Genomic DNA, 108,289 nt, shown 5'->3' on the forward strand with positions numbered 1-108,289 from the left:
AAACTAAGCAGCATAGAGGGATGAGTATGAACGAAGTACATGATATATAAGAGATAGAATTAGCACTTGATTGTATTCACTCCTTGATGTCACTTTCTGGGAACTGGTTTTAATATTTAATATTTTCAAAGCACCCAGTTTACTCTAGAATTCTTTGGATGCACAATCTACCTTAACACTATAGTTATTTGGTAGCACCATCAATAGGTAACTTTAATACTTGGTGACTCTCTGCTTCTGAAATATAAACTGTGATAATAACAAAGACCCCCCCCATCCTCTAATAACTTTTTTTTAACCCGGAAGAAATGTCATTTTCTTTAATGTGCCATTTTCATCTTATCTTCCTTACCCTTTTCTAGTTCACAGTCTGGTTTCTACTATGATTGATGATTTAATTAGTTTCTTGCCATTTCTCTGCAATGTTCTCTTCGTACATACCCCTCAGCAAAACTCCAAATTTGGAATGCTACGTTTTCTCTGCCTGAATAGTTACTTTGACTAAGAAAACTCACACAGTCAAACAGACTGCAAATGCACACTTCTCAACAGTAGCTACAGCCTCAGCATCAGTAGCCAATCCTGTGAATGATTTTCAGATTTCATGTTTCGACTATTACTTTCCCGAATGAATAATCTGAGCCTTTGACACCTTCCTCAAACATTATTCCCACAGCATGAGTTCATCAAACACCTCTACTTTAAATTCATTAGGGGGTTTTTAGACACTGGAGGCTTAAAGAACTTTTTACAGCTCCATATCACTCCTAAGTGGTCTCTTCAACTTTTATGATGTAAATACTACCCTACACTTGCTGCAAACTGGATAGAGGTAGTAGCATCCTTAAGAATCGACAGGTTTTCCATCACTGGAGCAAATCTTTAAAGAAAATCTGGAACCCTAGAGCCTTCTCTTTCCTCTTTTGCATCTTGACCCATGAAATGTGCCGCCCTGGCACAAGTCCATTGATGAAATCATAGTTACTTCATTCATGGTGACAAAACACCATGGCCTAGGCAACTTAAATGAAGTATTTAATTGGGCTTATGGTGTCAAAGGTTTAGAGAAGTGGTTCTCAACCTTCCTAGTACTGTGACCTTTTAATACAGTTCCTCATGCTTTGGTGACCCCCGACCATAAAATTGTTTCATTGCTACTTTATAACTCTAATTTTCTGCCATTTTTAAAAAAAATGAGCTATACATTTTTCCACATCCCCCTTCCCTCCTCCTCTCTATTAACTGTAATTTTGATACTGTTATGGATAGTAATGAAAATATCTGATATTCAGCATATCTGATATGCAACCCCTATGGAAGGGTCATTCAACTCCCAAAGGGGTCGCCACCCACAGGATGAGAACCACTGGTTTAGCGTCTATGATGGTGGGGCAATCACCAGCTGAACAGTCTCATCTAGATCCACAAACAGGAGGCAGAGAGAGGTATAGTTTTTATAACTTCAAAGCCCAGTGACACACCTCTTCCAACAAGGCCACACCTCCTAATCCTTCTCAAACAGTTCCACCAACTGGGAACCAAGGATGCAAACACAGGAGCCTATGGGTGCTATTCTCATTCAAACCATGTGAACCAAATGAACTGCCCCCTCCTTTAAAAGTTGGTTAATTAAGTTCTTCTTCTTCTTTTTTCATAATAAAATTACTAACACATACTCATCACTTTCAAACTCATGTCCAGCTTGGATTTCTCCACCCAGTAGAAACTTGTGCTTGGTGGTTCCAGGGTTATGATTTGAATGTTAAATGTGTTCTACAAGGTCTGGCGCTTGAATGTTTGACTCCTGGCTGGTAGCACTATTTTCAGGCCACTGGGTCATGTGGCCTAGCAGGCACAAGTGGAATGAGTCTATTTACAAGCCTCTGCTTCTGATTTGAATTGCCTGGCTAGTCCCAAAGCAGCAGAGTCATTCACCTTTGTTAATATTGCTAATAACAAAGAACCACAGACTGCATGTTTTGGCTCAAGGTTTTAGAGTGTGAGGTCTAAGGTAGCAGTTCTCAACCTGTGGGTTGTAATCTCTTTGGGGGGTCAAATGACCTTTTCACAGAGGTCTCCTAAAACCATCAAAAACACAGGTATTTATATTGTGGTTCATAACAGTAGCAAAATTACAGGTATGAAGTAGCAATGGGACAATTTTATGGTTGGGGGTCACCACAACATGACAAATTGTATTAAAGTGTCACAGCATTAGGAAGGTGGAGAAACATTGGGGTAAGGGCTTCATCAGGTGGGGTCCTGACATGGCACAAATCATTATGTAGTCAAAGACAGAAATATATGTGTACTTGTCTTTCTGGTCTCCCTCTTCTTTCATAGTCATCAGGATAGTATTCAATCCTAATCACTCTCCAAAGATTCTACCTGGAAATACCAGCTATAATAATTTTTTATTCTCATACCTCACAACAGGGATTAAATTATAACACATAAAACCTTGGGGTACACTCATACCACAGCAGGGAGCTTTCAAACTCCCTCAAATCTATTCTTGTATCTATGCTATGACTGTTCTAAATACAGTTGTATTATATCTCTCACCCACTCCAAACCTTGCACTAGTTCTCCAATGCCTGGAAGGCCTGTGTCCTTCATTTGTTTGTGCTGCATTTGTTTAATTATGTAAAGATGTGTTGCATTTGCTTCACCTTGCCTGCCTAAGGCACCTGATTGATCTGATAAAAAGCTGAATGGCCAATAGCTAGCCAGGAATGGCTGCCAGGCAGAGAGAATAAGTAGGAAATCTAGGCTTGAGGAGAATGAGAGAAGAGAGGAAAGAATGAAGGAGAGAGGAACAACCTTGGAGCAAGAAACCAGGCAGCCACCAGCCAGCAAGACACTAGAAGCAGTGAAAGTAAGACATACAGAAGGAAAGAAAACTAAAAATCCCAAGGCAAAAGGTAGACAAAAAGAAACAGGTTAATTTAAAAGAGCTAAGCAGAGAGAAGCCTAAGAGCATTCAAAATTTTCAAGTTGCTGTGTCATGATTTGGGAGCTGGTTGGTGGCCCAAAAGAAGAGAAAGCCTGGTATAATTGTAAGTTCTCTGAAGCTTGAGATATGTAATATTTTTCTATGTACTCCTGTGTCTACTGGTGGTATAGAGTAAGTACTTACTAATTTTAACCACATGTCGAACAAGTGATTCATTAATGAAAAACCATTTTGCATCTGAGATGATTTGTCCAATTTACAAATAGGCAGTCGAAGAGGAATCTGACTTACAAGTTTCTCAGGGATGATTCTGAATAACATTAGGTATAGTGATATTTGAGTAGCACTATTAGATTTAGCAGGGAGATGCCCAAAGTCAACTGAACCCCCAAAGAAGAAGCTGGAAGTGTTTGTAGTAGGGCCGGGTATCTAAGGAATGCAGAGGCATCTTTAGAATGCCGCTAGACTTCTACTCCATGTGCACAAAATTTATGTCTGTTAAATCTTATTTTTTTTTTCTATAGGAAGGTGTCTTTGCTGAATAAAAATATCTTTTTCTATATCTTGCCTGAATAACTTAAAAATATGGAACAAAGGAGGGCAAGCCAGATTTAAAGCTTTCTTTCTTTTTTTATACTGATTTTCTTCTCCAAGGTATTCGGAAATACTCTGCACACCAACTAAAGCAAAAAGGTAAGGTGTATTCTTTTGAAGCTCAGTAAAGAGTAGCTGTGACCACCAAGTATCATCATCAAAAGCCTTTTTAAATTAATAGTAATGTCCATAGGGTTAAAAGAAAGAAACTAATAATAATAACTATTATTATTAAAAGTTACAATCCCAGGATGCTCAATGAGTGGCAGGTACTTTTCAAAGAATATCACAATGAGGAATTGTTTCCCTCTTTTTCTTTTTACCCTACTAATATTCACTGAGCATAATTTGGAGGCAGGTCCAAGGGATGAGTTGAGAAGATTGCAGGGCCAAAAGGCAAGATGCTTGGCGCCAGGCGACACTGAGCCTTTCCAAATTTCTCAGAATGTTGTCACCTGCACCAGTGGAGGCAGCGTGGGTGAGCTGGGGAATCAAAAGAAGCTAAGGACTTGAACCTAGGGAGTTGTGAAAAGGCAAAGGCTACGTGGTTAAATCGCAACCACAGGGTCACTAGAGAAGAGCAGTTCTAGGTGGCTCCTCAAAAGGTAAGCGAGCGGGGTAGGGCGGGGCGGGGCCTGGGCGGGAACCGGGAACGTGCTGTGGGGCGCACCGGGCAGGAATGCCGCCTCTCTGGGGCGAGCGAAGGTGAGGGGAGAGTGAGTGCAGACCTGACGGGCACCTCCGTCTCTCGCCTAAGCAGCTCGTCCTCACCGGGTCTGCAACACCCGAGGCTTCACCCGCACTTGCCCGAGGGGGTGTCGGTGCGGAGCGGGCGGACAAGTGGCGCGCAGGTTCCAGCGCGCGGGGCGTCCCCCCTCGGAGTAGTGGTACGGCCCTGCCCGCCGCTGATCTGGCAGGCTGCGCGCGCACCCCGCGGCGGGGCGCGGGCCGGGGAGTCCCGGCCTCTACGGCCCCGCCTCTGTCTCCGCCGGTGCCCTCCTCCCTCGGCTCTGGTGCCGGGCGTCCGCGCGCTCCGCGGGGAGGAGCGCGGCCGCGGGGGCGCGCCCCGGGACTCCGCCCCCTGCTCCCCTCCCGGAGCCCGGGTGCCCGGCTCGCGCGGCTCTGTACGAGACGGGGACCTCGCGCCGCCCCAGCGCCCCCGCCCCGCGTGTGAGGCGCCGCACCCTCCGGCCGCCCTGCCCGGTGCATGGAGGGGCCCGTTCGGATCGCAGCCACCGCCGCCGCCGCCAGCGCGCGGGGGGATGACCTGGGGGTGGCTCTCGGAGCCGGCTGCCGCGCAGGAGGTCTGGGGGCTTAGCCAGCCCTGCGGAGAGGTGCGGGGGTCCCGCGGCAGGGTCCCCAAGGGTGGCCCGGGGTCGCGGCTGGGGAGCGGGAGGTCCTGGGGAAGCGGAGGCCAGCTTGCCCTCAGGATGCAAGGGGTCCGGGGTGGAAGGGCTGCTGAGGGATGCCCCGCAGCCGGCTCACCGCCGCTTCCTAGGGCGCTTGGAGCCACCTCGCAGGAGGAGGCGGGGTGAGGTGTCAGTGACACGCTGAGGTCTTCGGAGATCTGCCAGGGCAGGTGGGATGCGGCTTAGCAGAGGGCGCCAGCGCTGCTCCCAAGAGCCAACTCTGTCTCCCCTCTCCATCCCAGTAGAGTGCCGGGGAGAGACAGTGATTTATGTCTAGGGAGAAGCAAGAGAAATTTCCTGCACAATGTATCTTTCTCTGCCTTCACAGACTCAGTGACTTCCCAGCCCCAGGGAGTGTATTTTTCCTTCTCTTCTGTAAAGCTTTCTGCGGCTCGCATTATCATTTACTAAATACTTTAAATACATCGCTATTTATTTCAGCCTGCAGCTTCAGACCTTTGTTGCTTTCTCTCCACTTTTAGGCATTTCAGTAATAAATCACCGAGGGGGATAGATAGACTTCCTTGCCCTTCGCTTCATTGTTCTCTCTAACCCCACCAAATCAGGTGGAAGGCTCTCGAGAAAGAACTCTTCACAGAATGCCTGCTTTTCCTCTTGGGGGCCACAGAGGGTGGCAGGTGTTTTAAGGGCAGGTTGCTCCCTAGTTGGGCTGTCGAATTTAGGGAGCCTCGTTAACAGAAAGCCAGCCTTTGTGTCCTTAATCAGACACCTTGGGGAACAGGAGGTTGGACTAAAAGGTAATGTGAGATTTGGTCTCAGGCCAGTGCCAGGAATGATGAAAGGGGTTGAGTGAATTCAGAGTCCACGCCTCACTGATACCATACCCCTCGGATTCCCAGTGGACGTTTGCCATAGCTCAAGGACTGTCTGCCAGAAGGAGGTGGGAAGGGGGCTGGAGAAGAGGTGCCTTTATTTTTTAATATAATTCTAGTTACATTTTTATAACTCTTCCTTTCCAGTCTACTTACAGATTAAATTGTGGGATATGGATAGTTTAACTTTTAGGATAGGACGAGAGAAAAATCGTCTGATTTTTTTTTTTCTGGGAATTTTAAATTAGTGTTGAACTTGAAAGAATTCTTAGAAACTTGGAGAGGCATTGAATACTGTAGTCTGTTAAGCACATGTTGAAATAAATTACTGCATGCTTTAAGTTATATGAGAAGGATGGAGAAAACCTGTTTCATTTTGTAAAGCGTGCCTTGGGTGTGTGTTTGACAGTGTGTAAAAGAGAAACGTTTTTATTTCTATAAAACACACAAATGTATATTGTTTAACTTTCTTTCAAAAACTCGGTTACAGTATTTGGGAAGCCTTTCTTTGAATAGTTTAATCACCTAGGAAAACCAGTCACTAAGAGGTGCTGTGCTATTGTTTGTGTAGTAACTCACTTGGGATGCTTTGATTGACTGCTGTGGTTCTCATCAGCCTCTCCTGTGCAAAGTACTTAAACAGTACTTTCAAGCAGTGCAAAGAATCCAAGGACTTGACAAACACTGATCTAACTTGAGTGGGTTGTTTCCTGTATCTCAGGTTTTGCAGGTGGCTTGATGTTTTTTGTGAAAAGCATTAACTTCACTTTAAGATAGGACCCTCCCCCATCATCAGGGCATATATAGAGGAGTGCCCAGCCATAGGACCTTGTGTCATAGGGTGGTCCTCCACAAAGGCCAGGTAAAATGTAATAGCTGGTTCTGTCTTTCCTCTTGTTTTCTGTTTTGTGTGCATGCTCTTGTGGTTCTCATACCGTTTCTTTCTTTTTTTTAAAATGACAGTAGGGTTTTTCTTCTCTGGAGATGTTTCTTTTGTGAACATGTAGACTAAAATTTGGTGAATGTTTCTAAGTAAAATACTGGGGAAGTGATTTCAGGAGTTAAACATTATCGTTGTGAAATCAAGGGAGGAATAAAAATGATAAAAGATATGAATTGGAAAATTTATTGTTTTAATGTGAGTTATTAGTTAACATGTGATCAGCATCTCTGTGGTACAGAATTATAGCTAGGACAGTACATTAGAAGTGTGAATGTATTACCTACAGGTAGGCTTTCTTTAGCTTAATGATCTTAATACAAACTAATTAAAATGGGAATTTGGAGTCTGGCTGCTAACTGTACTGCTTTGAAGGAATTTTTTTTTTAAACATTGTGTTCTTTTATTTGTTTACTTTTGACTGATGCTTTTTCCCCCCAAGAGATTTACTCACCTAGATTGAATTAAAAAAAGGTTACATTGTTTTTATTTACACTTTTACATTGTATTCAAACACTCCATGGGATAAATTTTTATTGTGTAGGTAGCATGCACCCGCTATGCACAGGAGGGGAGAGCTGTATTTGTTTATTGTTAAAATTAAGGGGTAGTACACAAGAATATACTTAATGTCACTTTTAAAATACTGGGTTGCATTGAAATGAAAAGCTGTGGGTTTTTTTTCCTTAAAAAAAAATCCTTCAAGTTTTCTCTCATTGTTTGTGCACTTTCCCTCCATTGTCAGGCTTAAAACATACAGTATCATTGTCATCTGTCCCCTGAATAATGGTCCTGAGGTGATATTATTAATGTGGCTTTTTAAAATCAAACTAATTATACTTGCCTAAAAGAGCCACATGTGTGTGATTCTAGCTGCCTGGTGCCTTTTGAGAGCCCTGGAGACAAGCTAGTGAATAGAGCTGAAAATTCATTCTGTATTTGATTAAATGGAACAGACTCGCTGCTCCTTACCCCAGCAGGGGCTGTGAGATCTCTTGATCCCCGAAGCGGCTCCTAGACCCTGGGAATTCCATTAGCGAGCACCTGAGGAATTTCTGCCCTGCAGTGCCTTTTTTGTATGTGTGTATGTGTATGTGCGGAGAGGGAGTGGAGCTGAGTAGTGATGGGGAGGGGGAGTAGAGGGGCTGGAGAGCAGGCTGCATTAGAAGGCTCCATATGTTAGCAGATTTAAAATCAAGGCATGACTTAACAGCTTATCTTGTAAGAGAAAAGCCCAGCCCAAAGGCGGACTGCTGGTGGGGGACTTTATTACAGGCAGGGCTGTGTTGATGCGCTCTTAGCACTGAAGCGAACCCTAGTGTAAGTACAGAGAGCTGCTCTGCTCTCCCTGCTCTCCCTCTGAGCACAGACATACAGACGTTTGCAGCCTTGGTAAGTTTTCTTTGAATGGCCTTTGGATAAATATGTGAAATTGTGTTACAGTGTGCTTTTGCCTGTAAGGGGCTGGTATATTGTGTAATGACTTAGAATTTGAGAGCAAATCAGGCTTTTATGACACGTCGATTGCCTGTACAGAAATGAAATGCTTGTTTGGAATAGGCGTATTTTAGTTTATACCTTTGTTTCCATCTGATCTTGTTCTGTTTTTTCTTTTTATAGAATTTAAATTCATTTTGTCTCTTTTCTGCTAGCATTTTAAGGACTTCTGTTGGCTCTCCAGTATTTTGAGCCATTGCTCTGCAGACTTGCCAGCAGCCCCAAGTAAATGAAAATATAATTTCTAAAAACATTCTGCAGAATTTCTAGAGCAGACTTGTGGAGAAGCATTGGTGTGTCTCCTTCTGTTTCCTTTTCCTCTGCCCTCGGTATAGTTTGGAAACATTTTTTTTTTTCTTCAGAGTACTAGCCTTGTTCACTTCTTGTGTACTTTTCACGGAGGATGGGTTGGGGTTTGTGGGTGGTATTGTTAATTGCTTTTCATCTTCCCAGACTGAATCACAATGTGAACAGTTTCAGCTCACGTCGAATGCAGCGGCATGTTTGATGGCTGCTGTGATATATTTTATTGCTAACTAAAACCATGTAGATGGTGCAGTTCTTTTCTTCCCATTCCCATGTAGTACTGTATCAGGTTCTCACTATACATGTTTAAGATGTAAAGAACCCCCTTTGAGAATATGTTTAATTATTTTCCTTTAAGATGAAGATTAACTCTGAAGTCTTCCTTAACTGTTTAGTTACTGTGTAATATCTTTTGATGGCCAGAGATAATTAAAAACAAATAAACAAATAAAAAAAACCCTTTATATAACATTTTGTTGTGCTGCATGTGAATTGGAATGTGAGTAGGAGCTTCTTGGATGCCAAGGGTGTGCCTGTTAATAGAGAGAAAACGTATGTGCTATTTACATTATTGACCTTGGGTTACACATTCTGCTCATATTTCTTGCTTGAAGCTGTGTGCTGATTTTTATTTTAATGTTATGGTAATAGAGATTGAATTGAGACGTTGACATACAATGTCAGCTACTCCTCTTATTGTTTATGTGAGCTTGAACAATGATCTTGACCTACTCTTGGATCCTTTATCTGTAAAATGGGGATTAAATGGGTAGAATATCTCCCCACTGTGGAATTAAATGAGTTAATGAAAGTGAAACATTTGGCAGATAGTAAAACTTCTGTCAGTGTTAGCTGCTTTTATTTTTATTGATTCCTCCTGTGCCTATTAGTGTGTTACTTTGGTCCAAAAGTGATTCCTTTCAAGTTCTAAGTAAGGAGGAATGGAAGTTTGTAACAATGTGTCCCCTGTAATTGCTACAACTTGATCTGTTAAAATTTTCTTAAATTTCCAGTTGAAACTTAGAAAGCATTTGGTAATAATGTGTGGAGCCTTTTCCAATTTGGGCAAAGATATGCACTAGAGTGTATGCCCCTGTATGCAGTGAGCAGTGAATGAATAGTTAGGTCAGCACACACCTGTGCCACCATTAGTGAGTCCAGTTGCATTTCTTTTGCAAGGGAAGGCTCCTTGGTGCTCTTCCTCAACCTTCCTCTCTTCCCACAGGCAACAACTATCTGATCAGTCTTGCATGATCTTGAACTTGGTAAAATAGAGTCATACAGTGGCTGTATTCTTGTACCTGTGCAGTTTATCTATGCTATTGTGTGCAGTACTTATTCATGCTTTTAAAGTTGTTAGAGTCTTTTTTGTGTCTTGAAATTTATTTTGTTGCCTCATAGAGTATATGATCATTGGTAGAAGAAAAATAACATTTCTTTATGTTTTTCTAGAAAACCAAATATCAGTGGCTATTTTAGAAAAAATAACCACGACATCATTTTTTTTAAATGTAAAACTGAGTTGGAGGTAATTAATTTACCTTTATTTTCAATTCCTTATAAATCCTCTGATAATACATTTATTTCCTGTTTGTGTTTTATGAAGTAAAGGAAGGAGCTTCACAATACTCGAAAGGGGTATATGAGATAGAGTATCATCTTCATGTTCAGGATTAAGCACAATAATTAGAACTAACCTTAGAAATAACCACAAACTCAACTGTAGTGTCCTGTTTTTTTGAGTTGAAAATATAACTGCAGAATGTTTATACATACATATGCACATACATACATGCGTTTTTGTGTACAGATACTTTTTTTTTTAATTTAAAAAATATCAAAAATTGAGGACATCAGGACTAAGATGTTATGGTCTAGGAGACTTTGAGGAACAAGGCCACACACTTCTGTTGTGTGGAGAGTTTTACCCTCTGCCTGAACAACTGCCGTACATTGAGAACCTCTGTTTGTGCTTTTTGAAATTCCTTAATATGGGGAATGAAATTTATCTCACAAGCAGTAAAACACAAAACAAAGTGATAACGATGGATATGAAGTTTTGCTTTTTTCAAAATTACAGGGGACTATAGTTGAGATGAATAACTTGTACTATTTTGACATGTTGACGAAGGTTTTCTGGATGTTTTGCTTGGACATTAGCCATATTTTTCCTCAGGAGACATTATTTTTTTTTCTTTCAGCATTTGTGAGTTTATTAAATCTTTCTACTCATAGCTCCATGACACAGATCATTTTTCACGGACAGCCATGGGTAGGAAAGGGTCCCCCTGACTCCCAAGGAGCCTGTTGGGGCCAGGATGTCATTAGATGTAGGGACAGTTGCAGTGGCCATTTGTGACTCATTTAAAAACAAAATATGTTTTAGACTTACTTGTTTTGGGGTATGAGTTTTTGCTTGCATGTATGTATGTGCCCTCAGAAGAGTTTGTCAGATCTTTTAACTGGAGTACCAACAGTTTGGAACTACCATGTGAATACTGGGACAAACCCAGGTCCTCTGCAAGAGCAAGTGTTCTTACTACTGAACTCTTTCTCCAGCCTACATCTTTTGTTCTGTAGGGGCACTTGTAGATGCAGATTATGTCCCAAAGGAAAGAACTGTCCAACAAGTGGAGCCACCTCATGCAAGGTCGTGATCTTTGAAAGGCTGTGAGTCCTTCTGGACTGTTTTAATGGTATTTGCCAGTGACGATGTGTCAGAATCTCATCTGTGGGTGAGAGACTGGACCAGTAACCTCTAAGGGCCTTTGTGGAAGTGCCAAGGTTCTATGAAATAGGTTTTCATGTTGTATCCAGGTCACATACCTGTCATAGCATAATTCCAAAGGACGAAAAATGTGTCCTGTATGCAAATAAGTACATATTCCCAATCTAACTCTTGGTTAAAATTGGAGGCTGTTTCTACTTGACCCGCTCTTTGCATTTTAAGTACAATTCCTAATTCATTAATAACCATTATATCAGTTATTCTTTCTGTTTTTTTAAAAAAAATTATTGTAAGGGAGAATACGGAGCCAAGATCATGGTATACACCTGCAAGTCAGCCTAGGCTACATAGTGAAATACTGTCTTTAAAAACAAAACAAAAATGGAGATAAAATGGGTTTTTCTAATAGTTGGATTTATCAGTATCAGAAATGATGGTACTTGGTAAGTATAAAATTTCTGTCAGGCTAGTTATTATTCATTTGTTCCTACAAATTAGATGTAGAGAGTATCAAATACTCCTTTTGTCTTTCTGTCATCCAAACTTTTCTAAACTTCAGTTTCAAGAGAGAGAAAAACTCATAGATGGAGAAAGGCTAACACCAGTGACTTAACAACAACAGACTATCTGGGATTGGTCTGGGATACACTTTTATCTACAAAATAGCATTTTATATAATAATTGGTGTTTAGAATAGTTGCAGTACTGTGTGATCCTGAGTTATCAAAGTAATACTCTTTCTTATGAAGCAGGAAAGTATGTTTAGTTTTTACCATTTTAAAATTTAATTTATTATTATCATTTATGTGTGTGTGTATATTTGTGAGTATGTCTGTGTGTGAGTGTGTGTGAGTGTGTGAGTGTGTTTGTGTGTGTGTGTGAGAGAGAATGTGTATGCGTGTGTGTGTTTGTGTGTGTGAGTGTACTTGTGTGTGTGATTGTATTTGTGTGTGTGAGTGTGTGTGAGTGTGTGTGTTTGGGTGTGTATGAGAGAGAGTGTGTATGTGTATGTGTGTGTATGAGTGTGTGTGATATGATATGTACGGCTGTGGATTACTGGGCAGGACTTTGGTCACAAGGCTTCCGTGACAGCTGTTTAACCTGCTGAGCCATCCAGCCCAAGTACCTACCGCCCCATATCTATGTGTGCCCTCCCTCCTCTCCTAGAAGCAGGTCTTGGTCATTCTCTTCCTCTATGGCTGTTGCCTTATTTATCCAGCTTCCATTTCAAAACTCAAGAGGGGGAATAAGAAATGTGAGGGGACTCCCCAAAATTAAAAACCTCAAAAGAAATAAACTCCGTGAGCATTTCTTAACAGCTAAGTCATCCCTGTGTTCCTGTCTTCCAAAGCATCCATCCTTTGCCTGAGTAATGATGTTCTTCAAACCTAAGTCTGATCATGTGCCACTCCCCATAAAAATCTCAAGTCTCTGACATTTTTATGTTTCTCTTTATTTTAATTATGTGTCTTATTTTAATTATGAGTGGATATATGCACATGAGTGCAGCTAGACAGAGGAAAACATCAGCTACCCTGGAGCTGAAGTTACAAGTGGTTGTGAGCTGCCTAACAAGAGTTCTGGGAACCAAACAGGTCCTCTGTGAGAGCAGTGATCCAACTCTCCAGCCCCTTAAAACTTTATTTGTTGTACTAGGGGGTTGACCCTAGGGCCCCATATACACTAAGCTAATGTTCTACCACTGAGCCATGGTCCCAGTGCTTGGATCTTTTGCGGGGTGGGGGTGTACAAGATCAGATGCACCCCCAGTGCTTATGCCATCCCCAGATTTGCACTGTGTGAGTACACCATGCTTCAGTTTCTCTCCCCATCCCCCCTTTGAGCTAGGGTCTCTTGTGGCCTAGGCTGGCTTCAAACTCTTAAACTTCTGGCTCTCCTGCCTCCATCTCCCAAGTGGGAGAATTCTAGGTATGAGCTACTATGCCTGCTTTGTGGGGTTCTAAGGATAGAACTTAGGGCTGTATGTGTACTAGGCAAATGCTACCAACTGAGCTCTGTCCCCAGCTTGGTGTTTCTTTCAGGCTAGGAACATATCTCTGAACACTTATAATGTCATAATTGTATCCAGCTCTGTCAAATTTGTACTATTGAGGACAATGTAGATTCCCCTCACCATCTCCCATTCTCAGCATACTAATTGTGTAACACTAAAATGCCTTGAAAACCCTGATGTACATTTGAATTCTTGGGAGAATGTTAAAGTGTAAATTCTAGTCTGGTACGATGGGTAGAAGCCAAGATTTTCGCTTTCGAATGAGCTTCCATGTGTTGTTTGTTAGGGTTGGGATCTAAAATGTGCCCTCCACCCTAAATTCATGTGTTGAAGGTTTGATTGGATTGTGAGGAAGCTAACTTTATCAGTAGGTTAATTCATGAACGGGTTCCTACAGACTGGGCTGTGAGGAGGCAGGGTCTAGTTGGAGGAACGTGGGTCGCTGGGACATGCCTTTGAAGAATGGAGTTCTTGGGATCTGCTTTGCTCTCTCTCCCTGCTTCCTGGCTGCTGAGAGGTCAGTAGCCTCCTGCACCATGGACATCCACTGTCATGATGTTCTGTCTCACCTCAGGCCTGTGGAGGTTGAGCTGGCTACCATGGTCTGAAACCTCTGAAGTCAGTGTGCCAAAGTGAGTCTTTCTCCCTTGTTTTCTGAGGCATTTTGTGTTAGTGGAGAGGAACAGTTGAGCAGTTAGGCAGAGCACAAGGAGTAGTGAGATATAGGCTCTTTCCTCTAGATCCTTCAGTGATCTCAACACACAGTTTTTCTTATAAAAATCAAGTGAAATCATAGATTTTCAGTGGCAAGATCACATAGCTCCTAATTATGAAAAATCAAAGAAAGTTTCAGAAAACAACAAAATATACCTGGTACTCTGATGCATGCCAGGCATTTTGAATAGTTCAACTATTTTATGTATTTAAAATATATTTTTATTCTGTGTAACATCATTAGTGCCTAGGGAGCTGAGGTCATGTTTTGCTTGTTTGTGTTCTAACTGGTTATTATTACAGGGGTTCCCTTGAGTATGTAAATACTAAAAAATACGTTCTGGCTTCTGTCTCTTTGCCAGGGAAATTTCTGACAGTTATTGGGCTTTTGTGGTATCAGAATAACAGTAATTAGTATTCTCTATTTTATAATAATTTGGTATCTGTTCAGTGAGTAATTGTACACATCGCCTGGCTGGAGGTAAAATTGGCAAGGGAAAAGAATGTTTAGTGGATAAAATGCTACTTTTATCAGGCCATGAGATTACTCTAGTGACATCAGAACTTGGCAGCCCTTTTAGGTCCAATAAAAAGAAAAAAGGCATCATGATCTGGGGAGGAAACGTTTCCTCCCTGCCCATTTCTTTTGGCTTCTTTTCCTGCTTTTGGCCTCAGGGAGTATGTATAATAAAATAACAACATGGTGAATTACAAGCATAAAAACTAGGGAGTGAGCAGTTTTAGCTTGACTAGTACTTATTGCTCACCTGTGTGTCAGTAGTACCCAGATCCTGTCATGATGGAGACTTGGAGGGCAGGAGGTAGCCATAGTAAACCCTCCTCATGGCTCAACATTCTGTAGCGTGCAGCTTGAGAACTTGGTGACTGTGTGAGATGATGAGTAGGGGGTGAAGGCTGAGTGTGTTAATGGAAATGATTTTCATTTGTTGGCATTCTAGCATCTGAGCTTTATCTTCAGTAAACCTTGGGACTATGAAATTGCAAATGGAAAATTTTAAGTGTGTAATAGCTTTAAAAATGTGAGTGGAACCACACTGTAGGCTTACTACTGTGCTGCGCCCATGACTTACCTCACAGGTACATCCTGCTGCTTGATTGTCATTTTATTATTCAGTTATCACAGCATTTACTTGGTGTGTGTGTGTGTGTGTGTGTGTGTTTTCAGATATACATGAGCCATGAGCCATGTCCGTGGAATGCATGGAGGCAGAGAGCAACACTCAGGAGTTTGTTATCATCTCCAACCTTGTGGGATTTAGGATTGAACTCAGGTCTTCAGGCCCGTGTGCAAACACCTCTGCTGGCTGAACTGCTGGCCAGCTATTTTCCAGACAGCACCTCGTTGTATACCAGGCTAGCCTTTGTCTTGCAGCAATTCTCCCATCTTCTCCTGAATGGTGGGATTTCTGGGGACTCCAAGATTCCATTTTAAAGGAGTTGTTGAGTCTTCCTTTAAAGCCATAGATAACAATGCAGAAGCAAATGCACATTGTTCTGTATTGAGAAGCACATTTGTTCTGAGATGGCACCGATAGGTTAAGCATCTAACTGAGTTCTATACATGTTTATCTCCTTAATATTTTCAAGCTATATTTTGATTGGATTTACTCTAATTTCTAAGCTGGTGTGGTTTTATTTATATTTGTTGAAAAATAGGACTTAAGACAACAAAAGCCCCCTTTGAGGTTATAACAAAAATAAACATCCATTTTCTCCCCAGCCCTGATTCCAAGCTCTAGTTACAATATTTTAAATTATTTTGTGTTTTAGTTGGATTTCTCCCTTAAAATAAATTGTATTAGGCTTGCTTTGATTGTCATTATCTATAGGTCTTTGATAGCAATTTCCTCATGTGTTTGAGCTAAATTCTTTTCCTTCCTTTCCTAGCTAGCTGAAGTTCATTTTGAGTCATTTTAAGACTGGTTATTACCCATGGTCTCCTATGAAGCTGGCAAACACAGTTGTCATGATTTGTTACTTCTTTTGTGTTTGAGGATGTATTTTAAAAAGAACTATTGTAATAGTGGTTAGGCCTTAGAATAATTTCACATTTGTTGCTATGACAGCAGCCACAGTGGGGTTTTAAATAATACAATGCAGCTTGCAGAGGTTTGCTATCTGGCCTTTGTGGCATCAAATAAATTTTAGCTCAGGGATTTGACTATGTGCATATGACCAATGTTAATAGGAATCTTTTAGTTAACTCCCAAAGTGGGTTTCCAAAATGTGAACTTTTGGCAAGTTCAGACAAATGTATCCTCCCCCACCCTTGGAAATGAATGATCATGAACATTATTTAAAGGTTACTTAAAGGATATCAGTGTGGAACTTCTTAGTTTGAGATTTTTCTTCCCATTATATAGTAGATTACTTCCTAGATAAGGAAGTGGTTAGCCCTGTAAGCAAAACTGTAACATTTGGTTTTGTTTTCTTAGACAGCTGTGTATATGAACACACACACACACACACACACACACACACACACACACACACACAGAGAGAGAGAGAGAGAGAGAGAGAGGAGAGGGAGAGCATATTTCACTAGTTGGAATTATAGACGTTAGCAGGCATGGAATCAAACCAGGAGGTCCCACATATAAAATTCTGCAGTTCTTCAGCAGCCCAGAGTGAGAAACTGTTTTGAACTGTTCATTTGTACAAATGCTATTCTTTTTTCACTTCTTGTTGAAATGGGAGTTTTGGGGCAGGCGGTGTGGGGAGCACTTTAACATTTAGTAGGCAAACAAGGTCCCCATTTGCTTGTAAAGGTTCTTTCTCATTCACTGAGAAATACTAACGTCTTTTGTGTGTTAATTCACCTAAAGTGAATGCTGCCTGTGCACTTGGGGAAATCTAACAATAAATAATATGGTGACAAAAGAGTGAAGTGTTGCTTTTGCAAAGCAAGTCTCTTGTCTGTTGGGGTGCCCTGCAGACTTATAAGAATAGTGCCTCCAGGAGATTGGGAAGAGAAGCCCTGACCTAGTCTGGGCATTGCATGCACAGACAGGCCAAGGAGGAGTAACAGACACCCTGCCCTCAGTCCCCCTGCTGAGCAATTACAAACTCTTGTTTTGTGGTTCTTTTTATTCCTTATATAGAATACATTTCTCCTGTCCTGTGTTTCTGATGCTGATCATTTCTAAAATAACCTCTACAGAGCCCTTTCTACTTTGCACAGTATTTCACAGCCTTCTTTCTTCACTCTTGTACAAGAAATGCATGAGCTAATAAAGTTTTTGTGAGCAGGAGATCATGAAGGCCATCTATGAGCACTGGAATCAGATGAGAAAGTTTTAATCTAGTTCAAAGTCAGGTGACCTTTCAAAATCTCCCCACTGAGTGCTGGAAAAGTGTTATTTGAAATTTCTGGCTCTCAAGACTTATTTTAGGTCAGAAGTGCACATTTGTACGTGCTTAGTAATAGATGAAAATTGTTAAATTCTGTGTTTTTCTTTTGTCTTTGATAATTCTAAACCACAATTTCTACATTCTAGATTCGATCGACCTAATGGAAAACACTGAAATGAATTTTGCTGAGCTAAAATTGACTCCCTGGTGTTTTGTATTTCATTTCCTCCACTAGTTACTGATCCTGGCTTTCTTTTTCTTTGGAACAGAGAAAATACTTGGATGCTTAGACATTCTTTTACATTGTTATCTTGGCTGAATGTGCAACATGAAAGGCTTTCCCAGTTATAGTTAAAGCAAACACAAAGGAGACATTTTAGAAGTGAAGTTCATTTTTTTTTCTTTGTATATTTGCTTATGGAATAAATGCAATCTCTAAGTTGATATGTTATGTCTCTGATTTTACAGGTTATTCTCTGTTATTCCTTGTATCTGAAATGTGACTAGTGATATTGAGACCAAATTTCACTTTTCATTTCTTGGTTATGTGAGGGTAGGGTTTCAAGCTTTGTGGGTTTTAAATGATTCAGTATTACTTTGGTCAATTGTTAATAATTTCTATTTTTGTTTTCTATCACAGTAATGCTTGCTAAGGCAAAAGTCAGTGTTGAAGCATTTTACCATGTCTAATTTGTATTATTTTGGGGTAGACCATCAAAATACTCATTAACTACTTAGTGACATGGTTTAAAATGGTTGGTGGCCAGATTGAGAAGGGAAAAGTAGATATCCTTGGGGCTGGAAGTTGCCCTCCTCCTCTGTTGGAGAAGGCTGGGTTGTAATCACAGCCCAGTGAGGCTCCCAGAGCGAGGTGTGAGGTTGTTTATTTTCACTCCAGAGATGTATATACTGCAGAAGGAAAACTCTGGCCTGGCTTAACCTAAGCAAGTCATTACTTAGCTACGATCTGACAGGCCATTTGATTAAGGCTGACAGAGCTCATATAATATCAGAACCAGACCCTCCTGGTGATTGATGATGCTGGGCTGTTTAAGGTTTTTTTTTATTTTATTGTTATTATTATTTTTAATATGAAAATAAAAAGATGAACAAGAATGAATACTAATTCTGACTTGTATTTGCCCAGTATAAACTGTCTGATAGAATTTTATCCGTAGTTAACATGCATTAATATGTATACTGTTTCTTAGGTGGCAGTTAAGTGGTTTTAGAACAATAGTGTCTTAGTTTTTGTCTGTAGGTTAATGTGACTTTATGCTGTTTCTGGTGCCATGTGCACCATAGTTTTTTTTTTTTTTTTCTTTCTGCAATCCTTCAGTCTTTTACTTGAGGTCCTGATTCCTAGCATAATGTCTTTAACATGGATTGCTTTGATATTATATATTCCTTAGTGTAATGGGATTAACCTAAAAAAGAAAAAAAAATCCCCTTCATTTTCTAATAAAATTAAATCAGTTTGGAAATGTTTGGCTTTAAGGCATTTTCAATTCTTTGCTTCTGAATTACAAGAAACCAACTTGACTTTTGTAATATCATATCTGGGCCATGGAGTGTAGCTGCTGTCCTCTGTGCTGTCCTCTGGGTTCCATGTTTCATTCCCGTTGACACAGTGTGACTGGAATGTGTCAAACGTTCTACCTGCATTCCTCAGCCTAGAGAGTTTGGGTCCAGCTAAGGATGACCCTCCCCCGTCCCTCATTTCCACCACACACACTAGTCTAGGCTTTCAGGGAAGCATAGTAATTTTTGTAGTGGCATTGAACTTGTACTCTGGAGAAAACATTGTACTGAAATTCTAACAATGCACAGGCTTTAAGATATACCAATTGGGGCCTATAAAAGAGAGGATAAAGCTTGGTTGTATTGCATTTATAGTTTTTGTAGGGTGGTGGTCTTGTGGCTTTGGAGTTGGGTAGCATTTACAAGATTATTTTAGCATTTATAATCTCAGGGAATGCGCGCATCTTGCATTTTTGAAAATATAATTCTTGCTTCATCTCCTAACACCATCTCTTAACCCAAATTTGTGAGAATGTGTGTGGTAGCCCTACCCCCTCCATCAATAACCTACAGCACCATAAAAACCAACCAATAACTACTGACCAAAACAGGTGAGTCTTTCTTCCTTCCTTCCTTCCTTTCTTCCTTTCTTCCTTTCTTCCTTCCTTCCTTCCTTCCTTTTCTTTTTTTTTTTCTTTTTTAGCTCTGATCTAAATACAGTATTTTAACATCCTAATTCCATACCTACTAATGAAGATAAAGTTTGTTTATGTAAATAGATCATCAAATTGATACTGCATGTACTGACAAGAAATAACTAAATCTTCTCTTGTACAAGTACGTGAGGTTGCCATTGTGGCAGGTTGTTTAATGAATGTACTTGATTTCCCTTAAATGTTTACTATAGTCAAGACTGAAAAGCAGGTGTTGGCAAGAAATAGACAGGTTGACCTGATGATTTTAGGAATTACTGAGGTTGGAATTTTATGTGCTGAGTCAGTCACCTTCTTGGTGTGGACTAGGATCACTACTCCAGAGTCCTTTGACTTACCACATCTTGCTGCTTTGTGACTTTGACTACAGTTCGTATGTTACAGGAAACCTGGCCAACATGTGTGATCAAATCCTGCTATTTAGCCCGTGCTGACAGGCCCTGTCTTAAATATCTACATAAAGATAATCACACATGCACTGTGTATGTTTGACAGCAAGGCCTTATGGACCAATCCTAATGTTGAGGTGTCTGTTTATCCACCACTGTTCCTTAGCCTCCTGGTGGCTGCTTTGTAGACTAGTGACTCAGGTGGGTGAGTCTCTTCCTCAGGCTCAAAGTGCCCTGTGATGACAGGTCCTCTTCATCCTGTTCTCACTCTGGCCTCTGGACTTCCTTCAGCTCCCTGTCACTTGCTTTGCTAATCGGACCCTCTTGGCACCTGTCTTAATTTATGTATAATGAAAATGTTGGCTGTGACTTTTTAAAGTTTGGTAGAAAGTGGATAAGGGAACACTGGCATAAGAGTAAGTAAAGAAGAAAATATGGATCCTTAGGAGAAGACAGAGTTGGGTGGTTGGTCAGGTCAGAGGGCATGAATGCCAAGGCTCGAAAGCCTGCTGGTAATGTTTGCCATTTTAACTATTTCATGTTGGCTTAGCAGAATGTTTCAACATAGGAACTCAGTAGTCAACTGTGTCATTTTTGGAAAACACTGCTGAGGTTCTTGCAGTATAGGTTTATTCATTTATCAAGTTTATGCATATTTACTTTGTGACAGCTGCTTCCCCCGTGGTGAGCAGAGCAAAACACACGGGAACTCCTCGAGAATGGAACTGACAAAGTGTATAATCTGGGACTACTAGAAAATGGTTTTAAAAGCTCTTTACTTTTTAGGACAGCTTCATGTACAGGTGAGTGGAAGGGATAAGGACTACTCACATATGCTCATCCTCAACCTCATTTGTGACTGGAAACAATCTAGCCTAGGTTCTTCATTTTCCTTATAGTATAGCAGGGCAGGTAAAGTGAGACCTGTCCTTTCCCCTTGTGATGTCTGTTCAGCTACATTGTTTTTCCTCCTGGAGACAGGGTTTCACTGTGTAGCACTGGCTGTCCTAGAACTTGCTCTTTATACCAGGCTGGCCTTGAACTCTCAGAAATCTGCCTACCTTTGTCTCCCAAGCGCTGGGATTAAAGACGTGAACCATCGTTGCCAGGGTGTCAGCTACAATTTTTATACATGGGAAGTCAGGTTAAAATGGAAGTCAAGGCCATTGTCGAGGAAAGGAAGCATCAAATCCCAAATCTTAGAGCAGTGTTTAGGGAGGTTAAGAGGGTAGCAGGACCTTACTTGAGCTGAATGTTGGGTTGGGCATAGTACATCCCTGTGGGTAAGTGTTTGACCGACCAGCTGGGTGAGATAATCATCATGAAGGGGGGGGGGCTTCTGGTATGGCTGGTTCTTTGTGAATGACAGAGACCTGTTCTATCGAGGAAAAGCAGTGGTGCTGACATAGGGTGAAGGTCTGAGAATCTAGAGGGAAGCAGGGCAACCCCTTTCATAAAGAGTGGTAACTAGCTGTTAAAAGTATACCAGTTTAAGACAGTGAAAACCCAAGTCTTTAGTTGCTTCTTAGCATTGGTCTTCAATCCAGTTTGGTTTTTAGTGATAATTTTATACTAACCTGGAGTAAAATGAGAAACAAATGAATAGCCAAGATGTGAAGTGATTGCTTCTGAAGCTACATTCTTTGTGAAATTACTTCCCAATTGCCTTTTTATCTCATTTGAATGGAACAGTCATAACAGATAACAGTTCTTAGTTAACAAAACAAAACTCATGTTCTTACATGGCAGATTTTGACAGTCATACATAGGACACAGGTGTTTTAAATATTTCTCCCGTTCTCCCTCACTATCATCATTTTCTGAAGTCCCGAGGACTGAACCCACAACCATGTTCATGTTAGGTGATTACCCTAAAACAGCCACCCACATTCTCAACATCCAGGTGTCTCCTTTTTAAATTTGGTTGTCAGCATCTCAAAGCCTGGGATGTATTGCTGTTGTCTAAATTCAGCAGGACATCAACACAGTTGTTGATGTTAGGATGTGGCTTCTTTGCTAGTTCATAGGCTAGGTGTTTGTTCATAAATGAGATGCATGTTAAGAATGAATGATGATTCTGTCTGGCCCCAGGGTTAAGTTGTTTTTTTTCTTCTCCAGCAGAAACTGGGAGAGCTCATCTAGTTTTAACGGCATATTGGTTGTTCTGTACCCTGAGGTTGGAAGGCAAGCTCCTAAAAAGCCCCTCTCTATAAAATAGTTGCTTTTCAGATGTTTTATTAGTACTGCTGCTGGTTATTTTAATTAGCAGTATGTTTTATTTGCACCTCCAGGCCATTTGAGCAAAGATTGTAATTCAGATAAACAAAACAATATCTGATGTTCTGGACCGCCCACACCTGCCATCTGGGCTTCGCCTCTGAGCTGCTTATGTTGGCAGTGAAGGCAGCAGAAAAAAAGGAGGTGCTTGTTGCGTGATGAAACTCTTCAAATGTAGATCTCCGGAGAGCTTGATACTTGAGTGTTTTTCTCCCCAACCCTCAATTTTAAAAACTAACATCATTTGTTTTAATATCCTTTATTAGCATGTGTTAGTTGTATTAGTTGCATATATGAATGTGGTTCTAGGTGGTACCTGCTTATGGCATGCATGGGTTAAATCCAGCTTGCTTTCTCCTACCTGCGTAGTTTTCTAATGGGCAATGTTCTTTTATTCAGTAATTCCCTTTTAAAAGAGAAGTTCCACAACACCAAAATAATTTTGTTTTCACTATCTACACATTTCCTATAGTATTTGCAGAATTCTGTGAATGCCTCATTGATGGCTTGACTGTGAAGTGGTAGGCACCACTTTTACAGAACAAGGGGATCCCATCGTTTAAGTTCTTGGAATGAAACCATGAACTCCAGGTCTCTTGCTTAAAACAAACAAACAAACAAACAAACAAAAACACAAGGACTATTACTTGTTTCATGAGTAGATACATATACTCGATCTACTCGATCCCTTGTTTGTGGAAGCACTGTGCTTCAGTTCTAGGGCTAAGGTCTTGGTGGCTTTGGCTTCTCTCTACTCCTATTTTAGGTGCAGAGTCTGGCATCTGCCAAAGATGAGGCAAGCCATCATGTAGAGGTGCATGCAGACTTCTGTGTTCTCTTTTCATTTAAGTGCAGCAGCTATAAAATGCTCATTATAGAATAGTAAGGCTGGAAAGTTGTGAATTTTTTTTTTCTTAGTCCACACCAAGTTAGGGAATGTTCTTTCTGAAAATTCTTTTTTCATAAATAAAAGAATAAATCATTTATGTCTGTATGTGATGTATGCATATGGTTGGTTGTCTCCTTCCACTTTTACTCAGGTTCCAGGAGTTGAACTCAGGTGATCTGGCCATGTAGCAACTGCCTTTATCCAATGGGGCACAATTACTATTCCATGTTTGAACATTCTTTTGTTGTTTTGTTTAAAGATTATGTAATACATCTATTTATCTGTCTATGTCTGTCTATCTATCATCTATCTGTCTGTCCATCCATCCATCCATCCATCCATCCATCCATCCATCCATCCATCCATCCAGAGAATGAGACTATGTATGTGCTTAATGTCTACCTCTAGGCCAGGGAACAACCTTTGGGTGTTGTCTACTATGTGGGGATTGAACTCAAGTTGTCAGGCTTGGAGGCAGGTGCCTTTTCCCTCTGAGACATCTTGCCAGTCCCTGCATGAACATAGTTAAGGAAAGGGAAATATATCAGCTTAAATTACCAACCAATAATTTTGTCTTGAAATATTTACAAACGAAATTCTGTCCCTTTGTTTTTTTTTTAACATTAAAAATGTTTGAAATTCCACAAGCATTTTAGGAATCAGAGTCTCTTTTATTATCTACTTTATTGCCCCATTCCTTACCAATCCTTTATTTCTGAGGTGCTTTGACCACTTGATGTGGTTTAAATATTTGCTCAGAGCTCACTTGCTGGAAACTTAATTTCCAGTGCAGGAGCGTCGAGAGTGAGCTCTCTAATGGGTGGTTGGATGTGTGAAAGCTCTGTCCTCATAAATGGACCAACGCCACCTGTAGGTATAAGTTACCACTACCTTGGGTTTCAGAGGATGACACAGACTGCATCTGTTGCTCCCCTGCTGTCTTGCTTTCTATCATAGGATGACAGTGCAAAGACTCCACCAGATACTACACTGATCTCTTGAACGTCTAGCCTTTATTACTGTGAGAGCCAAAGAGATCCCTGCTCTTTATGGATTACCCAGTCTGAGTATTTTGTTATACCAGCCTAAACAGTCTTTCTGTTGTAAAAATTATTGAAAATTATTCCTCTTTTGAGTTAAAAAAATTTAATGTGGTGTGTGTGTGTGTGTGTGTGTGTTTGCACGTGAACATACACATGATATATTCATGCTGGAGCACACATGTCATGATGTGTGTGTGTGGAGGTCAGAGGATGACTTGGTGGAGTCTATTTTCTCCTTGGACCTCTATGTGGGTTCCAGTGACTCATCAAACTTAAATTGTCATGCTTATGTAGTAGCTGCCTTTACCTGCTAAGCCATCTCTCTCACTCAAGTTTCAAGTCTACAAATTTCAGCCCCATTCATACCTGTAGCATGAATTTTAATTGTTCTTAATAAAAACTCAGTCAGATGTTGGGGTTAATGCTAAAGATCAGAGAAGCAAAGCAGCCAACCACTAGAAGTTCTTACCTTTACCAACGTTCAGATCAAAGGGGCGATCCTGTCTTCAGACTGCATCCTCAGACTGCTTAGACTGCACTGTTCCTCAGCCTGCACTGCTCCTCAGACTGCCTAGACTGCATCTCTCTCTTGTTTCCTCCCACCCTGTGTTCGTTTCTCCACTCAATCATATCCCTTTCTGTCTCTACTTCCTTAGTCCTGGGATTAAAGGTGTGTCACTTCACATACCTGTAAAATATTGGGTTGCACCAAAAGATGTTGGAAAAGTTAAACTATCAACCAAATCTTACAGCTTTCTTGCTATTCTGAAAACAAACAAAAACCCTGTATGAAAAACAAACAAACAAAACAAAAACCTCATTACAAAACAAAAACTCTTCATGTTATACATGAAAGTCAAGAATGACAAGAAGAGTCAGAACCCACAGGACTTTTTATGTATACAGACACGTGAAAGTATATCCTACAAATGAAAATCATGCCTGATCCAGGACAACTATGAAATCTTAGTAGTGGATGATAATTTCAGAATTATATTTGCTCTCATATTGCTGATACTGGTCTAAGAAACACAGTTTGTTTATTTATTAGTGGTTATAGTATGTTAAATGGTTTTATATTCTTGATTGTGTTTGAAAAATCCATTAATGAAACTACTGGATCATGATATTAAAGTTGAGACTTTATGAGGTTAAACAGAGGTATAATAATGATTTCTGTACCTCATTTATGCATTGATGCTGAAGTCAATAGATAATTTTTAGGAAAGTTTTGCAACAGGTAGTATCATTGGAATGTTTGCCTTTCATGCTGGCCCCTGTATCTGTATGTGTCTGTGTGCCCACTCATATGCTTTGTCTCTGTATCTGGACTTATTCTCTTTGGCTACCGTGTCTATCAGCAGCATTCAGTGCAATGTTCTGGTTGGTTTAGGTTGGGCCTAACAGAGTTATTCAGCAAATTATGCCTTATTTCTTGTAAACAGGCTGGTCCAATGTCATTGATGACCTCTCAGGCTTTTCTGGTTGGCCCGGGGCTTTGTGATCTAAAGTGAACTTAATTGACCTGTTTTGCTATTTTCTTGTTCGTAAGCATATTATATCCTGATCATTGCTTTATTTTCAGTGCTTGTTATTGTGTTAAGGTTTTCTGAAGTGCAGGTTTTCTTGGGTTGGCCCACTGTGTGCTTTGATTTATGTTTAGACTTGTCAGTCATTTTGGTCCGTTATGTGCTGACTAGGTGGTAATCTGTGATTGACTTGTATGTCAACTTTTGAATGAGCCTGGAGAGTTCTATTATCAGTGCGCAGCTGCTCATCCATGGTAGAATGGCAGGTTTGATGAAGCTGTGTCTGATCTAATTCTCATCACTAAATGGAGCAAAGAAATCTAGGGTTCGTCAAGCCTTTTGTGAAGCTGAGTCTAAAGGTAAACAGATAACCCAAAACTAAGACCAATACATTCTAAATTATAGAAGACTTATAACTCAGCAGGTTGAGACATGTAAAAGTCACCACAACAGATCCTTCATTCATGGGTGGTGATTCAAATTTACTTGCAGCAAATATTTTTCTTGGCATTCCGACCCTCCCTCCCCCAGTTTGCTTTCACCAGTGCTTGACTATATATATTAGTGTGTACTTCATGCAAATTAGTTCCTCCTTAAACCCCTCCCCCAGTTACTAAAATGAAGTCTAAACCCTATGGGGGTTGTGTTTTGTAACTGCCCAGTGAAATTTTTGGCTCAGCGCATCATTTGGTCTGAGCAAAGCTCTGGGCTTTTAAACAGCAATATTAATAATATTACCTAAGCATTTCTTTTTCAACTTTTTCCATGTGCCTCCTTCTCATCCCCTACCAAGGGAGGCTAGCCAAGTGCCTGATGGCACCATTACAACACCAGTCTGTTCTACTTTAGCTAGTTCTTAACAAACTTAAAAACAAAAAACAAAAAATGAAACTTCTCTTTGAGCGTTTGTTTTGTGGTTACCATAATTCTGCTATTTTTCCCCACAAAGCCAATGCTGACAGTAATCCCAGATCCACTGAACGGTGCGTTTGTGGCAAGTGTTGACTTCATAGTATTGCACAGTGATTCTTTGAAATTTGCTTATTTTATCTTTTGGGGAATCTTTCCCAAGCTGCTTTTTAACATTTCACCATTTGTATACAGTTATGCTCTTAAGTATTCATAGCCCCTCCACTCCCGTACAATTCATGGTGGTTGCCAGAACTTTCTGGTCTCCACCACTCTTGCTTTCCTTTGCTCAAAAGTGGGAAGAAGTCATCTGTTAGGAAGAGCGGGAAGGGACTCTCGAAGAGTCTTTTTTGAAAAGCACCCAAATATTGTGAGTAGAGCCTAGCTCTGCACTCAGGGCTTCCTTTGCTGTCTAATTGGGGCCACATTGATGCCTGCTGTAGCTGGCAGCCCCTGGCTGTTGCCTTTTTTTTTTTTTTTTTTTTTTAATTGTGACCCTTGATCCCTGCGACCTTTCCTGGGTTAGTCCTAGGCCTTTCCATTGTGTCAGTGCTGGAGTGGCTCATGTGGAGTTGATTATTTCTTTGCTCACTTGGCCTTCTTGGTGCCACAACTCCCACGCCACTTCCATTTTCTCTCTCCACTTTTGCTGGTGCTCAGTGAGAGGGAACACTTGCAGGCAGCAGGGTCATTTTTATGTTTGGCTGGCTCAACGGAAACACGGGAGAGGTGGGGGAAAGGTTAAAAAATCTGTGGGTGCCCGCTTTGAAGGAGAAGGCTGACCTGAACGGTGGCACAATGAAGTGCGCACAAATGACACTGTCTGTGTTTCACACTGAGAGGGCTTCACCCAGTGAGAGGAGTCCAGTCGCTTGCAGCTCTCCTGTGAAGTTGACAGATCCCTCCTCTCACCTCCAGCCCGTGCAGCAGGTCAGAGAATAAACAATCATTGTTACTTGCCCACGGCTGTTCTAAGGGATGCTTTAGTTTGTAAGTGCACCCCCAAGCCAGAATGGCAGGATACTACAAAATATATTTTTTGTGGCTAGTAATAGTGGTCCGGGCTTCGCTGCTTCTTGCCTTATCCTCTTTCATTCCCTCCTGTAAAATTACTGAAAGATAAATGCCAGCTGCTTTCTCACTTGGGGAGACCACATGTACACAGCAAGGAGACTCTCGTATCAAAGCCTTTAGTAATTATGAAGGAATGACAGTTTGGGGGGGTGTGGGCCATGTTTGGTTACCTAGCTCATAGCACCTTCTAAAAGTGCATTAGAGGTTGGGGTGGGGTGGGTTGGTACTGATTTAGTGATACTTCAGCACTGATTTCTCCATCAAGCTTGTTCAATCTTATCCCTGGATAATCTGTTCTGTTTCCCTCCCCCTTTTAATTCTTCTAGCAGCAGCTTTGCTGGGTCCTTAGTTTTGAATGGGGAGTTCCTGCTTATTTAAACTGGGTGCCTTTTCAGGACTCAGCCTGGGGTACCCTCCTCTAGGAGTCAGCCTGGGGTACGCTCCTCTGGGAGTTAGCCTGGGGTACCCTCCTCTATTGGGCCAGCAGCTCTGTTTGCTGTTGGCCTCCATAAACCCCCATTCTGCTGGACCATCAGCCCTCTTACATTCCTTCTTAGATCCCACTCAGCATCTCCACAGTACACACACCCCATTCCCTGCAATACCTTCCAGACAAGGCACAAAGGCCCTGCTCTTTCTCATAGATTTCCTGTCTGAGAAAACGCAGACCATCTACACAGTCCCTTGTCTTAGTCAGAAGCAGGCATTTCAGTTCCTTCTTTACTATCAGAGCAGCCAGGAAACAGGAAGTGGATAGACAAATGGGTTCCAGGGATGTCTGAGTAGTGTATTCTTTGCCAGACCTGCATCCTATCAGTTTTACCTTTTACATCACTTAAATATGTTCAGGTCTTAGGGATTTTCAAATCTTTAAAATTTCTGACTTTCTCTAGTGCGAGTTTCTTTCTCTTTCTCACCAGCCTCCCCTAACTTGTCTTCAGCCATTCTCCACATTGCAGTGTGTATGGCTTTTCAGAGGTGCAGGTCTGAGCATGCCCTCTTCTGTAGAAAATGGTCCTTCTCTCAGGGTAGAAGCCGAATACCTCAGAGTGATTTATAGTGTCTTTATGCTCTGCTCTGGTTTTATGTGCCTGTGTAACTCTCCCTCTCTGAACATAGCTCCTTCGCCCCCCATGCTCCAGTCTGTATACTTCCTTACTCCATATGTAGATTATGTACTACACTATCCATACGTTCTAGAATCTGTCTTGTCTATTCCTTCTCTCCTCTTAGCCACTCTCTTCCCCGAATTCTTTAATTTATTAATCTGATTTAATTTAGTGTATCTTTCTGTGAAGTGTCTCCACACACACACACACACACACACACACACACACACACACACACACACACACACGTAGCCTAGGTTGGTTTTGAACTTGCAGGAAGCAATTTTCCTGCCTCCTCTCAAAAGTCTTAGCCCCCAGGTCAAGGTGCAGCAATCCTTCCATCCTTCCTGTTATCTGTACATGTTGATCCATTGCTCACTCAGCTTTTCCACACTTAACTGTGTTACTCCCTGAAAACTTTTATTTCCTAAAAACTCAGTCACTTAATGAAGTAAAGTTTGATTGACTGTGGTGGAAACATTAGGTTAGGCTCCATTCAAAAGGCAGGCAGATCTCTGTGAGTTTGAGGCCAGCCTGTTCTACAAAGTGTGTTCCAGGACAGGCTCCAAAGCTACAGAGAAACCCTGCCTCCAAAAACCAAAACCAAACCAGGAATAATACCTGTTGAACAGTGAAATCAGATTTCTAGAGGTGATAGACACGTAGGCGCTAACAAGACATTCTTTGAATGGTTTTTTCTTTTTTCTTTTTTTGTAATGACTCTTTGTTGTCTTGTGTTCAGAGTGTACTTAAAGTTCTGGCAGGGAAAAAAAGACTATAGCAAAATAAAGATGAAATATGAATGTTTTCTGACCCTTGGAAATGGGGCCGTGGCTCTAGACAGATTAGGAGAACACACTGCCTTCCTACTTGGCATCTGTCTACTGAGCCGTCTGTTTTGGGGACCATCTAATCAACATGCAATTCAACTTTTTAGCATGATGCTTCTGACTAAATGAGTCATAAATGGGTGATTGTATCTTTAAAGGTGTTTACAAACCAAGGCACAACTTTTTGAGGTGCTTTTCTTTAGCCTCAGAAAGTTGTATTGCATAGAAAGAAGCCATTCACAAAGTAGTGAAGCTCTTGAATAGCCACTCTGACAGAAAGTGGCTATCTGGACAGTGGCTGTTACGGAAGTCTGTATTATAGTTGCTTCTACACCTATCATCTTTTATCTGACTACAGTAAGCCCACATGGTAGGCACCATATTGTCCTCAGTAGCCTAGTACCTGGCATACAGTAAGCATACAGCACAAATCTGAAGAATGGAAAATTACATTCCTGTGCTTTGAACTTTTAAATACCCTTTGCTTGATGCATGTATAACCTTTGTATTCTGGTGTTGTGTTCATGCTCTCTCTCTCTCTCTTTTTTTTTTTTTCAGTTGAAATTTACTTCCATTCAGGACTTATTCCTTTCTCATCTTTGTACTTCTCACAGCATCTTACCCAAAGATGTCCTGTGTGTTGACTAATTCATTAAAAGAATGCTGGTACAAGAGAAGAATTCATAGGAAATAATATTAGCTTCTTCACTAAATTATTTAAATATTTTGAATGAAGAAAGACTCGACAGGAAACTCAAAGTTGTATATGATTAAGGTAGCCAAATGTGCTCTTTTTGTTTGTTTTTTAAAAATGTCTTCTGTTTGACTTCCCTGGTTATAACTGTACCGGATTAATCTTACAGCACTTAACCAAATTTTTCCTCTAAGCATATCCTAGATTTTAATTGCTTAAAAAATTTTTTTTTCTCAACAGTTGCCAAATGGCACATTTTGAAATTGATTGAAAATGAGAATCAATTCTCTCTTTTTGTTAAGATCACATTTCATGAAGAATAAGATTCCTTTAAAATGCAAACTTTAACATTTTTCAATTTTGAAGTACTATACTGATCCCAAAGCCACGTTTTTGTTCACAATTAGGGGAAGAGAGGGAGGGAGGGCTGGGGAGGGGTTAATTCTAAGAGAGCTTCGATCAGCTTGGGGGAGATGGAGAGGTGCCAGGGAGGGGTTAATTCAGAGAGCCTTGATCAGCCTTGGGAAAGCAAAAGTGATGCTTCAAAAACAAAGAAATCAAATCTAAAAACTCAGGAAGGGCTTTCCCCAAAGGACTATTCTGGCAGTGTGTTGAAGAGGGGTTATAAAAGCAGTAAGTTCACAACCTGAACAATGAGTTAAGAAAACTTTGGGGAAGTGTTTCCTTTCTGAGCTAAGATGAGACATACCTTCAGCCTCCTGCTGCCAGCAGAACCTCTGCTGAGCCCAGCATGGTGCAGAAAGTATGGCTCATACACAAATCACCTGTGTGGGGAAGGGGAAGGCTTCACTCTTGGTTGCTTAGAAAACAGCAGCTCTTCTTTGACCCTCAAGATTTAAGGAGCAGAACTTTGCCAGATGGCATTCCAGCTCTCTTCAGGAAAGAGTTGGCCTGGTTTGTAGACAAATGGACCTGTTTCTTGTAGCTGCTGCCCTTTCTTTTTGGTACTCTGCTGTCCATGGGAGCATCTGTACTACCAGAGCCTTCCCTGGGAGAACAGTGACTATGAAACATCTTTTCAGAACTGCAGTGGAAGGGCATGATTATATCAGAATGAACTTCATCTGAACATATGAAAGAGAGAAGGACTTTCTCATGGTTGATCAGTTCCCTCTGAGACCAGTGAGATAGAGAAGCCTTACCTGTGTGTATTACCTCCCTAAGTTAGGAAAATAGGATGTCATCAGACTTTTGCATATAAGTTTATTTTTAGAGAAATACATGATAAATTAAAACCACACAGTAACTACAGTGACTCCTTATCCTTTTCATGGATTTAGGGTAAAAAGCAGATTTTTGTACCCATGATATTTTTCTCATTGGTAGGTCAAAGGTGAACAGAGTGTGCTTAATATGGATGGGGTATCATTACTTTAACCAGTTGAACAATTATAGATACATATATATGTGTATATATATGTATATATATATGCATACACACATAAATATATATATATACATATATATGTATATATATTTATTTTATTTTTTTTGAGACAGGATCTCTCTGTGGCTTTGGAGAATGTCCAGGAACTAGCTCTTGTAGCCCAGGTTGGTCTCGAACTCACAGAGAGCCTCCTGCCTCTGCCTCCCTAGTGCTAGGATCAAAGGCGTGCACCACCACCGCCTGGTTTAAGCAATTATATTTTTTATTCACATTTGGCTTACACAGTACACGGATTTGCACCTTAAACTGAGAGGAGAGTCATCTTCCTGTTCTGATGGTGATTATTGGGAATGGTGGCTTCTTCGTCAAAAATGCCTTGTAGATATGCATGTAAAAATATTTAAAATGTTCATGTCCTTGATGTAGGAATTCTACTTCCAAGAATATCACATCAGGACACATAATTAAGAGTATCTCAGTGATAATCATTCATATGCATGAGATGTATGGTATCTCTCCACAGCAATAGAAACCCTAACTAAGACAGGGTATCTGTAAGTGTTACATATGATGTTCATGAAAGGTTTTAATAAGAAAAATGATTACTAGACAAGATTAATGAAAGGATTTAAAATCATTACACATTCTTTTTATTTATTTTTTTAAATTTTACATGTCAATCCCAGTTCTTTCTCCCTCCCTCTTTTCATTCCTCCCTTCCTCCCTCCCTCCCTTCCTCTTACCCTTTCTCCCCTCTCACATGCACCCTGACCACCCTCCCCTCCCATCTTCCCACCCCCATTCCACATGTAGGGCTATGTTATCCAGGTGGGGTCATGTAAATCTGTCAAGTTATTTGAAGTAGGGACTAGGACTTCTCTCCTGTCTCTAGGTTAAGGGAGTATCCCTCCATGAGGGATGTGTTCGCAAGGTCCTTTTGTGCACCAGGGATACATCCTGGCTCCACTGTCTGAGGTCGCTTAGACTGCTCAGTCCTTCTGGCTGAGATCCATATTCAGGGGGGCCTGAGTCAGTCCCATGCTGGATTCCCAGCTATCAGTCTGGGGGCCCGTTAGCTCCTCCTTGTTCAGGTCAGCTGTCTTTATGTGTTTCTGCAACCTGATCTTGTCCCCTCTCTCTGCATCTGGATTCTAGTTTGCCTCAGTGTTTAGTTGTGGGTGTCTGCTTCTCTTTCCAACAGGTACTAGATGAGGGCTCCATGATGGTGGATAGGTTAGTTGTATTAATTGTGCATATGTACACACATACGAGGAGGATTGAGAGGGCATGTATCAGAATGCTGATGTGTTATCGCTGGGTGGTAGAACGTTCACTTTTATTTTCCCTATGTATTTTCTGCACATCCAACATATTCTATGATGAAGGGTTGTGTTTTTTAATGAATTTTTATATATACTTTCCCTTAACGATTTTTAAAATAGAACTAACATATTCATTGTCAATTATATGAAAAAAATATGTTCAACACAGCATTATGTTAAGACTGGATATTTTTTGAAAAGTGTTAAATGAGATAAATGATGAAGTTAAAAAATAACAGTATGATTTTAATCAGAATTCCATTCCATCTGATATGATTTAGGTCTATATTCTGATTTTAAGTTTTACAGGGAAATCCCTGAATGCTGTGTATTCTTTACTAGAGGTCAAAAAAACCTTAGGCAAGGGATGTAACCGAGAGGTGTGTGGTGTAGGGTGGAGTGCTGTTTCTCTGGACCTTCATTCTGTTGGTCACTGTTTCAGCAGAGAGGATGTGAAGGGGATAGGATAACAACTTTGTTGAAGCAGTTAGAGCTGTTTTCTACCCAAGGTAAAGGTAGATGTCTGCTGTGAGAGAGGTGACATACAAGGTCATGCTACCTGTGTATAATATAGCAGGAGCAAAATTGTTCATCACCCAGGGGAATGCAGGGAAAGTTGTGTGTGTCTGTGTGTGGGATGAGGGAGGAAGAGGAGGGGGGAGAGAGAGTAATAACTCAGAGTCACTCTAATATTAGGGTATTATGTTTTTGACAAAGGAGGTACTTTTGAAAGTGATATGGAATGGAGTGATTCATTTCCAGTGTTGCTCACGGGTCTCTGATCTGTCATGTCACATCTGTGCTGTGAGTGGTGTGTGGTGACAAGGTTGTGAGAGCCTGTTGCTGCTGAGTACAAGTCACTGGACCCATAGATGACATTACCTCTGTAGTTCTCTTACTGTGAGCTGTGCATACACAGAAGTTAAGCCCACCGATACTTAGTAAGTTCCTCTTATGGACATTGGGTTTTTGTAACTTTCAAGATTAACTGAGATCATGTCTGTAATTCCAGCATCAAGGGGGTAGAGACAGGAGAATTGTTGCAAGTTTGAGGCTAGCCTGGGTTACATAGTTAGAGGCTAGCCATGAGTACACAGTGAAACCCTGTCTAAAATTAGTGTAAAAGAGCAGTCCAGTAGGTTTTATCGAGGAGGCTTCTGTGTGGTCTATTTAGGTTGAAATAATGAGCTGTGAAACTTCAAAGAGGAACTGTAAATTAGGTCAGAAGTGAGGGTTAAAGTTCACTGTAAAATCCATGTCGCTGCCTTTTAATAAATAAATAGTTAGAGAAGGATTTGGCAAAAGGAAGACATGATCCTCCATGTGCACATTTTCTCAGAAAGTGTCTCCTGTTACCAAGTCCTGTGAATGTTTACTTTGCCTTCACACCACTGCTTTGTCTGTCCTTAGCTTTAAACTAGCAGAATTCAAATAAATCCAGAGGTTTTCACACAACTGACCCTTTCTGCCAATGAGTGTGCTAGTACATCTGCTCCCACTTCTTAAAGGGGTCACCAAGAAAAAGAGTGGAAAGTTTTCTGTGACCTGATGTCAGTGATCTAGTTCTGCTTAAGTTTGTAAGCCTCCAGACTCTGGAGTAGGAGAAACAGATGAGCACCTCCCGAGACACCGGCTCACGAAGACTCAGTGCTTTGTTCTATATTACTGCCCAGTTACATTCCTAAGGGATTGTTAAGATAGCCCCATCATTCACTTTTGTTGTATCATAGTCATAGAGTCTGTTTCCAGCCCTGGCCAAGCAGGAATGCAGGGCAGGATCTGCAGTGGTTACTGATAACCCTGCCCAGCATAATGCATAGAAAGGCGTGGGTGGGGTGGGGTGTTTAATACATCTTTGCTGATGAATGGAGGAACAAATGGTATAGCTAGAGTGTCCTAAGTTCCAATGTCACACTTTATTAACTGTGACTGCACATTTGGGAATTTCATTTTATTAAAGTAGTCCGTTTATTTTAAGGGACATTATAGAATGTTTCTAGAAAGTAGAATTTTACAACATTGAATATGCTTGCTTTTAAGGAAGATACATCATGTTCCTTGGAAAAGTGAGAACAAAGTAGAAAGATGTCTAGGCTTAGGGAGGGGATTTAGCCATTATCTCAAGGACACACAGACATTCCTAAACTTATTTATTTTGCTCATTGTTCATCTCTCCCATTAGAATATAAGGTTTAAACTTATGTCTATGATACTTACTTTTATTTTTGTCATGACTGTCCTGTGTCTAGCCTTTAGGATTGTATCTACTAAATAATAAATATTTAAAAATATTTGTTGCATGAATCAATGACATATACATATACACATACACACACACACACACACACACACACACACACACACACACACACACACATATATATATATATATATATATATATATATATATTCTAAATTGTTTCCAAAAAGAACTCATTGATTCTACCTCTACCCATCATATACATGGTGTTTGTTTCCATGTCCTTGCCAGTCCTTGGATTTATGGATTTCTTAAAAGTTTTCTAAGTGTGCCATCCTGTGCTCCCTCCCCTGGGGGGGGGCAGGAGAATAAGCCAGAAACAACCTTCCCTCAGGTGGCATCTGTTAGAACTATTCGTCTGCCTGCTGCCATGTTCTTCCTGTTTTTCTGCTGCTTGGCAAATTTGGGGATGTCTTTATCCTTCCTTCTTCCATTATTGCCTGCTCTCCACAGTTCCCGCTAAGTTAGCCTTCCTCGGCTGACCCATTCCTGTCAACATTGTGAGCCATTTGCTTGCACCTTTTGGATAGCAGCTGGACTCTGCTTCTCACCTGGGTTGAGAGCGCTGATGACTAGAGACTTTCCTGGATTTTGCCCCTTCATTGCTTCTTTCTTCACGTTCCCATTGTGGCTCTGTCCAGTCTCTAAAGGTCCTTGCTGGGCATGACTTGTTCTCTAAGCATATTTTCTATAGAAAAGCCTGAGATGGTGCCTGACTTTCTTATATCTGAAATCTATATTCCCAGCTCTGACTCCTCCCTATGACTCCAGAACCAGTTAATCAACTTTGGATCTCATGGGTAGCATCTGGGTGTCCAGAAGATATCTTAAATGTTCCTCAGTCACTCAGGACTGCTGGCTCTCCCTTCTTCACATTGTATCCCCCTCTCTGGGTTTTTCTCCTTTAGTAAGCAGGCATTCTTTGTCCCTTTACACCAAAACCCAAGAGTTATCCTTGACATGTCTCTGCATCTCACCCACACTTCACGTCCATGCCTCTGTGGTTCTGCTTTAGACTATGTCCTGAATCCATTTTCATTTCATTGTCACAGCTCACAAATCATGTTTGTCACCATCATGCTCTCCTCTGTCTCCCAAGGGTGCAGTGTCTCGTGATGGTTCTTCCTCTTCCGTTCTTCCCACTCCAGTGTGTTCTAAGTCAGCTCTGAGTAGTTCCTAGTGAAAAGAACCGTAGTTTCTTGGGAGAAGGAATTCATGTCTAACCCTAGTTTAGTGTCTAGATTTGTGTGTGGATGGTATGACTCTTGAAGAATATAGACGAGGTGTTCAGTTCAAAGATGTTAGTGGTTCTTATGGTTTAGATTGTCTTTCTTTTAAATGTTTGCTAGTGAGCTGAGGCCTGGGCTTTCTCTGGAAGTCTTCCCTGCCTACTTCTGTAATTGGGCGCTATGCATCCAGACCTCGGACCCTTATGGACACTGCTGTATGTTCTTGGGATTCTCTGTTCTTCTGTGAGTTCAGGTAAGAGGAGAAAGATGGGGCTTGGGGTGAAGCCTATCTTCATTTTAACCTTTTTGATTTAAACTTATATGAAGGTGGATATACACGCATAACAATGTGTAATTCATCGTGTAGTATTTATTACTTATTAAAAATACTGTAGGGACCTGGCATAGTGGCACACCTTTAATCCTAGCATTTGGTTGGCAGAGGTAGGATGATCTCTGAGTTTGAGACCAAGATGGGCTTATGAATTTTTTATAAGCATTAACAACTACCACATATAGAAATAAGAGATTGCCTTAGTTATAGATGAAGATGAAATGTATTCAATGCACTTTCTCCCCCTTCCTCCTCTCTTCATTTGCACACCGGAATGTTCTCTTGCAGACTTGGCACCTTATTTTATTTCTGAGCCACTCTCTGCTGTCCAGAAGCTTGGTAAACCCGTGGTCCTACATTGTTCTGCTAAACCCGTCACTGCTCGAATCTCATGGTTGCATAATGGGAAACGATTGGACAGAAACACGGAACAGATTAAGATTCATCAGGGGACTTTGACAATTCTGTCTCTTAACCCTTCCCTTTCTGGTTGCTACCAGTGCATTGCCAACAACAGCATTGGTGCCATCGTGAGTGGCCCTGCAACAGTGTCCACTGCAGGTGAGTGTTGTTTGAATCTTGCTACCTGTTGTTTTTCTTGAAATATATGGGTTTTCTATTTGTCTCTGCAATTTTTATAGTGGGAAAAACTTGGGCACTGAAACGATACATTCAGGGGTCTGAGAGTACTTATCCTAACTGTTTAGACTTCAAATAGCTGGAACCTTGGTAGCCCAGCCTTGTAGCTTAATCTCTATCAATAGTGTGGAAATGATTTTTTTTTTTTTTTCAAATTAGCACAGGGCAGTTTTCTAGTGTAAATTCTGGACAACATCCTTGTGAATCTTTTAAAGTCATTAACATCAGTACAGACAAAAAAGTTGGCTTTTATACTCATTTATTTTATGCAGTCCCTTATCTTTCTTTCACGTCTAATTGTTTTATTTTGCTTGATTACCAGGGGATTTTAATTTTTGTAATTGAAACCAGGCTAAAGAAGCGGGGGGGGGGGTGTGAACTGACTGTAAAGAAAGGAATGTGAAGAATTGAACTTATGGAAAATCTGGAATGCATGGTTTTCCTTAGTAAGTTTGAGCCATCTGCCTTTCAAATGGCGATGGCTTCCAGTAATGGAAAACGGCTTTGCGAGGGCACCCCTATTTACAGAACAAATCTGGATTCCCCTGGAGTAGAGAGTTTGTCATAACTGAGAAGAGTAAATGTTTTTGTAGAGCTGTGACCCATGCACAGCTCCAAGACACACACTGGAGGGTTGATTTCCTGGAGGCAGGCAGCTGGCTTCCTTGGGTGGTGGGGATAACACAGGGCCTGCTCAGTCCACAGTAAACTGTCTAAGCTGAAAGGAATCAGTACCAAGCTGGTGCATCCAGGCTCAGTGGGCTACTGTGTTATATGTCCTGGGTTCATTCCCAGAAGCCGTTTTATTGCAGGGGAAGTGAGTTTTGGTGAAGACCCCTCTGGATGGGGAAGAATTTGCCTTGACAGAATGAGGGTGACTATGCTTTGCAGCTATCTTTGATGTTTGGAGCAGTTTGTTTTCCTTACATTTGCCTGAAGGCAGTAACTGTGAAAACCTATGTGCCCTGACTTAGCCACCAGCCCTTAAGCACTCACCTCTGCCTCAGTGACTTTCTCATTGCTGGCTGTGGTGGCTCACACCTGTAACCCTAGCAGTTGGGAGGCTGAGGCAGGAGGATCACAAGTTCAAAACTAGCCTGAGCTGCATAGTGTTATATAATGAGACCTGTCAAAAAAGCAAACTTGGCTAGGCATGGTGGTACACACTTTTAATCCCAGTACTGAGGAGGCAGAAGCAGGTGGATCTCTGCAGTTAGGGCCAGCCTGGCAGTTCTTGGACAGTTACACAGAAACCTTGTCTCAAAAAACCAAACCAAACCAAACCAAACCAAACCAAACCAAGCCAAACCAAACCAAACCAAACCAAACCAAACCAAACCAAACCAAGCCAAAAAAGCCTGCTGTCACTGGGACTGGGATCAGCTGTCACTAAATGCCATTCTATATGTTTCTAACTATTAAATTTCCTTTAAGTAGTTTTGCATTTAATTCAATTGTTTACTTGTTTGTTTATTTCAGCTCTTGGTGATTTTGACCTGTCAACAATGCATGTTATTACCGCAGAAGAGAAAAACACTGGTTTCATTGGCTGTAGGGTACCAGAGAGCAACCCCAAAGCTGAGGTGCGCTATAAGATCCGGGGAAAGTGGCTGAAGTATTCCACAGGTGAGTCCTGTCTGGGATGTGCTCTCAGAGGGTAGGTGGAGGAAGCTGAGACAGGTGGTTACATTAGACAACTGACCCCAACGGCTTGCTCCTCAACCGCTTAGGGCTATATGTAAGACACACTTCTTGGTGTGTATAAATAAGGGATCTGTTCCTTTCGTCCACCCTCACACCTGGTGTGTGCTGCATATATTTTGTTTGTTAGTCTCCCCCCACCCGCCCCTTTATCTGCCACCTCATAAGTGCATTAATACAGGGACTTTGTCTGCTTTCTGCATTGCCATTATTATGTGTGTCAGGCCAAAGATTAGCTATTCTGTGTGTATTTATTGAGAAACATGGTGAGTGGCCAGTGAATGAACACCACAGTGGCTATAGGTGGAGATATATGCAGAAGCATCCATGCTTACTGTGTCTTTGTCCAAGTAAAGTTTTTGTGTTTTGGACTCTATCTGCTGAAGGTTTTGCTATATGGTCACAGTTGGGCTTGGCTTTCCTTTCTCTTGTGTAATGAAACTGCTTTTGCTACATGTTTGCTGCTGGTCTTATGTGTCAATCTCAACAGTCTGTGCTAGTTCCAGTTGTGTGATGGGGGTCTGCAGAGCCTGGAACTCAGTAGGTGAGGCTGGCCTTGGCCTTCTGGTCCTCCTTCCTCTACCTTCCTGGTGCTAGGATTATAGACATGTGTCACTGTGCCTGATTTTATGTAGTGGATGCTGGGCTTGAGCCCAGGGGTTGTGGTGAGCTGCATCCCCAGCCCCTGACTACATCCCTCTACCTTCCCCAGGGAACTACATGATCCTTCCTTCAGGAAATCTTCAGATTTTGAATGTGTCCTCAAAGGATAAGGGGTCATACAAATGTGCCGCTTATAATCCTGTCACCAGCGAACTGAAAGTTGAACCCACTGGCCGGAAGCTCCTTGTGAGTCGTAAGTATTTGGGAATGATGGTGGCTAGGGAAGGAAGAGTCGAGTATGGCCCAGGAAGCCTTGGTAAAGGAGAGTTCAGTATGTTTCTCAATTCTGGTTTTATTTTAACATTATTATTATTATTATTATTATTATTATTATTATTATTATTATTAAGTATTATTTTACATGTATGGATATTTGCCTGCATGTATGTCTGTGTACCATGTGCACACCAGCTGTCCATAGAGGCCAGAAGAGGGCATCATATCCTCTGGAAATAGAGTTACAGGTGGTTAAGCCTTAATGGAAGTGCTAGGAAGAGAACCTGAGACCTCTGGAAAAGCAGTCAGGGCCTTTAACCACTGAGGGAGTCATCTCTGTGCATCAATGTATCATTGAATAGTACGGTACCTGTTTTTAAGGATCTGTTTATTTTATGTATACTAGAGTTTGTGCCTGGTGCCCAAGGAGTGTTGTATCCGATCCCCTGGCACTGGATTTATGGCTGGTTATGAACCACCATGTGGGTGCTGAGAACCAAACCTGGGTCCTCTGCAAAAGTAACAAGTGCTCTTAGCTGCTGAGCCATCTCTAGCACCCATGCACGTATTTTTAACATATCAATTTTATAACAGTGAAAACAGTGATTGGTGGTTAGCTGTGGTGTATGTGATCAAGAGGTAATGTGCATTCTATCAGATAGCATAAAAATCATGAATGATTTTGGATTATGGTTGTTAAGCTAAAGTAGACCATAGTAGAGGTGTGGCTTTAGGTTCAAAAATTCAGCATTTCCAAAATGCCAATTAGGAAAATCTCTTTAAAAAATTACAAAATATTTTTATCTGGACCCTCAGTCATGTTGGGGAGAAGTGGAAGCTGCTCCCTGAGATGCTCATTGGTCAGCTAAGGGAGAGGGTGGATTTCCAATCGTCACTTCTAATACTGTTTTGTGTTCCCTTCCTTTTCCAGGCCCTTCCTCAGATGGTTTTCACATTCTCCACCCTGCTCTTTCTCAGGCATTAGCTGTGCTTCCTCACAGCCCTGTTACCTTGGAGTGTGTTGTGAGCGGGGTCCCGGCCTCGCAGGTGTATTGGCTGAAGAATGGGCAGGATGCTATGTCAGGAAGCAACTGGAAAAGGCTGTACTCTCATCTTGCCACGGCTAGCATCGACCCAGCAGACTCTGGGAACTATTCCTGTGTGGTGGGCAACAAGTCCGGAGATGTAAAACATGTCACTTACATGGTTAATGTTCTGGGTAAGGTCTTAACTTATTCAATATAGAGATTTCTTTCCAAATCAGGTTATTTTCCTGACCTAGTTGATGTTTGAAGGATATTTGTGAGATAAAAATGAGACATAAGACCGAGAAATATCCACACTGGTAGCCAGAACAGTGGGGAGAGCTTGGTGAGTGTGGTGTGTGTGTGTGTGTGTGTGTGTGTGTGTCTGTGTGTGTGTGTCTGTGTGTGTGTGTGTGAGTGTGGTGTCTGTGTGTGTGTGTGTGTGTCTGTGTGTGTGTGTGAGTGTGGTGTCAGTGTGTGTGTGTGTATATGTATGTGTGTGTGAGAGTGTGGTGTCTGTGTGTGTGTGTATGTGTGTGTGTATGTGTGTGTGTGTGTCTGTGTGTGTGTGTGTCTGTGTGTGTGTGAGTGTGGTGTCAGTGTGTGTGTGTATATGTATGTGTGTGTGTGTGAGTGTGGTGTCTGTGTGTGTGTCTGTGTGTGTGTGTATGTGTGTGTGTGTCTGTGTGTGTGCGTGTATGTGTGTGTATGTGTGTGTGTCTGTGTGTGTGCGTGTGTGTGTGTCTGTGTGTGTGTGTATGTGTGTCTGTGTGTGTGTGAGTGTGGTGTGAGTGTGGTGTGTGTGTGTGTCTGTGTGTGTGTGTGAGTGTGGTGTCTGTGTGTATGTGTGTCTGTGTGAGTGTGTGTGTGTGTGTGTGTGTGTGCACACCCCTACTCTCTTCTGAAGGAATTTGAAAGCCTTGGCTTGGGGACCTTTGCCAACATCGTGGCTATGCAGCTAATACGATGCCACAGGACCTAGATGATGTGTTTGGTGAAGTTCCTGAGGCACCAGCAGTGGCTCGACTTGGTGTTCACCATCTGGCCCTTGTTGAGGCCCGCAGCCAGAGGCTAACCCAGAGTGTGGCTGCTGCTCTCCATTCCACAACACTCTCACAAATAGAATTTAAAACAAGCAGAATATTTGATGCATTGAAAAGATTTTCATTTCTTTTTTTGTTTTTCTTTTCTTTTTTCTTTTTTGTTTCCTGTTTAGTGTACAATCCAGAGAAACTACTACTTAATGTTAAAAGTTAAGATAAGAGAAGAAGAACAGGGTGTGTGTGTGTGTGTATTCATAGGTGCTGGGGTATAAAATGTGTGGGTTAGTATAAAAAACGCTTCTAACTTAGTAGCTGCATATTTGTTGCATGTGAAAGTTGAAGTAGATTTCTTAGTATTTCTTGCTGACCACACAGATAGAAGAATGTATGTAAGTACAGAACACAGATTTCACTATGCAGTCTTAGAGATGGATTGTTTGCAATTTGTGTGATAGTTAAGTGTGCCTGCTTTATTTCCAGAGCGTGCTTCAATTTCTAAAGGACTGCAAGATCAGACGGTGTCTCTGGGGGCCACTGTACATTTTACCTGTGATGTTCGTGGGAACCCAGCCCCCAACCGCACCTGGTTTCATAATGCACGGCCCATTTATCCCTCCTCACGTCATCTAACTGAAGGAGATGGACTGGAGATCACTGGGGTTACCATGGAGGACTCAGGGCTATACCAGTGTATAGCAGACAATGGAATTGGATTTATGCAATCGACTGGAAGACTTCAAATTGAGCAAGGTGTGCTCTTAGGTTATATAATCATAAAAAATAGAAGTTTTTTCAGCAATTAGAAATGAATTCATGTTTATTGAAAGAAAATAATCTTATCACCATATAAGAAATGTGTTTGTTTTCCATGATCTTTATAGTGACAGACTAGCATTTCCATGATGAAGCCGCTTTATTTAATCAATCTCATTTAAAAAATTGTTTGGGATAGAGAGATGGCTTAGTGGTTAACAGCACTGGCTGCTCTTCCAGAGGGACCTAGGTCCAATTCTCAGCACTCAACACTCAGCACTCAGTTCTCATTTACAAATAGCTATGACAGCTCATAACCATTTGTTACTACAGCCTCAGGGGATCCAGTGCCCTCTTCTGGGCTATGGGGTACCAGGCACAGAAGTGGTACACAGACATATATGCAGGCAAAACACCCCAAAACATAAAAAATTGTTTCTGCTGTGTGGTGACAGTGTATACCTTTAATCCCAGCACTAGGGAGGCAGAGGCAGGCTAGTTCAAGGCCAGCCTGTTCTACAGAGTGAGTTCCAGGACAGCCAGGGCTGCTCAGAGAAACTCTGCCTTGAAAAACAAAACACAAAACAAAACAAAAAAAAGTTGCTAGGATGGAAATTTAGCTGAAGTGGAATATAGCATGTGCCAGATGTCCTGGGTTCCCATAGGCCCTAAATAATAAACTGTTTCAAAACATTAATTTTCAATAGTTGCTTCATTAGTTTGCTTGTCCTCCCCCTTCCTATCCCTATCAGCATCTAATGGTTGGTCAGTTAAGTCTTTTCTTTAAAAAAAGCTGGTTGTTATTAGTTTCTTGAATAACCTTCTGTGTGCATATGCAAGCAGTTATACATCACAGGTGTGTGCATTTTTATTGTCTTTTAAAAACATAGTGGCAAAATTCTTTCCTTTAAATTTTTTACTTAATTTATAGTTTGAGTTTCTTTACATATGGTATACCAAAGCATATTTTTATTCTTTAAGAAAAATGGCTTCTTACTATTCCACTTTATAGTCACAATAATTTGACTAGCATCTTGTTGATAGCTGTTTGAGATGTAGTAAATGTCTTGATCATTCTGCATATGTGTGAGTATTTCTAAAAGAGATTCCTAGAAGTGAACTTGCCAAATAAAGCTATATATGTATTGGAAATTTTAATAGATATTATCAATTTTTTCTTCATAATTATCGTGAGTTCATACTCATGAGCACTTAGATTTCAAAGTTAATACCTTTGGAAACCTTAAGTTACATTTTGAAACCATAGTGGAAGTTTAAAATACTTTAAGATGAATGACCACGAAAATGCCAGAGATCACTGTCTTAGTCAGGGTTATTGCTGTGCTGAAACACAATGACCAAAAACTAGTTGGAGAGGAAAGGGTTTATTTCACTCACAGTTCCATATAACAGTTATCAAAGGCAGTGAGGGCTAGAACTCAAGTAGGGCAGCAACCAGGACACAGGAGCTGATGCAGAGGCCATGGAGGGGTGCTGCTTACTGGCTTGCTCCCTATGGCCTGCTCAGCCCCTCCCCCCTTCTTATAGAACCCAGGACTACCAGCTCAGGGATGGCACCATCCACAATGAGCTAGTTCTTCACCAATCACTAATTAAAAATTGCCTTACAGCTGGATCTTTTGGAGACTTTTTCTCAATTAAGGTTCCCTCCTTTCAGATAACTCTAGCTTGTGTCAAGTTGACATAAGACTAGCTAGCACAATCAAACATGTCCTGTGGGAAGATGGCCAACATGGAATTTAGGATCTTTATAGCTTTGTGTGCTTACCAAAGAAAACAAGTAAGGTTGAAAATTATTGAGTAAATCAAAGGAACATTAGAATAGGCTCAAAGAAAGCAGAAGACAAATCAAGAACAGAAAGCATCTAAGAAAGGTAAAGCACAAAATTAACAAGCATAGAAATTGGTTCTTTGTAAAGTCTACTTTTGGCAAAATTAAGTAAACAAGTAATAAATGGACAACATTGAGATGGGAGGAAGTTGCAAATCTCACTATAGAAATTAAAAGTAATGAAGTGATTGATAGGAGAGTAAATTACAAATATAAATGGAGCTGTGGTGTTAGCTTCCTGCCACTGTGGCAGAATACTTGAGATGACCAGTTTACAGAGCAGGAGGCTTTATTTTAGCTCGTAGCTACAGACATGGTCACATGGGCCCGTTGCTTTGGGCTTATGGCAGGCAGCATACTGAATGTATTATGGCTGGAATAAGTGCTAGAATAGACCTGCTTACCTTATGGCCTAGAAACAGAGATGGAAAGGGGGCAGGTTCCCAGTCTCCCCTCAAAAGACACTCCTAGCAATCTGACTTTTGTCCAACCAGGCCCCATCTTGCTCTGACTTCATTGTCAGTAGCATGGCAGGCTGGTGACTGAGCTTTCAACTCATGAGCTTCTGTGGGGAACTCCAGATTCAAACTATAACATGGGTAAATTCTAAGGGAAAATAGAATTTAGCAAGTCTCTGGCTTAAAGTAAATAAAAAACCTGAGTAGTTCTCCAGCTATGACAGAAATTGAATTAGGAGTTAAATTTTTCCCACAAAGAAAATACCAGGCCAGATGGTTTTGTAGATTCTACCGAATTTGCAAGTTATAGACCTTTCCAGATATTACACAACTCTCCCAGAGAAAGGGCGAAATGGAAACTCTTTAATCAGTATAATCTTGAGTCCAAAATCACAGAAGGATGGGATAAGAAAGTAAGCTAAAAGAATAATAATTAAAAAAAAAGCAGGTCTTATTTGTATACATGTGTATAAGAGTCATAAATAAAATATCAGCAAGCCAGGAAATATATATATATATATATATCTTGCTGAAGCAGCTATTTCAGAAGTCTATCATAAAATGTATTGTGCACAGTGTTTACTGTATAAAGGAGGAAAACCATGATTATTTCATAGAGTAGGAAAAGTTAGACAAAACTGTGCTAGACAGTCAGAAAAATGGAAATAGAACTTGATAAACGGTATCCAACAAGGACTTAGATGAAATATCTCTTACCAGGAAAATGTAAAAGATACTCTCTTTAAAACTCACTCTAGGTATCAATGTAGAGAGAATCTAGCCAGTGCAAGAAAGACACAAAGGAAATTAGAAGGAAATAATCCAAATGGTTATTAATTTATAACCACTGTTGCCATTGTATAATATCAAAAGTACTGGCTCTTATATATTTTCTTTTTAAAACACTAGTATTTAGTGAGGAGCTAAGTATATATTTAAATAAGCACAAATCATTTGCCTTTCTGTATACCAGCAACAAAGAGAAAATGATATTTAAAAATCACTTTTTTTTTAATTAGTAACAAAGTTATGTAGAAAGACATTCTAGGTCACAGATAGCAAAACTTGGAATTATGCAGTTATCTGTCATTTTCAAACCTTTCTGTAGATTTATGCTACTGTAATTGAAATCTAGTTAGAATATTTTGAAGATCTTAGTTGGGCTTTAATGGCATCTGCCTATAACACCAATACTTGGAAGGTAGAGGCAGGGGGATCAGGACTTCAGGGTCATTCTTGGCTTCATTAAGAATTTGAGTTCAGCCTGGATTACATAAGTATGTATGTGTGCCTCTCTCTCTCTCTCTCTCTCTCTCTCTCTCTCTCTCTCTCTCTCTCTCTCTGTGTTTGTACCCTTGAGAAAATGATTATAAAATTTATAAAGATAATCAGAAGTCCAAGAGTAACTAGAACATTCTAAAACCACGTGGCACTTGCTGTAAGCATAAAAAGCCATTATAATTCCAAAAGTGTTAGATTGCTACGGGAACAAATAGACTCTTGGACATGACAGAAACTGACAAAAATATATTTACATGGAAGGACCTGACTGAACTGGTATTGCATACCCCATGGGGAGGATATTTGTTTCATGTTTTGACTTGAGATAATTAATTATCAAAATGAAAAAAAAGACAATAAAAATCAAATCTCTAACTCACATGGTACATAAAGATAAATTCACAAAGGAAAGTTTTTGAGGAATAGGTTGGAGGATATTTGTATGATCTATGAGTCAGTGTTTTAGCAAGTCATGTAAAGCAGTTATGAATGGCACATAAACCTGCCAGGAGTTGTTCAGTTTCATCAGTCCTCAGGGACATGCATGTTACAGCTAGTTAGAGCGTTTATACTCATTCACTTGGCAAACGTTCAGAATCTGTGAAGATTCAGTGTCTTTAGTTTTATCAGACATGATAAATAGGTCTAGAGGAAAAAGAAACATGCTGTGGGGGAAAAAATGTCTCCTGTGGCCTCACTTAAGAGTCTCTTTAGAAAATACCAGAACTAGAAGAGAAGACTTGGTGCCATTTTGATTTAGAAACAAAAATGGTGTTCATACTGATGATTATAAATAGTGTGTCAGCTTTCACTTAAAATGGGTCTTTCTCAGGTTATCTCTAATCAGATTTCACCAGAACCGCCTATTTCCTTGAAGGAATATTATTCTGTTTTGTGTTTCTGTAACTTTTTCCTGTTATGGTCTGAGGTTCTCGCTTCATGTGTTCCGTGTTTACTGCAGTCAAGTAGGCACAGTATACCTAATGGTATCTTAGTAGATTTGTTTATATATATATATTCCTCCTTTCAGGAGGAACAGGGAATCTGTGTAGGGAACTTGAGGAACCTACAGTTATGAAAAATTATACTTTTAAAAAATTATACACTACAAGCCAGGTGTGATGGCTCATACCTTTAATCCCAGAATTCAGAAGATAGAGACAGGTGGATCTCTAATTTTGAGGCCAACCTGATCTACAGAGTAAGTTCCAGCACAGCTAAAGATACAGGGAAAAACCTGTCTCAAAATTGCCCCTACCTCCCAATAAAACCAATTACAACATCCTGCATGACTTGGTACTGGAAACCTGATGGGGTGATGAGGGAATGAAGAAAGGGCAGACAGACACACATACAGAAAAGCTGGCATTGGATAGCAGTGATCAGTCTGATAGAAGGCTCCTAAAATGCAATAACCCAGAAACTCAATGCTTTTATTTATGTAGCATGGGGTGGGGGGGGGGGGTTAGCTAGCCTCAATAGGAATATTTGTAGGGGAGCAGTCTCAAGTTTCAGTCATCCATGAGGACAAGGCTGCAATTGTTTGTTTTTTGAGCACACTGTTAGCATTCCCACAGGGACCAGAGCAAGACTTTGCCAGGTCCCTGAGCTTGACCCTCACCTGGGAAGGCTTTGCCAGTTTGTATGGATTTCAGGCATTGAGATCCTTCTCAATAATACACTCAGGCTTCCATCCTCTCCTTACACATTTACTTGGGCTTCCTCTGAGCCCAATTAAGGTGTGTGTGTGTGTGTGTGTGTGTGTGTGTGTGTGTGTGTGTGTATGTGTGTGTGTGTGTCTGAGCATGTGCATGCATGGTAGTCAGAGGACAACTTATGTAAGTTAGTTTTTTTTCTAACTATGTGGGTTCCAGGGATTGAAATCTGGTTGTCAGGCTTGGTGGTAAGTGCCTCTACTGGCTCTGAGACCTTCTACTTTTTGTTGTCAATTTTACGTGGTCAAAGTTGAGAAGAGATCTAATCAGATCTATCTCCACAGTATCATTTCTGCAATCAGATGAAGTTCTTTTGCAGGGCAAATGTTATCACGTTCTAGTTTTGATTCTGTGAATTGTGTTTCTAATAGACAGTGAACTGAAGCCTATTATAGTCACAGCACCGGCAAACGTAGAGGTGATGGATGGAGACTTTGTGACCTTGTCTTGCAATGCTACCGGAGTGCCTGTCCCAGTCATTCATTGGTATGGCCGCCATGGATTGATAACCAGCCATCCATCTCAGGTCCTTAGATCCAAATCCCGAAAGTCCCACCTGCTCCGACATAGGGAGCTGGACCTGGAGCCTGTCTACTTCATCATGTCCCGAGCTGGTTCAAGCTCTCTGTCTATTCGGGCGGTTACTCAGGAACATGCTGGGAAATACACCTGTGAAGCCACAAACAAGCACGGCACCACACAGGCAGAAGCGTCCCTCACAGTTGGTGAGTTGCTTTCAGCGTTTTTCTCAGCAGAACACTGCCCTTTTATTGTAGGGGAAAAGATTTGAAATGTTATTTTAGTGAATGTATATTTTCCCTGTGGCAATGAAATGTAGGGCTGCATTTGAGGGTATTTTGCTGTACAGGAACCAGGTGGGCCTTGGTCTCCACTTCTTACTCAAGTCTTACTTGGGAATGAGCTCAAAATGCAATCTGTCTTTGTGATTAATGGCTTTGGGCTTGGAAGGAACTGAAGACGTTATTTCACGTAGTTTCCCAAGGAGGTCTGAGAATAAGATTCAAAGTCTGAAGGGTTGGCTTGTATTGAAAATATAGACTTAGGAGCCTATGAAATGCCCGTATGTGACTATGTTACTTTCCTAATGGGATATATAATAGTATTTATGTGCTATTGATTTGTCCTGCTGGTGACTTAACAGTTTCATATGACTTTTGAAGTATTCAAATTCTTAGCTTACACCAATGGGCATGTAGATCAGTGCTCCCCAATGTTAAGTCAGCAGATGGTTGAGCTGGTTTGTTAAATGATCAAGTTACCTGAGTGGATTGTTGCTGTGTTCTTCTGAGATGTGGGATGTCCAGTACTGCTTTAGTCCGGGGTCACAGAGGCTCCTTTTTTAATGTTTTATGTCCTCTGATGTCTTTTCTGGTCATAGAGCCCATGGGATCGAGGTTAGTGTTTATCCTGGAGATACGCTCTTCTCTGCATGGGTGTTCTTGCCTGTCCTGTCCTCCACAGATGCCCTTAAAGCAGAGGAGGAACCTTAGGGCAATCTTGGCAGAAAAGTGCTAGTGCTAGGGTTTGGGAGTTAGCATTGCTGTTTTCTCACATAAACAAGGAGTCTCTAGCTCTGGGTAAACCTGGAGTCCAGAAGAGAAGTGTGTAAAAGCTAGGGACTTTCACATGTGCTGTTCCATGGACACTAGAGTGGGACAGTGTGTGGTTATGAACTCTGTAGGCCAGTTGCTGCTTTGTGATACATGTTACTGATGTCCTGTATGTAGGATTAATATGCAAGTCTAAGAGGCCAGAAAAACTGTTAAAACGCTATCTGGTATTAGAAATCATTCCGTAAATATAACAGATTATGATTATTGCTATCTAATTACTGGCAAATTATTGTTATTCATTATGGTGATGTTTATGGCAGGAAAAGATAGTTATTGGCTTTCATAATCTTAAGAGTTTCAAATGGAGGCAGTTGAATAGTATATAAATTTAGATATATGACTACATATGTGCACATATGTGTATGCATATATTTCACTAGGTAAAATAAGCGTGGGACAGCTTAGAATTATTAGCTGCTAATAGGTTTACAGGAGCTCCTGGATAGAATGTAGCAGGCATGATTATTTTATGCAAATTTACAGCAGCCTAAGGAGATGTAGATGTTATGATTGTACCTGCTGGAACTAGATATTTTGTCTTTCTCACTTTAAATATGAGAAATCTGAAACATTTAACATTTCATAACCTAACTTGCTTAGATTAGATCTTTAACAGTCTCCTTAGTTCCAGATCCTGTCCTAGTAAATACCATTTTAATGAGCAGTAACACTGTCAGCTACATCCTACCCACCTGGGCTTTTCTCTGTTTCAGAGAATTGTTAAGACCTGTTAAGTTTGTTAAAGCTCAAACACTACATACTAAAGCACATCTTTGTATAGAAACCCCAGTCTCAGTAAGCTCTGTCAGTTACTTTGTTTATTGTGGAGAGGGAAAGCCAGATTTGAAAGTGAGGTGACACCTCCCTCTCCCTTGTTTCCAGAGACCTTGAGCTTTTGAGGTCTTGGATGTAAACTATTGCAGAGACTCTAATGGGGGCTGGCCTTGCAGTGTGGTGTGGATGTGAGTGGTTACCATGGGGGCACCTTGGTCAGGAGTGGTCATCTTTCATGTTTCATTAGTTTATGTACACTCATTGAATTCATTAACATATCTATATATTTTTTTTCTAATTCAAAAGCAGTCTACCTTTAAGCAAGGGAGGTGGTTCATGCTTATAATCAGAAACTGGGAGACAGAGGCAGGAGTATCACTACAAGTTCAAGGCTAGCCCAGACTATAGAGGAAGATCCTGTCTCAAAGGACCAAACCAAAGCAATCTGTCCAAAAAAAGGAAAAGGAACATGAAGTTGGGACTGGGGCGGGGTGCTAGGGAGAATTGGAGGGACATGGTGATGGACAGATATGATCAAAATACAAAGTGTGTGAATTTTATAAAGAATAAATTATTTTTAGAATACATAAATAGAATTCTGCCCATTTTTAATAGTTGTTTTGAAGATAAACTGAGATAATAATAACCATGAGACTTTCAAATATCTAGACAGTCCTTAACTTATGATGATTTAATTTAAAAACTTCCAGCTTCAAACAGTGTTATGAAAATGATACACTGTCAGTAAAAAGAACACTGAATTTTGGCCTTTTCCTGGGCTGCCAGGAAGAGCTGTATCTGACCGTGGACAGTAGCAGTGAGCTGTTTCTCCTGGTCAGCCATTCAACCATTCCAGGCGAGGGGGACGTAAACACTGCAGTGTGTTGTTGCTAAGCGATGGTGTCCGATGGGTTGGGAATATAGATGTACTTTTTCAACTTAGTAATTTAATTTATGATGAGTTTATTGGGATAAAATGAAAAGCATCTGCATGGCTAGTCTTCAAACAGTATCTAATGTAACTTTTTAATTACCAAAAATATACTCTTTGCAATAGTAGAGGTTAGTTAGTTCACCCCATATTCTAAGTTGTAGCAGGCTGCACCGCACCTGGAGTAACAGAAATGGAAACCGATTCTCTCGCAGTGGACAGGCTGCCTTTTCCTAACACTTCTGTATAAACTGAGGCATGCATGCGGTATGGAGACTCTTTTGTGGCCAGATAACCACTTCCCAGTGGTCAGCTGCCTGGAAGATCCAGGAAACTAATGAAACAAGAGTCCTTTCCCACCACCCAAGCCACAGCTAATCCCCTCCGGCCGGAGCCTGGCTCTCTGCATTGGCAGGCACCACATCCACCCTGAATGTCCACTCCACTCTGACTCACTAGGCAAACATGCTCCTTCCAGGAGCAATATTTTCAAGTTTTCTCAGTGAACTTACTAGTTTTCTTCTGCAGCGTTTCACACTAGCTTCTTATTTTCTTTGATGGAGGATGATTCTAGGACATTCTTCCTCTCTAATACTAACAGGGTCCTTGATGGTTCTTCGTTCATGTGTGGTTCTCAAACCACACCCACCTTTTACCAGGAACCTGACTACATTGTAGGGGGAACCATTTCCTCTGCTCACTTCCTTCTCAAGTGAGTGGATAGTAGAGGATCCATAGTTGGCAGTATTAACAGCACTGGAGAGAAGCCAAGCTGTCAATCCTTGGGTTTTTATTGCACTGACAGATCTTGTCTGGCAGATCTCGCTCACACTTTCCCTGTTCTTCTCACAGCACCCCACTCCATTCTTCCCCAGCTGTTGTGTAGAGTTTATGAATTCCAGCTGCACACCCCTAAAGCAGGAGGAAGCACTCATCTCTACCTGAGAATTAAATGAGATGGTTCAGATTACCTTGCACAGTTTTTGGCACAAAATATTCCCAGTAGTTTTGGATATATGCCCCTTTGTGTATGTGAAGAATATATTAATTTTACGTTCTATATATTCTAAATGCTGTTGCTTGTAGGAGTTAAGACTTAGCTATCTTTAGACTGGCAATTTTTACATGATACTTTTATTAATTATTTGAGAATTTCATACCACTTTTTTCCAGATCAGATGAGATGGCCATAGACTCATACCACTTAAAAAAAAAAAATACCCTCCCTCCCCCAACCATTCCCATGATGACCCACCCTCCCTGCCCTCCCATCACTTCCCACCCAACTTTGAGATTGTTTTCCCCCTGTTGAGTCCAGTTTGTGTTGCCCAGCTAGTTTTGGGAGTGGGGCCTGCCCTACTGTGTGGTTCACCATCAGAGACCACATCTAAAAAAGCGGAATCTTCCACTCCTAGCAGCTATGCCAGCAATAGCTCCTTGGCTAGTGGTGGGATTTTGCCACCTTACTTCCTCTATGCTGAGACTATGCTGGTCACATTACCCATCTGGTCATCAGCCAGAAGGAGAGGGAGAGAGAGACAGACAAACAGACAGACCCCCCCCTTTCTTTTTCTTTTTTCTTTTTTTAAGCCCAGGGTCCAATCTATAGAATGGTGCTATCCATTTTTGGGGTAAGTCTTCCTTACTTCAATTAATTCAGCCTAGAAACTCCCCTATGAGCATGCCCAGAGGTTTGCTTCTGTGGAGATTCTAGATCTCTAGATTAATCCTTACAAGTGGGATACCTGTTAGTTAATGAGTACTGACTGCCTGAAAGATTAGTGACACGGCCCCTCTGCTATTCCATTCCATTCCATTGTATTCTATTAGTTAACTAGATGCAGCTAACTGGGATGTTCTTTCTCTGCCTTGCTTGGGGTCAGTGATTTGTAACTTGACTGTAATAAGAGGGCACAGACAAAGTAGCTTTTCACTCCTGTGGACTTTTGTGAAAGTGGACCCTCATCTCCATCTCTGTCTGTGAAATCTCTACATGAGACTGGCTGGCACACATCTGTGGGAGCAGCCAAACCCAAAAAGTAAAAGCAGAACTAGGGCTTCCTAAAGCTTAAGCTGAGATTAAGAGCTCGAATGCACTGCTTAAGTGGGAATTCTGGGAAGTAATTTTGGAAGCTAGTTTCCCAGAGGGTAAGAGAACAGTGCTGACCATTTTAAAAAAGCAAACAAAAAGCAAACAAAAATCCTACTATATTTATTTATTGTATATGTGGGGATGGGTGTGCCTGCCATGGTGCACATGTGGGGGTCAGAGGGCAACTTGTAAGAGGTGGTTCTCACCTATCTACTATGTGGGTCCTAGAGATGGAACCCAGGTTGTCAGGCTTATGCTTTTGTCGAGTGAGCCATCTAACTAGCCTCTTCTTTTCCTGTCACTTTGTTCACAGTAGGATGCCTTATATATTGTGTCGGACTCATCAAGTCTTTTTAAACTGAGTTAGTAAATTGCTACTGTAAAAACTGAATATTAGTACAGAGCTAACTAAAAATAAAAGTATTTTCGCTAGTCAACTATTGTGTCATGCTACTGGTTTTCCAAACAGTCCCTCTGCTTTCCACTGAGTAGACAGATTGACAATAGAAGTTAGATTTCAGAGTGAAACAGTGAAATATTGCTTGTCTTAATGTCTCCAATTCAAGTTGTGCTTATAATGCTAACATGGACACTGACATTAACTAGGTAGAAGATGCTGGAAAAGTGAACTTCTGTTCCCCTTATTCGTCTCCCTCTCTGTGCAGTTCCTTTTGAAACAAATACAAAAGCAGAGTTGGTCACACCTTCTGAAGCTACTCAGAATGACGAACGAGACCCAAGAGATGGTCTGGAGTCAAGCTCACTGAACTTGTTTCCAATGAAGGTGCATTCCACTGGAGTGGAATTGCCAACACAGAAAAATGCCTCCGTGCCAGATGCTCCTCACATACTGAGCCCCCCACAGACCCATATGCCAGACACGTACAACCTGGTGTGGAGGGCAGGGAGGGATGGCGGCCTGCCCATCAATGCCTATTTTGTGAAGTACAGAAAGGTAAAGCCTTCCCATTCATTTTTCTTTTCTCATTCCTTAGCCCCGTGTATGTGTAAGACCTTTGCATATTGTGTTATATTTGTGGGAGGGTAGAAAGGAGAGTGTTCTAGAATAAGTTTGTCAGAAGTATCTCCCCCAGTCAGGCTGGATTGACAGATCTTAGGAAACCAATACCAAGAAGTATAAATAATTTTTCCCCCGAATTGGAGTTTGAAACCAAAGTAACCATAACATTTTCCCTCTGTCCTTCCATCCCTCACACCCTGTGCTGGGGGTGGAACTCAAGGCTAGTGACTACCACTGATCTCTACCTCTAGCCCCATCACTTACTATCAAACCTCTTGTTTTAACCCATTGGTCATCAAACTCTGTAAACTACTTTGAAAACCTTATTTCTGTCCTTTGCCGAGATGGTAGAATACTCGTCAAATAAAGGATACCCAATGGAGCAAGGCCCTCTGGCATCATTTGTGACCATCACATTGTAGACTGGTCTCTTAGTACTAGAATCTTAAATGGTCACTTATTTGGTCATGCTTGGGCCTCTAACTATTGATTCTTTGGGTGATATTTTTCCTCTGAAGGTTGTAGTAAAGCAAGAATTAAAAGTTCCTTTATGTAACGAGAGTAATACATTTCGTAAGACAAATGGTATTGAATCTCTTGCTTACAATAATACATCACATCTGCAGACTCCTCTAGAATTAAATGAATGATAGATTTTTGTAATGGGAGGAGAGGTTTCTTGTTCCCCATCTCTCACTATTCTGGGTTTCTCTTGAGCAGCTGGATGATGGCACGGGTACAGTGGGCAGTTGGCACACAGTTCGTGTCCCAGGAAGTGAAAATGAGCTGCATCTAACTGAGCTAGAGCCATCAAGTCTGTATGAAGTTTTAATGGTGGCTAGAAGTGCAGTTGGTGAAGGACAGCCTGCCATGCTTACCTTCCGGACCAGCAAAGGTGGGTGTCATCTTCCATCAGAGTGAACTGGCTACTTAATGTCAATAGATTAGTAAGAATCCCATTGGATAGTAGAAATCCTAAAATATAAATCCATTATACATGCATACGATAGTACCTTTTGGGAGCTATACTTAAGGGGTTGTATTATTTATTCCATTGTAATATTCCACACATATTTTTGCAAGTTCATCATCCATAGCATCAAGATGGGCAAGGCAGGTGTATCAGAGGTAGTCAGGTTGAGATCTAGCCCAGAGCTTACACTCTGATGAGGAAGGTAAAGTGCATACTCAGATAACAACTCCAGATAAAATCCAGTTTGGTTCTGGGATTTATCAAATGCTGTCCATGCATTAGGCAGTATAGGAAATAGACAACACTAGTCCTTGTGGAGTTCATGTTCTAGGTGGGAGGACCATATGCCAAAGTGCTAAGCACCTTAGAGGGTGGTGTTAACAAAGAAATACTTCAGGGATGGACTTGGGAAGTGTCTGAGTTGGAGTCATTGCAAGTAGGTGGCCAGGGATGTGGTCAGTATTAGCAGTGAGGTGCTTACAAAAGGGGAGGTAGAAGGCTTTTACACATTAGAGGAAAGAAAGTGCTTGGTGTACACACCAAAGGGGTCTCTGTGATGGAGCCAAGAGGAAAGGTGTGTGTGTGTGTGTGTGTGTGTGTGTGTGTGTGTGTGTGTGTATGACTCTGTGGTTGGGTCACATAGCACTCTTGGAACTTTCCAATTCTTTGCTGGTGACACCTGTGAGCTAGGAAGAGCTAGAACATTTGGGCTGAAGTTAGAGTCAGGTGTAATGGAGGAGGGTATGGTGAGGAAAGACAATGTAAGCAGTACCCTGACAGGATTCCAGAAGGATCTTCCTGGTGACCAACTTGTGATGGGAGTTCAGGTAGAGGAGGCCATGATGGAGTGGCCCAAATACAGGGAAATACTTCAGAGGGGTCTCCAAAGAAGCATGCTTGGCCCGGGTTCTGAGGTTGGAATTTTCTTTGGGCCGCCAACCAGCTCCCAAATAATGATATGGAGACTTATTAATTATGAATGCTCGGCCGTCTCTTAGATTTGTCCCACTAGCTCTTTTAATTTAATTTAACTGGTTTCTATTCATCTATATTTTACCTCAGGGCTTTTTACCTTTCTTTCATTCTGCACATCTTACTTTTCTGCTTTTTTTTGTGTCTGTTCAGCCCCTGGCATCTCCTTGTGGTCTCTTTTTCTTTCTTCCTTAGCCTAAATTCCTATCTCCTACTTACTCTCCCTGCCTGAAAGCCTGCCTATATCTCTTCTCTCACTATTGGGTATTCAGCTTTTAATTAGACTAATCAGGTTCCTTCAACAGACAAGGTAAAACAGCAACACATCTTTACATAGTTAAACAAATATTCCATAACACTGTGCTCTAAGAGAAAAAGCCTCTGAGGATTGGGAAGTATTCATCCAGTGGCTTTGGGAAAAGACTTTCATTTATTCACTACTGGGCAGAAATGAGTACTTCCCATTTTAAATGAATCTTCCATTAGTTTTCACCACTTGGTCCTAGTTATTTATAGTTTGACCTATAACCACTGAATAGCTGTTTCTGTTTAAAAACTAAAAATCAACAAAACCCAATTTTACTTTTGCTTGTTGAAACATTAAAAGTTAGTGTAGCACTTTTCTGTGGAAAAACAACCTTAACAGAAGCTCCTTAATTATGAATATTATTTTTGGAATGAATACATGTAACAAAAAGGATGGGCTAATCAGAACCTTTGCCCAAGTTCTCATTTGGCTTTCCTGCTCACATTGTTGTATTAGTCTATGTTCTGTAGAGGAACAGAACTGATACAAGTACATAGACATAGATATACACATAAATATAATATACATTTACACATACACATAGACAGATATGGACATACATGACATAGACAAAATACACATATACATACATATAGATAGATATAGATGGGCATAGACATACACATACATATACACATATATATACACATAGATAGAGATGTACATAGAAAAACCTAGACACATGTAGACATAGAGGGACATAGACATAGACTTTCACATTGAGTGGTACCAACAATGTCTCACAGCTGAGAGGCTGAGACCTCTGGGAGGTGCTTCATGACCAGTACCTCAGCCGTTGGAGCAGGCCCACAGTGTCTGTCTCTCACTGGAGAGCAACAATCTGGTACTTACTGAGTCTAAGAGGCTTGGGCCTCAAAATTCTCAGTCTGGTGCTGAAAACCTAGAAGGTTCTTGGAGAGCTGTTAATCCTCGGTCACTAATATAGATTGGAGTGATCAGCAGCAGCAGCTGCTATGTGAATCCATTCAGCAGCGAGGAAAGCCAGGTGAGCAAATCTGGTTTGCTCAGAAGGCCTGGGCTGGGTCTTCCACCTCAGTTAAGGCAGGCTGGGCAGTTCCTCACGCAGGACTCTCTCCTCAGCTGATTCTAACTTGTGGCAAGCTTATGTCAAAACCAACATCACGGTTGTTTCTCCATGTGTAGTACCAATTCAAGCAGCACCACAAAGAAAGACACATTTAGCTTTCTTTTAATGATTCTAGAGAAAGACAAAGCAATTTTACCCTAGTTCTTGACATCAGCTAAGTATAAGGGAGGTAGTGTGTTTAGACACAGACACATGTATCTTTATAGCTGGTTATGCTTCATGGTATTTTCTTGATTTGTTTTTATTTTACAATATAAGCTTATTGCTTTTTTTTTTTTTAAATACCTTACAGAGAAAATGGCATCATCAAAAAACACCCAGGCATCCTTTCCACCTGTGGGCATCCCTAAGCGTCCTGTTATTTCAGAGGCTTCCAACAGCAACTTTGGAGTTGTACTTACGGATTCCTCTAGGCATAGTGGAGGTAAAGAATCTTCATCTTGTTTGTTTATAAATATCAGTGTCCTGTTTCACTTGTGGGGATAGGATGAGTAGGACATTTGTTACTTAGGTTATGTTCTACCCTGCATATCTACTTATTATATATGTGTGTGTATATGTGGTGTATGTGTGTGCATGTATTTGGGGACCTGTGCATGTGTGCATGTGCTTGTGTATGTGTGTGTGTGTGTGTGTGTGTGTGTGTGTGTGTGTGCGTGCGTGCGTGCGTGCGCGTGCGTGTATTTGTTTAGGCCTGATGTTGAACCTTACTTACCAAAGGACTTTCATATCAGAGCTGCTTTTCAGTTACCATAAACACACTACTTATGTGAATATCAGCTTTATGAGAGTAAAGATGATACCTCAAAGGCAAATACTTTACTATTTACATAACATGTAGAAGCACAGCAGAGATAAAATAATCCTTACTCTTGAGGATTTAAAGCATATTAGGTGACACAGACATCTGAAAACACACACCAGTGAATTGACTGTTAAAAAAGAAAGAGACAGCTAAGCCCATAACAGTGGAATGGATAATATAATATACACAGACATTCCAGTAACAGCCAGCTTATCCATTCTGCTTATGCTTATACTCCTGCTAATGTGGGACCTCAGGAGAGATACTTAACTTACCCTGATACAAAGCAAGGCACATAGTGGTTCACACAGCTGCTCAACATCTTGAGCTAAGCCTCAGAAAACAAGAATGATGCCTCTAGGTGAAGGAGTGGGAAAGGCAAGGATAGCTTCTGCAGATGGACAGATGGCATGTTGCATTTAGTTAGTTAGTGTAACTTATTGCTGTCGGGTACCATGACAATATAAGGAACCAGGTAGGTGCCCATGTCTTATTTGATACACTTAAAAGTATAATCCTGGCCAGTGGATAAGGACACTTACTGCCCAAGAGACCAAGTTGATCCCTGGGACCCACACAATGAAAGAAGAGAAATGGATTTTGCAAATTGTTTTCTGATCTCCACAAGTGGGCTGTGTCATATGCCTCTCTACCTACAACAAACAAACAAACAAATACATTTAAAGAAATGTAATCTTTTCCTGGGAACTATGAAGAGTCCTAGTACTTAACGTGGCAAGGGAGATTCCAGAATCATGAAGGTGGTTTCCCCAGGGTGAGGTTCTTTTATTACATGTAGTATGTGTTGATCCCTATGATTTCCCCAAATTTTGGAAACTGCATAATTTTTGGTAGTGGGGGACTGCATTCATGCTACCCCCCCCTCAAAAAAGCCCTAGTGGATTTTTAAAAGGAAGAAATGTAAAAGATGCACCTTGAGAAATATAAAGATGACACCAGCGAAGGAGAAGGAAGCAGGGCATAGCAGAGGGTAGAGCAACAGAATCTACGTTGAATGAGAAGGAGGAAGCTTGGGTGTGGGCACAAGGACCCATTTAAAAGGTGGATCGATGGTAAACAATTGTAGTGAAGATTATGAGTTTGGAACTCTTCAAACTGAAGTACACATATGAAATAATTTATTTGCTGTTTCTAAGTGCTTCTTGAGGATGAGAGCATGTCTACTTTCCAGGTGAGGTGACTGAGGCTCTGAGGTTCCAGTGTGCTAGACAGAGAGTGTGCTAGACAAATGGTGAGTATGAATGCTAGACAAACTGTGAATGAATGTGCTAGATGACAGCGAATATGCTAGACAAGTGAGTGTGCTAGACAAGTGAGTGTGCTAGACAAGTGAGTGTGCTAGACAACAGCGAGTGTGCTAGACAGAGAGTGTGCTAGACAACAGTGAGTGTGCTAGACAGCATTGAGTGTGCTAGGTAGAGCATATGCTAGAAAGTGAGTATGCTAGACAGTTGGTGGAGCTGCTGTGGGGTCTACGTTTTCCCAGTGCGGCAGCTACTGTGAAAAACACTGAGTGTGCTCTTCTCTGTAGACGTGTTCTCCTCAGTGACTTTCTTTCCTCTTTACCTGTGGCCTTTGGTGAGTTTGAACTGTGCATTCACCCGGAGAAAGTCACTTGGTTTTCGGTAAAGATGTGCATTAACATTTCTGCTCATTCTGTTTCTTTCCATTGCTTTCTAGTGGAAAGGAATACAGTAAGTATCATCCACCATTGCCTGCTAATGCCTTCTTCTGTTTATCCCGTAAGCCATTCGTTTCGTAAAACACCCTGGTTTTCTGTATACAAGTACCATGTTCATTGTGACTTCCTTCATAAATGAGGGCTGAATCGATGCTGAGATGAAACAAGTTTCTTGAGAATCATGGACTCAAGAAAAAGATAAGGTTTCTTTAGTGGCTTCACCAGTATTGTGGCCCAGGTTGGCTGTCCATGTCCAGCTTTAGCAACTCACTATCAGCACTCTGAAAGACCCACTGGCCTCCCGAGAACCAGATGTCAACAGAATTTACAGGCAGCTGATGTGAAAGCAGAATGGCAGTTTCCCGGGGTTCAGTGTAACTATTTTGTGGGCCATCCTTATAGGACTCATGACGGAAGTGGTTACTACCATCGTCTTGTTTGTTCAGCAAGGGAAGTTAGCCTCCCAGTTCCTCCTTCACTCCCCCACCCCCCACCCCCACCCCCCACTCCCTGCTTAAATGCTGGTGACCTCTCTCCCGATGTTTCCATCTGCCACAGGGTCTGGTCCTAACCTGTGAAGTAGGACAGCACCTGTGCCTTGTGGTAGTGCTCACTGCAAGCTCTCCCACCTACTTTCCTACATGTTTGTGTCGTTGTCTTTCTGCGGCACTGTCTCCCTCTCATCCTCGCCTTCCCTTGTTATGCTATTAATCTTGATTTTGTCCTATGTTATCCGTGCGTGTATTGACAGACTGTGTTTCGAAGCAGCAATTCCTGAAGCCTTGAGAGTTAATGGAGCCATCAGTAGGTTGTTGGGTTTGTTTTATGTAATTTGGAAAACATTTCAAGTAAGAAAACATTTGGGAGAATTGTTTACGTACCCTAACCAAAATCAAATAATCACTTGCACATGGCTTTAGTCTAATCTAAAATAGAATAGCAGAAACTATCATATTTATTACCATTCATTCTTTGTGAGTTAATTATCATATCTGTAATCACTTTCTTCCCTTCTTTCCAGTTTCCTGTGTTTTCTTTCCTATACATTTTATTTCCCCTTAGCTTTTAAAAGAGGACAGGCTGTAATATTAGCTATGACAGAAATTTTTTTCTTTTTCTTTTTCTTTTATTTAATTTTATATAACAAAGTCCAATTAAATGAAAACAAACATTTATACACAATATTTGGGAATTTGGGCGTCGTTCTTTCCAAACTACTTCCTGCTGGTAAGGGGCGATGTCATGGGGGATTCGAAGAAGATTCAGATATCCTGGCTGTAGCTATGACAGAAAATTTGATGAGAGATTTGTCCTTTGTTTCAAGGTTTGGGATTTATCCCTCATACTGTTTTTAGGTTATTCCTGTCTCTGAAATCAATGTCCCAATTTTCAGTTCCAGAGGCACCAGATCGACCTACTATCTCCACTGCATCAGAGACCTCTGTCTATGTCACTTGGATTCCCCGGGCAAATGGTGGCTCTCCAATCACTGCCTTCAAGGTGGAATACAAACGGATGAGGACTAGTGATTGGCTGGTGGCCGCTGAAGACATCCCTCCTTCCAAACTTTCTGTGGAAGTCCGTAGTTTAGAACCAGGTAATAATACTTTTTGTTTGTTTGTTTGTTATTTTTTGAGGAAACAAATGCTTATGGTGGAAAATTTTGAAATAAAATATGAAGAAGAGAGTATGATATCTGAACTATACTCATCCATAAACAGTGTTTATGTTTTGGTACATGTCTTTCTGGTCTTTTTTCTTTTTTCTCTATGTCTTTATATGCCCCGGAATCTTGTCACACGTACAGCTTTGTATCCCTTGTTTTATCTCTAACTCTGTAAGTGTATCATCCTTTGCTTAACTGTTCTTGTTGCCGTTGCTGTTGTTTTAGTGGTGGAAATGGAGGCCAAGGCCTTGTGCATGCTAAGCAAGCACTCTATCACTGAGCTACATCCCCAGCCCTTAACCATTTCACTTCTGGATTTTAAGTTGTTTCTCTCTCTAATCCCATCCTTCCCCAAACCTCAAGACCACTTTAAAAAAGAAGAAAAAAGGTGTGAATAAGCTTGTACTTTTTTGGGGGCTCATGACCACTTTGCTCCTGGAATTTTAAATATACACAGATGTAGCAGATGTCTGTGTCTAACTTTCTGTCATGGGGAATAGATGTAGTTAGTTGGGAAAAAGACAGCAGTTTTAGATATGAGTGGAACCAAGTGACACTTTCTAGACTGATATCTTCCCATGATTGTATTTGAGTGATGAGGATACTCATGTTAGGATTTTAATTTATTCTTTAAATGTATCCTAACATTATTACAGGTTTTTATAGTTAATTTTTTTTTTTTTTTTTTTTTTTTTTTTTGTCTTTTTCCCCAAGGTTCAACATACAAATTTAGGGTCATTGCTATCAACCATTATGGAGAGAGTTTTCGGAGCTCAGCATCCCGTCCTTACCAGGTGGCTGGCTTCCCAAATCGTTTTTCCAACCGCCCAATAACTGGACCTCACATTGCATACACAGAGGCTGTCAGCGATACTCAAATTATGCTAAAGTGGACGGTATGTGAATGGACATCTCCTTAATGAGAGAGACTTCATATCAGTGTCATACTCTTGTGAGGTGATGTTATGAGCAATCAGTTGTTGAACTTTTAATTGTGGAGAAGTGGAAGGACACTGAAGTTTGTCTAAAGCACATAGTCTAAGAGGCAGGGTTAAAATGAAATTGTTTCTTCTGCTCCCATCCAAATGTTGCTAACTTAATTGACACTATGATTTATTCTTTTTGAACCATGTGTACATTTGTTTTTGAAGCTTGGAAATGTATACTATTCTATTTTTGTTTAGTTCTGCAGTAAGCTAAGCGCTTGTATACCTTTGACTATCTCTGAATCAGGTTCAAAAATGGCCACTTCATATAATGCAAAACAAAGCTAGAGAAACATTATCATGAAGATAAGGAAATTCAGATATTGCTTTTATTTTTGCCTTTGACAAGTCTTTGTTTCTGTTTTCTAGTATATTCCTTCAAGTAACAATAACACTCCTATTCAAGGATTTTATATCTACTATCGGCCAACAGACAGTGACAATGACAGTGACTACAAGAGGGATGTTGTTGAAGGTGAGTCCCTTAGTAAGCTGGAGCTCCTGCAAAAGTGCTTTCATGGGGAGGGGCTAAATATCATGAACCCACCATCACAGGCTAAGACTGCGTTAAAAATGAGCTGGTTTATGCTGTTAAGTCTGTTCCAGTGAAACCCAATTTCCCCAATTCTGTGTGTATGTATGAGTATGTGTGTGTATGCACACATACACATGTAATTTGTAGTATAGTGCCCTGATTTTGTTACAGAGACAGGTATAAAAGTATGGGAGAAAATGATTTGTCAGTAGTTCATCTGAAAGACTTTTTTTCTTAATTACCAGTGACCTGAATGTATAATTAATTACAACTTCTTATTACATTGGAAAAACGTCTCCTCAGTTTGTAGACCTCTGCACTAGGATGATCACATTTTAAATGTGTTACCAACTTTTAGCGATGTGGAGAAGTTGGAGTGTTTTGTAGAGGAAACAAACAGTCCAGGCGTGAAGGGTACTAATACTGCTTGCTCCTCTGCTGCACTTAAATTTACAACAATCTGGACTATTACCTGTGGCCTGATAGCTGCTGTGACCTGCTTGGCCCCATCTCTACCCTTAGCCATGCCTTTTGCGTCTTTTCTCAGTAGAGATGTTGACACCAGCCTCAGGTCCTTGGTGCAGGTGGTTCCTGCCACCCACCGTTCCCTTTTCCTAACACTTTGCATAGGCATTCTCACTCTTCTCTGTTGGGACTTTACACACCTCTTCCTCAGACCAGGTCTTCCCTGGAGTTCTAACCAAAACAAACCCTTTGGTTTATTTCATAACATTTTATTAAAGGCTAGATATGTGAGTTTGAGTGTTTGAAATTATATTTCTCTTACTAAATATTAACTTCCTTTAGACATGGGATCTTTGTTCCCTCTGCTGTGTTCCAAGTTGCTACTATGGTGGTGTGTTTGGTATTGGATGGCTTGATGGTCTTGTGAATGGAGTCCATAAAAAGAACTGGAGTGTCTGGTGATGCTTGTGCTGGAAACAGAGAGCAGCATAAGAGCTGTGTTCACACCAGCAGACCTCGATGCAGGAGAGAGAGCTGCTTCAGTTGAGATGGGTGGTTATAAGGAAATGATACAGGGAAGAACTTTTGAAACATTGTTGGATGTATAGAAGTTCAGGGGTAGAACATGTGCTTAGCATTTGCTGGGCCCCGAGTTATATCATATACACACATATATCCCTGTACACATAAATACATAAAACAAATCTTGTCAGAAAATTGCCCTAGGCCTGAAATTTACTATATGACTTCCTTCCATTAAATACATAGGTTTTTTTTAAAAAAATTAGTTTAAGTATGCTATAGTATGTCAAATATTACAGCATTTTTTGAGATTTTATTTTATATGTATGAATATTTTCCCTGCATGCATGTGTGTGTATTATGTGTGTGCCTGGTACCTTCAGAGGTCAGAAGAGGGAGTCATATCCCCTGGAACTAAAGTTGTGGGACAGTTGTAAGCTGCCATGTAGGTGCTGGGACAAAACCAGGTCCTCTACAAAATGAGCAAGTGTTCCTGACTGCTGAGCCATCTTTCCAGCCCCTGTAGGGTTTCTTTTAGTATTTATCCAGTGGAATTACTTTTATAATATAATAAAATCTCTGCAGTCTGGGTTCTTAAACTTAGTAGGGTAGCAGCACACGACTATTTTGGATGAAAGGTTAGTTCTTTCTCTGCTGGAGTTTTTAGTGGCACACTCATCCTGTACTCTCAGAAGTCAAGTGGGAGCAAAGTGGGAGACAGTGGGAAGCCAGTGTGTTCCTTTGGTGGCTTGGACATCCGTGCTGTGGGTGTGCTTGCTTTGTGAACATTCAGCGTGCTGTACTATTGTGTGTAGCTCTTCGGTTTGCATACTTTCCTTCAGTCAAAAGGCTGTGTAGGAAGAACAGTAAGATAATTATGACTTCTGCATTTTGTCCTGCCCAAGTCTTTGTTTTAGTTTAGATGATTTAGAAGAATGGGATATCAGATTTTTATTTTTAAAACTTTTGACGTTGGTTAAACATTTGGTATAAGAGGGTTCTAAACAAAGCCAATGTTAAGTGGCATGAATAGCTCTCTGGGTCTCTCTCCCTCTCCCTCGCCTTCCTTCATGTACTTTCTAGGAATCGCTGTGGGTTAACAGTTTTTAAACTGTGCTCTTCAGAGGAATCTTTGAACGTTTGCAAACCTCTGTGATCTGAATGTGAGCTTGGGACATGGGAGTTTGGTGGCAATTCGTGTCTAGCAGTGCTCACAGATGAGGTCCTCCTGGTTCTCGGCAAGCTTGTTTATAAATGTAGCACACTGAGCAGTTAGATGTTTAAGTGGGATCCACTGTGCTGTGTAATTTGCTTACTCCTTATTTTCAAGTTTATTCATTTGGAATTCTTTCTGTGGCACTTGGAGCTATTGGTCTATTCTCCCAAATCCAGGAACAAAATGCTCACTTAAAGTATGTACTTAAATTTTTCTTTAGAGATTTTGGTTACTTATGTGTATATTGATCCAAAAATTTTCTCCCCATCCACCAGGAAATCAATTATAAAGACTACAACAAGACTGCTTGTGTTCCTTTCTTTCTTTCTTCCTTCCTTCCTTCCTTTCTTTCTTTCTTTATTTTTTTTTTTTATTTTTTATTTTATTTATTTATTTATTTTTTTGGGACAGAACTGCTTTGGAGCCTGTCCTGGAACTAGCTCTGTAGACCAGGCTGGCCTTGAACTCAGAGATCCGCCTACCTCTTCCTCCCGAGTGCTGGGACTAAAGGCGTGCACCACCAATGCCCAGCTAGCACTTGTGTTTCTTACATTATCTTCTAAATTCTTTGCCACGTTTAGATGAACTACAAATGTTCTCAGACTGCCAGAGTTTTTGTGTGGAGTTATTTTGTCTTGTTAAGAGGAGTTCCAGATAAGTCAGTGTGTAACGCTCACTGTGTTCCTTAGTCATCGAACCCTGAGGCTTAGCAGAGGGTGTACACTCATTGTTTGGTTTAGACACAGTAGTTCACATAGCTGTCTTGCCAAAGATAAAAATTCGCTCTGTTTGCCAACCTATGGTTTTTCCTATTGAAAAGATTGGGCACCACAGTGAAACACAAATCTAAGGTTTATCTTGTAGCTGTTTTTTCCTAAAACCCGGTCAGAAGCTTAACCCCACTACTAGTTCTAAGGAGGGAGTGCCCTGGTCTAGAGGGTATAGAGCCAGGAAAGGCCAAAAGCTAGAGTGAGAAATAGTCTTAAGGGGGATTTTTATATTTTAGAAATAGGCCCATTCCAGCTTCAACCAGTTTCTTGTTTAAAAAAAAAGGAAAAAAAATTGGGTGGAGGAGATCTCTTTACAAATGTAAGTGAAGTCTAGAACCCACTCCCAGAGCAGAGACACTTGATCTTAGACAAGCTGATTTTCTCCCCTGTAAAATGTAAGCCTGTGTACATGAGGGGGTTTTGTGTGATGACTTGCAAAGGGGCTGAAATGTTTTTGTCTGTGTTGAATTAGAAAGGAGCCTGTGATACTGGTCCTGTTGGACAAGCAGATTTGTAGTTTTTTTTTTTTTTTCCCCTATCCCTTTAATTAATTCTTTAATCCGTTGGTGATATGCTGGAATTTCTAGGAAACACTGGAAACAGTTGGAAGAGTCAATTTCTAAATGGGATTAAGAGTACTTGAAGAGTTAATTAAATCTGGCAAAAGTGTCCCTGTTTATGAAAGTTTGTCACAGATCTATTAATGTGAAATCAGTGTGATTTACACTGGAGTGCGCAGTTTGGGAGTGTTTCTAAATGAAATGTTGGCTGCACTCCACAGATAACACAATCCTAATAGAGGAGACACTTATGCAGTTCTGAGGCTCCCACTCAAAAGGACAGAAGCCTTGGGCGCAGTGGTTGAGGGTTCCCACAGCAGTTTGCCTTGTGTCCATGGCAATGGACGAGAGTTCCGTGAACGCCTTTCCTGCAACTGGTCACCCCAGCGACATGTATCCACTGTTTGGTATCTCGTTTGTACTGTGGCTTTTTAGTGGGCAGGCATAGTAGCCAGACTTGCTGGGGTAAAATGAGGATTTGACATGTTTTTTTCTCCTATGCATGTTTTTTTATTAAAGACTTGCCACTCATTTTTAAATAAAAACCAGTATTGCTACAAACACACCAGATACCCTTTAACTGAGTTTATCTCTTTGCCTATTTTACATGCCACTTAGTAGCAATGCTCTTCATCCATGATGCAGTAAAACATGCTCACGTGAAGGGTGTTTTTATCTCGCAAGCTGTGTGAAATGGTGAGTGGTGCTGATAAATCTCATTCTGCAAACACCGAATAAGCACATTGGTGTCATCAAGGCTATGTGGTGTCTACAGCTTGCCTCTCCTGTCTCTTCTCTAGGTTCAAAGCAGTGGCACACGATTGGTCACCTGCAGCCAGAAACCTCTTATGACATTAAGATGCAGTGCTTTAATGAAGGTGGAGAGAGTGAGTTCAGCAACGTGATGATCTGCGAGACTAAAGGTAGGACAGGTGTGGAAGTTTGTGTTCCTCCCCGGCCAGTACTGGGATCCCAAACTCTAGATCCCATCTTAAAATTATTGGTATATTTCTGTGTGAAATTTCTACCTTGGACCAGTTTCTAGGTGTATGCATTAGACTACCCCATAGAAGTCCATTGTGCTGGCTAGAGCGCTTATCTAAAACATTGTCTACATAAGCATTAGTAGTGCCCATTGCTTTCTGTGTGACCATATATAAATCACTTCTTTTTTTCATATTCTCCATAGAGCACAAATGTTTGCTACTTTCTATGAAAATTGAACTATCAATAAAACTATAGAAGATTAAGGAATTGTACTACACCTGTGTTACAGTTATGAAAACGTAATGGCTGAGGCTGAGGACTTTAAGGAAAGAGGAGGATTGTTTAGCTCACAGCTCTTCAGGTCAAGAGCATGATGCCAGCTAGTATCAGTTCAGCTCTGTGAGAGGTGACAGATGGTGTCACAATGACAGGAAGGCCAGATGGGGGCCACACCTGTTCTTTTGTAACCGTACTCTCATGAGAACTAACTAGGACCTCACAAGGACTTAAGCAGTTCCCTGCTGAGTTGGTACCCGGATTCCCCTCTAGGCCTCTTTAAGGTTCCACTGCCTCTGAACATGGCCACACTGGGGCCAAGACTCAGGGATACACTCAAGCCACAGCAATCTGCTTAAAGCAGTTTATTGAATGACAGATACTAACTACATGTTTAAGTATGTGTTGTATTAAGTTTAAGATAGCAGCCACAAATTCAAAACTCTCATACTCAACTCTGCCTACACACAGAGACTGACTATAAAAGGATCTTTAAAAGGAGGAGGCACCACATGGGAAGAGATGAAATGGTTAATCTGGATGTTCATAAAACAGAAGAAAAAGTCTATATACCTCCTTAGGGCTTTCTTAATTGTCTGTAATACTAACATCTCTGCCGGGCATCTCCCATTGCTTAGTGAGATGTAGGGAAGCAGCTCTGAGGTCATTTAGGAAGTCCTGGGTCTTCTCTTTCCTCTTTGCCTTCTCCTGGGTGCCTTGAGTCTACACATAGCCAGCCAGGGATCTGACTTTTCATGTAGTCATGTAAGCATGCTGAGATCTAGTAATGCCTTTATTTATTTATTTATTTACTTACTTACTTACTTACTTAATATTTATTTATTTATTCATTTATTTATTTTGAGACTGGGTTTCTTTGTAGCTTTGGAGGCTGTCCTGGAACTTGCTCTGTAGACCAGGCTGGCCTTGAACTCACAGAGATCTGCCTGCCTCTGCCTCCTGAGTGCTGGAATTAAAGGCGTGTGCCACCACTGCCTGGTATAATGCCTATTTTTAAAAAGTTTGCTATCATCATCATCATTATTGTTATTATTATTATTAAAAAGTTTATCATCATTATTTTACACAGTCTTATGTATCCCAGATTAGCCATGAACTCCCTATGTAGCCTTGAACTTCAGACCTTTCTTCCTGAATACTGAGAATTCAGTTTATATGTTGTTGGGCTCAAACCCAGGGCTTTGTGTTATGCTATATCCCTAGTCCTTAAGAAGGGACTTATTTAAGAAGGCTTAGGTAGCATGGAAGAAGGAAGTTGTTGAATACTCAGGCTAGTCATCAGTGTTTGCTACAGTTATTTTTATTTGATGATGAGGAAATGAATAAAGCAAGGATACAAAGACTCAAGATTGATTTGCAAAGCCAGGCTTAGTTCTTTCTTATAAATTCTCAATCACGTGTCTTTCTGCTGAAAAACTCTCCCATTAAATCCACACTAGTCCTCTGTCCACCTGGACCTTGTCTTGAATTATGTTTGGTTCCTATATATCTGAGTACCTCTTTGAAGCAGGCACTGGGATGCATTCAGGAGGATTTCTTGCTTGTTTCTAGAGTACCGTGATACTCAGAATAATCAAATGCAGGATACCATTTCTTTACGATCTTGCCAGGCAGGGCAGGAGAGGTGGCTGTTCTTGCAGAGCACAACAGTTGTTCCCAGCACCTATGTTGGGTGCTTCACATGTGCACTCTAACTTCAGAGGGTTCAATGCTGTTCTGGCTTCTAAGGGCATCTGAACACTCATGTGTATATATATTACACACAAAATTATGTATATACATCTTACTGGGCACAAGAGGAAACAATACTGGTATAGGATTGTAGCTCAGAGAGAAGGCATCTGCTTAGCATGGACCAAGTGGTGTGCCCCATTCCCAGCACTGCAAAGAAGGAAGAGACTGAGACAGTATCATAATGCATTTTTATGGTCATGTGGCTGTGTTCAGAATAGCACCCCTCACTATCAGTTGTAGCTTACAGCCAGTAGGAGTCTATTGACTGGAGGCTGGGAAGTCAGAACATAACGCTAATAGTCTGGCAAGGGCCTCCAGTCCCATGTCATAGTTGGGTAGAAGAGTAAGTGACTGAGAGCAGACAAAAAGGGTTCACATTAAACCCATTTTCTTATGACCAACCACTCTTGTAATAATGATGCTGATCCATTGGTGGGGATAATGTCCTTACTACCTAATTGCCAATTTCACTTTTTAATGTTGTTGTCATGGTGGTTAAATTTCTACATGAGTAGAATTCAGACCATAGCCCCTTTCATTACAGACTTAAGATGGCTCCATTTTCTGAACACAGAACAGGTTTGTAGAGGTAAAGTGATGCGAGTCACAGGGCTGAGTTTGAACCTAGGAACCCTGGCTCCAGAGAATGGGCTATGAGCCACTCTACTATGCTTATGATTGAGTGGGACTTTTCTATTACATTAGAGCAATAAGAACATGTGACTTGCAGATGGGGAGAACGGGGTTTGTGTCACTGTTGTTAAATAGTGTTTGTGATCAAATGCCCAGAATACCCATGATGTAGGTGAGAGGACCGTGTTTACATGGACTGTAGTAGACCTCATTGGGGAAGCTTAAAGGATGCATGAGGATTTTGGATTATATATAGTGGCTATAGTAGTTCAATGTTAATTATCTAATGTTCCTTTTTTACATGATAGAAGTATAAAACAGTAACTCCAAGTCTTATTCAGGGGAAAATATATCACACAGAATGCATTTTGTTTAGTGTGCTTTTTTGGGGGGGCAGGTGGCTTTTATTTATTTATTTTTTTTTTTTTTATTTGTTTTCTGTTCATTAGTTGAAGTATTTTATTTTAGCCCAGGAGTTTTCTGTGAGCACAGTCCAAAAGATCATCGTACAGCTGTTTGGGTCAAACCAATTTGTATGTTTCTTGGCTCTTAGAATTGCTAAAAAATAAATTAATGGACTAAAACTCTGGCAGATCAGAAATTCATATTTTGTGATTCATTGGTGGTCATACCATCTCTGTAAGGAGAGTAAACACACCAGCTTGCATTCCTAGCCAGACCTCCTTTGAGAGTCCATTTCATAAACTCTGACTTAATTTTTTTTTTTTAATATTTCATCCAGTGAAACGTGTTCCTGGAGCTTCGGAGTATCCCATGAAAGACTTGAGTACCCCTCCCAGTTCTTCAGGAAGTGGAGGGAATGTGGGGCCTGCCACCAGCCCTGCCAGGAGCAGTGACATGTTGTACCTCATCGTTGGCTGTGTGCTTGGTGTTATGGTTCTCATTCTTATGGTTTTCATTGCGCTGTGTTTGTGGAAAAGTCGCCAACAGAATGCCATACAGAGTGAGTCATTTATAAGTATTTCCTTGTATTTTTCTAGAGATGGGTAGAAAAAATATTGTCAGAATAAATATTGATTCCTAACACTTTTATGTATTTGTGCCATGGAATGAAAGCTGCTAGACACTCTCCACTCAGAGGGGGTGGCTTTAGAACTGTTCATGCTGCCAGCCAAAGTAACTGGAGCATCAAATTCAATTGCCCACTAGAAATAAACACCAAAGCCCAAACTAAGCAGGTCTCTGAGTAAATAGCTGTCTTGGTGCTGGGAAAGCCTGGCGTTGTTGGACCACCAAAGAGGATGAGTGCTTGCAGAATCAATTTTGGAATCATTGTAGAAATGTCTTCATGTATCCAAGTGAATGGAAAATGGCCTGATGGGAAGGAAGGTAGCAAAGCTTTTAAGTTACTGTCGGTAGGTGTCACGAGCCTCCACAACTGCTGTACCCAAACAACTCTGAAGTGACATACTGTCTCCCATATGCATCAAGTAAGAGGTGTGATTTTTAAGTTTGATGATGGTACTGTTTTAATACCAACAGCCTTCCTTCCCTGTCCTTAGAAACACTAAAACCAAATCAAGCAAGGTTATCAGACATTGGTGAGGGAAAGTCTCCAGTTTGGCCTAAGAATAAGGAAATAAAAGAAAAGCAAGAGGAAACCCATAGTGATAAGTACTTCCAGGGACCACTGTCAAATACTCACCCTTAAGTTAATAACTTAATAACTCATGAAAAAAAAAATCTCTTTTGATTGATCAGTGCTTTCCAAAAGAGGCATGACTGGACTGGTGTCGTCAGGCTGCAAAGCTTGTGACCATTTGATTGGGCCTTATTTTAAATGGTTCTAAAGCTTTAAATTGTGCATGTATTGAGTTAGTCAAGCATTGTGCTGGTTATCTGAGCAAGACTGATCTGATAAGAAGCCATTTTCCATTGTGATGATAATATTTTTACAGAATGGAAATTGTAATGGGAGTGTTTATTCAGCCACTTAAGCCACCAGAAGAAACTCATTGTGTTCTGCCTGTGAGACACTGCTAAGCAATGGAGACCAATAAGTAAGATAATCAGGCCTGCTCTGAAGGAGCATAGATACCTTGCACAGGAGTGCTGTGCACCTGTAGGGAAAGCGCGGGACCAGGAGACACTTGAGGGCACTTAGCTGGAACCTGGCACCAGATCCCTATAGTTTTGCCACGAGGACTCTTAGGAATATCTTCGCTTTTTCTAAATGTATCTGGCAGCTGTGCCTCTGAAAATCAGAATTTGCCTTTGCACTTTTAATATCGCCTTTTTGCCTTTAATACCTCACACCCTCAGCCTGCACAGTGACAGGAGGAGCTATTGAACAGCCACTAAGTGGACATGTGCCATCTTTTTTCCCCCTGAAAGTGCTGCTTACTGCTGTTTAAACTGTTGTTTTTCTCAGCATTCTGACAATTGTTTCAGCTCTCTGAAGTGTGTGGGACTTGAAGCCCTCCCACTTAACCGTTGCCATCACTTGGATGATTTCCTTTTGCACATTGTTTCCTTGGGAGTAATTTCTCCCTGATAAAGTTTTCCATCTATTAAGAGAGTCTGAGTTAATTCAACGTTCCAAGCTACTCTGTACTCTAAAGAAGTAAATGAAGCAACTTTAGCAAAGCTTGTGTGAACAGTTTAGCACGTTTTATGTTAAGTCTTGTTTGTAGTGTCTTAGTGATGTCATTAATAGAATTTCTTTTCCTTCAATACCTGACGATTTTCCTTCTGGGCTTGTTTATTCTTTTCAACAGAATATGATCCCCCAGGATATCTCTATCAAGGGTCCGAGATTAATGGGCAGATGGTAGAGTATGCCACTCTCTCAGGAACAGCCCGGATCAATGGGAGTGTTCACGGAGGCTTCCTCAGCAAAGGCAGCCTCAGCAATGGCTGTTCTCATCTGCACCATAAAGTCCCCAATGGAGTCAATGGAGTCCTGAACGGAAGCATAAACGGAGGGCTTTATTCCGCACACACAAACTCACTAACCAGGACACGTGTGGAGTTTGAGCGTCCTCACCATCTAGTGAATGTAAGAGACCTCATTATAAATGATACCTGCTCAGGGCCTCCACTGCAGGGACTGGCGATCACTTGACATATTTTACTCTAGGTTCCTTGTAAGTCATAGATGTGGGCATGGAATATGTTACCAGCAGTCTTCACCAGTTTTCTGTCATCAGCAATAGCTGTATTCGTCAGCTTGGTCTAGCTTTAAATTATTTACCACAGAGTGGAATGCAGGAAAGAGCACATTGGGAGTCATTCTTGAGACAAAGTGGAAAATGCCGATGAGCAAAGACCAGATGGTTCACATTTGACTTACTTGGAGCTGAGTCTGAGAACTCAAATGCTGTTAAGTCTGGGATGTTCTGTAGCACATTGGGATGCCCCAGTGGAAGGGGCTGGTGGCAGCTGCTCCCCGCTGAAGAAGGGGTTCCAGCTCTATACCTGCTCTTGTCGTGCACAGTGCAGGTCCTAGTCCTGGTGAACTTTTTGACCTTTCAGTACACTTGTAAATTCAGGTAGAAATCACCCAGTGCTAGCACATCACTCAGATTTTCTTTGTTCCATGTTAGAGAGGGAACCTGGACCTCTGCTGTTGCAGGGATTGCTTCTTGGATGACCAACACCCCCAGCTTTATGAAGAACATGTAAAGGGTTCCCACAGGGTGCCAGGTTATGACTCCTGACACATCATGAGTTTGTTTTACCCAGTATTTTTTTTCTTTTAACTTTGTATCATGTAAACCTTCTGGATTTTAGAATATTAGCATTTTTAGCAACAAGAAATTCAGTTGCAAACCCTTAAAACTTCCTTATTTGTGAGGTAATATAGTTTTGTTTTTTCCAGTGGGACTAGAATGACTGACTGGCACAGTTAAGATAATTTTTCTTAAAAGGGTTTGTGTATGAGGGACTTTGATTTATTATATTTCTGGCGGTGCATCCATATTATCTTTTAATCAGATAGTTTGTTTAGTTGGTCATATTTGTTTAGTTTTTACTATTATTCTGATTGCAAAGACATTTGCTGCAATCTAGAAAAGTTTTCTTTTTTCACCTTCATTTTAGTAAAGATATCGAAACAAAAACTGTAAGGTACGTTTGTATCATAAAGCTAAAAATCCTATGGTTTTTGTGAGACTGAATTTTTGTACATTCTACAAAGTTTTTCACTACCGAGAGATAATAAGTTCGTTATTCTTTGGAGCGAGCCATGGCTTGTCTCCATTCTCAGTCCACTCCTTCTTTGCCTCAGCCAAGGAGTGGAGAAAGCTGATGGAGAAAGCGTTCTGCTCCGAACAGCACGGGCCGTTTCTGTGAGAAGGAACCCTATGGCTGATGCTTCCAACACAGAACGCTGGGTTTGCAGAACCCACTTGCCATTTAAATGATGTCTGCCAGGCGTCAGTGTGACCACTGACTTGACTTTAATAAATTCAACAGTTCTTATCAACGATACCATTTTTCTCTACTCCTGGAGTTTGTCCACATGAACTGAATGTGGTCTATGGTTGTTCTTCCTCTGTTTTCTTCATCGTTCCTGTTGTTAGGTGGATCGGGGTTATAGAGAGAAATTTCTAGTTTTGGTTTGCTTGGCTGTTATTATAAGATAAATGAAATGGAAAATGTTCTAGCAAAAGCAATTGCCTGAACCCTTTGAACACCTTGAAGGCTTGCTTGAGGTTTGAGTGCTCTGTGACAACCTCCCCCACCCTTCAGATTCAGTTCTGCTGTTTTTTTCCAGAAAGCAGAGCTCTGATTCTAAGGCCAGTCAATCTTTAACTTCCTGTTTGCCATTCTGTATGTCAAATGAACATTTTACAATGAGGTATGTGTTAATCTGGGCATTTTCCTTAATTGCTGAGCAGTTTCCGCCAAAAGCAACATCAAAATATTAATATTCCCTCCAAGTCATTGCTGGCTGAGAGTCTACTCCATCTGGAAAAATATGACATTTTAAAACAGTGCAGTCAAGTGAACAGACCTAAGTGAAATAATTACAGGAAAATGAAGATGGGTTGATCTTGTGACATCATTCAAACAGAGTTTACACCCTGTCTCTCGAACTGGCATCACATAAGCTTTTCCCATGATTGCTAGAAAAGAAAACATGAGGAGGTGCTCATGATGTATAGTATATTTTAAGCCATAAATTTGAAATACTAAAAGGAAGTGACTAACCTCCCTCCATTTATTTGCTTTTTTTCCAGTACAGAAATATCTGGAAGAATGTGGCAGTTCAGAGTTAGGGGTAAAGTGTAACATTGTGCAGGGCTCACTTGTGAATAAGTAGAAAGTGTTACATTGCTCAGGCAGTGTGTGTAAATACACTACACACCCATTTGTTACTGATATGTACTTGTGATTATTTAACAAATGGTCTCTGGCCCCTTCAGCTTCTTCTTTTCTTTCTCCTTGAATGTTGTCCTGACCAGGGCGGAGGAATGTACACAGCAGTCCCTCAGATTGACCCACTGGAATGCATTAATTGTCGGAATTGCCGGAACAACAATAGGTATGTTAGTGTGTGTCCAGCCACATTCCTGTGACCAACACATTCTCTGCTACCTCCTTGTTTTCCTTAACACAAAACTTCACCATCCACAGTTTAAGGCTGTTAATTTTACCCCCAACTTTGTAATTTTTACCTTTCTGTGCCTCAGTTTCTTTAGACATTTAGTGACAATGCTAAAAGCTTTTTTTCTCAACAGAGTGTTGTTGAAGGGCAGAGTTCTTCTCTATATACATTTTTGTCTTTTCTCATTTCTTACTTTCATGTTTGAGCTGGGATGAGGATAAACACAGTTGGTCCTGCTTAAGTACTAAATAAATAAAAGCATCTCCTATCTATAGGCTAGTTTTTCCACAATAATATTGCTGGAATTTTCCTATTTGATTATGCAGGGTTACCTTTCTTTTCTCCTTTTCCTTTAATTCTTAAACTCTTAAGATACTTAAGAAGAAAATTTTTACTTGGGTTGTGGTAGTCTATGCCTTAGTCCCAGCACTTAGCAGGCAGAGAAGCAGGTGATCTTTGTGAGTTTGAGGCTAGCCTGGTCTACACAGTAAGTTCCAGGTCAGCCAGACTACATAGAGAGACCCTGTCTCACAACAACACAAAAACCACAAGACATTTTGCATATGTATACCCACACGCGCATGTGTGCGTACGTGTGTGTGTGTGTGTGTACATGATCATTGGCACACGTGTATATAGCACAAATAATAAAAACCCAGAGACAGATATTGGGGTTCAAGCTGAAGATAAGAAAAGCAAAACAGCCAAGCCGCTAGAGTTGTTACCTCTACCAAGGCTCAGACCAAAGGAGCAATCCTGTCTTCCAAGTGACTGCAATGCTCTCTACCAAACCTCAGACTGCCCTAAGACTGCACTGAGCTCCTGCTTTATATTCCTCTCTAGTGCTGGGATTAGACATGTGTCATCCCAAGTGCTGGGATCAAAGATGTGAGCTCTGTTTCTCTTTTAAACTGATTTACTCTCATGTAGCCCAGGTGGCCTTGAACTCACAGAGATCCATCTGCCAGTCTCCTGAGTGCTGGGATTAAAGGTATGGCCACCACTGCCTGTCCTCTATGGCTAACTAGTGGCTTACCTTTTAACTAGGTGTATGGCTAACTAGCTAGCTCTGTACTCTGATCTTCAGGTAAGCTTTATTTGTTAGATTACAAACAAAATATGACGCGCGCGCGCGCGCACGTGTGTGTGTGTGTGTGTGTGTGTGTGTGTGTGTGTGTGTGTGTGTGTGTGTGTGTGTAGCCTAAAAGATGACTTCAGATGTTATTCCTTAGTTCTACCTTGTTATTTGAGAAAAGATCTCTCATTGGCCAGGAGCGCATCAAATAGTCTATGCTGGCTCCCAAGCCTGAGGATCTGCCCTCTCTACCTTCCCAGAACTGGGATTACAAACATGTACATTAGACCAGGATTGGAGTGGAGCTTGACATCAGGCTCTCATACTTGAATGGCTATCTCCCCAGCCCAAACCTTGCTTTTTTAAATTTACATTTTTTAAACTGTAAAAGTTATATGTACAATAGTTCAAATAAGATAAAATTATGTAGAATAATATGTATGTTTAAGTCTTGACACAGGAAACAGGCATGGTGGTACATCTCTATAATCTCAGTGACCTGTCATCCCAAAAATTGGGAGTAATTCTACAACTGGAAAACTTGGTACATTAGATAGCTAGAGTGTAGCTTGAGTTTGGATCCTGCGTTGTCAAGAAGGGTTTGATTTGTTGCTTTTAAATGAAGTAAAAGGTTTAAGAGTTATCCCTGGGAATTGGTGGCACTAAAAAGACCTAGCCAGCCGTGCAATCAAAAGTGTATCCTTTGAAGGCAGGTGAGCTGTGTTGTTTGGCTGGAATGAAAGCAGCAAGCCTGGACTACATAGTGAAACCCATCTCAGAAAACAAATAGTACACTGTTTTAGCAGTTCTCAGAACAGAGCAATAAATCGTTGCTACTTTTTGTTACTTAACTTGTAAAGGCTTATATATTAGTGAGAGCTATCTGCCTAGTTTGTGTACTAAGAACTTCATGTTTCAATTCTGAGACACTCATTTTGAAAATGTGCATATATCAAAGCCATAGTTTTGTTCAGTTTGTCACAATCGTCACAGTTTGTTAAGAAAACATGGGGAGGAATTTGTAAATGTAGGTGTGGTAGGTCTTGCCAGTAACCCCAGCCCTTAAAAGATTGAGGTGGGCTGCAGAGCAAGACTGTGTCTCCAAAAACTACCGAGGAGGAGGAGAAAGTTCATGAGGCTGGCAGTAATCAGGTGGGTTAATTTAACAAGTGGTAACCAGAGGTTTTAATGCCTTGGGTTGTCCTTTTGTGGTTCTTGTGGTCGACAGACAAAGATCTTGACTATTACAGTGTTGTGATGAGGGGATGTTTGGTCTAAGTAGTCCTGTGCCTTGCCTCTGCTTAAACTTGGGATCTTGGGAAATTTACATAGATAGTATCAAAGTTAACATCCTTATCTGAAAATTGAAGGAATATTCTAAATAGTAGAAGACTGATCTGAACACAGTTCAATGTAGAGTTTAATAAAATGTCTTGATATGATTCCGTCTCAGTGCCCAAAATAGATCCCTTCCTCCCATTCTCCCTGCCCTCTTTACTGGTTCCCCCTTCCTTTCCTCCCTTCCTTACAGCTTAGATCTCATTTTTTAAAAAGAATTTAAATGACCTCTGCCAACTTCAGTTTGACCATTTGTAGGTGGTTTTATTATAAATTATAATTGTATTTCTGTTAATTTTGAGGGTAACAACTTTCTGCAAGTTTGTTTCACTGTTGTTTGGAAACAGGTGAATACCCTTCAGCTGTGTTTTTCCCTGCCTTAAATGTTCTCCCTGAATGAAAACCCACTTGTTTGGGGCAATACACACACACACACACACACACACACACACACACACACACACCAGCAGCAACAGCAGCAGTTTGCATCTTATAGTCTTATGTTTAAATAACAGAAGCAAACCTTTGATTCTATAATGTAAAATACAACAGGGTATGTGTTAGAGCAGAAGGAAGCATAGTGCAAGTTGTATCTTAATTCATGAGAAGCTTTTGAGGGGTACAGAGCTAAATAGATTTTCAATAGAGGAAATCTAAAATGGCTGATAGACATTTAAGAAAGTGCTCAACATCCTTAGCCATGAGGGAAATGCAAATCAAAACAACTCTGAGATACCATCTTACTCCGGTCAGAATGGCTAAAATCAAAAACACCAAAGAGAGTTTATGCTGGAGAGGATGTGGAGAAAGGGGAACACTCCTCCACTGCTGGTGGGAGTGCAATCTTGTATAGCCACTTTGGAAATCAGTATGGCCGCTCCTCAGGAAAATGGGAATCAGTCTACCTCAAGGTCCAGTAATTCCATTCTTAGGCATATACCCAAATGATTCACATTCATACAAGGACAAATGATTTTTTTAAATTAAATTTTTAAAAAGTTTAAAAAGGAAGGTCCTAAATATGTAGACATATTCACATGTGAATGACCTGGTTGGTAACTGTTGGGGTGATGGTAATAGAAATAAGCAACATAATAAAGTAATACATTGAGGAAAAATGATGAATTTGGTTTCAGGTGTTTCAGGGTCTAGTAGCAGCCATTGCTGATCCAGGGAGAAAGGTGAGGATACTGTTGTTTGGGTAGAGATACTGGGACTGCAATACAGATGTAGTAGCATCTGTTTCAAAATTTTCCCAGCTGCACCTATAGTTGCAGTTTGATATTTTCAAAGGAGATAACAGCCTTGACTGGTTCATTTTAACCCACCCATTACTGGAGCTGTTGATTTGATTTCATTTATTTTGGAATTCAATTACTCATTTTTAAAATAAGATGTTCATTATTATTATTATTTGCTCACTGCCTTGGTAATATCTTCAAATAATAGAAATGAGGGAAGGATAGTGAGAAAGCAAGAAGAAGCTGTGTTCATTCAGCAGACATTTGCTGTGGGTCTGCGGTGAGCCAGAGATGTGGGGGTGGTACAGGACTGAGCAAACAGGCTCCCCACTGCCTACATGCAGCTCATGGTCTGGTGTTTTTCAAAGTGGCAACATAAAGATGAATATATAGTTAAAACTATGTCCCCTGAAAGGAAAATATTAGGAGATATCAGAGCTCCTAAGTAGACAGCATTTTGCTAACGATAAAGAAATTTATAAAATGAGGTTAAAGGGACAGGCTAGGTTTGAAGCTTTCCAGGCAGAGGGTACTATTTATGTGGAATCCCTAAGTCAGGATGCCCAAATCCCCCACATAATTTAAGGAAGGTAGAAGTTCCTGGAAACTGCTCAAAGAAAGGGTCAGAGGCAAAAGGTTAATGAAACCATGTCATCCAGAGCCACAGCAGGTTAGTGAAAGATTTTAAGCAGCTCATCACCAGCTAGGACTGTGGTCATAAAGAACACTGTAGGCACGGTTTGGGAAATAAGTGAGGGGCAGAGTGGGCATGAGATCATATTAATAATTAATGACACTAGTTTGTTGAAGATTCTGGGGAAAGGCTGCATCCCAGACACCAGGTGCAGTCGTCTCCCTAGGAAGCAGCATTGACAATGAGCTCTTTGCCCAGCAGTGTGCTTTAGGACATCTAGGGTTAGCCCTGGAATGCTTTTCCACAGGTGCCTAAGAGCTCATTTAGAGCCTCTCTGCAGTATCTCACCCACCCTGCTACTTGCTCCTCTGTTTCCTGTGCCTTCTGAGGTTTAAAACCCAAATGCATTTCTTAGAGCAGGCCTTTTAAGAAACTGGCTGTTGCTAACCCTTAATAACTCCCTTTTATCATCCCTCCACTTTAGCATTAACTCAGGGGAGCAAGATTGACACTGTTGACATAACTGGGGTACTAAAATGAAAAAATTGGGAATAAACCATGTATAGTGACACATTCTTTTAATCCCAGCACTCATAGGCAGAGGCAGGAAAATCTCTGTGAGTTTGAAGACAACTTGAAGGAACTTAGTGAGTTCCAGGACAGCTAAGGCTAAACAGAGAAACCCTGTATCAAACAAACAAACAAACAACAGAAATGGAAGAAGAGGGAAGACACCCTATCCATCTGTGGGCTCTGTGGCATATAAATGACAGTCCTCCTGCATTCTCTTTAGAGACCTGCTAAATGCAACCTCCAGGCATCTGGTCCCCTCTACTAAAGACATAATTGAGAAACCATCGTGCTCCTCAGCATTTCAAGAGTTAAACGGATTGTAATCATATAAATCAAATTCTTTCTTGCCTTTCTCTTCTCCTCAATTCAGACAGAACAGAACAGCTCTGGATATGCAATCAAATGTGGTTTGTTAGTTGCTCGGCTAGTTTAATGGGACGGAATCGACATTAAATTGGGCCCATTTGCCATCAGTCTTGACAATTTGTAAGAGTAGAGAAGACACTGATGAAATTCACAGATGAGTGACTAGAGGTCCCATCAGGAAAGAATGAAAGATTAACTTTAAGGGTCCTAGAGAGACTGGAAATGGGCAGGAAGTAAAAATCAGCATGGAAAAATGTCTATAATTCATCTGGGGGAAAAAAAAAAAAAAAAGAAGTCCTGGCTGAATGGCTGATAATCAAGAGGAAGATAGCCACTGGGGATAATGCCTAGAAAATCAGATATTGCAGATGGCTGCCAAGTTTTTGTGTAGTGATAATCTTAAATGTCTGTGAGTTCTTGGTCTGGAAGTACCCTTCCACAACTGATGTCAGATGTGCTTGGATGAAATTCGATGCAGAGATGAAGTGAGGCTATTAAGTTATAGTAGGAGTCTCTGGTGAGGGTTTGATGGACCCAAGTGGTTGTTAATTGTCTAGCATACCTAAACTCTTCCTCTTAGCAGGTAATTTTTTCATGACCCAATCCTTCTCCTATTTCTGACCACTTAGCAACTTCAGAACTATCCATAACACCAAAAGAAGAACGCACAAAGTCCGAGATTCAGCTTTTCCTTTACTTATCATAATCTGTCCACTTTGAGGAGAAAATATAATCTTATTTTTTTTAAGATTTGCTTTTATTGTGTTTTATTCATGCATAAATGTCTTTGTGAATGTTTACCACGTATTTCTTTGGAAGCCAGAAGAGGGTGTTGGATTGCCTAGAGCTGGAGTTACAGGCAGATGTGAGCTACCTGATTTGATGCTGGGAATGGAACAACAGCAGTGTTCTTAACCACTGATACATCTCTAATTGCTTGATACCTTCCCTTTGGAAAGGTTGTATGTCTCCCCAACTTAACCTCTTCTACTGTGGAGACTGAGGGCCTGATATCATGGCTTTTGGTCTTTAAATTCAAAGCTGTTTGTGGGTCTGTTTTCCTTGTTCATTAATGTACTCCATCATTTACTATCTCCCAGCACTTATTGTCACCTTTCTTATAAAAGTAAGTGATAAATTAACTGCTAAAGGAAAGTCCCACCATGATGCTGGGGTCATCACAGTATCCAACAATGTAGACACTGAGGATGAAGGACCATCATGGCCCTGGAGGAAGGTTATTAGAGTTCTGTTGCTTAGCAACTCATCTGCTCCCACAATCAAGGATTAGAACAGCAAATAAGAGAACTAGACAGGAGGAAACACTAGATATTAAGTTTTAATAAGGATTAGGAAAAACAAATAGGCCAAATAGATGTTTATAACTTACAACATAGATAGATGAACACTAGCAGGTTCCTGGTCCCAAGCATGCCTCCGAATGTTCTCTTGTCCCTGTGCTGCAAGCAAGAGCGCCCCCAGGACCCCCCCTCAGACTTCATTCCCCCAGGTAACGTCCGCCCCCGTCCCCACCCCCAATGGGTGTGGTCTGTGCCACAGGTACAGACAAAGTAATATCTCACTACAGAGAACTAAGTATAAAACAAACCCATCATCAAGATATTATTGCAGAAGTCTTCAGAGCACATGTGTGAAAGTAAATGTTGAATGTTCAAGGGATTCATGGGTCCTTACTCCTTTCCTTCAAGGATAATCAAGAGAGAGAGCCTGGCTGACTTGCCTACCATGTAATCTCCAGTCTTGCAAAAACATTGGGAAAGAACTCCCGGGATGGCTCAGCCTTTAAAGGCTAGGCTCACAACCAAAAGTTGGGAAAGGGCTTCATGTAAAACTTGTCCTGTCATCTGATCAAAGTAATTGTCATAATTATGCCTGATTATATTCAGCCATATAATCAGAAGTAAAATACTTCTTTAGGAAATGTTTGTTTTGTATAGTTTTACAGAAATAGCCAAATTAAGTTTAATCAACTATTAACACTCCTTGTGTCCCAGATGCAAACTTATACTACTATTCAGTTCCTCCTTTTCATTCCATGTGTGCTGTTCAGATTGCTGGCTACAGGGTATTTTATTGTTTCTGTGATTCCTGAAATAGCCATTTTTCTTTCTCCTAAACCCACAGACAGATGAAAAGGCTGTCTTGTAAACTGACAAGTCCTAGATCACCTGGGCGCTTACAGAATGACCCAGACTTTGCATATGACCAGATGCTCAGAGTTCCATTTACTTGGTGTTGATAACATTAAGAGATGGGGTTTCATGGGGCTGGAGACAGCTCTGCAGAAACATCAGCTCCACAGCCTCCAGCACTATATTTGTAGGCTGTGCAGCCTCAGACTGCAAAGTTACTGAGTTGTGTGAACTCCAGAGTGCCTTTTAAGAGTCTTTTTCACCCCGGGGAGATTTGGTCTCTCAGGTATTCACAGCTACTATCAGCGACAGACTGGCCTCCTCAGTCCCTGCCTGGTCACATTTGGCAGAGGTCATACCCCTCTACGGCCCATATGCTTTTTGTGTGGGCACACAGACATCTGGAAGTACACTAAAGGAAAGGTGATGGAATTGCTTACATTTGGTTTGCTAAGTGGTTCATTGCCGAGTCTGAGTTAAGATTTGATGTACTAGAAAATTTTAAATCTATGTGGCTTACCATTGTGAAATCTGGGTTGTAGCTACTTTACAGTTGTAAATTATATTATTTTCCACCCCATCTGATGAAGGAGAGGCAGAATTCAGGATGGAGTTTGTGATTTCCTGGTCTACTTACCTGAAACGCAGATGCTAAAAGAATAAGTAAAAGGAAATTGCACTTTCTCCTGCTAAGAATCTCGTCATTAAATGCCTGTTTAATATGTGCTTGACACATTAACATCGATGACTATCCCTGGAAAAGCTGGCCCTTGCTCTTCCGTCTTACTAAATCCTGGTCCTGCCCTGTGAATGTAACTTCGTGTCACTCTGGCAAGTCCTTTAGAAATCATGGTATTGCAAAACCCTTAGACTTCACTCAGAAACTCCATCTACAACCAGCTTTAAATTAAAGAAGATCACAGGAAAGAGGAAGCCAAAGGGAAGGAAGAAGGCCTCTCACTGTCTGGTGAGTCCCTGGCATTTTGTTACTTCAGCATAATTCAACGAATTCACATTGACTCTGTGAATTAATTCACATTTGTAATGTTTATTTATAGGGAACTGCCTTGTTTTTTTCAGATTGTGGCAAGCATGGCTTTTCTTTTTCCCTCAGCCTAATTTGACCTCTTTTTAAAATGAACCTCTCTTTCTGGTCCTTCTGTATCCTCTAAGCTCTGCCTCCTGCCACCTGTCATTACGTTAGGTCCTGGGGAGGGTCACTTAGCACCTGTAACACTGACAAGATCAAGGGCCTGGCTGTGGCTTTTTGTCTTATTATCCTTAGCTGTCCTGTGACATTGAGGACAGTCATTGCCTGACCTCTAGACAACTCTGAAGTCAACAGATAGTAGTAAAAATATCTAGCCAACAAAATAGCTATCTACTGAACACAGTTGGACAGTTAGTACCATGTGCAAACAGCCAAAGGGTAGGTATGCCAGGGTCTCCTGCTTTAGTGAATGTGTCTCACCTCACTTGAGACATAGACTGTGAACAGCAACTTCTGATGAGCCCACTGCTGTTCCTTAAGAGCTTACTTACCTGCTTGAGAAAAGGTGGACACAAAAGCCCAATGTCTGATGGTAAGCATTGTTTGTTTATTTTACATTTTAAGCCCTACTGTGCATCATTTACTCTGTGCTTAGCACTGGGCTTTATGACTTTAGCTGGAGTCTAATGCACATTTAGAACTCATACAAGAGGCTGGCAGGAAAGGCTCTTGGGAGGTAAATGGGCAACCTAAGTTCAGTCCCCAGAATCCACACAATAGAAGGCGAGAACTAACTCTAGTAAGTTGTCCTCTGAATTCCATCTGTGCGCGCACGTGCGCGCGCGCGCGCACACACACACACACACACACACACACACACACACAGAACAAGTAAATAAGAATTCATCCTACTTCTCAGACAGTAGAATATAATGGCTTAACTCCATTTACTCCTGTGTTTTGTGATCTTTGTATATGGTTTTGTGCTACAATAGTTAAAACCATATACATAGTTAAAAATACATACATACATACATAGTTAAAAATCCTCTAAGACTTTATAGTTGATTCTCATGCTTCCTGCCAGTTAGTATCTACACTGTCCTTCTGTTGCTACCTGGTCATGTCTGTATTTTCTTTCTTCTGTCTGTGGTTACCCACTTTCCTTCAACCTGGAGACCTTCAACACCTCAGTATTGTCACTGTCTGCTAGAGGTCAGAAGAGGGGTCGGATCCCCTTGAACTGATGTTAATGGGTGATTGTGGGCCACCGGGTGGGTGCTGGGAACTGAACACAGGTCCTCTGCAAGAGCAACAAGTGCTCTTAACTGCTGAGCCATCTCTCCCTCCCCAACTTGCTTATCTTATTCTTGTTTAACACTTGGCAGTATGTTTTCCATGTAATCCGTATAACTAGTATAAACTCCAGAAGATGTTTTCTTCCAGAAAAGACTTTTATATCTAGCCATGTAGTTGGATGCGGGCCAGATCACTTGAACAGATGTCATGCTGAGGTTTAGGGTAGGAGATGACCCAGTAAGGAAGAGTGCTCTCCACACAGGAATGAGGACCTGAGTTCAAATCCCTAGCACACATGTGAAAAGCTGGACACAGCTGCAAGTGTTGCCCCAGGGCTAGGGAAAGTGGAGACAGGATGATTGCTTTGGTTTGCTGGCTGCCAGCCTGACTCCAGATTCAGTGAGAGACTTTATCTCAGAATAAAAAGTGGAGAGTGGTAGAGCAGATACTGGATGTCCTCCTCTGGTCTCTGCAGGCACTCGGTTGGCACCTTTGTCTGCTTGTTTATCTCCTCTGCTAGGCTGGGAACAGGACCTCTGCTGTTTTTGCCTTGTTATTCACAGTGTCTACACAGTGCTGGACAGTTGGTGGGATCTTCTGCAGGAGAGTATTTGTGGAAACCCTCATACTCATTACGTTCTCTCTAATAGTAGTTTGAAACTAGAAAGGTTTCCCCTTATCCCCTATTTCAACATAATCAACATCTGTGGGTACCGTGTGTTGAATCTACAGGGGGACTTGGAGTTCACTGAGTACGAGAGCCAGAGAGGCTAACAACATAATGCATTGTGGAAGGGAGACAATGATTAAAAGACACTGTTAAAAGTTCTGAGTTGAATAAAACAGCCAAGAGAATAATTCAGAATTAATACTGTACTCCTTTGAGATGTGACATGTTCAGGCCAGGGCTGTAGTACTGACTCCAGGTCATTCATGACTGAACCTGTTTGTCATTTGGACTAGTTGAAGACCTGCATGGGAAAATAGGTCGTATTCATATTTTACCATATTTTCAAAAGTTAATTAGGTCCCTAGTGTCCTTCAACTGTATAGTTGATGCATTTTTTTTTTTTTAAATTGAAATAGAAGTTGGGTTTTGTTTAAGTTAATGACTCGATTTACTGACTTGTGTCTGATTCTCTTTCAGGGTTGTCTACATTGTCTTGCTCAGAACTGCTCTTTCCAATGATTTCAGCCAACACAACTGGACCCCTTTCCTAATTTTTTTGTCTCATAAACCTGCTGTCCCATGTATAAAAGATGGAAATAAAGAATTCTGACCTTCGTTCTCTCAAAGGATCTATTTCTAGTACACAGCTGCTTGGTTCTGTTTTTCCTGCCTGCCTTACATAAAAGCCCATCATTTTCAAACTTTTCTTAGTCTCAATTGTAGAAATTAAGAAAAATGTACCTGTAACAGGGGAGCAGCTTGGTCTTACAGATGGCAATGATACAATTTAGACAGCAGCATTGGGGAGTGACCAGAGCAGGCAGAAACCAGACTAGAACCCACTCTTTCAAAGATAGTCTGAGTTTCTCCTGACAACTTTCTCCAGTCTTGGGGTAAGGGCCTGAGAAAGAATCTATCAGAAGACTTGAGTACAACGGCAGTAAAACAACCAGAAAATTCAAGGAGAAATGAAAAAGAATTAGGGTACATCCAAGGAGACAGGACTGTGGTGCTTCTTGGGGAAAATCACTAAGACAGTAGGAACAGATGCTGGGATGACCCAAGCATCACCCATCACCATTAGCAAACAATGACAGACTGAATAAAAAGGAGAAAGCAAATAAGACAGCATCTTCTTGACTGCAGATACAATGTGACCATCTGCCTCCAACTCCTTTTGCCAAGCCTTCTACACCATGATGTATCATACCCTTGAACTCAGAGCCAGAGTAAACCTTTCCTCCCTTACGTCACTTAGTTGGGTATTTTGTCACAACATGAGAAAAGGAAGTAATACACCAACCTGAATTCAAAGTCGTGTGTTTGTATACTGACTGCCATAAGGTCCTTCCTCCTATGCAGCCATGTGTCTTAGCTTTCTATCCTTTCTTTCTCTCCTTCTTTCCTTGTAGTAGCTGGTGTGTCTGGCTCCCGTGTGCTGTATTGAGGAACTAGTTAATGAAATGGGAGGTGTCTTCTGACAGTGGTCATCATAGAAGGTTCTGTCCTTAAGTGGTTTGCCTTTGGTGAATTTTCCTACCATTGTCCACTATAACTAATTTTCAGGGTTTTGCTATTTCAAATCATAACAAACCAACTAGTTATTTTTAAAGCATAATTCTTAAGAGTTTGTAAATATGAGATATTCATTATATTTTTTAATGAGCTTATTTTAATTATTGATGCCTGTAGACACTCAGTTTTGTTTCTTTTGGCTTAAACTCCACAGGTGTTTCACCAAAACCAACAGTCCCCTTCCCGTGGTCCCAGTGGTGGCTTCCTATCTTCAGGATGGTCTGGAAATGAAGCCCCTCAGTGCCTTGAAGGTACCCACGTGTCCAGCTCCCACACTTCCTGATTGTGGTCAGTTACCCGAGGAGAGCATCAAGGACAGTGTGGCACCAACACCTATCCAGCATACCTGCTGTCAGGACAATATAAGTGACATCAATTCAGATTCCACAGAAGATACAGCAGAGGTCAGCAGAGGTACAGTGAGGCATTTTTACTCATTAAATTTCTGGTCTCCAGTGGGCTAAGAACTATATCAGGAAGTTTTCTATGGTCAGCTCACTGACTGCTTAGAAGACTGGGTGGGAATGTTGGGTCCTTTAAGAAAAGGTAAGGATGGGTAAGAGACTGTTGGAAATTCTATTATTATATCCTTCGGCCTACATTGTCTCTCCCATCCAAGTACTAACCAAAGCTGACCCTGCTTAGCTTCTGGGATCAGATGGGGTCACTCACATTCAGGGTGGTATAGCATCAGTAGATGGCTCAGGTTGCTCATCCTATTGCATTGGGTGTGCCTTTAGTGAGTATTGGCCTGCTTTCCTTTGAGTCAGCTGTAGGAGCTATAACCTTTCTTTAAGGTACTTTTTTAAGGGGCTCCCAAGAGTATCATTTTAATCTCAACTGACTTATATTGTAACTTTAGAGAATCCAGGTTTTTAAATGTACTTTTCTTCCTCTGATTCAAACCAAGCCTAAGTGGGGCTTACTTCTGCATGTTCTATTTTCAACATACTGTTTTCAGAAACTGCTGTGTGAAAACCATGTATTAGTTTATAATGTGCCCAAATCTCTGTGTTTTTTCAGGAGATAGAAATGGCCATTCAGAAAGAGAGGACAAAGTTTTAAGTTGGAACCCTCTTATTTTGTCACCTGTCTTGGAGGACTGCACTGAAAAGACAGCATGGTCCCCTGGTCTTCCTCTAGACGGGCTGTCAGTGGTCCTTCAGCAAGCCCAAGAGACCTGAGGAGCTACACAGGCTTCTTCTTGTCCCCACTGCAAGCCAGTAACTGCACAACAACTGGGGACAAACGGTGTGAAGGACATTAATTCAAATCAGAGAAAGTCATTATTTATTTTTTTGTAGTAGTAATGTCATGAATGTATCTTAAAATGTGTGTTCTTTTATATTATTTATTCCTCAAGTATTCCCTTTTCCATTTCTCTCTCCCCCTAGATAGGACCCCCTCCCACCCATTTTATGTAGGTTCAATCATCTGGAGAGCAGAGGGATTGTTCTTTGTTTTCCAGAATCTTCTATGGCAGTAGGAACTTGTGCTGGGTCCCATCTGCTGTCCTATTCAGTTGTGGGGAGTGGGGACTGCCCGGGCCATTTGAAGTTTGCCACCAGTCACTCCCAGATAGAAAACTGTCACTTATTCCATGGTATCAGACTTTCTGAGAACATTTAGGAATCAACCATAGTTGTGACCTTACATTTATAAAAGCAAACCCAACTGACAAATTTTATGACTGCCTCCCAGAAAAGTACTAATACTGACTTATTTCCTCTCTATGCCTGGGTACAAGTAATGATCAGTCTTCGGGGTAAAATTAGCCAGTGTTATGAACATGGAAGCATGTAAGGTCTGGTTGGATTATTGCATTATGTAGAAAGGGATCGAGGTTCAGAAAGAAAATGAATGCCTTCATAGCCCACTACTTTAATTGTGTCAGTTTACAAAATGGTCACCATGGGATCTTTACATTATTTGCAAGGGTGTGTACAAAATCAAATGTTTAAAGTGGTAGCTCGAAGAGAAAGACGCTACACACCTTAAATAGAAGAAAGAAGAGGGCTGAAGGGACCAAGCTAAGTGAAGCTCATTGTTCTGTTCCATAGTGCTCATAGTGCCACACACTTGAAGACTGCCAATTTTGTCACATCCAGCATGGGCAGTATCCTAGAAGATATGAGTGAGCATGCATGAGTGGCCTTCAGCCACTATAGCAAAATACCTGAGGTGATTAGCTTATGCAGAGAGAAGGTTATCTTGGCTCCCTGCTGTAGAAGTTCCAGTTGTGATCCAAGACCTGCAGCTTTGGGCCTGTGCTCGAGGAGCACATTATGGCGGGCATGCATGGTAGAGCAAAATAGCTCACACCGTAAGCCTGAGGCAAGGGAGAAAGAGAAGAGGCACAGAGTGTACAGATCCTGCCGAGAGGATGTCTCTAGCCCTGAAGACCTCACATTTGTTCCCAATGCTAGACTCTACCACCTCCTAAACATCCCACCCAGGGAACCAGGCCTTCAACACATAGGCCTTTTGGAAAAGGTGTCTAAACTGTTGCAGATGTCAGGAAAGGCTAAGTCTGAAGAAAAGGTTTAGGGGCATTTTATGACAGTTTTTCTGGCCGCCATCATTGTGAGTGGTAACTCAGTCTGTGGTCAATGGGGGTCTATGCATCACAGTTACTATCTTCTGAGGGGCGAAAACATTGCAGCTACCTTTGGGAGGCTTTTCTCCATGTGTGAAACAGAAACCCTAGGCACTACAGATGCACCCTGATGGATCACTGCTCTGTTTTTGAATGGTATATCCCCTGGGGGGGAGGGGGGGAAGAAACAAAAATTATTCTCTTTATGTGGAATCCAACAATTCCAGGATACATTTTGTTTTAGTTTCCCACAAATTGCAGTGGAAGAGAATAAGATACTGTACTAATCAACTCTATATAAATGTGCCAGTATTTCCTTACGTATATGTGTATCTTTTATAAATAGAACTGTTAGTAGATATGTGCTGTTTCAGCAGGGCACTATGCAAGTTACTCCTGGTAGAATGCAGTGAGTAGAACTCTGTAGCTGGGTAGCGGGACTGCTGTCGAAGCAAGTTCCTTGAGCTTGGGGTTCATGTCTGTAGCATAAGAGATCTGCAGTTAGTTTTGGAGGCCGTTAGCTGCAGCCCTTCTTTACATCTGTGACTAGAAAAGGGTAAAGTCCTAGTACACATGACATAGAAGCATACTATGTGTTTTGCCAGTCGGGTTAGAACAAAGCCGTCTTGTTTTTTTGGGGGGGAGGGTTAGGAAAGCAGGAAGCAGCTGTCTGTGGGCAGTCAGTTGTTCATTGTGACTCATGAAGCAGAGGTATGTTGGCATGAGCCTTAGGTCAGAAACTGCTTTTAAAGATTGAATTTGACATGGGGCTTGCCCATGATGAAGAGAAAATGACTTTACCTTTAGGGCAATCTCATTGTGGACTGCTTTATTTATGATAGTAACGCTGTTTTAAGTGTTATCGGTTTTATTGTATTTTATTTATAAAAAAATGGCTTTATATATTGAGATATATAAATATAAATATAAATCTATATTAATTGCCTTTATATTTAGGAGTTTGAGTTCTCCTTAGTGTGAGTTTCTCTGAATTTTCATGCCCCGCACAGTCACCAAATGTGATCCCAGCAAGTGTCACTTCCCTAGGAATTAAGAGGCCATAGGAAAATGAAAATATAGGGGTGGCACGCATGTGGAGGAACTGCTGTGTATTAGACTCTATTTGTTAGTATTGTCTCATCCAACCCCTCAACAAACAGAGCAGGCGTGAAGTCGCCAGAGCCGTTTACACCTGGTCTGTCACCTCAGTGTCCATTTCCTTGTTTTCTGGAAGTGTTCCGGCTCACTCTCTGTGGAACCAGTGCAGAACATGTACTGTCCCCATGTGTCGCCCCCTCGCTGCTCTCTGTCTCTTCGAGGTTCCTGCTGCAGCTAGTGCAACTACCCCTCTGTCCACCCTCATCCCAAACTGGCAGAGTCGAACTGAGTACTTTATCTTCAGGAGTCTCTCATTGACACCCTGCCTAACCCGCACCCTGCTCCTGCCCTCTCCCTCCCCAGTGGCCGTCTGACCTTCAGCAGGCGATGGCCCAGAAGTTGGTAGGGCTTCTTCATGTTTTGGGCGACTTTGTTCTTAGCATTAAACTTACCCCAGTCCTAGTGAATCACGCTGCCACTCCCTGCTTGTGTTCTTTGGTTATGTGCGAACTCTGGTAATCGGTGCTGTACAGGGTACAGGTTAATTGCATTACTCTAAACTGTTGAAGTGATCTCATCTTCAAGTGGTTTTTGCTGGGCTCTCTTTGTATAGACTGGATCTCTGAAGACCAAGGCATCATACCATGCCGTCCATGTCTGTCACTTCTCTCCACCAGCTTCAGGACTACCAAGGGACTGTTTGGAATCACCCTTTACCTGTATTGCTCGCTCTTACAGCACTGACCCTGAGATGCATGTTGTGTACTATACTGAAAAATATGTTTTATTTTCCTTAAAGTTGTGATATTATGTTTGAAATTGTACATACTTTAAGTGATGTAGCTTTGATAGGTTTTATTTGGCTGATATGATTTTATATTAAAAGAGAATGCTGCTTTCACACACAGTAGCCTGTGAAGAGGGGTTCTCATGCATGCCTGTGTGCACAAAGTGGCCCCGTGGCTTTTGACTAGGGTATGTAATGTCCTGTTTGGAGACTTTTCGTAACTTCCACCTTGTTGCTCTGCAAATCCCTGTGAATACCCAAGGGCCCGGACAGCTCTGCCTTGTCCTAATCGTCAGGATTGGGAGGAGGAAGAGGGACCATGGGCAGCTAGCTGTTTGCTAGGGTGGTTAGCATGGATAGACAGGAGGATGGGGGAGAAATGAGGTGGGAGGAAGTTCTTCTTCACAGTGTCTGTTACTGCTGGAGTGTGAACTCCAGGATGGCAATGTAGCACCTCTCATGAAGCTTGCTATACCACCTCAAATAGTCAGTGTTCATCTTCCCTGACCAGAAAAACAGCAGAATCCTTTCTGTCAGATGTGGCCATTTTGTATTGCATTTCCTGTACTTAAATAAACCACTTTTAACTCTTAGACTCAGTCCAGAGAGCTGTGAGGAAAGATGAAACCCTGTTCTAATAAAGCCTAAGTGTGTGAGAACCAAAGACGCTTAAGTTTCTCCCAGTTTTCTGTCTCCTGTCAGGCGCCACTCTCCTTGCTGGCAGATCATCCCTTGGCTCTGCTGCTGTTTTCTTCTCATCGGAGTCCTCTGCGGAGGCAGCCAGTGCTGAGCCTGATGCTTCCAGTCAGCCAAACAAGCACTCGCTTGTGTTTCACCCAGATTGTAGACACACACACACACACACACACACACACACACACACTCGGAGCCAGTGACTCATTCTGGCAGCTATCAGAGTGTGACTTTGGAACAGCCTCCATTCTCTGTCAGCCAGCTCCCCAAGGCCTCGTGGCTTGGGTGTTGCTGAATACCTCTGCTGGCAGAGATTTGGGGTCTGACCGCTGCAAGGTTAGCGATGTTCCTAGAGCTGCATTTCAACAGAAGAAACATATACCTAGGCACCTGGTCCTTCCTGATGATAAATCATGGCCCAAGCAATCAACTCAGAAGTTTGTAATAACTCTGCTAGACATTAGATATAATTGAATTAGGGATCGCTCAATCAGTGCCTCCTCCTTCTAGAAAGAGCATAACTGCCTCTTCATTCCCCAGTATCAGAGACATTCCTTGTACCAGCCTCAGTTGCTGTCAGATGCCCTCCATGTCATCTTCAGTTATGTATTTCCTCTGCCACAGCTGGATCAGGGCTTCTTTTGTCATGTGAGGCTCAGCAACTGGATCGTGTACCACTTTTCCAGCCCAGATATTGAATCAGAAGTAATAGATATCTGTGTGTTGGATGCAAAGTTGCCTCCTTGGTTTTTAAGACCGAAGGCTGATGGGATCATCCCATCCCCCCACCCCCTGCCTTCCCTCAGCCTGTTTGCAGTGTCATTGAACTTCTGGTGTTGCAGTCACTGTGATGGTGACATTCACTGGAGCATCGGGGAATTCTTGTACAGGGTCTGAACTTGAGGTAGTAATTGCTGTTTCGGTGCCTAGAAAGAGCACAAGTGGGCAGAGGAGAGCAAATGTGGATCCCAAGGCCGCTATTAGAGGGCAAGACAAACCATATAACATGCATGGAACCCAGCATTGGTCTCTGTGTGCTCATTAGCACAGGTGGTGCCTACCTGCTGGTGTCTCAGTGCTTTTCCTGGAGGCCCTCTGTTGTTGCCTGTGCTCCCTGAGAGAGTTAAGAGGGAGAGGAATTTTAGAGGCATCTGCACCTAGCCTTCCTTTTCAATTCAGGAAACTCTGGACCCCATAACGATAACCTGTACAGAAACCCACAGAGACAGCTGACCTGAACAAGGGGGAGCTAATGGACCCCAGACTGATAGCTAGGAATCCAGCATTGGACCGGCTCAGACCCCCTGAACATGGGTCTTAGTTAGAAGGCCTGGGCAGTCTAAGAGACTTCTGACAGTAGAACTAGGATGTATCCCTGGTGCGCAAAAGGACTTTGGGAGCACATTCCCCATGGAGGGATACTCCCTTAACCTAGAGGCAGGAGGGAGGGCCTAGTCCCTACTCCGAATGACTTGACAGATTTTGTTAATCCCTCCTGGAAGGCATCACCCTCCCTGTGGAGTGGGGAAGGAATGGGGTGGGAGGGGGAACTGGGATCGATATGTAAAATAAGAAAAATAATAATAAAGGATAATCTGTACACTCACATGGGAATAAGCAACCGACTGAGGCCTGTAGGGAGACATGAAAGAACATTAATTGACCAGTGCAGTGTAGACTTCAGAACGGCCCTCCCCTTCCTAGTGGGCTCCATGCAGAGTCTCAGGAACCTAAGGGGAATGGCCCCAGAGCTTGAGGCTGGCTGGGGTCTTGACCATCAAAGGATGATGTCACAGCTAAGGAAGAGTCTAGATTCTCCTTTGGGTTGGTCTACACCTGGCTGCCCTATGGGGTCAAGTAGCCCATTCTTTCAGATTCCCACTCACAGGGAAAAGTGTGTGGGTGCCGGGCAGCATACTGGAACACCAACAGAGAGGCCACCAATGCCACCACCATCCCTGTGCTTGTTGCACCCAGCACAGCTGGGTAGGCACTGAAGGCTGGGTCCACTAGAAGGGGAGAGCATGGATTGTATTAATTAGTTCCATCAGTGAACGTGGGCAACAGTGACTCACAGGGTATGGAGAGGGTACCCTGCACATCCCACATCTCTGTTGCCTTTTATGGAAGACCCAGGGAGTATGGATCTCAGTTCTTCCCATCCAAAGAGATGTTCTGGCTGCCTGGTGCTGATGGTTTGATCCCCAGCCACACTCCCATTTCTGGCAGAAGATACATAAGGCTACTTATTTTGGCATATTAGGCCTGAAGGAACTATGCCATAAAATACAGAATTTTCAAGACCAAGGGAGCAACAGGAAGCTGAGACCTCCTATTCCTTGAGAGGTGAGACCGAGGCAGACTGGGTTCCTCTTAAACCCTCAACATCACAATTTTTCTCCAGTTTCTTCAGACTGACCAGACTGATGCTGGATTAGGGGGTCTGCTCCTGTGCCCGGGGCCTCCTGAGCTGCCCAGAGAGAGACAGTAAAGAGCAATAGGAGAGAACAAGTAGATGCATACATAGGCTAAGGGACCCATAAGCATGGGAACAAAGGACTGGAGCAGGGTAGCCTGTGAAGGGGAGCATAGGCCAGGTTTCAGTTCTTTGGGGGAAAAGCTAAGTTCTTCCCTGTTGCAAGCCCAGCACCTGGTGTCTTCACCTCCGAAGGATGTCCTGCAGTGTGGTGATTCATAGCCAGGATGCGGAAGGCATAAAGGACTCCTGGGTCCAACCCTCCCAGACGCCAGTCCCTGCTCTCCGGCTCGATGTTACTGGCTGCTACCTCCCAAGCACCAGCTTCTGAGCTGGGGACACTGGCCCTCTGCTGCACCAGAAAGCCCGTCAGGTTTCCAGGGCCATAGATGGCCCACTGCAGCTGTACCTCTCTCCGCTGTCGCCTGTAGGTCAGGCGGCTGATGGTGACATTAGGAGGGGCTGGATACCCTGCAGGTGAATGAAGATGGGGTACATAAAGGCACCTGCCTAGTAATAGCTATGTGGCTTTCCCTTGTGGATGGACAGTCTGCAAAAAGGAGAGAAGGAATGGTGTATGCATCCTTGAGCATCTGTGATCTCCATTTTCTTATTGATAAAATGAGGGAGTATGGAGTTCTGTGTACCCGTATTTAAGATTCCACCAGATTCATATTTCCCTAACCAATCTGGTCATGATCTAGAAGGTGCCAAAATTTTGGAGAAGATAATTTTCAAAGGGCTTTCCGTAAAGCCTTCTGTAGCCATTGGTCGCCTATGTCCCATGCCACAGGAACACACATCCTTCCCACTCACTCAGGACCTCCAGCATCACACTTTGGCTGCTATTGCCCAAGGCATTGCGGGCCACACATTGGTAAGTGCCCCTGTGGTGTGCTGGGTCAGCATCTCTGACTTGAAGGCGCAGTTGGGCACCCTCAGGGTGTAGTGTGAATCCATAAGTACTTTGTTCCAACCGCTGTTGCTGGGGTCCTAGCCAGAGGAGCTGAGCAGGTGGTGTGCCCTGCTGGAGAGCACAGCCCAGCCAGGCCTCTTCTCCCTCCAGCACTGACACTCGGGGTTCAGCCACTGTCAGGTGTGGGGCTTCTGCAGAGACAGAAGGTGATGCTGAAAAACAGAGAAGGCAACTCTTCCTAGGTCACTCAGCCCTCCTATTCAGACTTCTGATGTGGTCTCCTGCAGGATCTGCCTGTAGGTCACTATTCCCACCCCCCAGCACCTAGCAGGGGCCTCCCTCCTGCACAGCCTGCCATCTCCCTGCTGGTATGGTGTAGGATCATAGAAGGTATTCGGCTTCTGAAGGTCCATGACAGTCAGGTGCCAATGGATCTCTTACAGAAATTTCTGAGATGGACTAATCGGAGAAGAAATATTTTGGGTTGAGGATCTCCTTAAAGCACCCAGGAAAGCATGCTAGTCTCGAAGACTTTGGAGAGCAAGTGGAATCATTGTGTCAGACTGGTGGCATGCAATAGCTCCTGTTTGCTTTCCCTACATTTTAGATCTTCCAGTTTTGAACTCTTTTATTTTCAGTTGTTCATATCCTGGGAAGGGGTGGGTGAAGATAAAGGGGGGAACCGAACTATAGATAAAACAAGAGACACACAGATAGAGAGCTTTTTGATACCTGAAACTCGGAAAGCCAAGAATATGGTCAGGCACCCCCTTATGCAAATGGTAAAATGGGAACTGCAGCCAGTATTCCCATACCATCTAGTTCAGTGCTGGCCAACCATGCCCAATCTTAAACCATAGCCACCAGCACACATAAGGCCAGATTACATTGAAATGTATGGTAAATTACAGATATGCTGCATTTTCAAGATATGGTGTAAAAATGTTAAATAGTTCATAAATAGCATTATTACATGGGAATAAATTGTAAATATATTAAATGTTTTACCTCTTCATACTTTTTTAATGTGGCAATTAAAATTACATATAGTCACATTATATTTTTATTGGACAACACTGACCTTGACCAAGCTCTCTTGTTTTATGGATTAAAAGAGGGGGCTGGCAAAATGGCCCTGTGTGAAGGAGCTTGCCACCAAGCCTGATGACCTGAGTTCACACGGACTCTCCAGAATCCACATGGGAGAGGGAGAATATTGACTTCCACACACTGTCCTCTGACTTCTGCAGGCACAGAGTGGCAAGGGTGCACACACACACACACACACACACATACACACACACACACACACACACACACACACACACAAATATTTTGAGCTCCTGGAGGAAAGTGAGTCTGTCTCTCTCTTGACTCCCTTCCCAGCCCAGCACTGCCCACCTCTAGAGCCTCCTAATCCTGGTTCTGAAGGGCTCCCCGAGCCCAAACCACAGAACCATGACCAATTCTTGCTCACCTAGCCTTAGCCGGCAGTGGGAGCCAGGGGCCTTGAGTGGGTGAGAGCCCTGGCAGGTGAACTCTCTGCCTGCCAGATCACTCTGAGCCTGTAGGAGGGAGACAGCTGGAGAAGAGCTTGGGTCACCCAGGGACTGCTGATGTTGGTCCAGCCAATTCAGCATTGCAGGAGGTTCACCTCCAGGCCACTCACAGCTCAACATGATGAACTGGTCACCTACTGTGGCTGTGGTCCCACAGGTGGGGCTCCTGGGAGGTTCCCCTGGAAAGGAGTGATAGGATCAGGGTAGCCTTGTGGGAAGAGAAAGAGACTGGCAGGCCCAACTTCCCCCCACCGTTCCCTCTACTCAGCCTCATTCCTCCTCATTTATCCGGGGCTGACCATGTGGCGGGACAAAGATGGAACCCATGCAGCTGTTATATACGCTGGTGAGTACTAGATCAGAGGTAGAAACAGTCTGGGGCCCAGGGCGGGGCGGGGCGGGGTGGGCGATCTTTGAAGATAGAATTGCGTTGTATCCCTGTCTTAGTCATGGGTGTACAGAGGAGGACACAGAAGAGAACATTTGGCAGAGAGAGCTTTGAAGTCTATCTCCAGGTCAACATGTAATAGCAGAAGCAGAATATAAGATTGAGGGCGTCACAGGTCAAGGCTCTAGGCAGAAACCGAGAAGGGCAGAGTACATGATGGACAGGAAGGTGAGAACTAAATGTTACCATCTCCATATTCCTTGAAAGCCTGGGAGCTAGAGGTCCAGAGCTTAATCCCAGACCCCAGGTCCTTCTAAATGTCCCCTGACTCGTATCCATGCTGCTGGAACCATGGTATTCTAGGTATTACCTGTGTCTACTTACAGAGAGTGAGCCTGCAGAGGGTGGGCACAACCAAAGTTGGGTGCTGTCCCATGCAGGTAAAGATGCTGCCATTTGGAAGTCCAGTGGCTGTATAACTCCAGGTGACATTGCTGGGGGCAGTCGGGCCAATCCCTTGGGGCCCTTCCCAGTGAAGCTGGGCATTTGGAAAACCCCCAGGCCAGGTGCACAGCAGAGTCACAACCCCAAAGGTGGGGAGCATAACACAGGAGGGCTGTCCTTTGGGGGGATCTAGGTAGAGAGTTGGATGAGAAGGGGCTGAAGCGGCTCCCCTGACAGTGCCCAGCAGGCCTGGCTCAGGTAGGGGTATGGAGAACTGAGGTGGCAAAGTAGAAGGAAATGTGCAAGAGGGGATTGGTAAAGAAAATGCTATGCCTTCGGGTCAAGGAACAGGGGTTAAGGGGTAGGCAGTTCAGAGCTCCGTGGGATCCCAGAGGTTCCATGAAAGGCCTTTGGTTCTCATGTTTGCCCTGAGAATCTTGCCTCACTGTCATTATCATAGCCTTCTCTGTGCCTCAGTCCAGGCCTTGGGACTATAGGGTAATGGTTTTGGGAGCTTCTCCCAGTCTCTTCCCATGGATCCCCTTAGCCTTTCCCAAGTTCTCTAGACGTGCTTCCCCCAACTCCAACAACTTTGACACCATGTTGGCCACGGTTGCTGGAGGTTGCCTGAGCACAAGCCTGGGTAAGCTCCAGATTTGGGTGCCCTTCTCACCCACACTCACAGTAGACGATGAGCTGGACAGTGGTCTGGGTGCGGGTATCTAGGTGGCTGTTGTGGGCCAGGCAGGTGTACGGGCCTGTGTGGGCGCGGCTAGCACTGGCAATGATGTAGGTGGGCCCAAGGTGGATCTGAGAGTCATCATGGAACCACACATAGTGACTAGGAGGATTGGATGCAGCTAGGCAGCTCAGGGTCACCTCCTCCCTCTCACTGGCCCAGAACCCGTCCTCAGTGAATCCCAGTGGCTCCACGGTGATCACAGGTTTGTCTGGACCATCTGGAGGACAAGAGAGGTCCATCTCACCTCTCCGCCCTTTGTCTTTTCATTCACTCATGCTGTCTGTAAGCCCTGCACTGGAGCTTCCAGCTACTCAGACACTGGGAAGAATGGGTCATAGGCACAGCACAGTGCAGAGTGGGCAAGGCTGCTGGAGGCAGGAGCTTGCTCTAGGTGTCTGGGACTGAGGGATTTCCTGAAGAGTAGTTGACCACTCCAGACTCTAGAAGGACAGCATTCTGCACAGAAACCCTACAGCCAGGGCTATCTACTTCATTGAGTGCCTGCCCTCCCCTCTCCTGCTTTCCAAAATTAGGATCTCCACTCCTGACATACTTTCCAACTCCCAGGAAGGATGGAAGCCTGCCTGTCTCCTCCACTCTGCCTCCACTTCTTTCCCCAGAGCTGCTGCTGCTCACTTGACTTACCATGTCCTCAGGCTGTAATCCCCACACAGTCTAGTTTACACCTGAAAGGGAGGGCACCTTCAATCCCTGTTCCTTAAAACCGCTGGGCCAATGGGCAAGGTGACATACTATAGAATATCAGCCTTGAGAGGCAGAGGCAGGAGGAGCAGGAGCTCAAGACCAGTCTGAGCTACATAGTGAGTCTGAGGACAGCCTACACTATGACCTTGCCCAAAAAAAAAAAAAAAAAAAATTAAATGAAAACAAAAACAAACAGAACCAGCAAGCAAATGAACAGATCTCTCTATACCACCGTTGTGGGGTCACTGTGTTCATTTAAATTTCTAATAATCAAATCTTAGCAAAAATAACCAAGTTCAAACAAACCACACAGCAGCTTTTACTTTAATATTCATGTTAGCCAGATATATCTAGAACATTATTTCAACAGGCACTCAATTTAGTCGTTAGTGCTGTGCTATTTTATACTTTCTCACTTCAAGTAGGTTTTCAAAACCGTGGGTGTACTTCGCTCTAATTAACAGAGCTCAAATTGGCCACATTCTCAAGTGATCAGAGACACACGTGTGGCCACCGAAATGGACACTGGAGCGGCTTTGCCTTCCTTCAGCCTTCACTTTCTGGTTTCTGGCTGGCAGCTCTCAGCCTCAGCTTTTGGACCAGCTTGCTGTCCTCTTTGCTCCGTGGCCTTCTCCCTGCTCCCGCCACCCCCAGGGGTCTGCCGATCAGTTATATATAGCCCTACATACTCCACACAAAGACCAACTTTTCAAGCCACTCCCCAAGTTGTAACTCATATCATGAATGTGGACGGGTGCCCCTTTTCTTAGAAAAACGAACTCATGACTTTCAAAGCTTAAAAACCTTGACAGAAGAGACGCATGGCCCTAGTGGGAAAAGCAGCCTCTAACATTTGTCTTTTGGAGTCTCTAGGGAGCTGGAGCCCTCTTGTGAAAGAATTTGGGAAGCTCTGAGATGGGACTAGAGGCCTAATTTGAGTGGGTAGGAGGCAGCCAGTGTCCCAAGTTCAACTCACAGATGACATCTAGGAAGACACCATCACTACTCAGCTGGTTGACGGCATTGCTGGCTCTGCACTTGTACCAGCCTAGGTGAGTCCGGTTGACTGGATCTAGCTGGAGCCTTGGCCCAGAAAGGCCCACCAGGACCTCCTCAGGGCCTTGAGGTGTGTGATGGTGCCAGGAGAAGGTCAATGGCCCTGTGCCCTCCCTCACAGCACATGTGGCCAGCACGGAGACTCCTTCTGTTGGGGATGGATCACTCAGGTGCACGCGAGGCTTGGACACAGGCACTGACCAGAGAAAGAGAAGCGTGGGTTTGTTACCTGGACCATGGTCCAATGGCCCTTGCCCTGCTGTCAATGGGCTTGTCTGGTCGCTTGATTTGGAACATCCCTTCTTTCAAATCCCAGGTTTCCTCACTCCCATGATGAGTTATTAAATCTGGCCCACCACGTGCAAAGAAATGCATGCCCAGATGTACAAAGCAGCTGGCAAGTCAGCCGAAGGCTAGCAACAACCTGCCTTGGTGTCTCACCTAGCACGCTCAGAGTAAGATACAAGTAGATGGCGTGGACCTGACCACTGGACACAAGCAGGGTCTGGCATAGGAAGTGGCCACGGGCACCCTCTCGGAGCTCCTCTATCACCAGGCTGCTGTTCCTCAGACTCACGATGCCCAGAGTCGACGCCCCAGACTCCACCCTCGAAGAGGCTCCATTGGCGACTGCCACAGGCTGAAGTACCAGGGAACCCAGCGGAGTGAAGCTCCAGAGGACTGCCACTGGGGTGGGCCCAGGCTGGCAGTCTAGCTCCACAGAGCTGCCCCGCACTCCTTGGATAGACAAAGCTTCCTCCCCAGGGGTGTTGGAGATTGAGTGTGGTTGGTCTGGGGACACAAGAGACAACTATGATGTCTTTGTGGCCCTAGATTCCAGGGTGCACTCCATTCCATTGCCTGAAGACCGGTTCTTATTCTGTAGGCTCAGGGAGCCTAGTGGACAAGAGACAGCCCCTGAGGAAACCTGGGGGGGGGTCCCAGTTTAGATGCTTGGAAGAGAGCTTAACTGACATAGAGGGGCATCCTGGAGCAGAGTCTCCCCTCCCACCTTCCTGCCAGCCCATCCTCCCTAGTATCCATCCATCAAATCATCTGCTAAAAATACAAGTTGATAGGATTCCTCAGACCAATGAGGAGGAATCCCATATTCTGAGAAGGGGCTAGGGACCAGGAGTTTGTTTTTGTTTGTTGCTTTTAAGATGTATGTATTTGTGTGTGTGATGTTTCCATGTGAGTATATGTGCACTTGTACGTTTGTAGATGTACATGCAGGAACCAAGAAAGAGGACACTGGGTCCCTCAGAGCCAGAGAGAGACAGATGTTTGCAGAGATGTCCAGTTTGTTACATAGGCCCCAAGATTCAAGCTGGGCTCCTCATGACCGCTTAACCGGCAAACCCATTTCTCCATCTCCAAGACAGGGTTTTCAATGAGCATCCTAAGGTCAGTCTGATTAGACTGGTGACATTGGCAAAAGGGTCTGGAAGTTTCTCTGTAAGGATTCCAGACTAGGACTGTAGCTCCCCACTTCTTATTGTGGCCCAGGAAAAGGAGAGCAGACTTTACCAGTCCACCCAGCTCTATCAATTTGTCAACTAATAATTGAGCAGCACATTAAGTATTATAGTTAGTGCATGCTAATTAAATGCCTAACAGTTGGATAATGTGAATGGATGCCATTAAATGATCATGTGTGTGCAAAGGGGGAATGAATGATGTGTGAGAAGGGGGTGGAGGAGGGTCTGAGTACCACTCACCTGAGGCCGCTGGATGCAGGAGGCAGAAGAGTATCAACAGCTGGCAGCAGAATGGTCTGTGATGGGCACTCAGATCCACCATGGCCCCATTAGGGCACCGAGGCTTCTGCTCAACTCTTGAAGCCCTCTTTTGAGGACACAGGAGTCCTGGGAGAATGGGGATCAGCTCAGGTTGCCAACCTCAGCCCTTCTGATACCCCTGCTCTCCTATTACCCTCATTGCCCTGATAACTCATGAATTATTTATCAGATAATTCACTCTATCCATAGTGCAAGGTTAGGGAGGGGACAGGCATGGCTGAGAGGACCATGGCCATTGCATTTCCAACTGAACGGTTTCAGAACGAGGTGGCAAATAAGGCCTCCAGCCTCAAAACCTGCCTGATGCTTAGAATTGGGCTCCCAAGGAAGGACACCTAAGGTTTAACACATTGATGAATGGTCTTCATCCCTTCTTAGGGAAGAAAATTCCCATATTTTGTGGGAAGCTAGAGGTTAGGAGGAGGTGTCAGACACAGGTAACTTCTTGGAACTTTGGTAACTTCATAGATAAACGAGATTATAATCTAAATTCTAACATATTATGTAAATTACCTGAAATTTATATTAGTGTGTGGTAGAGATTTGGATGTTAGTAACATCCTATTTCTTGATTTGAGTAGGATCACAGTTCATAAAGTCTTAACATTTTATGCACTTTATATTTGATATGACTCACATGTGCACATATGTGAACCCTGTCTAGCATGCAGTAGGCATACCATTTGTGCTCCTATTATATTTAACTGATGAAGGGAGGCATCTGGAGCTGGAGTAGGACTCAGGCTTTTGTTCTCCAGGGTTCTCTGATCCCTCATCTTGTGTGTCTCCTACCATGTCCTGCTACCCTCATGGTGTTTGAATGACAGATCAGATTTTTCCATCCCTGTGGCAGGGTTGAGGGGAGGGTGAGATTCCGGGACCCCAATGAGAAGGGAGATCTGATGCCTGGTGTCAGGTTCTGGTGACAGGATCTCTGTCAGAGGCAAATGCTGGGCAGGCTGTGCCTGGGTCTGGAGATGCTCTGACCTTTGTCATTTTGCCTTAGTACTGTAGACCTGTGAACAGACCCTGTGTCCTTCTCCCTGAGCCCATAGCCGGCATCCCCTCAGCTCAGGAGGTGGAGAACAGATTGGTAGGTGGTCTTTGAAACTCTAATGCCAACTCTGCAGTGAGGACAGGTGTGCCCAGTACTAGAGACAGTTCCTATGGATCACCCATTTGGATCTCCATGTTTCTCAAAGCAGGAGTCTCCAGAACTCACCAGATGCTGGAGAGATTGCCCAGTGGTTTAGCACTTACTGTGTAAGCCTGAGGACTGGAGTTTGGATGTACAGAACCCTTGTAAATGGTGTGTGGCCATGGTGGTCCACCTATAATTCCAACCTCAGAAGGCAGAGACAGGGGACCAATCCCCAGAGCAAGCTGACTTCAGAGTTTGATGGAGATGTTTTGCCTCACTGAATCAAGTTGAAGACCTCTGGCCTCCACATGCACAGGCATTGCCCCCTACACATGTTTTTCCCCCACAAATGCAAACATATGTGCTCATGTGCATATGTGCATCCAAAATGGAAAAAGAAAGAATTAAATTTGGGGACACAGAGTGGAGGACCTTATACTGCCTTTCACTTCAAGGTATATTTTCATGGGAGAATGTACAGCCAAGTCAGTGTGAGTTAAGAAACTTTTGCAAGAGAAGGGGTTGTCCTGCACCAGAAGTCACTCTGCAGCATTAGCCCCATGTCTCTTTCTGATCTAGGGGCAGCAGGATCACAGGGGGCTCAGGTGGCTTCTCAGTTCACACACTTTTTTTTAATTTAATTTAATTTTTTTTTTAAATAAGGGACATCTGAGGAGTGGAAGTCAGGGCAAGAGGCCTGCTCATCAGTTTTCCCCAGGGAAATAGAACCGACAGAATATATGGGTATATACAGCATTTTAACTTTTTTGTTGTTGTTGTTGTGCTGGGCCTTACACATGCTAGGCAAGCACCTGAACAATGAACCACACTCAACCCCCTTAGGAAGAGATTTGTTATAAGGATTCAGTTCATGTGTTTCTGCAGCCTGAGGAGTTGTGGTACCCAAGAGAGCTGGCTTTTCACTGGGAGTCTGAAGGCAAGACAAGATGGATGGTGTAGATGTCTTCAACAACTCCATAAGAAAGTTCTGCTAGACACATTTTATAATATGCTCAAATTCTCTCCACTTTTGTTTTCCATGTGCCATATTGCTCACCAGCTCTGGATAGCTTCCAGTTTGTCTCTGTCCACTCTCACACATTGGTTTGCTCTGCCCAGCCAGGGGCCTGCAGACTGTTGGATTTCTTACCCTCTGATGTGGCTACTCAAAATTCTTTTAGCTATCTACAGTGTGAGGGTGTTGTTGCTCCTCTTGGTAATATGTATTAACCATAAGGAAATAATTGTCCTGCTACATCTTGAGCCTTTACCTAGGCCCATGAGGAAGACTGGGAAGACTGCCTTACTCCTGAAAGGACATCCCAGTCCTTCACTGTGTCTGCCAACTAGGTATATATCTATACAAATGACACAGGTCCCATACTACTGCCTCCCATTCCACAACTACCCTGCCACAGGCAATGGCTACACATGACTGGCTGCTAGTTAAACTCAGAGCCAGGTAACTTCTGTCCTTAGACCTCTTGTACTATCCTCACCTCTCCTCCTCTTAGAGACGACTGCAGACTTGTCCTTTTGTGCTGTGTGCTCTAACCCAGCTCTTGGGCCTGTCGTAACCATTTTGGAATTTGTCTCTGCAGGATTAAGGCTTTAGGGAGAAGCAGAGTGTGGAAGGATGGGGCTAGCTGGAGCAGAGGTAGCAGATGCTTCTGGAAGTTAATGGCTTTTCCATGTGCATATTGTGGAAGCCAACATGCGTCCCTGTGGACACTAGCAGATGCGCTGGGAGGCGGGAGAGGACACGGGCCACAGGCTCCACTCTCAGCCCACCCTTGGCTGAGCTCAAAATGGAGAGAAGGACAAGAGGGACAGAGGACAAGCTAGGGTCACTGATCAGTCACTTTGTAAACTGCACCTTGGAGCCTGGAGAGGAAATGAAGGAAGCCCTGGCTGGAGAGGCTGGGAGAGGGAGATGAGCATGTCAGGCGAGGAAGGAAGGAACAGAGAAGCAGACAGTATGACAGGAGCTAGCACACCTGCCGGGACTGCTAGAAATGTCTGGGAATGAATAACCTGCTGCCTGCTTCGCCGTTCTAGGGGCCTCTTCACATCAGGCCTTTCCTGGGCCATTCTGTGTAAAGGCTTTCCTTTCTCCCTGTTTCCTAATAAGTTATAAATGTGACTATAGGGTTGGTTGGTGGGTAACTCAGAGAGTATGGTTAGCATACGCAAGGTTTTAGGTTCTGTCCTCAATAATACACACACACAAACTTTACTTATTCATTTGTGCCTTAGTTTTTCTGTATAACATGGTTATAATGCTATAACATTAATCATTTATTAGATAATATCAGGAAATTATTGTTAATTTGATTATGTGAAGTAATACTTTCATGAATACACATTGTGTTTCTATTTTGAAACAAATATTAAGGTATTCATTGATAAAACATAATAATGTATTTCATATACCTTAAATACACACATCTGCCAAAATAAAATCAATAGTGGTTCAGCCATGTGTCCAGTTCTACACTGCCATAGGGATCATGAATAGAATCTGTAATTTTCCTACTTTTTACAAGTCTGAATTAATGGAATAGGTGTGTGGGGTGTGTTGAGGGAGAGTGAGGAGCAAGGCCTGTGGGGGTGGTAAGAGCAGAGATGAGGTTTTCTTCCTCAGAGGTTAGGAAGCGCCCAGAAAAGGCAGATTATGGCCCAGGGCAGAGACGTGAATGCCACCCTGATGCACAGGTCCATCCTTATCAGAGACAAGGAAAATGTCGCAGCCTGTACTGAGAGGAGTAGAGGCCTATCCCTGTAGATGATGTCTCTCAAGTGTCAGTCTGTGGTTTCTGTTATCATAGAAGAACAGAGATGGTGATTCAGGTGGAGCAGCTCTGGGATGTTTAAGATCGGGTGCCGGAAGGCTTGGCTGTCTGGTGAGGGCTGTTCCCTGCTTCTAAGACTGTGTCCTGTCCTAGTGTGGCAGAAGGCAGAAGGGCAAAAAGGAATAAGCTCCCATCACCAAACCCCTTTATAAGGGCACCCAGTCTCATTCCTAGTGAAGGAGTCTAACGGCTTCTTATAAGCCCATCCCCTAATAACATTGCCCCAGAAACGTAACTTTTGGAGCCCTCTTCCAAGTAAAGCAATGCAATTCCTGGATTCTGATGGACATGGGAAGGGAGAGGAAGCCCCTGAGATCAACTCTGATTTTAATGAAAAAAGAAATGTGTAATTTTGCACACATAACTTTGTACAGTAAGATTCCCGATTGCTGTGATTGGCACTGCTGTCACCACTGTCAAACAGCATGGGCTGTGACATTAGGTCTCAATGGGTGTTAAGTGCGTTTGGTGCCAACAAAATGTCCAAGTTTACTTCCCCTCCCCAGCATTCAGTGAGAAGTTCTTCCCCAGATTTTCCCTAGATAGAAGGATAGAAGGCAGGGACTTCTCTTAGGCCTGAAATGGCAGTATGACTTTTTTTTTTTTTTTTTTTTTTTT

General features: G+C 42.2%; 2 protein-coding genes and 1 non-coding gene across 6 annotated transcripts; 2 read left to right on the top strand and 1 right to left on the bottom strand.

The window, feature by feature from the left end:
• The first annotated feature begins 4,544 nt into the window (after positions 1-4,544).
• Cdon (cell adhesion associated, oncogene regulated) lies at positions 4,545-89,818 on the top strand. Of its 4 annotated transcripts, none has more exons than XM_051197063.1 (20): positions 4,545-4,674; positions 36,680-36,812; positions 37,182-37,454; positions 39,012-39,158; positions 39,946-40,089; positions 41,044-41,331; positions 42,661-42,930; positions 48,611-48,964; positions 54,336-54,625; positions 55,412-55,586; positions 58,344-58,475; positions 61,952-62,155; positions 62,939-63,120; positions 63,580-63,685; positions 68,079-68,201; positions 71,672-71,893; positions 73,668-73,948; positions 76,359-76,438; positions 88,571-88,830; positions 89,440-89,817. In XM_051197063.1, the coding sequence occupies exons 2-20, from the start codon at positions 36,740-36,742 to the stop codon at positions 89,598-89,600; spliced, it is 3,765 nt and encodes a 1,254-aa protein (XP_051053020.1). In that variant the 5' UTR covers positions 4,545-4,674; positions 36,680-36,739; the 3' UTR covers positions 89,601-89,817. The 4 variants fall into 4 exon arrangements, with proteins under 4 accessions (XP_051053020.1, XP_051053024.1, XP_051053019.1 ...); XM_051197067.1 differs by lacking the exon at positions 4,545-4,674 and adding an exon at positions 4,698-4,884 and having other exon boundaries at positions 88,571-88,820; positions 89,440-89,818; XM_051197062.1 differs by lacking the exon at positions 4,545-4,674 and adding an exon at positions 4,698-4,884.
• LOC127232020 (U1 spliceosomal RNA) lies at positions 59,580-59,739 on the top strand. Its single transcript, XR_007835325.1, has one exon. It is a non-coding gene; the product is annotated as a U1 spliceosomal RNA (small nuclear RNA).
• A 4,591-nt stretch (positions 89,819-94,409) lies between the features above and the next one.
• Positions 94,410-103,679, bottom strand: Vsig10l2 (V-set and immunoglobulin domain containing 10 like 2). Its single transcript, XM_051196895.1, has 12 exons — positions 103,598-103,679; positions 102,318-102,668; positions 101,797-102,072; positions 100,057-100,332; positions 99,314-99,562; positions 98,460-98,720; positions 96,883-97,173; positions 96,241-96,537; positions 95,477-95,599; positions 95,198-95,222; positions 94,652-94,704; positions 94,410-94,516 (listed from the first exon to the last, which is right to left on the bottom strand). Exons 1-12 carry the CDS (start codon positions 103,677-103,679, stop codon positions 94,410-94,412), a joined length of 2,391 nt encoding a protein of 796 aa, XP_051052852.1.
• Positions 103,680-108,289: the final 4,610 nt, after the last annotated feature.

Source organism: Phodopus roborovskii, unplaced genomic scaffold, assembly GCF_943737965.1.
Source record: "Phodopus roborovskii unplaced genomic scaffold, PHOROB, whole genome shotgun sequence".
In the NCBI taxonomy this organism is placed as follows: Eukaryota; Metazoa; Chordata; class Mammalia; order Rodentia; family Cricetidae; genus Phodopus; species Phodopus roborovskii.

Coding starts and splice junctions, on each gene's coding strand:
- Cdon (XM_051197063.1), top strand. CDS start 36,740: ATGCATCCAGACCTCGGACCCTTATGGACACTGCTGTATGTTCTTGGG. Junction 58,476..61,951: donor TTCCTCTAGGCATAGTGGAG/GTAAAGAATCTT, acceptor CCCAATTTTCAG/TTCCAGAGGCACCAGATCGA. Junction 71,894..73,667: donor CCAACAGAATGCCATACAGA/GTGAGTCATTTA, acceptor TCTTTTCAACAG/AATATGATCCCCCAGGATAT.
- Vsig10l2 (XM_051196895.1), bottom strand. CDS start 103,679: ATGGTGGATCTGAGTGCCCATCACAGACCATTCTGCTGCCAGCTGTTG. Junction 102,669..103,597: donor CCTGCATCCAGCGGCCTCAG/GTGAGTGGTACT, acceptor TTGTGTCCCCAG/ACCAACCACACTCAATCTCC. Junction 102,073..102,317: donor TCTTACTCTGAGCGTGCTAG/GTGAGACACCAA, acceptor TTCTCTGGTCAG/TGCCTGTGTCCAAGCCTCGC.